Raw genomic sequence first — 144,179 nt, 5'->3', positions numbered from 1 at the left:
TGGGAGAAGTTGTCTTTCGCTGTCATGAAGTTCAGGAGACGCTGTCCGGTCTCGCTGCTTGGATTAAAGCACCCGGTGATGTCGAAGGTGTTGGGAGCGGCGTGCTCCTCATATTTCAGACCCTGGCTCTTCAGGCAGGCAATGACCTCTGCTGAGGAGCGGTACTCTGTGATGGCATCGACCTGGAGCTCCTTCTTGTAAGTCTTCCACAGGATGTCCCAGCCAGAGTTAGCTGGATGTAATGAGATGAAATAATTCATTATACCAGAAGAAATATTTTGACAAACGACAACAAAACACTGATGCTACTTTGTTACAGTCATGAGAGACTATTGCTCATCTGAGGTTCTTATATAACAGTCAAAGAGGACTGGTTCTTCGAGCACAGATCGAAATAAGGAAGTATCGGCCTCAGTAAATGAAGAAAGATGCAAATTGATACATGTTTTGCTCTGCAGTGAAGAATAAGAAACAGGTTAGGATGAAGAAGGGCAGGAAGCAGTATGGGAAACGTAGTTCTGCATACCTGCTTCAACGATAATCATAAGCCTGCCGTTGTTCTTCAGAAGGCTGTGGTAGAACTTGATGGTATCAGCGAGGTTATCCACGTAGTAGATCATCTGTTAAGGAGAGAGTTGTGGGCAAACCTTTAATTTGATGTTTTGGAGGATGTGTCCCTTCTGTCAGGGACACTTGTCATTGGGAACGGCATCATGAGACTATTTACAGCACTTTTCGTTATGCACTTGTGTTTGGCAGAAACAATTCGGCCGATTTGCTCCCAAATGAATTCCAGCATCAGAGGAGGATTTAGGGGAATATATATAATATATATACCTCATTGCATACACAAATTGAGACACATCATTTTTTAATTGAAGGTCAAAAAATAGAAGTCATAATACCTGAACCATGTGTATGAAGTCAAATTTCTTCAATGCTACTTTTGCTTTGACTTGTTTCTCATAGTTCTCACTGCCCACCATGTGCCAAGTAAATGGGATCTTCTGAAGGTTGGCGGTCTTTGCTACCAAAGCTAAAAGTTGTACAATTGTGTTAACATTAAGAAACACAATATATACAGTGTATGAAAACATGGTATACAACAGATGACAATAGCTACAACCTAAATTAGGATCAGATGAAGACGACAAAGACACATGAGGCACAAATACAAATCTAGAAACTATAAAACAAGATCACTCTGTAACGTCCTGAATTTAAATACCTTTGAAGTTGTCTGTGAGCTGAACGCTGCCCTCCACAATGTCAGTGGTGATCGGGACAGCAGGGAATGTAGACTGCAGCAGAGTTAGTATCTGAGCATCCACCTCCCCTGGAAGAAACCAGCAAATCTTTAGACTTTTAAAACCCATTGCCTCCGTGTAATGTTGCTTTAATGTGAAAACCTCACACACCAAAATATATCTGTTTGGAATATTTCAAACATTCCTGAAACTTTCTAAACTTATTTCAGGTGGACCTGTCAAATTTATTAGCTCAAGTGTGTGCGTGTGTGAGAAAGTGTTTGTTCCATAGTCTTATCATTTTGGATATCAACGTTGACTTTGATGTTGCCGATGTGCAAACATCCATGTAATCTATGATCTTGATTGACCTTTAGCGGCGCACATTTCAAACTGCGAGAGCTTTGACCAAAGTGTCCTCCTATAACCCGTCAATATCCTGTCCCCTTGACGCTATCTTGTAATAAAATTTTACAATTTCTCAAATCTGTGTAAATCTGTGAGATATAGTTTCTGTTTGCATTCCATCTTCAATCACCAAGGTTTCTGAGTTCATTTAATATACCAGGTTGAACTCCAATGTTTGTTTGTTGTCCTTGCGAGCTTCCACTGGTAACCCCATGTTTAATGTCACATTGCTATGACTTGTGGGTAATTCCCCTGGGCTAAGTCTAAAGTAATGCAGACTCGCAGAAAGTGTTCTTAAAGGGCTCAAATGTCTGCGAGAGAGCCCTCAAAAACAGTCGGCGATTTGACAGTGGGACATCCCTTAACCCTCGTGGACTTTGCGTGAGCGTGCCTTAAAGTCTGTGAGTCAGTGAGTGGGATTATTGGCAGACAATGTTATTCAGCAACCACCAGCCTGCTTGACCTGCCGAGCGCTACTTAACATTTGATGCCAGGTGCGGGTGGATCATTTTAGACACTTCAACATGTTGCTACACTGCGATGCTTCGCTGCAATAACAGCATGGGTCCTAAACCGATGCATTGTGTGCACAAAAATGTCCTTATGCTGAGCATTAAGACGTTACTCAACTCAAAGGTTGTGTACTTTAATGTTGAGCTGGCTCGGAAACACAGGAAATTCTTGAGTTTTTCCTTCCATTGTATAGCCTACAGTTACACCTTCAGCAGATATGTGGATTTGGCGCTGTAGCTGCTGTTTCACATGGCTTGACCAATTTGGGGTTCACAATAAACTGGAAGAAGATCGAGTGAGTTAGTACGAAGGTTAATGATATTGCAATCCTAGTTCTATGTGCACAGGCGGGGCCCTCTACCAATGTGGCCCTGACGCTCATACGCTGCTCGCTGAAGAGGCCGTAGGATAGCTGACAGCAGTGTAGGCGGCCTCATATACTCTGCAGTCTGCACATATTCAGGTAGGCTATGCTTAGAGAAATACAAAGTCGGCGAATGCAGTCCAGTTGAGGGCTCCGCTTTTGCTTATAGAACTAGGGTTACGATATTGTTACCTTTGTTACTAGTGTCCTCGCATCAACCCACCTGTGTTTGTTTTAGTTTGTGGGTTTAGTTTGTTGGTATTCTCCTTTTGTATTTCATGCCTCAGCCTGCTCTTCTAGTTTGTTTCTTGGTTCATTTTTTTTGCTACAGGTTTTCATTTTTCCTGCCTGCCTGATGTTTTGATTTTGGGTCCACATTTTGACCTGAAACCATATCACAATGTTTATATGTGAAACTTTGAATGGATAAACTCTGGGAACATCCTGTATAAGGTTAAAGTATTTACTTTATGTAGAGCTTAGTTGTTTAGTTCATTATTACATGAAATCCAACTCTTGGGGAAAATGAAATCAATTTCTATGGCATCGTTATTATCAATATTATGGTAAAGTGTATTTTCCTCATTAAATAGGGCTGTATCTTTAAGAACATAAATCCCACAATAACGCAATCTCTTACACTCGTGGATCTTTGCCACTGAATACAAACTTTTTGTGACTGAGCCAACATTATTTCAACAAACCACAACATGTGTTCATGCAGATACAGCAGCAGTTACCAGCTGCTGGATCTCATCACATACCTCCTCCACTTCCAACACCAAGAACATCCAGGCTGCTTTTGTCCAATCCGATCCTGCAACACATGATAGATTGGAAAAGTGAAACGTGGCTAAAGGATACAATTGTTACTTACAATTGAATCCTGACCAAAAAAAGTTGGAATGGTAAAAGTGAATTAATAAATAAACAAATACATGTTTTATTGCATAACACCACATAATAACTAAAGTATGTGTTTCATTATGATTTTGACTTCACTTTCCATTCTCTTACACAGGAAATAAATAATCTAAACATTTCAAAATGATAACTTTGTGTCTTAAACCCTCAGGTCCAATACCAGCAGTTTATATATCATTATCTCTACTGTGTTATATTCAACGAAAACTTTTGTAGTAAAGCAAAAATGCACATGCACATTCTTATATCTTTTCTGATATTTATTACTATAGCTTTACTGCCGGTTTGCCACTTACACATACAGTGAAAGAGCAATGAAGATGATATTTGAAGATGATATTTGCAATGAAGATGATATTTGAATATTGTATGCTGGTTGCAGATTGGTAATGACCAAAGGGAGAATGTCCTGACAAAAGTGCAGTTCAGCAAACAAAGTTACCTTTTAAATTCTGCTGGCAGGACATTGTGCACACATTGGAGAATGGCCGTGTGCTCTCCCGAGTGTTCTAAGTAGAACCGAAAGCTATGGGAAGCACCGCTATCATAACAACACTGCTTTTCAACTGCTGCCATGACTGATTCCTGCAACAAATGACACAAAGCGGTTTGAAAATCAAACATATAGCGATGATTTATGCATGCAAAAAAACACCAAAGCTATTTAAATCACTCAGATAAGAACCAGTCGTACATATTAAGTACTCACCAATTACCTTGGATATGCAGAGAGTGAGGACAGAGGGTGGATCGTTTATCCAGGAACTGCAGTCACTCTCTCCTCCCACAGACTGCCTAGTCAACTCACATGCCCCCTGGTTACGTAACTCTTGAAAGATGAACTTTGCCTGTACATCAGAGCTATCTGTAGCTGTGCTGTCAGATTCCTATTCATGGTGGACTCCAGTAGTACAAAATCAACCTCATCATTAGTATTTTACAAGAATCTTAGAGATGGCAAGAAAATAGTTTCATAAGTTTAGTTTTTGTGTTGTCTTTGTTACAGTGCCAAAGTGTTATTTATGGGGTGGGGTGTACACTTGGATTTTTTTGCTCAAACATGGGCCGTGGTGCACTCAAACGCTGCATGCAATGTCCAAATAAATGATTTCCTCCCACATAATGCCCCCATAGATTCAGATTGAGGGCACAGGAGAGTTTACTCTACAGCAGATGAGAACAGAATTCAATAATGGCCAATCGAGCTTCATTCATAGACGTATATGTGGGTTGTTTCACTGCAGCAAGCAACAAAACAGCACAGCAGTTGAGTGTTATTTTAAAATACAATAAAACATCAGTCTTGTTTTCAGATGTCAGTTAGTTCCTGTCCTGGGAATACTGGTGCAAAGTCAAAATTGGCTAAGCATGAATCGGTTCAAAAACCTTAGAAATTCTCAGAAATTAGTTTCAAATGTGTAGTGTGTGTTTTGTCATTGCTATAATGCCGGAGAGTTCAAACTGGGCAAATGAGGAGAATCATAGTATGAGGCCCAAACACTCTAGTGTTCTTGTATGTGCAAGATATTTATAAAAGTACAAAAGTAAAATTCTTTACTTTCGGCATCAAAACACGATAGATGGAAAAGTGATAGTAAACAAGTTGAACTGGTAAAACAACAACCTCTACTGAGTTTGGGCAAATATTATAGAGTTAAAAGATAAAGAAAAAGAAAAGTGCACGGCACTCCCGCCTTTCGTGAAATCACTGGAGAATGCCCTTCTGTTGTTTCAACTGTTCGAGGAAGAACTGAAAGTTTTGGACAATTCTGCCCTCATAACAAGTCTGCTTTGTTTCTGCAGCCATGACTGACTCCTGCAATGCATTACGCAAATGGAAATAAACCAAACAGCAATAGTGTATGCATCCAAATAAACAACTATTCAGAATTTGACTTGAATTGACTATGGTATACATAAATTGTACATTGTAACAGTTACCTTGAATATGTGGAAAGTAAAGACAGAGTTGATTCTTCTCCCACTGTACGTTGCAGAGTTTCTATCCCCTCCCAAAGGCTGTTTGTCTGTCCTCTCATGAGCTTCTGTTGGGTAATTAATCTTTACCTCTTGTACAAACATCAGACTCTGTGCTGTCAGGTTTCTTTTTCATAGACGTATTTAAGTTGCAATTCAAAATCAGCCTCAGCATTAATACAAAATGTCAAATGAAATTTGTATCAAAAGTTCTATTATTTCATAAAGTCAAACAGTAAAACATTCAGTATGTTATGCATTACACTTTTACTGTAATATATAAGCCCTCGCTGGCGAAACAACTTTGCAAGCATGATAGTTATGCACAGCTCGTACAGAAGTATCAGATTTCACCCGGGCTTAAAACGTTTCCAAGGTCACAGTTGCTATAGCAAACTCACACTTATTCAAATTGTGTAGTCGCACTTTCAAATCATCTTTCAAGAGGTCAAATTTGGTAACAAATACTGCACTTCCCACCTGACAGTCAGGTTTCATAACAGCATTAACCTCTCCGTTATCTGTGCAAAATATGTCTGACCCATCAGCCTTATCTGCCAACAGACATGGAGAGGCACAGCTAGAACATGCTGGTTTTGCATACCCATGTTTTAACATGTGCTCTACCTCCTTTGCCATCTGCTTACACTTGTTTAACAAGTTGAACCTCCCCACATGTATGTTATGCACAATCAGGTTGGAACATGAATATGTATCTGAAAAGAAAGACAAGTGAGACTTTTGAAATTTCACCAGATCTGCGCGCTGAGTGTTTGACAAATTACCCAACTGACTGTTCAGGTGGGTCAGGTGCTCGGAATTGTTGAGTCTCCCTGAAAGAATGGGCTCAGATGGAACATCAAAGTATTCTGAAGGAAAGACTGTAGCTACTGAGCTTACACATTACATTGCAAGATCTGTAGAAAGGGAAATCACTTTTTACCTCAGAGGCGGAGTGCCCAGAATGATAGGGCTTAAATATGTTAACATGACATCACTGCACCCCATCCTTCTCTCTGGTGTGTATACTGAATTTCTTTCTGACATACTGCTTTCTACTGTGTAAGGCCCACTAGACTTTGCTTATAAGGGTGAACCCCTTTCCAATATATCTTGTTTTTTACATGAATGTCATGTCTTGGCTGGATCAAACCTTCCATTAGTCTCTGGAATGCCTCACAGCCATATAAGTGGGCTCATGGCGGACACTTAACTTAAAAAACTGAAATTCTCCCTCTGCTGTCTCTCCCTGTAGACTTGATCAAGTCCTACTAGCACTTTTTAGAGCATATTCTGCCATAACTTCAGCTGCAGATGCTGTCTTCATCTTTTTTAACACAATATAAAAATAGCAAAGTGAGCCAGCAATTCAATTTTAAACTGTTTAAACAAAAAAACCTACCTGTATGCTTCAGAAACTTGTTCATATTCCTTTAGAACTGCAGCATTTTACTTTAAACACAGCTTTCAGCATAACAAAGGGCAGAAAATGTTCTCTGGGCCTTAACTGTGAAAACACAATGCAACATTAGAGTTTTATGACTTGCAGGCCATTCATACCATTCCAGTATAAACTTCAGTTTATGGTGTCGGCTAGAAATGAAACTCAAATCTGTTGTGGTTTGTTTATATTACATCGAAATTTCACATCAGCATTTGTTGCAGTCAAACATGGCAATCTCTACTCTACTGGGTGGAACTTTATTTTTATTTATTTGTGCAGAAAAGTTGCACATTCTTCACCCTTCTGACAGCACCTTCTATTTTAAATTGAAAGTCCAAAAATCTGAATAAATTCGTGTTACCCAATAGCACATATCCTATACCTAAAATATAAATGTATTTCAATATGATGTTTAATCAATTAATGCCAGCCAATTAGCCCAGGTAAGTAGTTCAATATAGTTAAAAGATTGGAGACAAAAAATAAAAGTACAGTGTAGCACTTCCAGCTTTTATTCTTGTACCTTTTATATTCTTGTGGTCTCCTGACTGGTAAACCTGAAGTTTTGGACATTACTGCAGATTCGTATGCATGGTGTATTCCAGTGGCTTTTACAAAATCAGCCTAATCATTGCAGTTGTCTATTGGCCAGAAGAAATATCAGTACAATCTGAGTGGGCAAACCATTACACTAAATTGTTTATAGGGCCAATATAAGTAAATGAATATGTGACAGCCTTTCCACAGGAACAGCTTTTCATATTCATGGGACATTTTGTTATTTTTCACTGTTAGAGTAATTTCCAAAAAGCACAAAGCAATATCATATCAACAATGAACAGTAATCTTGAACCTAAGGCAACTAGAACATTCAGAAAGGTTGTTCATTGTAATAAAAACAATGTGTTTGAATCTGCGTACACATTTTGTTGTTTTTGTGATGCATCAGCTGTGGATGCCAGACTGTTTCTCAGATCATCAAGTCTTGTACATGGACTCACCTTGTCTGTTTTTGTCCACACAGACGGAGGGCATCATGTCTTGCCTCAGGCAATGCTTCTTCCCAGCTGTCAGATAATCCAAAATTTGACATTTCTTGTAAATCAGCTTCGTTAAGCATGCAGGTAGACAATGTCTGTTTCTGTGAAATAGAGCACAGAATGGGAACAATCTTTCCCTTGGGGTATGAACAGAGTTCAGACAGCGGCTAACATACAAATGCTTGCATAGTAGACAAGCAAAACAATCACATCTGTGTCATCACATTTTATGATAAGACAAGTACGTGACGGTGCAAGGTGTATTGCATGTAACAGGTTTACTAAGCTTCTAGCCCTGTCTGACAAGCCATCTTGACCTCCTCACCATTTTCAAAGCCTCCTGACAAAATAAAAGTCTTCTCTGATGAGATCATCAGTGGTCCTGTATCCACTCTGTTATTGCTGACAAAGCTGCACAGTGAGGCTTTGCTCCCGCTACACTTTCTGTAGTTAGGAACACTAGCTTCCAAAAAGAGCTCAGAAACATCACACATCTATTATAGGTGATGCAACCTGAAGTGACTGAAGAAAAACTGATGCCTTTTAGTGCTATTGACGTGCACTGACGTTTGTTAGTGCCTCAAACATTACACATTTTATCACCAAGGTGATATATGTGGTTGATTGAAATACTGCATATAAAAGATGAAAAATGCAAGTAAAAATAGAGCATGAAATGTTTTGTGTTTGTATGGATGTTATACGTATGTTCTTACTGAACTGTTTTTTTTTCCATTGCAAATTCCTAGTTTTTTTATTACCAGATTTGTTCACCCTGTAAATTAAAGTTGATAGAAAGTGGTCTTTTACAATTTTGTCCCCAATTGAAGTGTTTTTAAGTGACTTCATGCAATATACACTCATCTCATTTAGCTTGGAACACATCTTTTTATTTTTTTATGTAGACCACTTACCATACATGCTAAAGTTACATACCATATATTGCTGGATTTAGCTCAGCGTTACCATTCCAGCAAACCCTGATTGGTGTTTCTGGGACAATCCGAGAAAAAACTGCAAAAAACTAATTTCATATATCTGATTGGCTTGGCTTGTGTGGCATGTTCTTGTAACAAAACAAGAATTTAGAATTACAATGCTCTATTCTTTGCGAGACTTCCATATTTTGGATCTATCTTTCAGCCAATCCCTTTGAGGCTGGATGATAAGCTGGAGTTTAAATGTGTTTAACTGCAATCAACTTAATGAATGATTCAAATTCACCTGAAGCAAATTGAAGTTCAATGTCTGTCACTTTCTCTTTAGGCAATCCGTATGATGCAAATAGGTTTCTCAAAACCTCACTAGTTGTGCTGGCTGTGCTGGTCTGCATATGAATTACCTCAGGCCAGTGAACATATGCATCCATAACAACCAGAAACATCTGCTGAATATCCTCTGCAAATTCAAGGTGCTATGGTGGGCATGCTACGCTGCTGCTTACATATATTGTGCAGGGTTATCTCACTTTCAATATCCTTATCAATGGTAGATGCCACAAAAGACACTTATGGAGAGGGCCTTCATTTTCCCCTTATCACAGTGGCTTTCATGCAACTCTGACGACAACAACCTACGTTGTAACTTTTCTAGGATGACAACCCTGAAACCCCAAAGAACACAATCATTTTCTATTGCGAGTTCAAAACTTTGTTTCACATGATAAAGAACCATCTGTGGTACATACTTTGGCAATCCTGACAAGACATACTGTTGCATTTTGCCAGTAGTAGTTGTTACATGTTCTCTATGTTTTGCAGTGATAGGCAGTCTCTCTGTTGGAGGCATTCCAAGACCGGATGAGATGTATAATCTGTCAAAAGTTTTAGGGGTCTTGCCCAGGGCCTCTTGCCAGTTGAACTTCTTCAAAAGGGAGGTGCCAAATTTGTGCCAATTATATTGATATACCTCTCACTTTTGTTATACAAGGACTGAATTGCTCATAGCAACGACTTAAGTACCCCATATTCCTGACCCTACCCTGCATAAACACCCATAGGGCTCCACAGCAGATACGGGCATACGCCTTCTACAGGTCCATAAAACAAATATTAACTGGATTGGCAAACTCTCATGACCCCTCAAACAGCTCTTTAAGGGTGCTGAGCTGGTCCAGTGTTCCACAGCCAGGACGGAATCCATATTCTTCCTACTCCCACCTCCAGAAGAGAAAATCTTCTCTAGATTGTGGTACAGATACCTAATCTTTGTGTTATGTAGTCATTTCAAATCAAACAGTGGAACGAACACATGTTTAGTTCAAAATTGTACCTACATTTTTGTGTCCATGTAGCTGTCAACCTAATTTTCCATGTTATTCATTTTTTTATTTTATAGTTTATATTACAGCAATGCATGTCATTTCTGTGATTGTTGCCAAGGTTTCTTGTGTGAGTGTCAACTATTTCTCAGTATTTTTTGTAGTGGAGGTGATCAGTGATCTACATATAAATATTTATTTGTCAGTTACTGATGCTGCCCTCAAGATGGTGCCAATACTACATATATCAGTGGAATGCCTGAAGACAAATAGTGAGGCCAGCAGCTACCATTGTGCCTGTGTTTATCCAACCAATATATTGCACGTGTCAATATTTAAAGCTGAATAGACATGGTTTTCTCAGGGTATAATTACCAAAAGTTTGAAAGTGATCACAGTCAGTATAAAAAAACGTACTTGTCTGGTTGGTTGATATGCTTAATTGTGCATCTATAAGCCACACAAGAGACCCCAAATACATTAAAATTAGGCTAAAAGTCATTGACATGGAAATAAATAATGAAGCAAATATCAATGGCATAAACACCATTGTGTTGTGAGTGAAACTGTTTTATATTTTCCAGTCAATTGTTCTTGTACAGGTTGCCACCACATCTTAATGCCTCTTACTTTAAAATCCTTCAGACTGACATGAGACTGAAACAAAATCATTTGTATAACAGTTATTTTTGTGCATTTTATTTGTGTGTATTTGGACTATTACAAAGTTTAATGATAAATATAGAAATGGGACTAGATTCAATAATTATAAAAACATTCTTTGTCATGTTAATTCTACAACTGCTACAATGGAAAATAGAAAGGCCAGCTTGATGTTGATATAATCTGCAACCATTTCAATACATAACATTGAAAATGCAAAGACACCGAATCGAGACACCCCCACAGGAGGGTGCATTCTATCAAACTTAACAGCTCGATCTCTGTGGAAAATTAAATGTTCTATTTCACATTTATCTTTATACTTCCAAAGTAATATGATCCAATGGGAGCAATCGTGTGATAGGGTTGGGAGCACAGCCTGCCAGCTGTAGCCCATCACACTTAAGTCATGACACTTAAGTAAAATGTGTTGTAAAAAATCACAATCAGTTAATTTTCATTTTGCGCAAGCATAGACAAAATCCAGAAATAATACTGGTATCACCTTACAAAATAACTGTTCTTAGAAATCAGAATTGATCATGTGAAAAAAGGCATTTTCCATAGGATAAAACAAGTTACTTACATACAGTAAATTATACACTGTACAATTTGAAACAATCACCCTTAAAGCTACAAGCATGTTATTAATCTGCTGCAAATTTCAAATTCACTATATGAACCGCTTGTTTTTTAAGTGAGCTGATCTATGACTATCACTCCAAGGTTGTTGTTAAAGATAACTTTACCGTTGGACTCCACACTACAGTCTGGGTGCCGAAGTAACTCCAACACACCAGCTTTCAGTTCAGATGAGGCTGTCTTACTGAAGTCCAGCACCTCAGTGAGAAAATCAAGCAGGAGCTCTCCCTTTTCATCCCCGTCGGTGAAACACTCGGTGATATCCATTTGAGATGGCAGCTCGTAGCTCTGGTAGCTCAGCGCCTTGGAGTCCAGGAAGCTTTTGATGTCTGCAGTGGTCACACACTGACTTATTTCTGTGTTACAGAGTTGATTCCTGTAGGTCCGCCACAGCTTTTCCCAACCACTCTCACCTGGAAAAGATGACATGAAAACAAGATTAAGAGTCTACAGCCATGCTTCTTTAGCTGCTCCATGAACCTGTACTTTTGCTACTTTTGTAGCTAAATCAGGTGCCATCATTATTCCTAAACTTCAGCAGCACACATTTGCCCACATGCTAAAAATGTCCCTGTGGTCTGGTTAACGATGGACAAACTAAACCACCCTTAAAACATTTTCATATCTGAACACCAAACTACATAAACGTACACAAATTAAGGATTATGCTTTTGCTCCACATTAAGCACAGGCGAACCGTGGCCCTGCAGCATCATTATTGTTCTGGGAAACAGATAAAATCTCACTCTCTCCTACAGGGGTTGACATTATCAACTCACTGCTCTGCAGAGAGGCATATTGGCTTCATACTTTTAACACAGTTGTTCCATTTGGCCTGAATGAAGAATTACATTTGTCATGTTTTGTCAATTGAATACATACTGTGCAGTGCTGGTTGAAAACATGCCTGTTCAGAATAGGACGAATGCATGGCCTGTGGTGTTACTGCATCCAGCTTTCTCGAGAACCACTCATAAAAACAACATCACACTCAACTATGCACTTCCTTGGGTCCTCAGCAAAACACAGCTAGAGATGTATTATGATGTTAAGATATGAAAAATACTAAATTATTTCTCTATTGTAACTCATTGTTCCATAAACTAACTTTATTCCCCAAAGCACCTTAAAAATAAGCTGTATACTACTTACTTACTGTGCAGTGCAGTATAAATAGTTTTACTATTAATAGTTAATAGTTTTACTCATCCCTATATGTACTAGATGTATCAGCAGTAGACATAGCTATATACAGTTAAACTAAGCCCAAGACTCAGAGAGAAAGAAAAGATCAAATGTCTTTCTAGTTTGAGATAAAAATCCATCCACTTACCAGACACTAGAATGATAAGAAGCTTCCCATTCTTGTCCAGGAGACTCTGGAAGAAGCTCATGGTAGCTCCAGGATCCTTCACATAGTACAGCATCTGTCGATTTCACCACAGATAATGAGTCGGTAGCTGGATTCATAGAGCGCCCAATTATAATGCTATGTTAGACGGATGTTCTAATGGGATTAATTGATGTGGAGCACTGCCAAATGAATATGACCTAGATGTGTCAAAAATACAGTTTGTGGGCCCGAGGCACTACGTCAGCAACACAAACCTGTATCATGTGAATGAAGTCAGCCTTCTTAGTCATCTTTTTCACTTTCCAGTTCTCCTCAAACTCAGTGGCAGTCATCTGGTTCCAGTTAAATTTGATGTAATCCAAACCTGGTTTTTGTGACACCAAAACTGCACCAACAGACACAAATCAGAGTTATGGAATGTAATGGAAACATCATTACACAATAACATTACAACATCAAAAATCAATCTGTATCGTTACTACATGTTGCTTTGTGTAAATAATACATCTCAATTGCATATAATAGGAAAGTATAACATAACTAATTAAACAACACTGTCCATTATTACTTACTGTTAACACCGAAATATGATATTTTTAGAGGTTACACTGACTATTTTTACATCTGCCACCATCTTCTCTCCAGCATCAACCAAAATGAAAGCAGGGGAACACACTTTCCCTCGCTGTTTGTCATTGGAAAGAAAACCTCCTCCCCTCTCCCAAACTAGACTGGAGGTTCAGTACGGATTATCAATCAAACATTCTCCACTGGCGACACAGTTTATGTCTTCTGACACTCAAGCCATGGACCGGAAACCAGCCAATGGTCAGCCAGGAAGGATGCGTGACATTCCTAAAGCCATTCTTTTATTGCCTAAATTTAAAGTAACTGTTGTTTGTGTTTAGTTACATGAATGTGATTATAGCTGTGTTTAATATTTCAGTTCAATTTATAAATTGCGTGTTCAACCAACTTCTGCAGATTAAGTAAATCAGTCATTTGTTTCCAAGAAAAAGTTAGTCTTAATTATTTAATGAAATGTTTTAGTACTGCCAGCAATAGATTTTTTATTTATTTATATATTTTTTTCATTCTTCAATAATTCTTATTAGTTGATTTAATAATTCAAATGCCATTCAGTTTATCCATGATATCATTTTGCCTCTCTGATTGCAATGTTTTAAAATCTGACCTTTGTTAAGTTCCAAAGCTAATTAGGCAGATGAATATGACATTCTCAAAAAAGACTAAGTAATCATTCTAGTCTAATCCGAGAACTACTAATTAAAGTAACCAGGGGCCACCTCATGTTGTTATAGAACCTCCTGTTATATCAGAACCTCCTTTTATAATAGAACCTCATGTTGTTATAGAACCTCCATGTTATATTAGAACCTCCTTTTATAATAGAACCTCATGTTCTAATATAACCTCCATGTTGTTTTTATATATAGAACCTCAATGTTCTAATAGAACCTCCTTTTATAATAGAACCTCATGTTCTAATAGAACCTCCTTTTATAATAGAACCTCATGTTATAATAGAACCTGCTTTTATAATAGAACCTCATGTTGTTATAGAACCTCATGTTATATTAGAACCTCCTTTTATAATATAACCTCATGTTCTAATAGAACCTCCTGTTATAATAGAACCTGCTTTTATAATAGAACCTTGTGTTATAATAGAACCTCCTGTTATAATAGAACCTGCTTTTATAATAGAACCTTGTGTTATAATGGAACCTCCTTTTATAATATAACCTCCTGTTATAATAGAACCTCATGTTATAATAGAACCTCCTGTTATAATAGAACCTCATGTTATAATAGAACCATTTCTATTAGTCAGCTGCCCTCTGAAGGTCTCAACCAGATTCCTATTGTGATTAATAAGTTCACCATAAAATCATGATAATACATCATAAAACTACTTCTCTTACTGAGGAGCCTTTTGCCCACTTTGGCACGTTGTAGATTTTCTTTAGAATAATTACATCAACTGATCGATTAACTTTATAAAAACAGCCTAATCATTTTCATATTTCCCAACATAATTGAGCTTAAAACGCAACTGTACAACTGTGATGTATCAGAAACTTACATTCAGCCCAGGAATAACATTGAATTACAATACATTAACAAGTTTCCTCTGCTCTGTAATAATGAGAGCAGAGGTATGAGGTGGATCCTAGTGTTCATTTGTGTCTCTGTTAATCACATTCCAGGAGTTAATTTGTGTGATGAACTTCTTTTTTTCCCCAATCAGCCTTCATGTACTCATTAACTTACTGTGAACTGTACTGCTACCTGTTCTATATTTCCCCAATCTACTGCTTAAAGGTTTAGACCATCTCCTGGTTTGTGGTGATCTAGTTAATCAGCAACAATCAAACCTTAAAGGATTTTTGACAGTTCTAGAAAACCATGATATACAATTATTATTTATTTTACACACACACACACACACACACACAATAAAAAACACAATCATAACATAATCAAAAAGTTTTGAAAAGGATCCCTTTATTGTGTTTAGAACGTATTGAGCTAAACATTTAAAAGAAAAAAGAGAACTTGTCAATGCCTGTAATATTACCATGTATAAATAAATTACAGACTGTCCAGATGTGTGAAGCCTTTAGAGACATAGCCACACAGACTCAAGGCTAAAAAAAAAGTTTTACTGTATATTTGTTATTTATTTAGATTACCCTGAGGATAGGTTCTCACTTTTTGAAAATGTAATCTGTTATATTTGAATATTTCACCAGAATTGTATTAAAAAACAGATTTTAGGGGCATGTGAAAATAATGATACAGTATAGATCTGTGTGTCTGTGTGTGTGTATGTGAGATACATGCGAGCCCATAAAGACTGTACCTTTGTAGTTATGAAGCTGAGTGCTGCTGGGCTCCACCACCTCGTTATCCACCGTCACCCCTGGGTGCTTCAGACGGAGCTCGGAGAGCATCTCAAGGTCAATCTCACCTGCAGGCACCAATAAAGTTTTTTATTTTGAAAACCACCTTTTTCTTGCAAATACAATTATGACCTACTCTATCCACAGCTCCCAAACTGTTCAGTGATAAAAACTAAAAACGTGCACTCAGTAGAGAACAGATAACCAGCAGGTGTGTCTGCAACAAACACTGCTGTAATGTTTCATTGAATGAATACAAACTACAATTGCCCACAAACGTAGCAGATGGGCTTTTCACACAAATCCTGCAACAGATACACTCTAATTTTAATCTATGCATCTGTCTGCACTAGCTAAGTACAGCTAAACGGCAGTTCACTGTGTAATAACGTTGAGCTTCATGTTGACTGTTCAACCCTTCCTTTGCAAAAACTCAAAGTCCTACTGTGTGTTAAGTTTGCTGATAACTCTGTGAGCAAAAAAAACCCAACATAGGACTCCCACCGACTGCTAACAGCTAACTAGCTTTCCTCTGCCAAAGAGCTCCATTGCTCCATTTGCCAAGCATATTTAACATTAGCAATAATAAGCGTAATGAGGATTTAGCAGTCAATGACCGAATAAATGTTAATAAAATATGTTGTAAGTAAAATACAAACGCATGCATACACTAACACATACACAAAATCTTATTCATAATCTGCTGGTGGAGATAAAAATGATAGTATATTTAGTCATCCTGCATATCGTCTCAATTCAAACAGTGCTGCAGATTTGAGCATTAAATAGCTAATAGCATTTGTCCGTTTTGCAGGAAATGATACATCTTATGTTGAAATAATCTCAGAGAAAAACACTTGACTCACAGTTCAAAACCAGTGATTGATCTCTATGATATTTCTTTCAATATAATTTAGCCAAAGGCAGGTGATTTAGCTCTGGTTCTTATTGGAGTTGACAAGTTGTCATGTTCAGGAGTAAATCCAAGCAAAGAAGCTGCTCTGGACAGGCGCTGAATCTTTCTGATTAAATTGAACAATACCTTGCGGGGGAGTAGTCATTCTAATGGATTTTTACAGTCCATTAGAGAATCAGTACCCTCGCTCCGTTGTAATACTGACATGACAGCTCAGGTAAATTAAAAGAATGGGCATTGACATAAGTGAAGGGTAATAGCACTCATGGGCATATAGAGAGTTTGCTCAGGGAAAAAGAAATATATGTATCATGAGTGGTGGAAACAGAGTGCTGTGAAACCACAGACTAGAGAGGTCACTTTGTCTGCGATTAATGTTAAAGATCAATCCGACAACTGGACAGATGCATACAAACTCTTGGCAGCAACAATAAAGGGTAAAGGTTTTTATGGCTACAACCATAAATGAAAGCATAGCAATATGAACAGTAACAGCAGGCTGATTCATCAAAGCCTCCTCTCTTTTCTGCCGCAGAAGTCGCTCAGCTATTTATTTGCAGTCACATAGAACACAAGATACGTTCAACAGTTAAAGTGTCCTATATCGTGCGTTCTTACCAGCTCCACTTCCAACTCCTATGACATTTAGATGGGACTTTCCATTTCCGATGCTGAGGGGAGAGCAGAAAAAGCACTTTGAGTCTTAAGAACAGTCAAGTCTTGAAATTCACATCCTCCAACCTGCCGAATGTGGGTCGCATTGTAGGGCTTGTAACTGTCAATTTTGCCTGACGCTTGTGAGATGTTCTGATAAAGCGTCTGAAGCATCTCCAAAACAGAGGCTTTGATTGTTGCTACCATAGCACGTTCTGTCAGTCACTGTCTGAATTTTAATAAGACTATCACACTTTTTAATTTACTTGCAGGGTATAGCTCTGCAGATTCCTCCGTGATGTGCTTCTAACACGGTCACAGTGTTCAGTTCTCTGCAGCATGGCATTGGCCTCTCACAGCTCAAGCTTATATCAGCATAGAAAAATGTGCAAGAAACACTAAATCAATGTCATTCACATACACACATCTTGTTTTGCTGGTTAATCTTTGTATATAAGTAGTCAATTATTTGGTTTGCTTGGCATTACAGTAACAAACAGCATGATAAAAAACATATTATACAACGAAAATACATAATAATCACATATTCTGTCTTTTTTGACTGCTTTCAGCTGTCATGACTAAATCACAGTGCATGTTGGTCGATTTGAACAAGTTGTGTTGCTTAATTCTTTCCAGACTTCACGTCCTCACACTGTGTTTCAACACTTTTCTTTTATCCCATTCCTGACAGTATAATTGGTTGAGGTGTATACACTCTGAAAAAAAAAAGAAATTGAATATTTTTGACAGATAAATGCTCACCAGCTAATGTCTAATGAGCACAAACTAACTTCCAGCCCAGGGACAGCATCACATAACAACACATCTAACATTCCCAGAGTTCTGTTTGGAAATAATGAGAGGTGGAGTATGAGGAGGTTCCTCCTGACTGTTAATCAGTCTCTCTCTCTTTGTGATGTTAATCACATTCCATGGCTTCAATGGTAGTGAAATTAGTTTTCTTACACACCACTCATTAACTCTTACTGTATTCTGTACTCCAATCTGTTCTATGTTTCCTAAGGGTGAAGACCGTCTCTATGGTAATCTAGTTAATCAGCAACAATCATATCACAACACAGGTTATAGTTCGGTGCTAATACAAGTGTTTTACAGTTCTGTTAATCTAGTAATGATATACTGACAATTCTATTTTTTTTTTCTACACACACACACGCACACACAAACCCTCACAAAAAATAACACCATCAAACATTTTGATAAGGATCCCTTGAATGTTCTCAAAATGTACTAAGCGGAATATTTAAAAGATGATCTCAAATATATTATTCAGTAGTTTTTTTACTGCAATGTCTCGTCAGCTATCGGCCGTCATACATGCCAATATACTAATATGTATTGTCGGTCAGATCAGACGTTATATCTGTCTAGCTCTAATTCCCTCTTTATAAATTTCACTTTAGCCCCTTAAATTGATTTTTTACTCTGTTGGCTGTACTGATAAAGCAGTTTACTAAACTCTAAAAGTGTTGGGGAACCCCAATATAACTCTACTGTACAGTAAACTATTTGCTATTCTATTCTAATATATCACATTGAATGCACTCTCTTGTATTCTATTATATTGTCACTGTGGTCATTTGGCATTACTCATCAAACGTGTGTGCGTGTGTGAGAGTGTGTGTGTGTGTGTGTGTGTGTGTGTGTTGCAGATTACCTGGCCAGTATATCTGGCAGCATATTGTGGATGAAGTCCCGCATACACTGATGCTCAGAGGAGCGCTCCAGAAAAAGCTGGAAGGCTTTCTGGTATCTGCTATCATCACTAACCAGGCTCATCAGTGAAGATGCCATGGCTAATAAACTGGCACAAAAATAAACAAATCAGAAAATATTTCCATCAACAGAAAGGGTCAAAACTGTAATCTCTAAAAAATGTGTGTGTTTTTCTTTCAGTTTAAACACAGTAACTGTTGCACAGATTGTGGTACTGTGACATCTGCAAGGGGAGTTTTTTTCTGTCAGATTTGTCATCAACATTCACTGCATAATAACTAGGCCTGCTTATATTCTATACACTAAAGCAATGACAGGTTGTAATTTAATTGTATTTTTGCTTAATGTTCTATGGTAGCTAGGTCAACATTGTTACATTCACTTAATTTACAAAAATATGTTGTTGTTTTTTTAACACATATTTACTTTATCATAACAGAATACAGCCATTGGAGATTAATTTTCCTCCTTTAAAAAAACAAAAACATCATCACACATACTGTAACGCTAAGCTTCTGCTTTTAGTGTGTTCAGCCTGTTGGTGAACCCACAATATGAAACGGATTTATATCATTATTATTATTATTATTATTATTATTATTATAGGCTATATAGGATCGCTGAAACTGAGCGTGTCTCCAGCAGCTACACGTGATATCGTCGCTGTCTTTCGAATAGCAGCGGAAACAAACAGATCTAATACAGAGCCCGTCGCGTACGTCGGTGTATATGTATATGTATATATATATATGTATGTGTGTGGATGATCGGAATAAGTGCGAGCAAGGAGTTGATCGCACAGTTACTACCACAACAGCTGTTTTTTTGTTTTTGATACACAGATTGAGACAAAACGCGACAGTGTTCACTTACATGTGGTGCAGCAGAGAGTCTGTAGATGTCTGCAGCCTGGAATAAAACCCTCCCACTGGGCTGGGCCGACCGCCTTCCTTAAGGAGGGCCCAAGTACTCCAAAAACAATCCATCAAATAAAAATCAACCCAGTGATGAAACACTATGAATAATCTAGCAAACCAAATTGAAATCCTTGAAGGTTTGAAAAAAAAAACGTGCTGCTGCGTTTGCACATTGCGAAAGTGGCTTAAACAAACATTACATTGCAAATATAGAATTACTGAAGGAGATTAAGCCATTGTTGTGATATCTGTGAGCCAATAACTTGACAATCAATTGGGCAGTGTGTCTGCAATTTTAGCAGATGGGAGAGCCTTGTTGTATATCTGCATTATAAATGTTTTAATATCATAGATTACCTCTCACTGTGGTGTAGGCTGCAGTTTAAGCTGCTAAAAAAACTGCTCAACTAAAGCCATCCACCATGATTGTCAGTATTGGTTTTGTCAAAGTACATTTTTCTTGCATATCATCACAGTACAACCCTGCACTTCTGAATCAACTGAAAGAGAAACAATTTTGACTTTGAAATTTTGTCATTTATTTCAAGTCTCAGCAAGCTGCTTTTCTCACAGCATGGGCCAATAACTAGACAGATCTTTTTAAAGTCGAATACACTTTAGCATGCTTTGATCAGCAGATATGTGAGGTATGGTAATTCTAATTATGCACTAAAAGATCACAACATGAAAGACAGATGGAATATGTCATTCCCAACACAGGATGGTCAGTTTTGGATTAAAACAGGACTCATGCTTCAGGGAAAGATTATGAGTGAAATGTCTCTTGGCATGTCCCGTGTCTCCCAGATATCCCAGTTGTTATAATGTCAGACAGGAAACAGGCCAGTCAGCCGAATCAGATTGTAAGTAGGCCACACACCCCATCTGATAAGATTTATAATCCAGAAAGTGAATGCTGGGGGGAGATTTTAGTCAGATATGATTTAGTAGCCAGAAGTTCATAATTTAATTGTTTAGACTCTAACAATTTCCATTTCTAGACACTAGCCCCTGTGGTGAATAATGTTTCAGACAAAACTTGTTTTAGGACTTTGTTTTAAAACTGATATTTTCTGATTTATTTGTTGACTGGGGCCATTTCAGTTAAAGTCAAGTAAATGTCAAAAACATAAATTGTCCTTTGTGCAATTCACACATTATAGAATCACCAATTTGACCATTAAAACCTATTTTCTTGAGACAAGTGTATTTTATTTTAGGTTAAGGTTAAGCCAGGCTGAACTTCAGAGTCCCTTTATATGAGCATGCACCCTCTTATCTATCCAACCTCATTGCACTCCATGTGCCACCTCCTTTGCTTTCAGATCACAAGGTGCTAGTCTTCAAATAATAACGTCAACTAAAACGGAGAAGACAAGCCACTGGACTGAAAAAAAATATTCTACCAAGTTTCACCTCTTTGGATTGAACTCCCTTTTGAAACCAATGAAGCAGAAATCCAGACCAACTCTGTCTGAGTCAGTACCAGAAATATACCAAAGTAAAACAACTGTCTGTCTGTCTCTTTCTCTCTCTCATACGCACACACAAACACACGCTCACACACATTATATAATGATGTACACAAAGGTCATATTTAATGAGTCTACAGTCCCCGCACAGCTCTGTGAGGCTGTTATGGGAGAGTTATGCATTGTGCTTAATGATAACGTCAGCATGCTCACAATGACAAAGCTAACATGCTAATGATTAGCAGGTATAATGGTTGGCATGTTAACCATCTTTGTTTAGTATGTTAGCATGCATTTAGTAATTAGCACTTAACAGTATATAGCTAAGGCTGATCGGAATCTCATCGGGATTGTAAGCATTTGGTCCTGGACCAAAGTCGGCCCTATGGATCAGTTGAACCTTTGACCTGATGTTGGCGCTATGCCAAGGTAAGGGATCAGCAAAGGTATGACAATTCATCCTGAAGGGAACATGAATGTTTGTACTAAATATTATTGTAGCCCTAACCCATCCAATAGTTGCGTAGACATTTCACACTAAACCACAAATGTCAACCTCACCCAAGTAGGGTTCATCCTCAGGGGATCAATGATGTAATAATGTCTGTACAAAGTTTCATGTCAATCCATCAGGTAGTTGTTGTGATATTCCATTCTTCATCAAAGTGGTGGACCAATCTGACCAGCATTGGCGTCCCTATAGCCAGCTAGCATGGCTAAAAAAACTGCCAAAATAGTCCTAAACAAGTCCAGTGCTTTTTGCTTTGTAGCAGTTTAATAAGAGAGGAGACAACTCAATCAGGCAGAACTGGACTTCTAAAGACTACCTATTCCCAAACCCGAAACTTCTCCCTGAAATCTCGATCTGAAATCTTTTTCTTCTGTGGTAATTTACTAAAGTTAAAGGCAAATGCACTTGCTGTTTCATATCACAGACATTCCATCTATTGATTAATATTGACTGCTGGGCAGACCCGGGCATGTACACCTCTTGGGCCATTCAACTTGATGTTGGTATCATAACGATATGGAGGGTTATGCTGATCCAGAGCAACATACAACTGTGACTCCTGGTCCAATTCCAGCTGTTGACTTCTGTCACGTGTCTTCCTATTCAGTCTTCCTGTTTTTCTTTACCATCAAAAATTGATGTTCAATGAAGGCTAAATTCCATAAATATTAATTAAGTCCAAAAATCATCCAGTATTTTCTTTTGGCAAATACAGTAAAAAAGTTTTGAAATACAAAACATCACCAGCAGTGATGAAAACTGGAAGAATTGCATCAGTAGTAAATGATGATAAAAATGTATCATTTTAAAAAGTTATGTATTTCTGCTAAATATTCATTAAACTCTCTGATAGGCATTTTATGCGTTTTATTATATGATCTGGCTTGTGAAATATAGATGAATCCTGATTAAAACTAGACACTTTCATTGTTAAAATGTCTTCACTGAAACTTGCAAATATGTCTCGAGAGCTACTCACACATGACATGAATTGGACATGACATGATCAGCTCACGTCTTTGCCACCCAACGCCAGCCAAGCATTTTAATTCAACCCTCGCTTAAACAAAACTGACAGTCTTAAATAAATGAATTCGATGAGACGAAAGTTTTAAACACTGTTTCCCTCGCAACCTGCGAGCATCCTGGGACTATCAGAGTGGCAATCTGACTGGAGGGCAAGACGAATCTTATCAGCTGCTCATATATTCTGGGCTCTGCCTCGGAGCCTGTATCAGTAATTACAATTTGAGAGTCAAGGAGCCGATGAAGATCACAGAAGGACTAGAACATCTCTCTCACAAGGAATTCACTAAACCCTGAAATGTGCGTCAAAGAGGAAAGAGTGCAACGTTTTATTTTCACATGGTTCCACAATTTATTTGCATTTTTGTCCAGCTCTCCATGTACACACAATAGTAACACAAATAGCATGGTACTGTAAACAATGGGTGAACATATTTTTTGATTTTCTTGGATATAACCCAATAGAATCAGGTCAGAAGTTGGCTGTTGCTTGTTTTATAATGTAAATTTGCCCAGATAACTTGTTTATTTGTTGAACCTGTTATCTAGAAATAATCTCACGACTGGATTTCACATTGACTTAACATTTACCATACTGTATGTCCATTTGTTGGCCAAAATATTAGAAAACGAGACTACTCTAAAATGTTTGGCAACTTTTAAAACAGAATCTTTGCAAGGCCACTCGGAGCACTTTCTGCCAAAACGGATCAAGCATGCTTACATACAATCAGCTGTGTAAATACAATTGTTACAACATGTAGCAACTATATTTGCACAACCCTTAAGAATATAGAGTCACTGGTAAAATACATTCAAAAGGAGGTCAGACACAAGACCAAATGTTCAGTTTGTGGAGGCAGAAAGAGAAACAGCGTAAACTCTTCTTCAATACCAAAACCACCAAGTATTAGCCACGTAATTATCAACTGGGTCATATGAATAATTAACTGGAGGATGCATGTCTAAATTATACTAAATGTATGAGTTCATGATCAACTAAGATTCTTCACCAGAATACAGGGATGTCTTGTTCTGTAGGTGGAAATCTGAAACAATTCCAGGGCTGAATTAAAAAAAAAAAAAGTCATTACTTTTGTGCATGAGCTGGAGAAACAGAAATAAGATGTAATCTACTGAACTAAAATGTGCTCACAAATATTTGGTATTTGCTGTCTTTCATGTCTTTGTAGTGCAAAAACAAACAAACTAGTTTCTCACCTTGCTCTGTCAGCTGACTTGGATGTAATAAATGGTGTGAAAAGAAAATGAAGTGTGACATCCTTTTGAAAGAAGTTAAGCCTATTTGCTTTAAAGTACACTGTGTGATTTCGTGGATCATTCATCATCTCTATTCTTGAATCTGCTTTGGTGATCAGTGCTTTTATGTCTTGCATTTGATGAACAAGTGTGTATGAGGTATGATCTTTATCATGCTGGCATTTAATAATTTGCATTAAAGGTCTGTGTATGTTGTTTTCTGTTAATTCTAAGTCTGACCAACCAGATGTACACTGTGCGTAAAAGCCTGCCATCGGCTGCCGGCCGGGATCCTCCTCCCCTTTTTCGCCATCTATTTAGCAACGGCCCCGTCACTGCATCCTGTGCTTCGTTCAAGACGTTTGCAATTTGTTTAAAGAAATACAAACAAGCCAGAGCGTTTTTTTCCCCCTATAGCAGATCATTGGTGGAGCCAGACCTTTCTTTAGCGCTGACACAGCGCTGTGGAGATTGGTTTGGCTACGCAACACTTGTTATTTCTTGACTGCATTTGACATCAAAGCAGTTGGCCATCATTCAGGACATAATTCCACATATTTGAGTTTTTTGTTCTTAATTTAGTCGTCAGAGGTCAAATTTTTATGAGGATCAGGGAGGAGAAATTACTGTATTTTGTATTGTTAAACTCAAGGCAAACTTGCTTTTGGATTCCACATATACACAACATATGGCATCATCAACAAAACACAATCTGACAGCAACAACTTGCATTACAATTAAAACACTAGAAAAGTCATTTGAAAGGAAAAAACAAACAAAGGTGAATCAGCACTAACGTAGTGCATAGAGCATCTCGTTTATTCTCAGGAATTCAAAAAAAGGCTGTTTGTTTAGCCAAAAGGCGTGTGACATTTCGTTTTACAAAGATCCAGCACTGATGAGACAAAGTCAAATGCCAACTGTTCTATTGTTCCGTCTTTGAACGCCATGAGTGACCGCTGACTCAGGATGTTTTGTCTCCCTCAGGACACAAATACCAGACAAATAATCAGGTGGTTTATCTGATTCTTGACACACACAAAAAAACTCAAACACCTGTGGATCCACTTTGTCTTTGCCTTTGAGGAGTCCTCATGACGTGTTGGTTGCAAACACTGCTTAGACTGTGTGTTCACATTGCAAGCAGTTAAAAAAAGGAACTAGAGGTCCGTTGTCTCATTTGCACCATGTTGGGCTTTGGTTCCTCTTCTTCTGGGAGGAAAGTTGGCTGTAGCCAAAATTCTGGGCCACATTGCCCTTCAGCAGCAAATCTTGTGCAATCGTCGTTTTCTGTCCGCTGCATTTTTTTTTGCATTACAGTTGGCACTACAGCAAATAATCACCCAGCTCAAACTGGCCAACAGCCAGCGGTATGTGTCGGACGTGCTTGCTAACAAACAGAGCGTAGTCTGGAGTCTTTCTGAGGCCAAACGCGTCATGTGAGGTAAAGCCGCCTGGTTACATATCCATGTCACCATCGTAGGCCAGGGTCAAGGGCTTCTGCGGCGGAAGAGACGTCTTAGTAGATTTGGATGGCTTACTGAAACAAATAGACAAGAAAGAAAAGCTGACAGTGTATATGACTTAGCAGCGCGGGGGAACCCAACCTGATTGCAGAGAACACAAAGAATTCCATTATCTGATAGCAGCTGCACACAGCAGACAAAATACTGAGAGGAATATAACTCATACTTGACAGGGTTCTTTTCCAGGAAAGCAGATGGTTAAGAATTAGCTTTGCCTCTCAGTGTTCAGTCTGTTTCTCACCTACAATGTGTGAGGCCTAAAATGGTGCTTTTGTTCTTTGAATTGTGCATATTGCGGAATCTCTTAAGAAGTCAATATAGTACATACCAAACCAGGAATGATAATGCAATAATGAAGAGTATTAAGATGAATCCAACGGCAGTCACGGCGTAAACCCACAGCTTTACTCTTCCATCTGTGCAATCAAAAAGCAGTTTTAATACAAAGCTTTAAATATATTTACGTCTGGTGATCTTTTTTTCCCCCTCTGATTTTAAGAATAAGGAGTAGTTATATTCTCTTTACATACAACATACTGAAAAGGAGCAAGTCGAATTTCTTGACATTTTTATGGTCAACTGAGCTTTTTTTTTTTCTTTACATCATATAAGGATGAGCCAAAGTAAAGACATTGGCCTTAAAATGGATTCCACCCCCGGCCCAGTGATCCTAGAGCTACACAGGCGGGTTTCAAAGGCAGGAATGATCTCTGGCACACTGGCCGAGCTGTGAAGATGATTTCCATTTCAGTACCTGGGCCAACAGGTCTTAAGGTCCACTCGCTGAAGAGGTCTTGGGCCTGAGACGGCCCGGGTTTTAATCTTCCAGAGTTGGTTTTCACATCAGCTTTCTTGTTGCTGTCCACCCCTGGGGTTCTGGTGCAGTAGTCCAAGAAGCCGTGTGTGGTCATCACTTCAGTGTACCCCTTCTCACACCCACACACTCCACTCTGTATTGGGGGGGGGAACATAATTTAAAGCCAACACAAGACAGTTGCGATCGTTACTTTGCCATTGCTGCAAAACACTGCAGGGAAACCAGTCTGCCATATAAAGAGACTACACTGCTTCACACTACTCTTTTAAAATAATTTCTCCTTAACTCAGGTTGATTTATTCCAAACCCCTAAGGGGATAGATAACACCAGCCCTTCCCAGATTTGAAGACAAGACAACATACAAATGAGCCCAAGCCAGGCCAAAAAACACACACACACACACACACACACACACACACACACACACACACACACACACACACACACACACACACACACACACACACACACACACACACACAGGAACCAAATACAATACACTCCAATGCGCTCCCAGCATTCTGAGTATGGGCTTTAATTTTAAATATCTTCTAAGGCATCTCATTTTCATCTAAATGCTTTTAAATAAAAACACGTCAAATGCTTCACTGTTTAGTAGTGCAGTTACGCAGAGAGTACTCTAAGGGGCAGTAAAACTTCAAGCTTAGGCTATTCTTTGTCATTTTCATAGCTGCTAGTGAGCAGTCCCCCCCCCACCCCCCACACCCTCCCATCTAGGTGTAAAACCTAATTGACACAGAGCCCACATTCATTGATATTAATGGATTCTCTAAATAGCTGTTCATGATAATTAGAAATGTTATTTGTCAAAATCCATTTACCTAGAGTGAGGTGGCAGCAGGAAACAGCACAAACACAATGAGAATCACACAGATCACAGCTGCCTGATCAAAGTACAATGATCTTACCGGGGTGCAGTGCGAGAAGGGTTTGGTGCACTGAGGATGGCAGTGTCTGACCGTGGTCGGCCTTTTCTGCGGGAAACACCCCCCTAAAGGAAGACAACAGGTTCTTATTTCCCTTCATTTCGCCATTGATCACTAAATTAATGAACTGTCACACCTGATTAATGGGCTCAGTTGTCTATCAGGGTCTGTGATCAATTTGTGGAACATTTTAATTCCAACATGGAAAATTGCATGTCAAAATATCAAAGAGTAATGCCTTGTGCTTTTGCCTTTTCTGCAGAGGAGGGTTATTCCTTCTGGGCTCATATTTGCCAGAAACACTTCCTTTTCAGCGATAAGATCACATTCACCAACTATTTACAGCACATCAAGCTCACCTAAAGCTTTCATCCCCACAGCGCTATTATCTCTGTTCTGTTTCTCTACGCCTGCTTTTTCTTCCCACATATACAAATGCATGATTATTTTTATATGGATTGAAAGCCTCCCGGCTAAGAGTCTGGCTTATTGATTACTTAAGTTAAGCGGGAGAAGAGGAATCAATGGAGGCAGCACTGAGTATGGGCACATCAAATAAGGTGTTAAATTCAACAAGAACGCTATGCTAAGATCTTTTTTTTATGTATGTATGTGTGTGTGTGTGTGTGTGTGTGTGTGTGTGTGTGTGTGTGTGTGTGTGTGTGTGTGTGTGTGTGTGTGTGTGGTGTGTTGCTATATGTGTAGCTGAGTGTGCGAGAAACAGAAAGTACAGGATGATCAAACTGCAGGCTGTCGTGCACAATTTTAAAATTATGCATTTTCATGCAGGGGGTGAAGTTACTGATCAAACATATCGTTGGCTGGATCCCATATAAAATACAATGTTATAGCAAACTGAGATTAACAATTGCAAAAGACATCACATCCATTTTCGTATACACCCTTATCACTTGTTTCTTCATGTTTATGTTCAGTTAACACATGAACAAAGACATCTAATATATTTCTGAACCACCTGCAAATCAAAATTACCTATGTGACAGCTGAGAAGTATGAAATTATTTTTCACTTACTGTCATGGCAACGCTTACAAATTCCTTTTTTTCAGTGATCAAACGATCTGATATCGTAGCGCATATTCATGTGATCCAGGCTGCATAGAAATATGAGACCCTTTGCAGCTTTTTGCTGTTAAAGCGATTCAGTTCAGTGCAGGGGAACAAATAAAGAACCGGGATACTTTCTGCTGCAGTCTGCATTAGGCCAGATATACATAGATACTCGTATTTCTACAAGAATGTCTGTGTAGGTTTCTAGCAGTGCTCATGCACGACGCCTCTGGGGTGGCCAGAAGACACAGTAACAACCCACCTGTGACATTGACACCATCTGAGCGTTGACACCACACCACTCTCTCATTGTTGCTCCATCCTCCCGTCCTCCACTGGTAACTGTGGCATTTCCCCCCTGTAGCAATGGCAGAGAGGCACAGACAATGCTCATTAGCAGTTTGTGTTGGGCATCCAGCCCTTTCGTCAGGGTCCTATGGATGGTAACCACCACTTGTCCTGCTCCCCCACTACTTCACATTATATGGTATTAAATTATGTTTGCAGTTAAAATAAAAACTGCCATTTCGTCTGTAGGAGGGTGCTACAGATCTTTGGAGGAAATTAGATGATATAATGGTTGCAGATGTATGAAAATAACTCTTATTTACTAAAAAGGAAGGATTCATTTAATAAACTTACACATTTAGCTAAACAGGTGTGGAGTAGTATAATGAATGCCGAGTGCCTGACAATTAACATAATCTTTGCAACTTTTAAAAGTTGATAATTAATGAGGGAAAAGAGAGCTGGCAAGAGGTTAAACACTTGGTGACTGATAAGAGATAGGAATGTAGGTGCAGAAACTAAAAAAAGCGCAAGAATACTGAACTACAAACTCAGCACTCAGCACACAGGTACGAATGAGGTTGAACCAAACTGATACTCACAAACTGGCTGTTTAAAACGTACAACTGAGATTCAAAACAATAAATACATACTGTATTCCCATACCATTTATAAAGCACATGGAATATCAGTTAGCCTTCTACCTGCACACAAACAGGGCTTATAGTTAGTGAAACATGAAAGGAGCCTCCAATCCATAAAATCTGTTGTGAGCTGTGCCATTGTGGAGGCTGTCTCACGGTTCAAATACTACTCTGATGAATTTACAAGGTAATAGTGCACTTATACACACTGATTAACATCGGACTGTGGTTACAGGGTCATCGGGATGAAATACAGCTTTCTGTGGCCCTCATGAGTAGATCTGCAGCCAATTGAACGTCTATTAGGATATGATTTCCACTTCATTGATCCATCTTGATTATCAGAGGCTTTCATTCCTGAATATCCAAGGTTTGTCACTTGTTTAGTGAGAATAAAGCTCTAATTAACACCAATTAAAAACCTAGTTCTACCCCATGGCTGCAGTGATGTAGAAGTGTACCCTGACATCACAGCTGTGGAGGTAACTGGTGTAAAAGCCTTGAAGCACTCAAACAGAAGAGGTCAGGGAAATTATTTTCATATAAGTGTTCATAAACCTTAACCAGATAGATTTGTAGTTTTTTTACTTAGGGTCAGCAAACTAACATGTTCGCTAACAATTTCTTATTTACACTTCAAGCACACACAAAGCAGCATTGGCACCAAAATTCACTCTCCTTGAGCTGTTTTTGGACTCCAGCAGCTCCTGAGGGAAATCTTTGGCACTTTAGCTGATAAATGCTCCACTATGTTCAGCAGCGAGTCATTAGCTTTGTATGTCTGCTGTTTGGTGCTTAGCAGGTAGAGTATGGTGGATTTATTAGAGCTTATTCACTGAAAACAGTGCAAGAACTCCGAAACAATGAGTTTAAAGATAATATAAAGCATCATAGAGCTAAGGGGAAAAGCAGAGGTGGGGGATTATTCAGCGCGGATCCATCGTGATCAACTACTTCCACATCGAGAAGTCATGTGATCCATTATAACAATATTGAGTATATTTGCTTTAAGTAAGGCTTTCAAATCAGGTTATGTTAAGGCAACTCACATTAATAAAATATGGTTTTCTGACATTTGTACGTGTTTCCTCAGTACCTTTGCAAGGCTGCGTCTCAAACACTTGATGTGGGCAGCTGCCCTGGTTCTCCATGACCTGAATGATCACAGCTCTAGAGCGAGCTTGGCGACCGGTTGTCTCAAAGCTCCGCCCCTCCACGCAGGTCAACTGGCAGGAGCTCCAAGACGACCACACAGTCAAATGGCAGTCTCCTGAGGGCAAAAAGAGACAGAAAAGCATCACTTTATAGGCACAACTTAATCAATAACACTTTCAGACATAATTTTCTGAGACTTGAGGGTGGTCTGTATTCAGCCTCCCCAACACTTTTCCTGGAAACATTTTATGGCTCCCCTGCTAGCTCCCGGAACATTTAAAAAAGATCGGAAACAACTCCAGCACACAGCTGCGGCAGATAATGTACCAAATTCACAAAACAAATTACTCAGACAGCCCAGTGGGTATTCAGAAGTAATAGACCAACCAGAGTTATAAATTATACAATACAAGCTATAACTCGGAGCCCAACTGTAAAGGCAATTCCGAACACCGAAAAGTGTCTCTTAGGAGAAGCAAAGCACACTTGATTTTGGGAAATGTTTTTAGTGGATAAACGCTGGTTGATGTATTGTGTGAGTCTACAAATAACACGACAACACTCGCCTCCTTGAAGGTCAAGCATCAATATCCCATGCGATCGTTGATAGGGTCAGCTTGTACTGATAATATCGCCCGCTGTTACAGACCCTCAGCCAGAAGAACCCTCTGATTCTCTGCCCCCTACGCCCATTAGGGACTGTTTGTGGATTGACGCATATCATTATCTTTCATCTTTATATGGATCGACTCCATCAGTCGTGCTGCTATGACTGTGGAAACATGCTGTGGCTAAAGCTGCAGGATACAGCAAACAGCAACACACACACACACACACACACACACACACACACACACACACACACACACACACACACACACACACACACACACACACACACACACACACACACACACAGTACATCACATACATGTCAACAACCACTCCCCTGGCCCCCGCATTGCGCCTGACACCTTACCACGAACTGACACATGGACACAAACACAAACCCCACACACACACACATCTGCTCAGGCCATCAAACACTTCTGAGTCCGAGCCAAGGCTCACAGAAAAAGGCGAGTTGAGTGATGAATCAAGGCGAAGATCAGAGGAGAGCGAGAGACAGATGAGCAGAAGCAAGCGCTGCAAGAGGGTCTCGTCATGGCAGAAGCTAACAAGAGCCTCGCTTGGCTGGAGCCACGACAAAGGAGATCAGAGTCGTCTTTCATCAGATAATAATGAATGTTTCTCTTTTAAAAAAAAAAAGAATCGGATGTATTCCAGCACTTGTGTACCTGGCTTGCACCCCAATTAATTATGCCTAAGGACAATAAAGCTTCATTATAGATTTTCTGTGTGGAAAGGCCAGCAGCTCCCTTGCTAATGGAGAAAGGCTTCATCCACAATGCGGCCCAAATATGGATAAAAGAATAAAAAACATCAGTCGGAATCTTGGGATGTCATTGAAGTCAACTATAATCTGCTGGCTTCTTGTTGCTGTGGTAATTTTTATAATGATACAATTGACCAGGCACAATTAAAAACCATGGCAATGTTTCATGCCATAGGTCTATAATTTCCTTGTCAAAATGATAAATTAAAAGCACTGTGTGACAGTTTGATTTCAGTGTTTCACTAAATTGCAAAATGTCTATTCTCTCTGGCATTGCGTTGATCATTTACTTGAACAATGGAGGAGACTAAACCAACAGGAACGTAAAGTTACTTTTTTTATTTACAGGTTTTTGCTATCTAGTCAACTCCACAGTTAAGCTACACCACGCATGCACAGTGCCGGCAACACATTGCCAGCACTGGTGCACTTTTATCATTATCTATCCATCACCGAAAACAGCGTGCATGTGGTTTGATGTGTACCGCAGACTGCCAACAGTGAATGCGGTAGCACTGTTAAAACTACGAGGGAAACAAGTTGATCCAGACCTTCTCCTGACACATACCACTGGTAGTGACTGCGGCTGCACAGTGCTGTACCGAGATATTTGGAGGGCCGTTCATTCCAGTTTAATGTGTAATATCTGCGTAATGAGCCACCGATTTGCTTCGAATTATTGACCAGGACAGTGGAGCTTAAATTATGCCGTTTAGTGGTGTAATTTGTCTAAGATCGAAATGCTGTGATGCAGTTCCCATTTAGTTGCAAAAAGAAACATTTTTAATTTGGAAGATGATGAGCCAACTGTTTCCCTTTAGATTTCTATCCTGGAACTCAAGTTAAACATTCTTTTTCTGGAGGCTGCTGGATCCTAGTGGTGGACTTTCCACTTACAAGTCTCGAATACAGTTGGTTTAAATTGTGATAAAGTTCATGACTTCAGTAGCAGACACATACAGCTCATTATTTTCCTGTAGCCCCACCTTTGCGATCTCTTGGTGCCAACGCTGCTTTTACTGCCAGCCCACAGCGTCGTGCCTGCATTTCGATGATGATGATGTTCTGCCATCACCTTGTAAGATTGTCATTCTAAATTTATTCACTTTTGTGATGCAAAATGAGGAATTAGGGTAATCTAAATTAAACCAATTTTTTTTGTCATCTTACATTTTTTTCATGAACTGCTTTGGCAATAGCAATAAATACACTATAAATGTAATCAAGGATGTTCTGATTTAAATTGGCCCTATTATGCTTTTCCCCTTTTTCCCTCTTCTTTAGTGTGTTATATATATTTTTGTACATGTAAAAGGTCCGTAGAGTGTAAAACCTGAAGTCCACGCCTAAAAGGAGTTCCCTCCTCCTCAGAAGCTCCTGAGCTGCCTGAAACGGCTCCATTGAATTCTCTCCTTCACTTCCGTAACTTTATGAGATCACAATGTTACGGAAGTGACAGAAAACTCCTTCTTTAATTAACGCATGTAAACATGTTGTAACTGGAACTTGAGATAAAAATATGCACCCGGAAAATAGCATAATAGGGCCTGTTTAAAACTAGTTTCATTCTGTTGTTGCATTTCTAACGTTGGAAGTCCTTGCTTTTGCCTGGCACACAAGCGTTCTGCATGCAGAATTCCATAGCTGTTAATTGTTTTAGTTAGCACAAGATCATTTTCACTTTTCCACTCTATATGTATTTATAGGTTGTTACATGATGTAGAGTAAGAAATCAATAGTGTTGTTAAGTAATTGATCGTGAAATCTGTCTCTCTTTTAGTTGCTTAGTATTGACTTTTGCAGCATTGACGCTATTAGGTACTATATTAAGTACAAATGTGAACTTTCTTCTTTCGAAATGGACAATGTGTTTTTTTTCTAATTGGTTATTGGACTCGTTCGGCCAGATAATGTAGACGTAAAAGGGTCATTAGTTAATCTATGAGTTTTATTGATTTTGCAATTATTATTTAGCAGCTGAAAATGTCAACCACTTTGTAGAGAGAACAGTGCATTGGCAGATTCCATGAAAAACTGTGCATTCAAAAACAAGGTCATTAATTATGAAGCAGGTGACCCAGGCCAAATCATTTTTGGCATTATGAATAAAAAATTACAACAGTAATAAATATTTCATGCAATTAAGAAGTTTTGCCCCATTTGAACGGATTACTAAATAATAATACAATGTGTATTTCATGCACTTACATCAATAATGACACTTCATATACAGAACATCGATACACTGGAAAAGCAAAGATGTTAATCCAGTATATTTGAGTGCAGCTTTACCTGGACAGGGGACAAAGCAGGGCTGCTCCATCTCCTGTTGGATCTGCTGCCTCAGTTTGTCTCCACAAAGCTCCTCGTCCACTGGCTGAGGAGGAGACTCAGGCCAGTTGCCCTTGTGGACGACACATGACAGGCTCCTCCTCCGAAGCCCCTCACCGCACTCTGCACCCTGCATGAACATACAGACAAATATGTTTCCTCAACATAAATTTGGTAAGAGGAAAGTCCTCACAGACCATCTAATTGACTTGGCTGGATATTATGAGCAGTTTGTGAAAGAACTCTGACGAACTGGATGCAAACAAATGAAACTAGTTGGGTGTTGCTCCTCTGTAAGTTTAGAATGACTAAAAACTAGTTCACATTGGACATTCGACTCCATTGAATATCTACTATTTAACTAAATAGAACTGTATTTCCAATTTGTGTTAAAATATCACACATATTTTGTCTTCAACCCTTGGGATATAGATTTTTCTGGGTATTAATACAAATACATACTAATTAATATGTCTGCATAACATCATTAATAAACGTTAGGATGTTTAAGATACCCCTGTGGAGTGATATGTAAACAAAAAAAGTTTCTTCAATGTTTAATATTACTCACCAAGACACATTGTGTGTATTTTTGAATTCTAACAAACATGTTGATCCATTTCCTTCTCCATAAAACATTTACAAAAGCCAATTTTTTTGATTATTTTGAAACTTGCATTGTTGACATCCATGTTTACTTGTTAGCATTCTTCTTCTTTCCCAGCCTTTCTTAATGTGTTACCATTGCTCCATAGCAACACTAGTGGTCAAAAGGTTCAGTGTGATGTCATTCAAAACTGCACTTTACATTAATTATGCGGTCAGTCAAAATTATCTTTAACTTTATTTATTGTAAGTTTTGTCTTTTCTGCAGATGAATTACACTCAAAATACATTGAGGCAGTAGAGCGTGTCTGTAACCATAACTATATATGCTAACTAAATATGAAAAGATTAAAGAGGCACTGGATTCTTGACACTATATTATCATATGTACTATGTATAATTAACATGATATTAATATTTCATTTTTAAATATCACGGTTAATGCCTATACCGGTATATTACAACATCCTTTCATTTAATCAAGCATTCTAAGTGCACGTCATACCTCCACAGTGCATGGGGACCAGTCACTTAGCAGCCACTTATAGCAAGGCCTTATGGGACATGGCTTAGTCTGGATGAGCTGGTTGGGACAGGGCCGACCCTCCTCATGAGCCTCCTGCAGGATTCTCCGGTCGCGCACAGACTGACCTGCAGAACATCAAGGCCGACACTGTTACGAACGATAGATCAGAGGAGGCCAGAGTGCGTTTGCGAACTGTATGTACAGAGCTTCAATGTTCAAACTGAATACTTTTTTTGCATTCGTATGTATTAACACCAACCGTAGAGACATTCAGGTCCACAATTAACACGACAAACTCTTTGAGTACAGAACAAAAAACTAACTGTGGGAGTCATAAGACTAAATGTGATTCAGGGCTAGAGAACTAAATGCATCACTGCACAAACATAAGCACCCATAAAATAACAAGTGGCAGAAATGAATGATGATTGTTTATTTAGGAGCTACTCCTCTTTAGCCTATGAAATATTTTCCTCATGACAAACAGGAATTAGCGCCATAAATCTGCATCACCATGCGACCTTATGTTCAGATCAAGTGTTTTGCTTAAGAGAGCCATTCATAATGTGTGGAAGGGAGAGTTTGTTAAATGGCAACAGTTAAAATGACTGGTCACAGAGTGGCTTTGTAATGCTGTAACAGCTCAGTATCTGGGTCCTTTGAGGCTCAGGGAAGGCATGAACTCCATCAGCCATCCAGTTAAGAGAGAAGCTGTGTGTGTGTGTGTGTGTGTTTGTGTAACGCCAGGGGAGATGCCGAGCTCCGTGGGCCCCGGGCAGACACAGCAAAAGGACATTCAGCTCTGCCATCTCAAAAAAAAATCAAACCAAAACATTAGCACTCCCATGAGATCCTGACAGAACAAGATCCTTGCGTCTTCTGACACAGATGCGACGCAAATCCCTCATCAAGGCTGACAGATGTGTTTCACATTGTGTGAGAATGAACAGAGAGAGACAGAGTGGCAGCAGCAGACTCACAGCCACAGTGACAGAGCAGAGAGACGGACAGGGAGTCTAGAGTTTAAATCCCCAGTTGAAAGGCTGTGTGAGTGAAAGCTTATTGGAATGAGGGGTTAATTGTGAGAGACAGATAGTCGACGACACATTAAAATTAATGAACCTAAGAAGATACTGTTTTCAAGTCTCTCTAATTGAGATAATAACACTGGATTGGGCGATTGGCTTTGGGAGCCCTGAGAAACAATGTGTGCATCAAGGTTAAATCATTAACTTCTGTATATTGGATGAGGTTATACCATGGGTTCCTTAAAGTGATGACGAGCATGCCACAGGTTTGTGATTACTAAGTGCATTTTTGAAATCATTCAGAGAAAGGGTATATATTTTATTTAGGAATACTGAATAATTTATGACATCCATTAAGGTGAGCTGTATAAAATTAGTTTAATGTCAATCTGCTGTTCTTAAAATCTAACCTAATGTTAATTAACAAAATTGGGCTTCATACAGAATATATATATATATGAAAATACCTCAGCAGCACACTGTTTCCCTGTATAATAAGGCTTTGGAAAACACATTCTCGTAAATATTTTAATGCATTTAAATGTATTCATGCACAATTTAACATCTTGGTGAATGCCTAAGTTGAACGAATAATTGGGCTCTGCACATGTGGACGATTCTGTGTCTGTTTATCAGATTTGTGCTCCTATTGGTTTTGAGTTGAGTTTGTTTACCTTGGTTACCACAGGTGTGCGAACATTCCGCCCACGGCGACCATTCAGAGAGAATGCAGTTGACAGGACAGTTAACCACGCAGCTCTCTGACAGCCTCCACTTATTGATCAGACCAAACTGTAGAAAAACAAGAGCAGAGCTGTGAGAAGGGATAGCTAATTATTTTCACTAAGAAGAAAAGAGGGAGCGCCCATATTTCCATATTTTAAATGTGATGCAGTTCATTTTAGGACAGTGGAGCTGTCGTAATTAAACAAGTTTACCATTAACCTTGCATACAAATGTTATTGAGCTACATTCTTTGAATCATTTTGAGAGGGAATCGAATTGTTAATGTACATTGTACTTAACACAGAGGCAGCAACATCACAGCCTTCATGTGTAATGGATATACACCATGAGGTTAACTGCAGATTGTGCAACAAGACTGATATCCATTTTGCAACCCATCAGTGAGAAATGTTGCAGCAATTAAGTAGCAGTATTGAATTTCCAGTACTTCGCCACTTCTTCAAGACCTCCATCTGTCTTTGAACAATTAAATGAAGGCAATTGAATGAAGTTGTGTTTGGCTTGGTGGCAAACTGCTTATTAAAACATAAAGATGATACAACCTTTTCACTAAAGCAAATTGGGCAACTGGGCTTCATTAATGTATAAGCCAGTGGGAAAAGAAAAAAGGGGAGTGTTGCACCATCCATCAATCAATAATTAATACTTTAATTACTTCCTAACGATATTGAAGTACAATATTCCATTTTTTTTCCCTCTGTCATTTGGCCCTATCTACATTGTTTAAGATTTCCAAATATATGGTATAGGAAAAGAATAAACATTCGATTTATATCTCCTTGTCCATAGTGACATTTTTTTTTTTCATTTGTATGACTTTCAAATCATGATTTTTCTATTATCATAACCACTATAACTCTACAATCACAATGTTTAACTGCCGGGTGTCATTATGAACTTAAGGCCAGACTACACAGTGATTACCTGCGTGCATTTCTGCAACTCCACAATCTTTCCGTCGCTGCGAATACAGTCCACGAGACGGAAACGTGAGCCCTGACCACAGATGGCATTTTCGCTCAGCTGGCATGTACTCCAGTCTGCAACACACACGCACACACACACACACACACACACACACACACACACACACACACACACACACACACACACACACACACACACACACACACACACACACACACACACACACACACATCTGTAAATTAGTTTTAACTGCCAGACCAGCTTGTATGCCCGTGCCAGCAGGATCACTGTCAGTTATTACCAGCAACATTGGGCTAAACTCAAAATCCTTTATTTTGGGAATCTTCTGTCATCCGTGTCTCACACAGGAAAAACTTGACAAGCACACATACTTTGCTTTACGATCATTCAATTCAATACATTTGCATTGGGATTAAAAACAGTCTAATGCCAGTTACTGGGAGCTACCCTGTCACAAATCTTAGACCTGTAGCTCAGGCCTGATGTCCAGATCGTCCTACCTGAGACTCTGTGCTGGTAGGAGAAGCAGGTGCTGTTGAGGATACAGGACTCTGACTGGACCAGCTCTGGACAGGCTGAGTTCTCTGAGGCTGGGAGGCGGAGGATGTGTCTGCTCCTGTTCCTCGCTGTTCCTTGTTGACATTGCTGCAGCACAATGACAGCATCACCACAATCATGAACTTTTCAAGAGCACAGGTTTATTTTCAGAGATGAGGGAGACGGGATGAAGCTGGTTGGAATTAAGGGGTCCTTCAGTAGGCAAAAGTAACTGAAAGCTGTCTCCTGCATTTACATTCATTGACTAATACATTAGGAATAAATTGTATTTTTGCTTTGAGTCATCATACAGGCAATCAGGAATAAGTATAATAATTTGGGTAAAAATATTTTCATTTGACTGTTATAGGTTAATTGTTTTTTATATTTTAAAGGTAAATAGAGTTATTCTTTAGAGCAAACCCTCTAGAGCATTACCCTGTGTTAGGTTAAATCCATATCGAAACAATAACCAAGATGCACAACATGCATTTTGAGCAGGGAACTTGTATTTTTAAATATTTGGGGAAGCTGGGAATGGATCTGGGTATAATAATAATTAAGCCTTTATTAGTCCCACAATGGGGAAATTATTTCTCTGCATTTGACCCATCCCGGAGGAGCAGTGGGCTGCAATGAAGCGCCCGGGGAGCAATTTTGGGGTTAGATGTCTCACTCAAGGACACCTCGGCATGTTGCCTGTAGAGGGGTTTGAGCCACCGACCTTGTGGTTGCGGGTCAAGTGCTCTACCTCATGTGCCACAGCCGCCCCATTGGGCATTATTAGTATAAAAGAAAATCAGCAAAGGTAATAATAATTTTCTGGACATGGGGTATTGGGGTTGGCAGTAGACATAACTCTGGTACAAAGCATCTATTCTTTCTTTGAGATTACTATTTTTCATCCCTGAAAAACACATTTTATGAAAGGAAAAAAATGAATCAGTTCAAGGTGAGAACATTCTATTAACTTTGGTGCTGTCAAAACATTCTGGCTTCTTATACACCGTGTCTTCTTTGATAAAAACCTTCCCTAATATCATGTTTTTGAAGATGTAATTAAAATATGACCTGCTGTTGTTGCTCATCTAAAATCATTTTCTTGTTTTTTAGTTATGTCAATTTTATGAAAGTAGATTGATTGTTGCCTAAATACTTGTCATTGCCCTGTTGAACATTGTGTAATTTCCAATGTGTATTTGTTAAAAAAACTTTGAAGGTTGATTCTCAAATTAAATCAGCAGTGCTTTCAAAATGCCACTGAATAACTGTTATGGGTAAGTTGAAAATAACTCAGAGGAGTAGTGTTTTCATAGGTTAAGTAAAACATATCATACTTTTTAAAGCCATGGAAGATGATATCTTCTTGGAAACATTTTTTTTTATCTTTTAATGTGATCAAGGGATATAAAAACTTGATTGTTAGAAATAAAGGAAAACTGTGCAATTGTTAAATTATGCCTCTCCTTTCCACCCTGTCCACCCACATGTTGAGCCTTTTCTGTAAAGAAAGAACAAACTGGAATTAAAAGCCAACCAAAATCTGTAAAGCAAAGAAAAGACATTTCTGCTGGATCCAGTTTGAAAACATGTGATTTTTGTCCCTTTTGCCAACTAAACCTCATCATCATAACCTTTTTTCCATAATAATGTATTAATGTAAAATAATTCTCTAGCCTCTAGTCTTACTGTGGTAAACTGGTATAATTGGCCAACAACCTGGAAGTGTTGTTTTCACTCCAGTGTAATGGTGTGTTATGTGTCATGGTGGGCTTAGAATGATAAATAAAGCAATCTAGCTCTCCAGAATTTGTTTTAGTTTTTGAATAATTTACTCATCGATATTGTTTCCCACATAGCATCCCCATTTCTGCTCTGGAAAATACAAAAAAACAACAAAAAATCTCTCCACATGAGACATTATCTAACTGTGTTAAAAGGCTGAGCTTTTACGGTAACGGTATAATAAATTCAATGACACAAGTCTGTATAAAGATCCTCTTATGACCCACAACTGGCACCTTCGGAATAACTAGGACAGTCGTTTGACTGGAATTCATAATTATATGACAAATACACTGTAACTGCTTCCTTCAGTGTGGTATAAATGCTGTATTTTCAAGCTGAGTGTCTAAATAATCCTGCAAAGTAGGTAAACTGTCAGAGACCTGCATTTTCTGTAGTATAATATTTTACACTGGACAGCTGAAGGCAGACGAAGCCGGGTGCCATAATAATTGAGAGATCAATCATGAAAACTGTAATCGTGCCACATTTACTAAGTGACGGTAGATACATGCAAATCAATCAAGTCACTACATGCATGGGAATGTAAACCTGTGAACAGAAAAGCAAAAGGATGTGTGAAAATGTGGTATGTGGAGGAAACGCCAGCTCCGAGGGAAGAAGACCGATTCTACTGATGAAGGTCTTTGCATTGAGCTGCATGTGTCCCTCTGCTCCTGATGCATCACGCCATGCACCTCAATCACTGTCACCTCCTAATGAGGGACCTCTGTGTCAGCCTCATGAATCAGCTGCAGTCATTGTGCCCCTAATGTATTCACACCAACTTATCACACCCATGCTCATGCATTTGTGTGCCACATACATAAAGTCTTGCAATCTGCATGCTCAATTTTGCCTTTGGTCCGAGACGGATTGGGACAATGTTCTGAACAATTTCACAAAATCACTAAACTAGTTCTGCTTTTTTGTAATCGGCAAGCTGATTTACCACGGGCTATAACTGATTGTACGATAACATTATGCACATCTATTGAACTGCCTTTTATTTTCACTATCTCTCTTACACATGCACACAGTTTGGGAATCTTTGCCTGCGTTGCTCATCATCTACAATTGGCCAATCCTGACCAATGTTATAGGAAGATTGTGTATGATTGGTAGAAAAAAAACTGTGAGTGATATGACCTAAATGCAAAGTTGGCAATACTAAACCCAAAATAACCTCAGCAATAACAATCTAGTAGTTTTTTTAGACACATCTGATAGATCAGTGGACACACCAGTCTCCTCTCCGTTTAAACTAGTCTCCTTCACTTGGAACAGTTAAAACAAACCCGAATGGGACAATTCCATTTTTTTCCAGCAGGGAGCTACACAATGGCATCTGTGTTGTAAATGTGTATATTCTGGTCTTGACCATTTCACATTAGGCTAAAATCGTCCCTAAGATGTGCTCACTATTTTTCACAAACTAGTGTTTTAGCATTATCTAGCCCTATAACTTAAGCATTAGTTACTCACATTGCCTAATATTTTCCAAAACATATGGTTGTGTTGATAATTGCTGAATATGTTTTGCTGCCTTACAGGTTCAGAGTAGGCCATTTGTTTTCTGTTTATTTTATTTCAGTTTTGTGTTGATGATGAAACACAAAACTGCAATGCAGTGTTTGTGCTTCATTATTAAGACTGCTCTGGGTCTTCTTGATACTATGTGATGTGTTACTGTCCCAGAGGGTCTTGGAGCTAAACACAATCCTCCTTAATTGTATTTTTATTGACACAGTTGGCTTTAACTCTAACTCAAACAAGGCTATGGGGAAGGAACATCATTTGCCATCATGTCATTGTGAATGTATGTAGACAATGTAGGAAACCATCACAGTGTTATTAACCAGGATGCTTCCCTTCATCACAGAGCCTCCTCTGGACCCCACAACACCTCTGATCTCATCCCAATCAAGCAAACACTACACAACATCCTCATTCCAGCTGAATACAGGAATGGCCCAGGGCTATAGAACTATCTCCAATTACGGTGGACTAGCATTTTTTTACGCTAAGCCTCCGTTTTCACTAACACTATATGCAAAGAAAGATTTTCCTTCCAGGACATATGGCTATTTTAGTTACATTGCCTTTCAAGTCAACAGTTTGGGCATTATTTGATCAACAAATACATTAGACGGCTGCTTTTCACAAACTTTAAGAGTGCTGCCAAAAGACGCAGATTAAAAGATTGATTGAGACAAAATGTCTGTGCAGAAATCTAAGTCTAAGTAAGTAATCTGTCCATCTTTTTTTTTTTCACACCCTGTTCTTTTTCTAACTCCAATGTTCCAGCCCACTGAACTGTTACGTTTGACAGGAAACATATAACATGGCTACATGACCAGAAGACCAGCAGCCTGTGGCTGGAAACACGGGGGAACCTATGTTACATCGTTTTAGACTGAGGGCACTGAAAAATGGAGGCCTATTTGTAGATTTAATAAAACTTGCAGTATCTAACATTGTAGTGCAAAGTGTGATTTAAAACCACACGCTGTTACAAAGCAGCTGGGTGGATGCACACCAGAGCTCTTTATAATTTGAACTGTTATGACTAATAATTACAAACACTTCCCAGATGTGCAATTAGAATGTGGTGTTTTGAATCTTTATATTTACAGGTAGTCTAATGTAACATCATGCATTTATAGGTATTTTATGGTATTTTAATAGGACAGCTGCTGTTTATCATTTTAATTGATAAGAATTGTGGTGTTAGTCTAAGAAGAGTCAAAAAGCATTACAAATGTAAGTTAATCCGAGTCCAAACTGACATTTGGAAATTTGCTAACTTTTGACAAGCAGCTAAAAAACATTCATTTTCTATGTTATAAACATAATTTGAAAAAGGGAAAGACAGTAAATTGTGGAATTATTTTCACTAAAACCATTATAACAATCAATATGTTTTCTGTCAATAATTTGAGATAATAATTGATTCACCAATATGTCACCCTGTGACAAAATGTTAAAAAACAAAATGACAAAATGTTTTCAATCAACTCTAATACTAACATACACTGCGCATTTTTGTATCATATGTGTATTTAATAGTATGTAGGTCTAAAAGCATTCTAAATACACACAAATGTTGAAAACTGCTATCAAATTTGTTATTCAAAAAACAAAAAAAGCTTCTATTCAATATTTCTCATTGCTAATGGCTTAATTGGCCATTTTACCCAAAGGTTCGCTTATATGCTGATGATAAAGGACATGTTTTCTATGACAATAAATGATCCAACTTCGCACACAACCTGTCAACCAAGAAAACAGACAGTAGATTATTGCCACTTACCAGAGGGCAGTTACTCCAAGGTCCCCAAGGTGCCATGACGCAGTCCTCTGAGCAGGCCAGAAAGCAGACTTGGGCTGTGGGTGGCATTTCCTCCTGATCACACAGACTGTCCTCCAGCGTGCTGTTTTCCCCACTCGTTGTTCTCTGCTTCACACACCTAGCAAAGCAGCAGATGCAGCTGTGCAAACATTTTCTCAACAGATTTGCACAGTGTACTGTTAAAAGCTTCTGACAGACTCGGAAAAGTGTCTAGAAAAGTACGCAAATTTCCTGAAATAGAGAAAAAATAACTTTGATTTTATAACTTTATTTAGCTCCCTGCTCCTTTTCAGCAGTTGGGTGGTTGATTGGTACCAGTTTGAGATATGTGGCTGTGACTCACACTTAGCTTTAAACAAAATAAAACTAATGCCCAGCTTCAGCATTTCTCATTTCCTACAGTGCATAATCCAATATCAACACCTGAACATGCTCCCTGCAGAAAAGGGCAACACTTCACTGCTCTCCTTTGTGACTATTTTAAGTAGCAAAAGAAGGCAGTGTAAAAAATCTAACAACTCTCATTAAGAGGCAGTAGTTTGTTTTGACTGTTTGTTTTCCCCTGGCATTGCAGGTGTCAGGACCAGTGTGCATGCCAGCTATAGGAACGTTGCCAGTTACCGTGTGTTGCGGTGCCAGGCCAGCAGTCTGCCAAGCCTAACCCGCTCACTGACCTGATCTTGCGGCTTTGGACTCCCTCCCCGCAGGCTGGCAGGTCGTCCACAGTGTTGATGGTACAAATGGACCAGGGCTCGATCCTCCACTTGTATTGGCTGCATTCACTGTAGCACGGCGCAGCCTCATATACCTGCACATGTGCAAACACACACATGAACACACAGACACACGTACACACATATACACAAGGAAAGGGACACACATAAGAGATTGTAAAAAGAAAGCAGAATACAATACAAATACAGCTCACACACATACTTAATACACACATACAATCTAGCATATGCATGTATAGAGTTGCATACGCTTGTAGGGAAGGGAGAATAAATAAGGGACACTTAGTTTTCATAGTACACTAATGAGGTATATCTAGGTTGAAACCAGTATTCCTTATGGGTTTTCATGTGGTAAAAAAACTACCTTTGAAGGTATCATTTTGTATCTTAATCTAGGAGCTATACATGTAAACAAGCAGTTTAAGAATACAACATATGCTAGTATTCTCTTTTTTGCAATCATATTTAACATCAAGCACTCATATTTAACATCAAGCACTGCAATTATGGATATGCATATTTCTTCCCTGGGACATTTTGAGTCTATATTACTCCCAATTAAGAGAAGAATCAGTTAGATTTTGCCAATGATGCTAGAGTTTGGTATCAGAATGGTGCTGTTTATATTTTTAACATTTAGAGGATGAGCATAGGAATGGACTGTGAATATCAGAAATTAAAAGGAATGTTCAACCTCTGAACTAAAGAAAGTGCACCTTTCTACACAGCCGGGCTCTGAACTAACTGATAACATGTTACCACTGCAGGAAAATACAATAATGTAGAATTATTATTATTCACACTGAAATAAACTATATGCATGATATGGCGAGGACAGCATGCTGTATGTAAAAGGACAATGACCATGGCAATAGGCCCTGCAGCTGAAGATGAAATTGGCTGGATGTTGAGCATTTTCACTTTCCCCCCACTCATCTAGTGACTCTGGCATGTCTGTAAAAGCAGGGGAACAGCGAGCGCGCTGCTCCTGTAAACACATGTTTACTCTCAATCTATGTAACAGGTTGCCACGGTAAAAGGTGTACTCTGGAGGACAATTTGTGGAAAAAGCTATGACAAGCTGTAATGGGTGTCTGTTAAAGTGTGTGTATTGGTGTGTGTGTGTGTGTGTGTGTGTGTGTGTGTGTGTGCAGACTATAGAGAGGTGGTGAGTGTTGAGTATTCCCTCCCCTACGGGCCACACAGATGCCTATTACACACCCTCATCATCTCCCATCTGTCCCTGCAGATGCCCCTGCTGGGTAAACTGGCAATTGCTCTGCTCCCACTTTCTCCATTACTACTGTAGAAACACAATTTCAGTTTAACCGCTAATTTTCATAGCCAGTCAAAAAATGACTTTCCAGTCATTTTCCACAATATATACACTATTTATTTTGCTCGCAGCCCATTTGTTCAGTGATAAGTAATCTGACTTTAGCACAAACCAAATGTTTTATGTTGCCACAACCCATAAGATGTCAGATAGATATTTAATCATGTGTTGGCAGGTTAAAGCTGGTGCACTAGAATAAATAGACGGAGCAGATGATTTGCTCCCAAATACATATTCACACACACATTTACCAAGAGTTCTCATTGCAGGGGAAAGTGGAATAGACTAACAGTTAGAATCAGCTGGATTCTTTCATTGGTTAAACGTTATACGGGCGATCTCAATCAATCTCTATCTTCTGCTCTTTTGTTCTCTTTTAAACTCTTTTGAAATCAAGTAAATTTTTTGGGATGAGCTCAGTTCCTTTGAGCATACTCTAAAGAGCCTCATCGACTATTCATATAATATAATATAACTGAATGAAGTCCTTCTTTAGAAAATGTCAATTTGAGTCCCTCTAGTTAAAAAGCAAATGGAATATTATCCAAATGCACTTTACATAACTGATTTCATATTCATGTAGCACTCTCTCCAATCAAACTAGTGTTCTTTCTCTCGACCAAAAGGGTCACAGGAGTATATGTGACTTGGACAGATCTGGCATGCATTTTGTCTTCATTAGCTACAGCAGAGTATGTGAACAGAATGAACGGCACTGACCTGAGCCTGCGTGGATGTCCATATTAGCAGTGCATGACAAGCCAGCAGTTGGGCAGGGGAGAGAAGAACAATGATATGATCATTAGTTTAGATTTTGCCTGCAGTGACAGAAATGTATAGTTTTTCTTTAATTAGATTTTAAAAATACTGCATTTTCCTGTTTTTTTATTAATGAGGGTAAAGGATGATTAAATACTAGATGATCTGCAGTGATCTAGTGGCCGTGGATATTTTGCCAAAATGTATGATTCATAGTGTTGAGAGTTTTAAAGTGCTGCAGTTAGTTGCAACAGCTGTGCAATGGCTAGTTTGCAGCTGAAGGCAACTCCAATAAATTAATTTGTCTGGAGATGGTGAGAGGGAAGTCGGCGAAAATGAGCATATGCTCAGAGAGGCTGTGTGCTCTGTATCTAAACAAGGTTTTCTAAAAGTAAGTGTTATGTTGCTGAAAGAAACTGTTCAGGCTTTCCTGATTTACTTATTCATAGCTAAAGGGACATTGAAAAAAAATCCCCAGACTGAGGACAGTACTAACATTTGCTGTAAACACGACTAGACCTTTGAACTGGACATTTTCTTGAAAATCAGAACGCTTTTGTGAGCCAAATACTGTTTGCTTAATGCAGTGACAAACGGTCATAGCAAGATAATGCATCCAGCTTTCTAGAGACTAAAAGTCCTTTATCCATCTTCATTCATTCCTTTATGACTGCACATCTAAATGGGACAAAGGCTAGCTAGGGTAAACTTTATTTATTTATGTTGAGTTTAAAGACCCAGGTTTATAGAAAATGGTTGGATTTCAATTTCCAAGTGCATGGCATGTAACGTTTCCGTCGCATTACTGTCAAACTCTGTTAATGTAGTATGTGATAATGGCTATCACTTCTGTCCAAATAAAACAAAAGACACACAAACACACCTGCAAAAACGTGATGAAAACCCCATGCACATAGACACATGTATACATACTGTAGGTGCCTACATGATGATGCATGTGCATACATACAAACAGACACACACAAAGCGCCAACAAGCCCTTCTGCAAGAATGGCACATTATTATTGAAAACACAAGATAAAATTGGCAAGAAAGCCTTAGAGCACCTGTTTCTAGACACAAATATGTAGAAATACCAGAAATAATTAAGTCTCCATTGCTGCGGGGGCATCTGCTTACAATAACTGTGTGTTTGAATGCAAGCTGTAATTGTATACATTGTTTTAACCTTTACTTACTATGTAATGTGACTTTTGATAACGATATTCAGGAGTTTTGGAAGAATCTTTGTAGACCTCAGCTGCTCTAACAGTAGTGGCAAACTTCAACTTGCCAGCTAAGTAAGTGGTATAAGACGCTGTATAGGGGCTCACAGAATAAATTAACCCAATCAACTTACTGTGGTATTTGTGAGATACAACATTAGTTGCTCTAACTAGGGCAAACCATGACCACAAAGTAATTATCATTTGGTCGGTATCACAAACAGAACATGGTGTCTGGTATTTAATAAGTGAGTCTCAGCCGAATGTGTCGTGGTTGCTTGTAGTGACAGGAGCTGTTGAAAACAAGAACAGAGCATGTAGGTCTCCTTGTAAAGCCCTCAATTTTACCTAAATGAACTTGACAACCATTTCAGCATCCGTCTGAAAGTCTCCAGTTAACACAGTTAGCACACACTTCGTCACTACAATTTTCCACTGCAGTATTGGTAGCACCACTAAATGTCTATTATTGTTGTAGTGTCATCACAGCTTCAATGATTCTGCACTACAAGTGTCAGAAGGCCCATGAATGAGTTAGAAAATAATGGCTCCTCTGAGAAACACGGTGGGATCTATTCAAATGTGATGATGACCTCTCAAATAACCTCATATATGAAAAGTTGAAAATGTGCCAACATATAATCAAGCCATTTGGATGAACGCCTGAGTGAGTTAGACACCTACTTATTTTAGCTGAAATTAATATAAGCCTCTGTAAATAATTAAGATGAGAAAAGATGAAATGCAACCACAAGTGTAGTGTAGTTAAACACACCCACACACACGTTGTTGCCCTTCCATTTATTTTCCCGCTTCATCTATTGGACTACCACTGTGCTACAAACAATGAGTAACCTGCTGAATGTAACTTCAGCATAAACTTTGTTCTTCACATTTATTGGCAATAGAAAAAACTGTTTAATGAGCTTTAAGAAGGAAGCCATAACAATTGCACCATAGGATTGTAATAAAATGTCTATTAGCAACATGTTGTGTATAACAGACACAGTGCACCTGCAATGTTCAATCAGCTGTAATTATCTGTGTGTGTGTGTGTGTGTGTGTGTGTGTGTGTGTGTGTGTGTGTGTGTGTGTGTGTGTGTGTGTGTGTGTGTGTGTGTGTTTATGCATGTATGTATAACTTAACCATGGCTTCATCATCTTGGTAGGAGGAGAGATATAGTAAGCCACACACACTGCAGGTGGTGGGCATCAGTGTCCTGGAGTGAGCTACAGAAATAACAGGTAAGGAGACTAAACACACACAAGGACTGACAGTTACCGTTCAGAGGAAGCGTGAAACATTCAACATGAAGTGTGGCACACAGGACTGCAGTTTAGCTTCACTGAGCTGGTGCGCGGGCAGCTGCATAGATTAAAATTAGAGCGTTTCTGTTGCGTGAGACGTTTGAGTGAAAAGTGCATCTGCAGCGCTTGTAGTCTAGATGGGACTATTTTGGTTTGTATTCATTCCATCAAACAATATAGCAGTGGTCGTTGCAGACACACCTGGCAGAGAACTGCACTGTATAATGCAGCTTTATAGTTTTTCCATTTTATGAGTAGCCTTTCACACTAACAACCATACGTGGACTCCAGATACACGACTGTAACTGCTCTCAAATGTCTCAAATTTCGATATTTGACCACTGAGTTGGTTGGTATATCATTATCTCTCTCTCCTGCTGTCTTCCAATTGGGTCTCTTACCACAGAGGGCGTCAATACATTTTACAAGGCCTTACAAGATCTATGTCTGACATCCTTCTTGGCACCCCGCGGGGCAATGCCGTGACTTTCCATAATTACACAAATTATTTGGCCATCATTCTCTATTTCTAGCTCAAAAATAATTTCCATTTCTCATTTACTTTGTTATCTCTCACCAGGACACAGCTCAGCAAGACAGTAGTGCATTAGCAAAGACATTTTGCAAGCACTTAACCCTGATGCCACCTTTAATAATAGCTATGGTCAAAGATCTTTGTCACTTACTTACACAAACATTGCTCCCCTTACCCTTCTCCTCTCAGTTCAAATATGAGCAATTGAAAACACTGAAAACACTGGTGAAGTCAACAACACCTGCAGCCCCATCTGGGCCTTTTATTCTTAATTTTCTTACTTTTAACTGTTTATTCTGCTGTCTCAATCTTGTTTTATTAGGACTGTATTTTTTTATTTGTGGTTGGCACAAGAAACATGTTCTTAAACAGACATTTGGTACCAGACTGAAAAGAAGAGAGAAATGGATCTCTGGATGTTATAGTGTTAACAACTGTTAAATAGAATTACCGTATTTTCCGCACTATAAGGCGCACTTAAAAGCCTTTAATTTTCTCAAAAACCGACAGTGCGCCTTATAATCCGGAGCGCCTTATATATGGATTAATTCTGGTTGTGCTTACTGACCTCGAAGCGATTTTGTGTGGTACACGGCGCTCTGTCAACATGTTTTAGTACGACTTTGGTAAACTACAAAGCCGCACCGCAGCAGCATTACGGCCACCGTAGTCAGGAGCGTCAGGAGTAATACATACTGTGCTTCACCATAATATTACAGTGTGTGTGTATAAGGACCCAACATGGCTCCTGTCAAGAGACACGCTTACGACGCGGACTGAACACTCAAGGCTGTCAGTCACGCAGTAGAACATGGGAATAGAGCAGCTGCGAGAGAATTCAACGTTAATGAATCAATGGTACGGAAGTGGAGGAAGTTTGACTGACTGACTGTTTTGTTTCGCTTAATGCGCCTTATAGTCCGGTGCGCCTTATATATGAAAAAAGATAGAAAATAGACCATTCATTGACAGTGCGCCTTATAATCCAGTGCGCCCTATAGTGCGGAAAATACGGTACTATACGGTCAAATCTAGATGAAGTGTATTTCATTGATTGATTAATGTATGCGAGTAAAAACTAGAGCTTGGTAGTTGTATTTATATTCTGTTAGATTAAAAAGTTCACAGTAATTGTGTCTTTAAAAAATATCATCATCATATCCAGTTATCAAATGATAAGCATGTTTTTAATATTCATCCAGCCACTAAATACAATTTGATTATTAGCAGATAGAAGCAGTGATTAACCTTTGTGTCTGAAGTAAATGCTCTGGACCATCTGGGTGTCTGAAGGCTTTAAAGAAGATCGAGAGGCTCCAAAATGTAGCCTTTGTGGGTGGCAGCGCTTCAGGCTGCCTTAACAATATGCATGGTTTGTAATGCAAGGAGACACCTCACTTTTTGCCCTGGGCCTACAGGGGGAGAATAGCACATGCCCAAGCACTGCTCTACGTTAATTACACCTCATTGGCCTTAGGTAGCTCCATCAGCAGTTGGCTCCAAAAGTCTTTCATCCTAATGAAGGAGAGGGATGAGTTGGGCATCCGAGTTCACTCGGGTAAAAACAAGAACATGTGTTCTCTTTTATCTTTTTCTGATATTTGGGATCTATCCATTCTTTAGGCTTGCCATTGGCTGTTGTTGGCTGTTGTTGGCTACTGGCAGATGGACAGCATGCAGATGAATGAAAGCTTTGATTGTTATGAAATCTGTTATAGATGCTAAGGGTTCCCAGATGATGACACGCAATGTCTTTGGGAATCCACTTATCTTCAGTGAGAAAACAGCCAACTTCTGTCTTGCTGTATGAAATGATCAGAATGAAACAAAAGCAAATTTTGTCACATGCTACTTTTAATACTTCAATAATGCTCACTTCTGATGTTGCTTCTTGCTCACTCTACTTCAATTTCCCCCACGCTCCTGTGATTCATATTTTATTTACCAAACCAGTTGATACAAGTAATTAAATCTTTGTGAATTAATTGCAAAACCTTGATGAATTGTCCACAGTGGTAAAGAGAGCAGAGGATCAGGTCAATTAAAAGCCAAGCCATGCTAAAATAAAATAAACTAAGGACATAAACCAGCAGCTACGGTAAAAATTGTGAACACAGAGAAGAACACAGTAGTTATTAAATAAGCATCAGGCAGTTATAAATACACAAATAAAACATAATTAATGTTAAAATGATAGGGACAAAGTTAATCAACTGAGTTTTACTTACTGATAAACCTAAAAATTGAATTTGAATAAGGTCATAAGCAAAGCAGCATATTATTGAATAACAGCTGTCCTGTGTGCACTAACAGTAAATAATGATAATGTTGGTGAGGCAGAGACCAATACCAGATGTCTAGAGACAGCAAGATGTTAAATGCAGTTAAAAACACCTGGGTGTTATGGTTGTCTGATAATTCAGGTGTTATGTGGTCCACTGAGGATAGCAGTGCTTTATAGAGCCTCTAAACAGCAGGGAGGAGGTGTCTCATACTGTATGTGTGAAACGCCTCTGCAACAAGAACTCATGGTTCTGTGCAGAGATAGTTGGGTAATCACTCATTCAAATTAACATACTTTAAGAGAACCAAAGAGTACTGCAGGACAGAGCCGAACTCACTCATTAGCTTGACTAGTCTCACAAGACTAGAATAGTCTAGTCCTCATGACAAAATGTACTTGAGCAAGACACAGAACACTAAATTCTTCCAATGGTTAGGCCAGTGCTCCTCTGTATTTTAACTGGTATGGTTGGGCAGTTTGTTACCCTGCCAAAATCCACCACCAGCTCCTTGGTTTTAACTTTTCGCTAGAGGCAGGTCCACCTAAGGGTTATGCTCCAAAAGATCCTAAATGCTAAGACACATCAGCTTTGAGGTGGATGATGTCTGATCATTCTTAAAAACAAGTTCAGGAGTCTTGATCATTGATAAACAGCAGATGGCCATGAGTTCATTGAGTGTGATCATAGTCCAGTAGCTAATCCAAGTTTAACAAGAGCTCAGTTGGTTGGTTCTAATTCATGATATATGAACAACAGACAGCAGTGTGTGAACAAATCTGAAGTTGTGTTTCCCTTGATGCCAATTTAATAATATGCTTAAAATATTTAAAGTCAACTTACAAATATTACCCTCTACAAGTAAAGTCAGTTTAACAAGCCAGACCCAGAAGGAGCTTGCCACGATAATGCAAACAAACATGAATACCTTAAAACTAAACACGTGCATGAATAGCATGAAACATCTCAATTATATTTCCTAAAATGAAATAACCAAATGGCTGTGCATCGGTAGATTGCAGCACCATATGAGCTTAGCTTGGCAGCCATACAAGCATGCACCATGACATCACCCACAAGCAGATCTGTGGGTAAGCAATAAAAACCCCTCAACCAATGAATGCCTATATTGAATGAATCTGTTTTTTTGCCTGTTCTTCTTAACAGGCACCACAGCAAAGCTCAAAGTGTTCTGAGATAAACAGCCAGCAGCATCAGCAGTCTTATAGCTCACTGACATTTGCCAAGTACACAAACACCCAGATGAGCTGAGCCAAGACGTCCAATGATGATATGAAAGCCCCACGCAAGCACCGATTCTTTTTAATATGGTGAAGTAAAGCAGCGAGCTTTGGAACTCAAAGTTGACAATGGTGATACGTACGGTTAATGAAATAACTTACAATGATCGCATGCCTCCAACAGCACAGGCATAAAATCATTGACTTCTGCCTTGAAGGGTGCGTTTGTGGGCAACCATTAATATCCAATCGGTCATTGCTCGGAGACGCAGAACGCTGTCAGCAGCAGTGAGAATGTGGAGCGCACACACACGATTATATCCGTCATAAATCTGTTCTAAAGTGGCATGATCAGGCTGTTGGCATGCAGGCTTGCTGATTAAAAGCTATTTAGAGCATCAGCAGCTAGGTGGGGAAAAAAAAAAGAATGAGGGGAGCAAGACAGCTTCAATAGATTACTTAAAGGTGCACTGCATATATTGCAGATATAGTGACATACTTGGGGGTTTGCGCTTCACTTGAATTGTTTGCCTGAAACTTAAACGCTTTCCATGAAGCAGCTGGGGTGTTCTTTGAGAGATGATTCACAGTTATGTTCATATCTTCAAACTATGAAATGTGCTGCATCTCTTACCTTGCAGTGAGCAATTTCACTCGTTCCTAAACACAACACCTAAGTTCAACCGTGGCACTCAACTTGAGAATGAAGGAGTGTGTTTTCACGAGTATTTACACATGACTTGAACCCACGGTCAACGTGTGATACACAGAGTTTGCACAAATGGCTCAATGTATTCATTGGCAAATAAAAACACATTCTCTCTGTCTATACAGTATTCACAACGCGAAAGCCACAAGTGGAACAGAAAGCATCAAGGCAAAGCATTTCATTCAACCAACCTCAACCCCTCTGACCTGCAGTTGCAACAGGCAACTGAGCTATTGATTTCATTGTATTCATTAGGAGCATGTGGTCCTACGTAAATGAGAATCATTCAGTGACAACAGGAAGGGATATCTTGAGAACAGAAATATATAGAATCTATAGTATTGGGTTGTGTAAAAGAATATCCAATCCTTTATCTGATAATGTCAACTACATACCAAGGCCTGGTGATCAATTAGACCCTGACCCCAATTATCTTTTCTTTTAAGGACAAAAATGAACCACCAACGCAATATAAATGACAGTAACATAATGTAACATATTTAACAGTATGGAAACTTTTGTTGTCCCGTTGCATAAAGTTATGTAATAAAAGAGTTAACTGAAAAAAAAAATTGAGAATGGTGAGACACATTTCCTCTTTGTACCATGCCAGCTCATCAACGCCACACAAACATTGGCACCTGTCTTATAACCTTATAGATAGGTCCGTCACACACACACAAACCTCCCACCATACACAACATATGGTAGAGGAACCTTGGATTTGTTTCTTAATAGGAAATGGTCAGTGTGGATAGAGTGGAGGCCAGAAGTAATTATAGATTTGATTTGCCTTGCTACACCTTGACATCTGTGAGCTCCCTCTCTAGCGCTCTCACAAGGCATTTTGTATTGAAATATGTGATACTAATAGCTGCACTGTAAAATCAATCTGTGAAGATCCATTACTTGATCAGCATTTGGATATTTGCTGGTATTTTTATATTCATTTAGTTCTAAGGGACAACGTTTTTTTGCAGACACATTGGAACATTTACTGACAGACACATTGAAAGAAAAGATGAATTAACATGAAAAAATCAAACCTCCTGCACACCCTCGCTCACTTTTGGTCAATTAGAACTTGTGAAATGGAATTAAATATTCTAAAAATGTCACTAAGAAAATAAATAATTTATTCTCACAAGGGAGTAGACAATAGAGATAAGAAATAAGTTGCAGGATGCCCCAGTGTGACTATATATTAGTATTTCACAACAGGCGTAACAGACATGTTTTGTCCAACCGTCCTTAAACAAGACAGTTCCCCTCACCCTTCTTCTTCACTTCTACTTTCAGAACATGCAGATATTTTTCTGAAAATCTGCGAGTCTGCTTGGCTGACATAATTGCCAGAGAAAGACAGATTATGATTTTTATTTTTTTTACACCTTTGCGGAAGCTTTTACTTTTAATGTTACAAGAGGAAAGTCTTGTAATGGCTTGTGGAGTCTAAACTTACTACCTAATCTAATGAAGAACAGGACAGTCCTTATTACATCCCCATGCACTTCGCTTCAACATTTGCAGAAATCAGACTTGACAGGCCTGCTGTGCCTATTACAGTTGCAAATCTATGATGAAACAATTGCTGTACTGAAAAGGATGTGGGGTTCATTAAAAACACTCCAATGAAAGATAGTTCTGTAATTATTCTTTTCCACTTGTACACTCGGTGAGGGGGCCCAAGAGATGCACAATGACAGGTTCTCAGTGAGGTGATGCATGAATTATTCATTACGATAACACTTGTTCTTGATCGTCTTTTACCACTGCAGAAAATCTTACCTCATTAACAGCATGTTTAAAGTTTACTTTACAGCCCAACTCCTACACAGTCTGTTAGACGTCGTGGCCATTTTTTCTCGTTATTTTTTTTTTCCCGTTGTGGCACTTTCTCTCCGTCTCGCTCTCTATCTCTCTCCCTATCTTACTTGCTCACTCAACCATGTGATGAGAGGTGCACTGTAGATTTCATCTCTGTCAAGCCAGTCATCTCTGGCCGTGGCTCGAGGGGAAACATCTGCTGGTGGGAGCGAGGCCACACTCTGGCTAGAGAATAGTTCACAGTGGGCGATGAGGGAGCAAGTGTTTGTTTGAGGGCAAGAGATCCATTAGGAATGTGAAAGGTCTTTGTCATGCTTCATCCTAATAGAGACTAATTGAAGTACCACGGACCAAATGTAAGAATGAGTTCTGGGCAGTGAAGTGCACTGGCTCAAGGACAGAGCAGGTTTTTTAGGACACTATCAACAAGTCGCTAGTGATCATCCAGGACCTTTCCTTGTTAAACAGAGGTTATACTGTAGTATTGTTTCACCCACACCTCAGACAGATGCACTTCACTTTAAATGGCCAATTTGATATTGTTAACGATGAGGCCTTGTCCACCCTCAGGATAAATCCGTCCAGGGCTTTCACAACAGATAGCTCCGATTTCAATGGCGAGGGATTGTTGCAGGGCATTACTACGGGGGCCGTATAGACCTTGTTAGTGGGCACTTAACCATCTGTACACAAATCTCCACTACAGCACAGTGGAATACTTCTCACACAGCCGGGCCTCGTCTCCATACTGACCTCTACAAAATAAAGTGTCCTTTCAAGCTCATTCAAGCATACAGGCAGCATTCATAAAACACTTCCCCTCTTTAATCCATGACCCCATGAGAGGTGCGCCGTCCCAGAATATTCAGAGCTATGTAAAAACCTGACAATGGAATATGAAAAGCTCCCATCTGTCTACTTCTCACTCTCTGCCACCCCCTGCTTTTTTTGTTACTCAACACTGACCTGTTTTGATGACAAGGAAAGGGCATGTCTTGTAAGGTAAAGGATTTGGTCTGACTGAAGACACTAGGAAATGAACAGGTCACCCAGGAGTCCCACTGGCAGATGGGTGATAAACCTTACCATTGAAATGTGAGCAGAATGCAACGACTCCACTGTGTATTCACGCGGGAAGTGCACCACTGGGCAGCAACACTGTCCGGGCTTGATGACAAAATTTTCCAAAACCATACTGGAGGTGTATAACAAATTAAAATGCAAACTACCGCTTGCACCATATTAATGATCCCAGTAAGATATGCATTATGTCTGTGTAAAACATGGAAACTATTAGAATTATGCAAACTAATTTGTCTACATTTAGCATGGCCTCCCTATTACATGTACTATGGTGGTGGAAACGAGTGTATTCAGAGTGTAGAATCCCCTCTTTTGCATTCTACCAATGTGCCCCTGGAAAAAAATCAAGTCTGGGAAGAAGTGAATTAATAACAATGTAGATGGATGATGAGGTGAACCTTGTTTTGTCATTTTTGCTGTGTCTCCATATGGAAACTAAAATACATTTGTCTAACGTCCATCTACAATACATTCAAACAATTGCTCAAAATGCCTCTTAAAGATTTCCACTTTAAAGACAGCAAACATAAACATCAGCATGCTGTCACAATTGGAGTTACCTTCCACAATATGACTCCCTCTTATACTGTGCAGGATGCTTTAGATATACAAGCACTGGTGCACACCTTACCTGATTTTTCAAATCCAGTTTGGGGCATGGCCGTCCTCCATTGAAAGCTTTCTCCCTGAGCCACTTAGACCTGATCTTCAACCCACTGCCACAGGACGCACTGCAGGCTGACCAGGCTGACCAGTCACTGAGCTTACAGTCCAGGGGACACGGGATGTGGCAAACCTCCACCATGTAGCCTGAAATGAACATTGGCAGACGGGAGGGAGAGGCCTCATTCAGACTTGCTCAGCGGCTGCATCAAGGATCACTATAATAATGTCAGACAGACATGCTACAGGCTTATGCTCCACTAGACCTTGGACTTGCTCACTTTGACACCAAGAGGTAATCATCTGACTAATGAGTCTGTCCTTCTGTGCTAACATTGCATAGTAAAATTGACAACGGGTTTTCACACTGTGTACGTTTCTTTGTTTGTTTGCTGTCTCTTATCGTTATTCACCCAACTTTATCTTGAACTGAAATATGCTTTAACATAGGACAAATAAAATGAAAGATTTCAAGTAACCACCACCTACCACACGTCATTCCATTACATAATAAGGGGCGTATCACATTTTCGGATTATTCTGAAACTAGTGTCTAGCCTGTAGACTGGAAAGTACGGAATATGTGGTTTTATTTAACTATCTTGTTCGGAGTGATTAAGAATCGAGACGTCGCTCCTCCCTGATTGGTTGGAGCTAAGAAAATTAAAATAACCCCACCCTTACCAACAAGAAATCAGCTAACATGAACAAAATTTCAGGCGTAATTATGTGAAACTAAATGCGTTTCAGTCTAATTATCAGGTTACACTTTTGTACGTTTGTAAAGGGCCAATCTTTTAAACTAGATACATTCCTAGTACCTGCAATATGTTTCTGTGAGTCCTACCTGAGTCTGTACAGGATGTTGGGTCGACCAGGTGTCCCTGCTGGTCGATGCAGGCCACAGCTCTGTAACGCAGACCTTGGCCACACTCCTTCACCTCCCGGTGGCTCATCCAGCCCTGCAGTGACCCCGGAGCTGAAGAATCATGGAGGATGCATGCAGACCAGTTTCCATAGGGCTGGGACAAAATGTCATCACAGGGACAAATCTCTGTCTCCTCCAGCGGGTACAGCTCCTTATCAAGGCAATGATCCTTCTTTTTACTGCGACCTGAGGAGAAGATGGACAAAACAATAGAGAACTTCTTATCTTGATGTGTGATAAACACTGAATGAATAGGGCATAAAGCTAACTTTTTCCCATGTTGGAATGAAGTATGAGCTTCAGAATGCATAAATATATTAATTGTTTCAATTAAATACTAGTTCATAGAGTGCCAAACATTAGTTTGGCAAAGTGGAATGGCAAAGAAGAAACTCAAAGAAGAATTAAATGTATTTTGTTCATTTATCTTAAATCATTCATAATACATTCACAATACTACAGCAGCAGCAATACTACAATGTCTAGCAAACTAAACTGCCAGTAAACTATTTACACAGCATATATTCTTAATTTGTATCATTGTGAATATCAGTGTCAGAGGCCAAATACAGGCAGCAGCAATCCATCATTTAATTTCTTAATGTGAGCAAAGCTTACTTTGCTGCAAAAAATAAAGAAAGATGAGTGAGGCAAGTTGACCCATTATTATCAGGTGATTTTTTTATCAAATAATATCAAAGACAAATCTGTTACAGGTTGTGAAACGGAACAGTGAAAAAAAGGTCTTGCGTATCTTTCAAAAAAGTAAATCTAATAAATGGCAAATATGAAATTTTCTGTAACAACAGTAACACAGTTGAATATAATTGTCTTTTCCCACCTGGTTCCATCACAGGCATAGTCAAATACACAGCTCTTTCTAAATTTATGGTTGCATAACACACATTGTTGTGACAGCACTGTATGGACGTTGGGTTAATTAACTCTTCCCCATAGTATGACTTTATTTCATTTAGAGGAAATTATCATAACAAATGAATAGTTAATCAGTCAAAATTGCTCTACTGTAAGACCAGTGGCAAAAAAGCCCTTGTGCATGTAATGAATATTCAGAAAGCACTCTAAATGACCCGCGGTAATACTTATTTGAAAGCATATTAAACTTTAATTCTTCTCTTTATTTTGAAGCCCCTTAAGGGAATGGTGCACACTTAATGTGTGTGTTACGTCACTACAGCTAAACTCTTTAAAGGTTAGACCTGAGTGACTGTTTTGCTACATGAAACAACACTTTCTGTGCAAGTAGAATGCAAAATACAAACACCATTATTGTGTTATTCAACTGGAAAACAATCCTATATTTCTAACCTTTATTATGTCATTTGTATGCAAATGCACCATATTTAGGCTTGGCACATACAGTACAGACATTGTTTGCTACTATGAAGACCCAAAAGAGTAAAGATCTGCTGCAGCTGAGTGTTCTCCCACTGCGGAGGAGACAAGGAAGAAAATATATTTTCTTTCTTGCATTATGTCTTCTGATGCAGATTTATTCCATCCCTTTCTTTTTTAATCCATGACTTCTCGGCAGCACACAGTGGTTGCTGTTCAATAGTGATGATAAACGGTGCACAGAGAGCTTTTTGATTCAAGGGGTTTGACGACGGTGGAGAAACAGCAGACGATGCAGAGCTTCACAGATATCTGGTAACATCATTAGTCAGTAGTGTTCAGTTCCCGAGTTATTTTGTGATTAAGTGCTGTAATTCTCTTTTGGTTGTACCCACTTTCCCTCAGTCTGTCTCATCTTGTTTTATATTACTGAATAATTCCTAGCAACTGCACTACAACAGAGCAAGAGGTTTTTTTTTTTTCAGTGCTCAACCTTACAATCGACAAAACACGAAAAGTCTTGTGTGTGTTATGTGATCTACTGATGCGTCTGCTGATGGAGAATTTGGTGCTAAACTGTTGCTGTAAAATCAAACGTGATTGTAGCTACACTGGCAACATCTATCATCAACATCACCTAATGAATATTAGAAAATGGAAGGATAGATGCACCATGGAATGGCAGCAATTGTTTCAGCAGGGATTTCTTTCTTTAAAATCAAAATATACAACAAGACACCAGCTCCAAACTCTTTTGTCTAATGAGGGGAAAAAGAAATATTTTATTTCAAAGACATCCATTAAAGCCTCCATTAAGACTATAAGAGCTTACCACTCAATACAGTTCACTTCAGGCTTCAACTAATTAGTCCTGTCCATTATATCTGATGAGAATTAACAGATGAGCATGAGCAGGAAAGTAATAGTATACCAGCTGAAAGGCACGTGTTCCTCTCAGCCACTGTCACTTTTAATATCAGGACAAGTAACAGATACAAGCTGTCAAGCTGTCCAACTGCTGAAAAATCTTTCTCATGATTGATTGTCTGCTCTGCATCATTGAATAGTGTTATATAAGAGAGCTATGGGTCTTGTTCTGTTCGCGGCAGCCATCAATATGCTGCTGTCATCAACATGTTAGTGTTGCTGTAGTACATTGTTTGAAAAGAAAAACAAAACAGAGTCACTAGCGTCGACGCCTCTTGATGTGCATGTCATCACTAACCAAATAAAGCATTTGATGGGATCATTGGACCCCGTGTGGAATTTGCATTCAGTCATCATAAAGAGAGACAATCCAAGCGAATGCAACTGTCTTGGAATGTGAGTTTGGCAGAAGCTTTCGACATCATATTTCACAACTTTAGAATGCAAAATGCAATTCATATGTTCAAATTCTATGTTTCCCTTAACACTGTTCTATTGACTTGATGGAAATGTATGTGAAATAGTATTTAGATCATTACGAGTGACTAACACTGTCTCTGATGGTTTAGCATAGATGTTTTAATGATGTAACTGAATCCGGTAACGTGACCATCTAAAGGAAAAAAAGCCAAACCCATGGATTAATTGCAATACTTTTAGTGTTCCCTTAACTTTGTTGTTGTGCCATCATCAGGTTAATATTAATTACTCCCATACTTTGGTTTGTGTCCAAATACCTGCAAATCTAACGACATTTGTATCATCCTCAGCTGTTCTTTGTATGAAGTGCTAATAAGATGGTGACATGGAAAACATATCTGTTAAACATCAGCCTTTTGGAATTCAGCTCTAAACTGTGCCTCACAGAGCAGATAGAACGGCTGTAGACTCAGTGGTCTTGTTAAAATATTACATCTATCAGCAGACAACCAACCTACAAAAAAATATGAATGAATGAATAAAATAAAATAAATGATGAAAGTGTCAAAAGGCTCAGAACATTATGATGGAAGTATATTATAGCCATTCCCATTTGCACTTATGTATCATAAGTTGTTTCAGCAATTTTGGGGTCGATGCCAGTAGAGACACAGATTTGAATGCACAAAGTCTCAGCTTTTAAGTCATTCACAATTCATGCCATTCCAAGAGTGTTTGGGGACTCCAGTATTCAGAAATATTCAAATTTACCATTTTTATAATAGGCAAAAATAAAACATTGATACTGCATCTAAATTTTCATGGGGGCATGTCTCTAAAGTGAAGACTTTTTGGGTACCAATAGGCCCATTTTCATTCACATATCTTGAGGTGAGAGGCAAAGGAACCCCTTTGAAATATCCATGCTTAACTTAGGAGTGTAAATCATTCCCCTTCCCTACAAGCTAGCATGTCATGGAACCGATGAATTCATGGGGTTGTCTAGTTTCATATGATGTTAGTATCTTCTCTTTAGATTTAATACTGCCGGTCTCTGAGGATTAAAGTACCCTTTTTACTGCAAAATAAAAGTGCTACAGAATTCCCTGACCTGAGCCAAATGGAGAGAGAGAGAGAGAGAAACACTCAAATGTAACACACATGCACAAACAAATACAAGGTCTTCTGAAAGAGTTGCACTGCAGTTTTGCTATATTTGAGCACCCGTATTTGTTTCATGGGTCCTCGGTGTCCTCAGCCTCCCGTGTGCCCAGTGAGCAGCCCATCTGTTTCTGTAGTGGGTCTGATTGCAAACATTCCTCACCAAGTGTGAACTCACTGCCATCACATGGCAATTCACCAACAATCTGTTCAATCTACGCCACTGCTGGTGGTTGATTGTCGAGTGCCAGTGCAACATCACTTCACTTTGACAACTACATTACTGGCGACAGCACCACATAGACCAACAGGCACAACAAGCTATCTGCATTTAGGTCAGCCATATCCAACTTGGTTTAGCATCATGCATTTTAATTAAACACAATTTTGAAAACTTCCTCTGTATAATATGTGTTGAGCGGATGCTCTGTTAGCAGCCATAATAGAGTGCAGTTTTCTTTGTCCCTGTAACACTGATAGAAGTGTGCTGAATAGCATCTACTGTGGAATAGCAAGGCCATGTATGAATTAAATTGATATAGATGTCAATAGATAGATAATAGATTACATTACAGTCATTTAGCAGACGCTTTTATCCAAAGCGACTTACAATCAGTAGTATATTACATATCATTCACCCATTCACACACTGATGACAGGCTACCATGCAAGGTGCCACCATCAGACTCTAACTAACATTCATGCAACATCCAGTCCACACCGATGGCAAGCCTTCGGGAGCAACTTGGGGTTAAGTGTCTTGCCCAAGGACACATCGACTGCCGAAGCCGGGTATCGAACCACCGATCCTCTGAATGGAGAACTACCTTGCTCTCCACTACGCCACAGATAACCCTTCACGGAAATGTCAACAAAAACCTTTCCTCCACTTGCTTTCCGTTTCCAATTTTCAAAACTGACTAAAACACACAACTGATGTTCAAATACGTTGATGCAGAATAATGTTACATTTTTCATCTGCAGTTCTTAGTTTCAATTGTTGGTAGGAATGATTCATGAGCATTTGTTTACGGATTTCAATCTCACAGTGATAATTAAGCAAATGAGAATACTATTGACTGTATAAGGCTACAACCTTACTAACAGGGCCAAATCATTTCAGTGGAGTGTGAAATATAAAGGGAACTTTGGCTAGGTGTGAAAAATGGACGTGTCTTCACAGAAAAACCAAAAGAAACAACTGTTACAACTAATAAAAGAGAGTATCTAAAGGTAGTAATAATGTGTATTAATATTGTTAACAATGCATAACTTATATATTTTTAGACTTTATGTTGCTACATATATCTTCAACGAATAACAATATATATGGCTCTCAAGTCAACATGTCATGTCATAAAAGAACAAGTCTCCCCATTCTATTGTAGCTCCCATAACATAATATCTGATAGATAAACCCATCCGCTGTGAGATAGGTGCATAATAAATCCCATAGAAACCCTCTCCCTGCACTCCAGCCTAGTGCTACATCTTCAGTTGTTACAACTTTTCCCCTTCAACCTACTTGCAGGTTTGAGTAGATTCCAACCAATCAATCACTGAATTAATCATTTATATTGCCTATTTAATAACATGAAATTACATAAAACTAAAAACATTTAATCAATTAAATGAAATAAAAGTATAAATGAATAGCATACTATCAGACAATTTAAGAGGAGAGAACAAAAGGCATAAAGTAGGGAATACACTAGAGCAAAAGATAAAAGCCATAAAATAAAATGAAATAAATTCAGTTCCCAATGGCAGATTGACCATTAGAAATACAGTATTTCTATAAAAGGCAAAGCTAAAATAAAACCCATGAGGCAGTTAAAAGCTTATTCTGACAAAGAAGAGAGTCGGAGCAATTTTGAATGGCTCAGTAACAAAGCTGGATAGTGTAGCTAACCCATTTATCTGCAGTTAAGCTCTTACAGATAGACACAAAACTCTGCTCTCTGATCTGAGGCAGAAATTATTCAGAGAACTTAACGCTCCAATGCCCATACAACATTCAACATGCTGATTGAGAAGAAGAAATTAGCTACAACTCAATACTTTACCAATAAAGTGATGGAGGAAAGAAACCTACTTGCAAAGATAATTTTCTGAACATTTTCCTCCCAAATCAAGCCGACCTTTATTCTGACGGGAGACAGATTGTCATTACAGCAGCATCTGCTTTAATGTGTGTCATTTAAACATCAATAACTCATTATCCTATTAATGTTAAGACATTAGTGTAATTAATATAAACAAACTAGAAAACTGGCATCTTCCATGGTGTTTTTTATCAGAGTAAACAGAGCTTTCACAGCTTTTGACATGGAGCAACATCATAATTGCAACATGAACCAACAGTATTTACTGTAAATTATGTCTTAATTTTGTTTTTTTTGGCAAATATATGGTAGAAAGAGATTTTCAATCTTCACTTATTGAAATGTCATTTAGCCTATTCATTGTAAGTATATTGACAAATAAGTATCAATTGATGCAAGATAATACATTTTTTTATAATGTCACTTGCAGTATGGATGCAAATCCTCTGCCAGGGATCATATTCATTTTTAATTTTTTTTAACTTTAGAAGCATTGTTTCCATTGTGACAGAGAAGCCTGCAAATCCAGCATGAGGACACTATAGGGTTAAAACCATGTTGACTGATAAGCCCAGTCTACTGCTTGCCAGCCAAAAAGAAAGAAGACAGTCATAACAGTTACCAATGTATCAGTAGACAGATACAGGAAGACATTTTGGCACCTATAGGCAATAGCAACAGTACAGTTCACCTTATCTGTTTTTAGACTGCTGGTCACAATTGGAGCACCTGGAGGAAACCCGCATGGGATAAACATGCAACTTCCTCACAGAAAGGCAGCAGCAGACCGGTGGATTCCAGAACATTCTTACAATGCCAACTCCTGAGCCAACCCAGGCTGCCCTCATATAGTTAGAATGTCACATATAAAGTAATGCTCTTATGCATGCTAATGGGACAACCAAAAAACAATCACATGGTCATCTGAGTGTGATATTAACATCGAAGGTGTAACGTGTGTGTGCGTGTGTGTGTGTGTGTGAAGGAGAGGGGTCAGATTGTGGTGTCTTTCATTTTTTGTTTGTTTGTATACACACCATTGTTATGGCTAATAAGTGGCATGATCCAAGCGAGGCTGCTGAATTATGACAACACTTAAATTATACATAAACCTGGGAATACCTGTCATAAAGTGACTTATGCAAACAATATAATTATAGCCCTTGTGTACTGTGTCTCGCAAAAACAATTTTTCAACCTTATTTCAATGTATTAGTAACAGTACCGTGTTCATAGGGTTCACAGCATTTGCCAGTGCTCTCTGTATGAAAGCAGTTGTAGCATAGGAAATCCAAGAGACACGATTGCACAACAACTGAACAGCATTTTGTTAAACAGCCTTTTGGACCGTCAGAATGACTTTTGGTTTAGACACGCAGAATATACGGCAATATGGCTCAAGAAGGCTTTTCAACATAGCTGTATCATCTAAGCAGATGTTTTGGGAAGCTGCCAACTCCTTTAACAGCATCTTAGAGCTTTGAACCCACAGTGGATTTGCTTTCCATCAATTTACCTGACAGAGAAAATGTAAGTGTTAAAGTTGAAATACGGAGCTTTAATGACCATTACGGCCACACTCCTACTGAATAAAACCCTCCACAAAGCCCGGGCTGATTTCACATGTTGGATTCTTAGAGCATTATAGAAGGAGACAGGATATGTTTACTACAACCCCTCCGGCAACGGATCAAATATTTATGAAGACAAATAGTATCCAGCCTGGTCTGCAACCACAGCATGTAATTCAGATTTGCCATCTGCACTGAAATAGGGGATTACAAGCTGTGAGAAACCTAATTTGGACCTGACATAACACTACAGGGACAGAGGAAAAGTTACAGTAACAACCAGAACAAGAAAAGAGGTTAGACTGGATCGCGGTATGTATGTCAAGGCACGGGGACTTCTAAGCACACCAGGAATATGCTGCCATGACAACAACCCTGAAGATCAAGGGATGTAGTTGAGTTGGAATCAATGTACACGGTTACTACTTCATGTGTACAAGGTTACTACTTCATGTGTACAAGGTTACTACTTCAGGTTGTGGTTCATGCTAGTATTTGACGTTTTGTGAATGATGATGTGTTGTTATAGTAGATCATTGACAGTGGCTGATGGAGATGTACTGTAGAGAAAGATAAACCCATGTGCAGCATTAAGATACGTGGATTAAGATTTTCAAAGCAATCAGAAAACATTTCACCAACTTGAACAAAAACTTTAACTTTGACAACAAGCGAGTCCCAGCCGTGTGTATCACTTTTGGAAGCAGTTTAGTTTTTTGTTGTGAGCTTTTTGCAGCGTTTTTCTTCTATGTGCTGCGAATGTGTTGCAAATTGATGTTTTTTTGTGTCATGAAGTTGGTGAAGATGTTCCTAAATGCTACACACGAGTTGTCTTATTGATGAAGATATTTCTACATTTGCCTGTTTTGTGCAATCTTAATTTGCAGTGTTGAGTTGATCTCTCGAGGCCATCGTAGAGAACGCTTGACCTAAGAATCCAACCTTTCCACTGGCGAGGATGAAACGGTTGCCTTGAGTGATATCTGTGTCCACAAATCTGTGAAAGAAAAGTAATGTCTTTACCTGTGAGTACTCGATTGCGACTGCGGTAGCTGCCGCATCCAGCACAGTCAGAAAACCTGGACCAAGTAGTTAGAGTGCAGTCATCCTTGCAAACCACCCGGCACTCTCTAATCTGAGGGGGCAAGGGGCCGGCCCATCGGAGGCACTCTGTCATGTTGGCCGAGTCGCCACTCTCCTCGACACAACTGACTCCTGCGAACACAGGGGGAGGTAAGAAGGTCACTCCAATTATACAGACAACGCACACATAACAGATCACACCTCACCAAGCTGACACTGACTCATTAAACTCATAAAACTCCTTGCATATATTTCTTAGGTCATCTGTGCTAGAATAAGCCTGATTTTAGAATTAGGTCACATTCATATATATATACAGTTGTTTTGAGCAGCAACTGGGAGGAAAAGGTCTACTAATATATTTTATGCTTGGTTGAATGGCGTCATAAAGAAAAGGTAGTTAGAGAATGGTCACTGTGTAAGTCATAGCTATAAGAAGCAGCAGAGCGTTCATGTTAAGATCTAGAGAAATGCTAATTCAACCTTCAAGCACAACACCTTTATCAGACTTCTTAAGACAACTATGATTTATTGAATAAAAACAAAGCATACACAATAACAGATTAACATTAAGGCTAAATACTTTCGGCAGAGTGTGCCTGTGTGCACTATGAATAATTATTTAGAACACACAGCAAGACCAGATGGGTTATTTCTGTTACTAAACACCTGATGTAGCACTTAGTTAACTGAAAATAGTCTTTCAGTCCAATGTGGCTGCTTTTGATAGCTTTGGAAAATACCCCTGGACACGTTTTTAGTAATTCTTTGATATCACTTACATCAAAATGAAAACAGTCAAAGACGCAAGGCCGCTCTTTGTCAGAAAAGATAGAGCTAGCTGTGGTTAAGGGGAAAAAATATACACTCAAAAATACATTTAGAACAGGAGGGTAGGATTAATATGAGAGGAACAGCTAAACCACTAATAAATCAAAAGCTTGCCTTGAAAGCATGAAAATGGTTCTTTTTGTTTTTGTAAAAGAAGAAACCATTTACTGTGAGTCTTCTGTCTTTCAAAACCAAGTGAAGGTGTTATCCCCTGATGAATGATCTAATCTTGAGCAAGATGCTTCATCGCTTTTGTTGAAATCAAACTGGTTCGATATTCTTTCAGAGACCTTTTGTGTCTACAACTGTTCTGTTGAGCCTCATGGTGAATTCATCAGGAAGCAAAACAGTGCAAGTGCATTATTGATTTTTGTCAAAATATGACTGAAGATTGAGACATTAAATGGGAGGTTATGCTTGATAGACAATTGGGTATATTAATACTTTACAAACAAAAAAAATACGTATGGCTCTATATCCTGGTATTGTAATCACAACTGGTTTAACTTAAAAATAGCATCAATGAGCAAATGTTTAAATGTTCACACAAATGTCCACTTCTTGAAGCAAAAACATTATACAGCACTAGTTTCACAGGAACCCGCATTCTTATAATAAAATAATACTTTCCCTAATTACCAACATTGTCTGCATGGTACCTGGCATGGTGTCAGGGATAATTATTCAGTGTTGAAACAGTGGTTCAGCCCTGGCAAAGATGGAAGCAACATAAATGGGGAACCTCAAAAATAGTGATGTGAGTGACTAATGCAAGTGATTGTCTTTGAAGATTCACTGATATACAAACATGTCTTTAATCCGTTTGGCTGATTTCTATTTGACTTTCAAATTTTGCCCTCTGACAAAAACTGTTCGGTTTTTACATGTCTGCTGAGAATGTGTGGGATGGTTATTTACATATAAGGCCTCGGCAAAGGCATTGCAAGGGAGACGATAGGTATTATTAAAGTGTGTTTATGTAACATTCACAATCGAAGCGATAAAAAAACAACCCTTTTATTTTTGCAATGTGCGTGTTTAGGTTAAAGAGCAATGATATTATGTGGTGATTCTTATTTTCCCTCTAACAAACCTGTTTGATAAACAACAAATCATTAACAGCTGCAACAGAATTAGTCCAATTAACCTCCCACTGAGGGAATAATTCTTCGTAGCTGTTGGCTTTTAATTCTGTACATTTACCTCGTATGGTGTTCTCTCCCAACCTCATTATGTCATCCCCAGCACCTTATACTAGCTATGCCCAGCACTAGAAGAACTGACATTTTGATTTTGAACTGGGAGCCATCCATTTTTAACAGAATTATTTCAGCCTCTGGTTGCCCAGGCCGAACTGCATGGCCTTTCACACCATCTCTTCTCACAAATGTTACCAACTTTTGTCAAAGTGTCTCCACCACTGGCAGGGATCATCTTTAATTATACAGTTACTTAGAAAGGTGAAGACTTTTGAGGGGCAGTTGAAAGGACAAGCTTTGAAGAGGCTTGTCATTGTCAAGATTAATAGAATATTTTCTGTGGATATGCTGTAGACTTTGAGGACACCCCTTAAAAAAATCTCATTTAATCAAGTTTTTTTTCCGATTGATAGCTTTTATCAATCTGACTCAGAACATGTTACATTTTTTATCATTACTTTTAATACTAGTTTTATTCACTTAATAGTCCCCCCCATCAAATAGCATATTTATGTTAATTCAGTCATAAGGCTTGTACTGAGTTATTCTATGTGAAGAGTAATGTGGTTCGGATTCATCGTAACCATCAAGTCACAGTTTCCCTGCAGCGAAAGATCATAAACATGACTCAATTTTGTATTGAATTATATTCCAAAACAGTTCCAGCTCTACTCAGGGAAGGATATAACGCATCCAACTGGTTACGAGCCACAAGTTGGCTGAATTTAGACGCAGCATGTTGTAGCTTTTGTGAAATCCATTGCCTTCTCTATCAGCTACAGCTTTATACAGGGTTTTCAGGGTTGCCTGTTCTATTTGGTGAAAGGTCTACTCAAACCTCATCTTATTAAATAACACCTCTCATCAGTGACCTGCGGCATGTCAGGTCAGCGTATGTCCCACAACCTTCACCTCACTTGGTCAGACATTTGCATTCATTCAACATGCAGCCTTGTATCAGACATACGCTGAGATGAAAGGGAGCATTTATTCCAGCCAAGGACATAATGTCTTTGTTAAACACAAACCGAATCACATGCTGGTTTCTGAACCTTGGCTCTGATTCTAACTTTACCTGAGCCAATGTATCCATCAATTCGACTGGTCCTGATTGGGTTTACTTAAATTCCTTGTTGCTAATTGAACTGTTCTGCAACTGCTGTTTAAATGTTTTATCAACACTAGACACTAGCCATCCACTGTAACATTTTCCCTTGGCTGCACAGTATTTCTACTAAAGCTTCCAATTTACTGTCAACACTCCTGATCAGTTATTCTCACAGGAGAGCCAACCTGGCAACCAGAATGAGCTGACTTTAAGGAAAATAAAAGATGTTTCTTCAGTGGCAGTGTGCCTGGTGTTGCTTGTCAGTTAGTTTTAGTTCAGCCAAAACGTCACTGATTATGCAACAACAAAAAAAACACCTTATTTGTAGTTAATACGAATATGAAAAAAAAAAAAATGGTTTGATGCATTGACATCCGACACCTCATCTAGATGCAAATCCTGCAGCATTTGTCCAAAGCAAATGTGTGAAATGCTGTTATTCAGAGATATTTGGATGTAAGATGAATTTCTAAATTTAAATGCATACTTTTCATGACCATGTACATTTCAATATCACCACGCCAATCGCTACATGTCATCAGGTAAACAAACGTGCCAATAAATGTTCCAAAGCATGTAAAATAAGACACTGAATAAATTAAATATGGAATCATAATTTATTTTTGTCATTACAGTGGACAGTGAAATATTTCTTATATTCATTTTTTTTATCATGTTATGTACTTTTCTTATTTATTTGCGAAGTTGGTCCTCAACATTTTTTAATACTCAGAAGTGGGCCTTAAGGTACATAAGTTTGAGAACCCCTGAGGAAGAGTTTGGAGTTATTCTGAGTTTTACAACTCCACAAATGTATAAAGGCAGGAGCAGAGCAGAGAGGGGTTTCGAGGAAATCTCAGGAAACTGAGTTTCTAGAAACTTCTGTTATCAGTCTCAGCAAATGTCTTGGCCGTCAGACAGCAAACACTGACAACGGCTCTTTGTGGCCAAAAGACGGACAGATATAATAACACAACAGTGCAACTGCAGGACTAAATCTTGATCATGGCTCACATTGGGCGAGAGGTGGTGTAGATTATATGAAATACATGTTTTATTGTTAAATTTAATAAAAGTTGTAGTTTCGAATAATGGTTTAATGATTCAAAGTACAGCAGGTGTAGATGCACCACTGACCTTTTAGTACAGTAAGTAAGTATATTAAGCATATACTATATAACATGTATTCATATATGGCTTTCAAAATATTACATATAATATATGTAAATTTAAGTTTATAGACTCAGACTGAAGACAAATGCAGAGGAGAAGGTGACCTATATTTTGCAGTGGAAAGTTGCGGTGTCTGACATGATAATGCTGCACAAGCTTGTTCAAATTCAGCTTCTCAATGAAGAGAGATATTTGAAGTAGATACCATCTCGCACACCCTTCCCACAGGATGCGCATGCTGAAACTACAGTGAATATGAACTGCAAGGGAAATAACACAGTATTGAATTGTGTGAGGGTTATTGAAATTCATGTTCAGGAAATCTGAATTTCAAACAGCAAAACAGAAAATCAAGAGCTGTACCAAAATGAATGAAGCAATTTCACTTCTTACATGGAAACTGCAAAAGTAATTACATGAACACATAAAAAACAAATAAAGCTGCATCTTTATAGTAGCATCAATAGTGATATTAGCTGAATCTGATTGGTTTTAACTTTCTGAGGGTGGATTATAGCGTATACTAAATAGCTATTTTGGGGCAATGCTGCATCTTTAAAGGTCCTAGAATTACCCAATTGAGAAACCCCTGCTGAAACTGGCTGTCATTAAATCTTTGATATGCCCTTATCCAATGCCCCCATGCCCTTAATATGGCCATATTCCCAATTATTGTATCCTAATTATGCCCCAATGTGACATTTATATGTCCTTTTCATTGAGTTGGTTCAGGCATTCAATGAGTAAAAGTAAACCCTGGATAAATTCTTTGTTGCTTAAAATCTATTTTTAAATCCAGTGTTTCTACAGACTGCAAATTCCAACCCCAGACTTTTTGAAATGTCACAGGTATTTAACTCAGTCATTTTCTAATCATATTCAAATAGGAAGCACGAAAGGTCAATGAGGCTTGCACTTCACCTGTGGAAACTACAGACACTTTCCCCCATCCTGCACCAAAAAGTCATAGAAATTCACTTGAGAAATGTCAGTCATAATTATGCTGCCAAGTAAAAGTGAGCGACGGTGAGAGTAGGAATGCTGGAAAGTTCTCAAGAAGACGGCAGAGAAAGAAAGCCACTGAAAACTTCACTTGAATCACATCAGTGAATTAGATAGAACAGCCAGTTCCTGGGATTTATTGGGACATTTGCACTCCTCTAAACGAGTCAGAAATTATCCAATTAACACTCTGGCTCTTTAACGATTTGGGCCAGTGGCAGACGTTTTCACAACTACACCCAGAGAAACGTGGCTGTTCGTGAGGGAGGGAGAGTAAACAGGAATCTGCACAGTCCAGAAAACACACAACACATTCACACAGTCACGCAGCACAATCAATTGGGAAACAGTACAATACTTGCTGTCAACAGAAATGATTATATCATGATACGGGCAATTTGTGTCATGATACAATCATTTCTAAACACATTTAATGAGGTGTATGACTAAAGAGAAAAACATCACCCTCATGGAAAAATATATATATATTTTTCACTTAATCGAAATCATGTCATCAGTTTTACAGACATAAAGACAGTTACATAGATAAAGAACGAGGGAAGAATAAACCTCTCAGTTATCTTGAATCTGTGTTTAGCAGGAAATTGAAAATAGCAAATTATGTTTAAATTACAGCAATACGAGCCTGTATATCACTGACATCATCAGATACATTATTCACTACAGGTGCTGATTCATCACATTGTATATAAATATCACTATATTTAGCAAATCTACCATGAATGTATTTCTGTTAACAAAGCATTGACTAATGCCACATTTACAGACAGCTAGTTTTGTGACTGTATAATGCAATAATTGTTATCCCAACAAACCACAGTCACCTAGAATTCCTAAAATAGCTGCACAAAAATAAGTAACAATTTACAAATGTGCCGATATTTTGCTGGGAAAACACAAGGTCATTTTGGGGATTTTGGAAATGAAAAACATTTTGTAACAAAAGTTTTTCATTTCATGTCTTGTATCCATTTTGGGGAACCAAGGTGCACTCAAAACTGCTAACAAGTCACAAGTGACAAAGTTTATTTATGTGAATTAGGAATAAATTCTGTCCATTGCTTTTCTCCTTTTGTGTAACATTTTAATGGATTTGTTTTTCACTGAGAGTTTATTTACATTATTAATTGGCATACTATAAATAGCAGAACTCTCCAAAAGTCAGACTTTATGACAGCCAAGAAGCACTTATTCACAATGTCAACAAAATACTCTATTGGAAGGGCACTGTTGTATGAGCTGAACAAGTTTCTAAACCTGATTTTTTGTGTGGATCCATCCACATGTCTGTATGTATTGTGTTTAACGAGGCTGATCGTTTTTCTTTTAACCTGCTGTTAAGATGTGTTTGTGTCCATCTGACTTGCTGCATTCATTAATAGGAACCCAATGCTTTGATGGGATCATCAAGACAACAGAGGGAAAGGTTCATCTCGTTACACTATCTGGACAAATTGTCTTCGGCTTTAATGTTTCCATCACTTGCTTGTTAAAGGAGCAGTTCTGAATGGGCTATTAGGTCTCATTAAATGAGCAGGTAAATAGATGGAGGAGCAAAGCTTAATATGATGAGATCACAGAAGCTGACAAGTGTAGAGGATGAAGAAAGAAAGATAAAAAACGTACCTCTTGTTTCTAAACCGTTTCCACAGGCTTCTCCTGGTCCAGCTAATCCACGTTGAACAGAATCCGGAACCAAACTACAGCTGTGCCACTTGTGTGTTCTCCAACTACGTGAAAACACAAGGACAGACATACTTTAGGATTGCAGTTTGTTATGGGAGCTTCATTTACACAACAGACAAACCAAACAGGGTTTTATTCCGTGTTTAGTTTGTAATTGTGATCTTTACCACATGCAGCCAGCATGCAACATCCATATATGCAGGGAAAACTACAATTTGCCATCACTGCTGCTTCAATCAAAAGAAGATCTATCTAAGAACTATCAAGAGTCTACCTTTAGTAAACAGTTTTTTTTTTACCATTTGCATATTTTTCTAACTGAAACCATTTTGTTTTCTTTTTAGTTTATGACCGCTAAACACAAAATACACTATATATATAAAAACATATATAATACCGTATAAATTATTAACAATATATTATACCGTAAAACTTTCGTTGATTGAATAAAGCTTGAAGACCAAATTTAGGATTTTTTGGGGAGATTTGTATTTCATAAACGATAATGATTCACTGATTATTGATACTTAATGTCAACAATCTGTAAAGTACATGGCGACTGCAGCCAGTGGTGGACTGTAACTAAGTTAATTAACTCAAGTATTGTGCTTTGTCTAACTATAGTTCAAACTATAACCCCCAATCTAGGAATAACTATCAAAGCTGTCAGTCAAAAACTTATTTTTTTGGTGTTTAAGAGTTGTACAAATGGCTATATTTTCATATGATTTTGCTTTTTTTTCTGCAGCAGTAAAATGTTTAACAAGGTGTTTTTACCTATACACTGGACACAAAGAAGGTGATTCACACTCTCTCTCTTCATACACTGTGTCTGGGCACTCTTGACCTCCATTAGCAGACCTCTGAATGATGGTTCTGTATCGAGACTGTGAGGCGGCAGTTGCATTTTCTGTTGAACATGAAACACAATCTTCACAAAAAGTGGCAGATTAGTTGCACAGTTTTTAAGTGACTTTTTTTTTCCAGGAGGAAGAGAAAGTAAAATGAAACTGAAACAAATGTCTGATGTCTGGGACACCAAATAAATAGTGACACAATATCACCACTGCGGTCTGATATCTCAAAGTTGATCAGGTCCTGATTAGCTTGCCCTTGTGGCTGTGATGTCCTCCACTTCACTGCAGTCTGTTTTCGGACACACCACACTGTAATGGCTTCATTTGGCTCACGCTCCACGGCTCATTACACAACACTAATTACTAAACACTGAAAATGGTGCAATTAAGAAGGTGATTACATCGTCAGCGGACCCAATGGACTACGGCATATTTACAGAGACGAGATGCCTGCTCAGTTCTTTTAAAAACAATTACACACTTTTTGATTTCCAAGATACTTACAGTACACATATTCAGAGCCATTAAAATTCCATTTTCCTGTTGACGTGTCAGCTTAATGTAATGGACAGTTAACACTGGCATTTACACTTAAATGTAATCATTGAATACACTAGAGACATCAAAGGAGAGCACAATTGTATGGCAACATTATCGAATATTTAAACGTTTAAAAGTGTTTGGCATTGTAATACTATAGCATATGTGCCTCAAGTCTTGATGCTGTAACCACATACAACAATTAAATGATGTATTGTGCAAAGCTGCACCTGTTTTGGATTAATCTGCCAATTATGTTCTTAAGTTAACGATCTGCCGGTAAAACATTAGAAAATAATACCATTCCCCAAATGCAAATGTAATAGCTAATTTTCCCACAAAATAGTCTAAAACCCAAAGTCATTTTTCAGTTCATATAAATACAAAACCAGTGTAATCCATTATCAAAATTGTTTGCCATTGATTTTTTGTCAATTGACTACTGTAATGAATTAACTGACTCTCTCGCTGTTATACTGTGTTATATACAAGTATGCGTAAATTAAGGTAAGTTAAGTTAAGTTTACGTCGAAATGATTTGAAGTTATATCATAACAAGCAATTTTGAATGCTGCTTTGTATGCTATTACGGTTGGGAGTGGTTTTGATTCATTTAATCATCATTCATTATTAATTTACTTTAACAAAAATGCTGCCCTGCCATTAGTTTGCAATAGTTTCCTAAACGACTGTGGCGCTACTAGACTGGCATAAATAAATAAAGTTAATAGAAATTCATGAGCAGAGCTACCTGGCACACAGGTTGATGGGCAGGCTGTCCATTCACTGAAGGGTGTCACAATGCAGTCTTTCTTGCAGGGGAGCGAACAGGGTCGGACGGTTTCTGGACGAGCAGAATCTGAACACCTAAACAAACAGACAAATGGAGGTCTTAAATTCTCTTCAGCCCCCAGGCAAGGAATGATAAACGTCCCAAGTATTGCTGTTAACAGGACAGGGCAGTGAAACAACTGCCCTGTCCTTGACATCACACATCTCCCCACAGAAAACATGATAGATTACATGTCCCCCTGCCTGCACGCTCAGGAAAAAAGCAGACAGATATAAAAAATCACAGTTTTCTCACACATTCAATTTCTTCTCTGGGAACAAATATTGTTCTATGAAAAGAAAAAAAATAAATATAGCAACTATTAAAGCACACAAACTGCCTGTATTTTACAGTTAATGCAATTTTGGCCATTTTTTAAAACTACTCAAATAAAATTATTTAAGAAAATGATATTCACAATTTTAAATTATGTCAAATTAACTATGTTTAATGTGGAAGCGGTGGCTCGTAGTGACAAACCAACCTTGCACCTTGCTCTGCAGTTCTTTTCAGCTCTTGGAGAGGACACTATCCGATTTTCAATTATTGTTTTGGAATTCCACCCCGATCCCCATTCTCATTTACCTCTTCAGCCGCAAAATTAAGCCCTGTCAAACCTACTGTACACTACAAGGCCCATTAACAAACAGCAGACAGACAATGTATGGTGACTAGCTGCAAAATTGCAGCATTAAAGAGACTAAAGGGAAAGATATTTTTCTCAGGAGATGGTGGAGACCAAAATAAGAGGAATAAACCCAATGAGATGTATCATCAAATGGTTCCCAAAACAAGCACGAATCTTGCTGGTATATCTAAATTGTCTGTATGTATCCCAACCAGCATGTTCCCACGTCCGACAAAATTTTTGCCATTGCTTTTTCTCTTTTCCCAAAAATAGATTTCCAAGGTAATCCAAGGTAAATGTCTGCAGTTTGGGGCATATTTATCTATCAGTAGAAACACAACCCAAGCGTTTTAGCCATCTGAAATTAATTGTAATCTATTCTAATTAATGTGTCTGCTAGTTTCATACAAAAATAAATAAATTGCTATCATATATTGACTTCATAAGGTGATGATATGTCAATGCAGTGTTTTCAGCTTGTTCCACTGCCCTCAAATGGTCAAAAATAATCAATTAATGCATCTTTAAGAATCACATGCATTTACAAATCAATGTCAATATAAAAAATAAATAACACGAATAGTACTCGTGTTGTTATTACATGGGGTTATTGATTGCAACTACCAAGTTTGTTACCAGGACTTTAGCTAAAAGTAGTGGCGAATCAGGTGAGTGCATTTGTCACCTCAAACACATGTAGAGAGCAGCCACAGAAGTCTTCCTGTTGCTGCCACCAAGGAGACAGAGTGTTCTAGGAGGAAAAATCAATCAAAGTCCACAGCATGGCTGCTAATTAAACCTGAGAAAAGTGAGGATATGCAAACTGTTTACCAATGAATCATTCCTGCCACGCCAAGGACGCCATTGCCAGGTTTTAAAGAGCCCTCTCCGACTTTACCAGTTTATTTGTTTTAAGATGGAAAATAATCAGCCATTTCCTCTGTTTAGGCTGCTACATGTCTTGTGAAACATATCCGTCATAGAGCCTTTGGCTGTGTTGTATTTTTTGCGTCTTGTGCAACCTTGAAGTGGTTCTGATTAATGCAGCTATGTTAAATCAAATAAGGCACGAGCTTTGATGTCTTTATCAACAAGCAGCCAAACCCCTCATCCCCAACACACAAAACACACACACACAGACAGACACTGAGACATCCCAATTTAATTTCAGAGCGTGTCACTTCCTTTGCCCGACAACCAGATCCAGGTCTCTGTAGAGATCCAGCATGGTGCCACATCCTACAGACTGTAGAAAGCCGGCACGCACAGCAATGAGATCAAAGTATACCAACGCATAAGGAGGCAAGATACATAAAACCCCATCCTTCCCCGACTTTATCCCTCCTCTTCTGTCTCCCTCTTTGCACTGATGCATGCCAGAGGGCACGGTAACGCAGCTGAGCAGCTGGGGGAATACTGTGTCGCACGCCCAGAGCGAGGGAATCAGACTACAGTCAGGGCAATGGTGTTCCACTGGGGCATGGTTTGGATAATTAAATGTCTCTCACACATTGTTGATTATTATAATTGCAATCAAAGACCTAATTCATCAATTTCATATGATACAGAGTTGGTTAAATACTTCATATTTCATAGAAAATATTTATATGTAGCATGGAGTGAGTTCTTTATTTGTTTTATGTGTTACAGCCAAGCACAACCTGATGTGGTTTAGATACTGAGACCATAATTAATAATAATATTATTAATAACAAAAAAATGAAAAACTAAGTATGAAATAATATTGTTCGATGATAAAGTTTTGGCCTTTTAATTCTAATAGTGCTGACATTATCGTTAATTATCGTCCTTGCAGTATGCTATTATGAAAAAAAGTTCATTTGGTACCCTTATATAATACAAAATGTTGTAGGTTACTCTTATTACCACTGCTTTAGTTTGTTAATTGATCTTCAATGTGTGTCAAAGGGGAGCGTAAATTAAGCTCAAAATCAATCCAGTGTGAGGTCTGAAGTCTCTCTACTAATACAAAGACAGACCCACTAACCTTTCATTGAGCCAGTTTGCACCATGGAGACTATTACTAAGCAGGGAATGCTTAGATGCTTGCTGACTGAAGTGGCCCTTCTCAAGTACAGCATCAAATATTTCAGGGACCAACTGCTCTTTTTGATGGGAATGATTTTGAGATATTAAGGACATTGCTGTATTTAAATCATATTCTAAGATAAAAAAGCAATGGCATTGGCTGTCTAATCTTTTCTATCTAGCTCTACGCTGTCCTGTTTAAGTCTAGGAAACTTGCAAAGTGAATCTGTCTTCTGAATATTAAGTGAGGCTTGGGAAGTTAAGCCAAATCTCTGCTGTTCGCTACACTGTCAAACCCTGATCATGTCTGCACAATATGAAAAGACAGCAGAAAGGCCCAGTAACTTGTTACTGACAGTCAGAATCAACTGAATAGCATGTGTTAGATGCTGTTCCATTAAATGAATAACTCTGCAGTTATTTATGAATAGCAAAGAAGTGATTGACTTCACAGCTTACTGTACGGGCCAGATCTGTTGGTGGAGCAGAAATGACAGCTTTCATTAAAGCCTCTGTGGTGGGAGATAGGACATTCATAAGAAAAAGCCTCTCAATAATCCACTTTATGGCCCTGTCAATAATATATCGCGCTGAAGAAGGGCAAACTTTGTGAAATATTTATAAATCTATTTTCTTGGTGTGGGCTATAACATCATTACTGTGACAGCACAAAAGCCCTTAGCAGTGTTTGATATTGTATTGCTGAAAGAGGAGTAGATAATGGCGGAGCATAAGCAAAATGAATCTCAGGTTCACAAAAAACAAAAAAAAAGAAATTCTAAACTCAGGCAGAAAACATTAAAGGATCCTCAATACGCGAAACTCTGGGGATATAATTTCACAGTACACCAAGTCCTCTGGGTCGTTTGTCCGCAAGTCAGATCTCACACAATACATCTTCAAGTAAAATACTTTTCGGATCTTTAATCATAAGCTATTTTTCTTTAAGAGATAACTTCTCAACATATTTTACAGAGCTATTTTACTCCTCACTTATAATTTATCATTAGTTTCTCTTGGGACTCATTTTCAAGAATCTACAACTCAGCAAAGTAGGAGTGTCAGATTCAGGGACAGAGGGAGAAAGTATTCTGTTACAAAGTAATATTCTTTTACAGGCAGAATGACTCAAGAATAGACATTTTAGTCGTCATATTTTAAGGCATATAAGTCTTATAGTTGCAATACATGGGATTCAGAGCATTAATGTAGCAGCCAACTACTATTTGCTATGTACAGATATAGTAGAGTTATGTCTACCTGATCAGAGAAAGTCATACTCCCTCTGTATGTGTGGTTATACAAGCTCCTTCGTTTATTAATTCTAAAAAAATACTGGACTATTTTTGCGCATTAAGTCCATGGCATGGTGTTCTAATAGTGTTCTGCTTGACTTCCTTCACTAGAGTGTCTTACAGAACAGATACTGTTCTTTTATATAAAATATATCATTCAACACTGACTCCGTGAGACGCATTTTTTTATGCTTTTAGTGAAGCTTAATTTGCATAGACCGCTAGATAAAACACACAAATAACCCACTTCATATGTGTTTTGAACTTATTGACCGTCTCTATATTGATTGATCAAGGCTCGTCTGTGAGCTCGCCTTTTTCCCTACAGGCAGATTCCCCTCACATGCCGCGGTGGGCGGGCAAATAAATTAAAATAATCAATACATGGGCCTACCAAAAGCTGTTGATTTCTTCCCATGGAGCGGACATGAAAACTATTCTGGTTCAGTAAATGTCTACTGTCAGGCAGCCTGTTGAAGGCAGGTTAGAGAGCCACTGTCCGTTTTATAATCAAATATCTATTGTTTCATTTTACTATTCCAATTTCTTGACAGCCCTTATCAAATTAGGTAAAACACTGTTGAGGGTTGAAACTCCCTTTTCTTAATCTATTACTTTAAACCTCATACATCAGGGGAAATAAAAAAAAGAACCTACTGCAGGTCATCCAGAGGGAAAAACAGGAGTGAGGAAGGAGGCAATTTACTGATAACCCTAACCCGATTGATTCGCCTATCAGCAGACTCTGAAAAACACAGCGGCAACAATATGCCCAACATTTAATATATATTAAACTTTAAAGACTCTGCTGCCCAAAAAACTAAAAAGATTCATCTCACTTATGATTAAGAAAATCGTTGAAAGTCTTAACGAGTACATATGCCGAATTGCAATACTGAGTTACAAGAATTGAACTACATATTGCATTGCAACTTTGATTTTTACATTAGATGCCCAAGGCCATGTGTCCACCTGTGGCACAGCTTTGTTTTTCTGAGTACCAGCCTCTTTTTTCAAATGTTCCCAATGAGGAACATTTTTCTCTATGTGGTTGCATAGAAAAAAAGTGCTGCACCCAGTGGCTTCTAGTGGAACATCTTACAACTTTTCAGAAAAGGGCTGGTGACATCACTAGGTGACACACACTATCATAGCAAAGCTTGAAAAGCCCATTTGTGGTAGTAAATTGGCTGGGCGGACACAGAACGTGCTGGTGAGGTGCTCATGGTGAAAATAATGTCCAATAAAAGACAATATATGGACACAGGGCCTTAAATGTGCCTGGTTGGAGAGTGTACCTTTTACTTGTGACAGGTCCAATGTTCATCTTCATGCAGCTCACTTTGCGGATCTGAACACCCATAGAACTGGTAGGGGTCCCATTCCTGGAGCTTGTTCCATTGAGATCCATGGAGGCATCCTCAATACAGGTATCCCAGGCTGAGGCCTCCCAGTAGAACACCATACAAGGATGGTCATTACAGACTCTCCACTCCTCCAGGGCTGGAGCGGCCGGACACTCCTTCCCTCCTGGCCACCAAGACACAGGAAATAAAGACATGAGGACTGCTGTAAAAGTCTTTAGCATTCTGACAGAAAAGCTGAGTAGGCACAGTCCAGTGTTTTACTGTGTTTATGAGGAAGCTAAAACTAGTGCTAGTCCCCGAAAAAAGCCACATTATTATGTAGAGTACATGTCATCTGCACAGAATCTGAAATACAAGTTAGCTGCTGGAAGTCAAATGCTAATAAAGTCATTGACCGTTGGCTGCTTAGCGACAAAACAAATGTTTGTTCGGGTTAGCTGAGCAGACACATTACAAGTTACAACAAGTTTGTATTACAAATGAAAAGACACAGTAAGGTCACTGTCACAGAACTCACAGCCTAACCTTCTGAACCCTAAGCAGTTTCCAGATTTTCTTTTTGCAGTCATGAACTCAAAAATGTATTTTGACAGAATTTCTGTGATAATTTATTTAAGGAAAAAAAAGGGAAATATAGAAACAAGTGTATAGGGAAAAAGGAGGCTCTATGTGCTTTATACATTGGGACAGTGCAACAATAACAAAATAAGTAATTTATGAAAACATTTCTGAATACACCAAGATGGTGTGTATTGCTATAAAGTTCAGTAGGCTACCACAGCACAATAGAAAAAACAAAAAAATGATTTGAATGTCAAAATGCAAATGGCTTCTTTATTTTTTATTTTTTTATTTCTCCCTGCTCAAATTGTGCAAGCCACAATAATTTTGGCTTGCATGACCTCACATGTAGAGTGCATTTAAGTACCAAATATGTGGTAAATGAGCATATCAATGATATTGAAACCAATTTTTGTAATTGTAAGTGTTTTTACACAGTGTCTGTCAAATTCATAAAATCTGCATTTGGCTATTTTCCCATTTGCATTTTGTCTGGGCATTTTGAATCCTACTGTGTCATTTCAGATCCCTGGCTTCATGTGTGTACATTTGTGATTTAAATAATGTTAAATTTATACTGTTTCACTGTCAAATAAAATGAAGCTCTTTTTCAAAGAACATTTCAATAACTATTTTGATCATGTATCACATGTACATACATATGAATGCAAATGCATGCACAGATACCACATATACACATCACTGGGAGCTTGAACAATATACTTGATTTGCACTGGGACAACATCTGTCTGGATTTGTCCAATCTACATGGAGGTAGAACTGGGGAGAGTTTCACTTGAGGAAGGATCATAGGTGTCATCTGGAGGGAATGAACTGTCTTAAAGCCAACTGTAACTCACAGAAGGGCTAGGTTGAGTTTGTCATTGAACCACTACCTAAAAAACTCCTGCATCTTCCAGCCTGTTTTGCATTCTCCAGCTCCTCCATGCTATCCCACAACATGCAGGCATATGAACACAATTACACACTCACACACACCTCTGCGAGGCCAGCATAATAATAATAATATTCAACACAGGGTGCAACCTGTCTTAAACCGTGAGATTATTTTAACAGCTGTTATTCTAGATGTGCTTTTGGTTACAGGGATTAATGGGCAGTAGCCGACTGCCAAGACTCCACTGTCTGAAAACACAACACTTGGAGTGGGCAGAAAAATACTGGCCAGAGAAAGAGTCCTTGATAATGGATGGTCAACTCAAACCTCAAATGTTTTTGAGATAAAAAATCTCTGTCTCTGAAATCTTCAAAAACAAGAGCCAAAGTAATCCCAAAGTGTGGGGAAAGCACTCCGATAAAGGTTTTGGCTCAAGCAAGTTGTTTTTTTTTCTTTGTTTACTGAGTTGAACTTTAAGTTAGTCTATTGGTTTCTTAGTTTTGATTCCCAGTGGCATTAGCAATATCACAGAGCCTAGAATGTATTTACCATACCACAGCAGTTTTGGTAAATATGTTGTAATTAAAAAGACTATTCCATCAAATTAGCGTTGCACTTCTGCTAAAATCTGGCGTCTGCGTTAAGCATAACGCAACTTGAGCAAAGGCAGTTCAGGTGGAGATTGAGGTGTGTTATGCTAAAAGTGGCTAATGTATTCTCAACAACATCATTTGGGGCAATTTATCAGATTTCTTGCAGCTCCCTCTGAAGCCAAAAAAAAAGGTTTTCTGCAACTTTTTCACAGTAGCACTCCCCAAGACCTGTTAATGGAATTTGATGTCTAAAATCGATGGAGCTCCCCTTAAATAATATCAAATCTGCTTTGTACGTATTCCAGAAATCAGTTTTGTCAACCCGGTTTCCCCACCCTAGTAACAATATCACTGTACTGTAAGATTTATTATGTACCTGAGAATGAAAAAAAGTACACCTACAGTGCAATTTATCCCGGTCCTCCCTAACCTCTTGTCCTCTTTCCTTGTATATAAATGTCTGTACTGCCACTGCTTAGTATTTAAATGCTACCCTGTATGTGTACAACATTACACAATAAATGACAGCTATGATCTAAAGTTTTTGCAGCAATGTCACCTACAAAAAAAGGCATATTTTATCAATGAAAAATTTGAGGAAAATAAAACAAAGACCCCCCTGTTGTGATAGCTTGTTTGACTGAAAACTGATATCTGGGAAGTTCTACACAAAAAAACACAACAATAAACGTAAAAGTGAAAATAATTTTGATAAAAAAGAAAAGATTTAAAGAAGACAGAGGAGATGTTGCGTTACCTTTCCCTGGCATGGCCAGCACAGTGCGAGTGCGGCTCTGTCGACCCTCTGCTGTCCTAGTGGCACAGCTGTGTGAGCAGGGTGACCAGGAGGACCAGGAGCCGACCACACAGTCTGCAGCACAGGCCACCTCGCAGGCCACTTCAGTGGAGGGAGGCTCGTGTACACAGTGGGCTATGGGCACTTCGTTCCCTGAGGAAGGCAAGTTAAAATAATAAAATGAAAACAGAGATATCAGCTTTAAAGGCTTAATATAAATCACAATGAGGCCCATTACACTTCCTGTATCTTGATTTGACCAGACAGTAATCAAGTAAGGCTACAAATCCCAATCCAGGTAAAGGGATTAATGAAATCACAAGTGTATGTAAGCACAGAGAAAGTATAACATTATAACAGGCATCACTGTGCATCTGGGCTGATGTGAATGCTCCAAAGACAGATTGATTGTGATCCAAATACACAACAGACCTCGAGTGGTGAGCAGGTTTCTATTCTGATCACACTGAAAGAAAGTACAAATACAGTTCACATAGAGTACACTTTGACATGCTCTGCTTGTCTAGGGTTGTTTACCATTTTCTGTCAGGATGGAGAAAGATGTGTGGTCCTGATGAGGTATGCAGTTGTGACATGAAAAGAGATCATGGCGGGATCTCATTGATGACACCTTTGTCGCATGTTAATGTCATGTGTGAACCTAATCAGGTTTAATCTAGATACAATCAGGTGTATAACAGGTTTATGTCACACTAAATGGTAACAAATGAACGAATTGGTAATTAAAGTTTGTAATATCCTTAAGTTAATATTGTTTTTATTGGCAAATGTGTTGGGGAATACTCATGTAGTGTTTGGACGCAGCCCTTAGGCTGCCCTCCTCCCCCAACAATTCCTTAATCATGGACAATTATATAATTATAAAGCGCACCTGTTTACATTTTTAAACCAACTGGGTTTGTTCTTTTTGTTTATGATTCTTTTTTTTGTACTAGTTTCCTTTTCTGTAGGTGACTGCACCATTTTTGTTGTGAGGATTCCTGTGTGTGAGTAACCCTAGTTTTGCTTAGTTTACATTGGGCAGGACATTTTAGCAGATGAAATACTGTTATGGTTTTAGAGTTTTTAGCAAGGCCTTTTTAGCTAAGGTTGTGGTAATGAATTATTATATTCCCTTATTGGTTTCAGAATTTTTCATTTGTCCATTAATATTATTTCCTCCCCAGCAGCCCCTGTTCCTGCATATTTGATCATTTTTGATTCCTTAAATAAAACTTTTTCTTTCCAAACGATATCTAAGGTTCTTAAGTCCGTATTTTCTGGGGTGTAATTCCAAGTTACGTTGTTGATTCCCTATCATTCTCCCTTTAAGGGGACAAAATCAAATTCAAAATGTTTTTGATCCTTAAGGGGAATGACATTTTGGAGGTGCTCAGCTCAGCTCAGCTAGCCAGTGAAGAACACACTCTGGGACTCACATGCACTGCCATGCACTAAAAGACACACAAATCTGGCCCGGGAATGTGAACAAAGCACAGAGAAGCTTGGATTACAACAAACACATAGAGGAGAGCAACTTCATTCTCCGCTCAAGTAGCCAACATTCCACCAAATCTTAACATAGCAAATATTTGCTTGCTGCAATAATGCTCTGCATCCTGTATATAGAACCTTTAAGAAGGCATAATCCTTAAGTGTCCTATAAAACCTGTCGAACACAAACAGAATTCAATTTTATCTATAGAAAATTATGAAACATCCACTCGGTATTCTGAGCTAGTTCTCTAAGCTCTCTTTTGGCCTTCATCTTGCAGTTATGTTATGAAATATTAATCACAGGTCCCAGCTAACTGTTCTGTCAGGAGTGAAACTGCTAAATGAAAGACAGAGCCTTCTCTCTTTGCTGTACTTCCATGATAATGACTCTCCTTTTGTGTGATTAAAGACAGAAATAACAGAAAATATTCTCAAATGAATGATAATGACTGAATAATACCCTTGGTGAAAGATGTATATATATATATATATATATATATATATATATATATATATATAAATATATATATTTACATAACAAATGGCTATCATTGGTCTTTACTGGTCCAGTACAATGTTAAACATCTACCATATACAGGAATCAGCTCTGTATATGGTATATATATATAAGACACTTAACCCCAACTGTCAATATATATAAGACACTTAACCCCAACTGTCAATAATATATAAATATATATATATATTTATATGTATATATTCTTTGTAATTTTTGTTGGACTCTGTCCAGAGTAAGCAGAGAGCAATGGATTTCTCCAAGGTCTCTTTTTCCGAGAGAAAGCGAGAGAGATCAATTTCAGAGACAGAGATGCCATCCTGATGTCAAAACAATGCCAGCAGCAGCTGAGGCAATGTTTTGGGAAATATACGCTCACACACAGCAGTAGGCTATCATTAACCTGTTTGAACTCTGCCACTAAATCATGGGATATGCTTTAACAAAAACAACCCCAGGGCAAATTTGTCATCAATTTCTTTTTTTCTTCTCCGAGCGACTACCCTTGATGCAGAGGAGGGCAGCTGAGAGAGCAAAGGTAGGTATCTCCTAATCAGATAAATGTGAAATACTCCCCTTGGGGAGTTGAAAACATTACGCCTTGAGTTAAAGCATCAGAGATCTCCAGCCATCAAAGTAGCTGGTGTGTAAAGAGCAGGAGATGTTAGTCTGCTGTTTGGGATGCATGAGTCCTTTCCTTGGTGAAGATACAAGCGGATATAAGATGAAGGGTTCTGCAGTTGAAGTTAACATTGAAATAATTCTCGAGGTTTTAGCGGAAGTGATGCTTTTCACCCTCAGCAAGGAAGCACATGGTTACTTGGGTATGGCATATAAATCATTTTTTTGTTTACTTCTGGGCGACCAGGATTAATCTTATTAGTCATAGCTCTCCTACACCAAGTGAGCAAAGATCTTGAGGCTGCGGCTCTTGAATAGCAATTGTACTGATTGTACTTTAAATAATTGTTTTTAAGTGTAGTGAGATTTTAAGCTGTGGGAAATATAAAGTATTTGCTCAGCTTGGCTCCCACCCCAGGTAATTATTTCCAGCTTTGTGTAACTATTTTGGTAGTAAGATACGTATTTTCACTTGGAGGGTGAAAATGGACAATGAGATACACCAGGACAATGTTTAAAAAACTAAAGGTAATAAAATGTGTAATTCTTGTTTCACTTTAACAGGAATGGCTGGAGAATTTTATCAAAAGTTTGCCAAGTACAGAGAAATCGAATACATTGTTTTCAGGTCGACGAAATTCCCAAATAGTCATAGTTTTAGCCGTACCTGTTTAACAAATGTGATAAAACAAAATCCATAACACTCTTTCAACAATGACAGTGCACATTGAAAATCCCTTTGTAAAGGTACTATTACCTTCAGTTTACAGCATTACACATTCAAACTGTCAAATCGATGCCGTTCCAAAAAACTATTGTGGCCTTGAGGTGAAAAGCACATCACCATTGGACATTGGACAAACAGGAAACACAATATAATCTAATAAAATCCATTAAGAACTAAGAATCTTAATATCATAAAAACAAAACAAAGAAAGAAGTAAAATAAGCTCACTTCATATTCACTTCATAAAACATGACTTTACAGAATCAAACATTAATAAATCAGGAAAGACCAAAAATGTGTCTAAGTGGGTCAAAGGGTTAAAACACAATGACATTTCAGAACATTGGACAATGGCATCTCCAATGCTATGCAAATGTATGCCTTGTACCTCATTGCTACATTATCTGTATAATCCTTCAAGAAAAAAAAAAAACAGCACCTATTATGTCAAAGCTACAGCATAAAAGAGGCCTATTGCTATTACCTCTCTCCATATGGACCGCAGATAACTCATTTCCATTTCAATTGTTTTTTATTAATACTGAGCATGTAGTACAAAACAATATCATAACTGGTTAGTTCTCTTTCATGCTCTTAAGAACACATCATTCATTACCTGCTGCGTATTGTTATAAAGCTTAATAGTGTAAGCAAAATGCAATGCCAGAAGTAGCACAGAAGCCAGACAAAACCTCACCCAATAGTGCACCAACTGGTGTGATGGAGGCTGTCAGAACACAAAAAGATCCTATGTGCAGTTAGGCATCCTTATTAAGCAAACATATACAACGCTATTTCGACACTTTTGGTTGTATATTAAACAAATACACAACAAATACACAAGTATGCAATGTCCTGCAAAGCATAGCAGGTTTCCCTGTGCTCTAGGCATATTTTTGAAATTGTTCAGTTGTATTATTGCCAACAGTAGAAAATTTGAAATTATTAAACACTGTTCTGCGTGGAAATCACAAAGGACTAATGAATATGTTAGCAAACAAAACTAACAAAAGGCTCACACAGCTTTGCCTGGAAACACTGCCTAAAGAAAAATGGTATAACATGAATCCAAACACACAACTTTAGTGAGTGTGTATACGTGTGAAACTTCATGTGGATCCGCAAATAGATGGCTGCCCTAGGGGTCCTTTTGCATTATTAATACAGGGATATGTAGTTGGGGCTCTTACTCAGATATAATACCATTGCCTCCTGAATGCAATTTCAACATGATTTCTATTCTGCTCGCCCACCCACCAATTAATGTTCTTCATCGTTATTATTCAGGTAGATGTAGAAAAAAAAGGCGAGAAGTCCTCGGCTTTATTTAAGATTTAATGCTCCCATCCACCTGGTGTGGGCAGCTTTTTTTAAAAAAGGCTGGGGGACAAAAGCAACAAGGCAAATTGGACAAAATCTCCGTGAACATCAAAGTGGGCTCTGACTAGCCTGGGTCACTAATTAATGTGTTCGCATTATTCGTCTGTCAATCATGACACTTTGGAATTGTATTATTATTATTGACTGTCTTATATTGTTGACCAGTCGAGGAGAGATCAGTTCAGGCTGATGGTAACCATAATGCTGATTTATTGTAGTTGGGTTCAGAATTTTCAGAGCCTCAGTGTGTTTAGGAACGCCAACATGCATCTATGTCAGCTGTCATTTTCAGGTGCACCAGGTATTTAAGTCAACATGTACCGGTGGTTGGTAGTTAGTTCAGGAAAAGGGACTTACTATCCTGGTGAGAGTGTTTGCAGTGCAAAGAGTGGGAAGTGTGGGAGCTGTCAAAACAACTTTACTAAGCCTGGAGCAAAAAGCCGGCGGGTAAGGCTAGCACAGCACTTTTTTTTTTAACTTTGCCGTAGTTTACAACCCTATAAAGTGATAGTGGAATACAATAAGCGCCCATTAGCCTCCCTGTGTGAGATGCAATATTATTTCAACTCAGTTTGCCACAATTGTAGCTGCACCTTCCAGCTAAAAACTGCATGCAAGGCAACTCCTTATTTATATAGCTAACATGAATATGAGGATGATAATTGTTTTTTCGAAATTGAGGATTACATGGTTTGAAGATTGAAATCCTCAGTCTCTGCATGGATGCCACATGATGAGACATGAAGGGTCGCCGTAAGATTGCCTTATGTCAGTCATAATCCAGTCGAGTTAACAGATAAATAAGTTTAATTATGAACCAAATTTACAGATCTGTAATTTCATTCCATCTATATAGTCAACGTGCATAGAAACATTTTCGAAAAACTAAATGAATCAAACTAAAGTAAATCACAGGCTGCTCAGTTGCCAATGGCTGTGCAAGAGGTTGGCATGTGGTTACTTGAATTTCCCAAAAATCCCATTGTTTACGCAATGTGAAGATGATTATGGTGCTACATCAGGGTGTTGTAAAAAAGTACCTTCAAAGAATCAGAATAAATGAATTTACAGTGAAATAGAACAAGCAACAATGGATAGATACATTCAGAGATTCAACAGGCTTGATTATAAGAACATGCGATTCCCTATGGTATCGAACATACCAAACAGTCAGACAAACAGTCTCATTAACTAAGGTCTAACAAATCTGTATTTCAATTGGTATGGTGGTTGCGCTATGCTTAAGTGCTAAAAGAACTGCCAGAGTTGAGAGCCAATCAACACTCTCACACATCATGTATTATCAGTTAAAGTTCCTATAGAGTACATCAATACCAGAAATGTTATAACACCGTTACATTCATTTTATTGCTTTGGCAATGCAGTGATCTATGTGGCATTTCATTTAAATAGCTAGCAGTAAAACAGTACGCCTTTCGTAAAATAAAACACTAATAATAATAATACAGGGGTGAGTGTATTGATGTGTAAGAATTTGTAATAAATACAGTGAACTGACACAGTCACTTGTGTTTTCTGTACTCTTTGAGGACTATGTCTCTTATACAACCTGAAGTGGAAAGCAGATGGCAGGACACAGATGCTAAAAAGTGTTTCCATACTGTTTGATTCACCAGAATGATGCACTTTCGTGAAAAAAGTAAGTCTTTCCAAAGGGATAGATCCCTCTGGATCATCCTCCTGTCCTTAAACACCCCTGGGTCAGTCTATTCCACTTCATCTATACCTGAGTGGTTTTAAGAATTACCTCATGTATTTTCCAAGCAATAAAAGCTTGGCTGTAGGTGATAGACGATGTTTTCTGATTGCTTGAGCAGCCACCGGTAATAATTTAAATCTCCATTAGATAAACTTTCCTCGGAAAGTGCTGTCTCTTACTCTCTACAGGCATAAACTTTCCTACAGGCAAACAAGTTTTTTAGGTTTGAAATGCAGAGTAGTTTTATGCTTAGAAATAGGAACCAAAACGCTTACTCAATCAAGGAGGCAAGGGGGGAAAAAACTCCAATCACTCAATTTACTTATTTGAAAATCACAATCTTAAATGGTACCTGCTAGTTCAAACACATACTTTCCTAAATCATCATCAATCAAACCAAACAATTGTCTTCATGGTTTAAAATAAGCTTTTCACTGTAATATATTCACACGCTGCTGCACACTAGAAGCATTTGTAAACCTATCCTCCAATTGACCGATACACTCACAATAAACTGAACCTTTAAAAAAAATGTCAACAATTCTTAAGTTCAGAACATAAAAGCATGGTCCTAATGGAGCAACTTCTAAAGGGACTGTCAGCTGTGAAAGCACCTCCATAGCTGACCTTTCCAAAAGCATCGACCCTCAGCAATCAATGACAGTATTTGTATGCACTGTAAAGGATAATTGACAACGAGGTTGTCCTTTTAAGGATTTCAACACAGAAACCAAATTATTTTACTGACAACATTGGCAGAATTCACCACTAAGAACTATCACATTGTGACATTTTCTATAGTGGGGACATTCAACTCGACATACAGAAGCTGATAAAATTCCAATATCTTTCCTCAAACAGCGTGACCATGAGACAGTGTTGGCCAAGAGGAGCTGGATTGCAAAAAGGGTTTGTTGTTTCCCAGAAACCTTTCACTTTTTTCCCCTTTCACTTCTTATCCATAAACAGCTCTGAACTCCATCTCAAACACCTGTGACCAACCCAGAGAGCTCAAATCAAATCATTTATAAACAAAGAAAGGTAGGTCATTTAATGTATTTGTATGATTAGAAGTCAAGATGTGACTAATGAAAGATATGGGTATTCACAAATATCAGAGATGCGATTATTGTTTATGACAACATCTCCGATTTATGTTAACAATCCTTTCACCGTTGCAGGTATGTTACTCCTACCTCTCCTTTCTCTCAGCCTGTCAGTTGCAGCAGTGAAAATGATTGAAAGCAAGCCAACAGTGGCTATGTGTGCAGGTTCTGTACTCTCTACAGTCAGTCTGAACAGTCCTGCCACAGCGGCTCCAGACTCCCATCGCTCGCTCAACAGAACTGCAAATATACTGTATAATATTATTGGAAACTCTTCAAAGAAACCACACCACAGGAATCAACAGGTGTTACAGATAATGTCTTCAACAATCCATTTCCGGATTCAACTTACTCTAATTTAAGTTGTAGTAAAAAACAATATATATATATATATATATATATATATGAATTAACCCTGACTTAAAAAAGTCCAGATTTGTGAGGGGCCATACCTGAGAAAATAAGCATATCTGTCCCCTTCAACATTTCAGTATTGCAAAAAACAACGTCCATCATCTCTTCTTGTGTAACAGCTGAGAGGCAGAGCTTGTATGTGTTGAGTTTGAATGTGCAGACAGACTTGCAATTAGCGACTGCTTTCTGCAAGGTCCATGGACTTTATATGTCAAGCAAGACAGACAAGTAACTAAAAGCATATTCTTGACCGTGATCAAAGGAGGGGGAAAAAATAATAATCATAGCTTCTTATTCTGTCCATATAATCATGTTTTTTTCCATCTGCCCACCATCCTATTCATTAAAGAAGAAAACAGCATTACCGGGTTCTAGCACCATACTAGTGGGTTGTATATGTGTAATGAGCAGAATGTGTCTTTTATTTCACAATATGAATTTAGACCATTAGCAGTGTCAAATCATTGACACATGGATTGTCAGCCTGTCATCCATTCATATTTGATCAGAACTATTCACAACTATTATATCAAATAAAAATATGATATTTTTTTTTCATTTGACATGAAACAACATTTGACCCTTTTTAAAAAAAATGCATTTGCTTTTTTAAGTAAACCGCATGGATGTAAACAGACAATATGTAATGAAAGTTTGACAGTATCTTTAAATTTGGTTCAGCTCAACTCCAGTCAAAATGTACTGCAAATATCTAAAATGGAAAGAATTCTCTAATTATGTCTATAGCCACTTATACATACAGTACTAGCTGTGGCATTGTGAATAATACTGTCATGCTCATTGATGCTTGTAGTCCTTACCTACATCACCAAAAATAAAGCTTTACAGGATATTTCATCACTTAACAACTTGAACCTGACATTCCTGTGACTGTGTATGAAAATAACTCACCGTGCTTGAATGGTAAATCCGATCAGCCAATTAAGGCAGCAGAAGTGAACAACTTGTCAACATTCTCTAACAATAAATCCACCTCAGATGATTTCATAAGCCTTTTTTCCCTCAAACCCGCCAAAGCTTGCAATCTTAGTTGTCCTGTCAAAAGTCATTAGACTCTCCTGTTGGCTAATACATTTGGACCCTCCACTGCCTTCCTGATAAACATACACATGATCTATTGTGACAGAATAATAAAACACATGCAAAAAAGGGGGGCAATTAGGTTTATAATCTATGAAGATGAGCAATTAATGCCTGCAGGAAGCTCTGATTCTGACTTTTAATCAGGCCAATGTTTTCTGTGCCCATAAACTTGGTGATGGACCCTCATGAATAATGCATGCTTCGTTAACACTGATGTTCCTATCAGCCAACATGAGGATATGGCTGAGCACAATGGATCACATTACACCCAATAGTTCATGCATCACATTGCTGCCGCATTATGTGTCCGGACCATAGCACTGATGGCTCTACTACTGCCTTGATGAATTTCACTGCTACTTGTAGAACTAGTCTCATTAAAGTTGCAGTTTATGGTTAGCACCTTTTGAACGTTATAAAAACATACATTATCCCATAAGAAACGGTTAATAATCAAAGCTGTCACTCAGAACAGAGCTAAGTTATAATTGTAATAGTTGTAATAGGTGTTTCGTACCCTAATCTGACTACTGAACACATAGACTATGGATGTACAGTTCATTCGGATGGTCATTTTAAGACATTCTTAGAGGAAGACATTGTTAAAGGAATAGTTTAAAATCTTAGGATTTATCCTCATCCTCTGTCTTGTCAAGACTTGAATGAAAATATCAATACCACTTTTATTTTCACACCCAGGCCATGGTAAACTTGGCTTAGCATCATCAGTGTTAAAGAGCTAGCCTGGCTCTGTCAATAAGTAACAAAAGGTGAATACCAGAACATATAAAGGATTGTATCAATCTGCTCATCTAACAACAAGAAAGCAAGTATGCATATTCACAAAATGTCAAAATTATTCATTTATTAGATGAAGGAAGGTCAAATTGAACTACCAACAAAAACTGTAGTCTGGGACGAAGGTTTTAATTTTGATGATCTGTTTCTCTTACTATGCAAATTCAGGATTTTACCTTCAGCGCTGACACAGGTCACATTCTGGGCCGCCGTTCCAGGACCACAGGAGTTTTTTGTGGGAATGCATCTTTGATCTTGTTGGACCCGCCACAGGTAGCAGGCGGGATCCTCACAGGGGATGAACTCCACCAGATGAGGGCAGGTCTCCGGAGGACTGCTGGACTCCCACATCACCTCTCTCCTCCTCTGTCTGAAACCTGACAAAAGGAAAAGGTTGTCAGAGAAGAAATTGATATTCCTGTAAAAAACTATACAGAACCGCTCTCAGGCAATCAATAAAGTACAGTATTAAGATGTGTGCTTGACTGGACATTATATTTGTGAACAATCATTTTGGTCTTGCATCAAAAATGCAATAATCAGCAGCATCAACTCCTGATAAAAGCAACCATGTATCTCTGATAACCATGGAAATCAAAGATGAATAATAAAAAAGGAGGTGTTTGTGACAGTGTGAGATCATTTTTGCTGCTTTACCCCACAAATGTGTTGAAAGTCTAGGTATAATAATGATAAATTAAGCTTGATAGAGTAGTGGTTTTGTTATAATTACTCACCTTTTGAAGCAATGAACATGATATCTTGTAATAAAGACAAAAGTGCTAAAACTATTAGAGTCAATGTCAGCACTAGGAGCTGTCCACAGTCTATTAAGTAACTTCATGCGGAGTGAGACCCAACATCGTTTTCCACTGGAAAGTATTATGTATGATGTTGTAAATTAATGTCACTTTTATGGGATTTTCGTATTCATGTTGATGTATATTAGATATATTAAACTGCAATAAAAGTTTTGATATACGGAAAAAGAAAATTCTGGACTGGTAAATGGCCAGATTTTACCCTTAGTGACTTTGGGACCTTCTGATTGCCATCCCTTTCCTCAGCAGGTCTGGTGACTTGAAGTTATGCCTATTCCCTGTTTCAGTATCTACCAGGCTCCTTCCATCACAAACTTTATTAAACTAGACAGTGATACGATCAGTGGTTTGAAAATAGGACTCACATTATTTAACATTTCATATTTAGCATCATTAGTATTGTGAGACTCGTTATTATATTGTTGTTAGGATCAATAGTTTTGCACTGACTTTATTATCATTAGCCATATTTAATAAATATAAAAATTATGATTCACAACAAAATCTTCTTCAGGTCTAAGGCACACAGCTAGAACAGTGTGAATACTTTTTTTCAAATTTAACCTCAGCCTTTCAAAAGAAGTTGCTTCCTGTTGCAAGAAGATGCTGGTCACTGTGGTTTACAGTAAAAGATCCTCATGCAATGAGCACATATATAAAGCAAAGCTATTAAGTTAAGAAATATACCAATATGTTGCTGAACATGTAGAATTAATTTAAGTTAACTAAAAACAAAGAAGAATGGATAGTAGGAAAAACATTTTTTAACATTCAAAACAAATATGTATAAGACATCCCTTAAACACACCTTTATTCTTTCTTTTCTTTAAATAAAAGGTTAATACAATGGGCCCAGATATTGTGGGTTGGAGGGAATAATTGATGAACTAAATAAAAAAAATGAAATGTAAAAAGAAAGCTCCACCAAGATAGCGATGCCAAAGTGAGAAGAGAGACACAGGGAGGTGATGGAGATAATGAGGCAACGGCACGGCAAACGCGAAGGTGCTTGGAAATAGTTGGGAAGCGTGAGTGATTCAGGTTCAGTCATGTGGTTGATAAGCTTTTCACACTGACACCTGTCTCTCCAATTACTGAGTCGCACTGTCTTTTCACTATGGCTGCGGCTGTTTCTGTTACTAAATTGGGGGCTACCAGCTGAGGTGTACTGGCTTTATACTGGCACCATACTGCAACATCTCTGCAGTGGTAGAGATGAGATGTACATCATAAGAGCTCATATGAACTGAAATTCAATCATGCATTGTTATATTTATTAACTTTAGAATGTGAAAAACCAGCGCATAGCAATGGTCTAAAAAAGGGGCGTCAAACATAGAAAGTAGGAAAAATGGCAGGTAAGTCAGTAATTCCAATTTTTGGATAAAAAAAACCCTTCCCCCTTTGGTCCGGAGGAGCAGCCCCTATGCTGGAAACACTACAGATCCCAGGTGCTAAAGTACAGGCTATGTGAAACATCGCTGTCAAGAGTATGTTACTGGTATGCAGGAGCCGCCGGTGGAAAATATGAAAAGTGGACACAGTGAAGGGATTTCCAAGAAAAATAGGCCCGTTCCTTTTCTAGATGCGAGCTGTATTTACAACACCTTTCAGTGCTCAATGAATTGAATATTCAGTGCAAATATCAGACTCATATTGGAAAAATAGGGAGGAACACAGAGAAGCTAATTTAATTATTGACAGGTTTATGAAACAGTCAACGAGGCATCTCAGGCTGTTCATCATCTGTTTTGTAAATGGATTGTTCATTAATTGTGAATGTGTTTCAAATGCAATTGTCTTCCTTATACAATAAGAAAAAAATACATTTGTAAGTGTAGTTATGTAGATTATATACAAATAGTGTTTGTTTATTTAAATGAGTTTGAGCCCCCTGGTCTAAATTAATTGTTAATTTGCTTCAAGTTGTTAAATTATACCACTATTTCTGTACATGGTTTAGAATTGTACAATCGTGGGTATGGGAACAATCGTGAACAGAAATACTTATAGAGTACCCTTCTGTAGCAGCTATAAAGAGGAGATGCACATCTGATTTATCCTATGATGTCAATTAAATATAATGTGTAGAAAATAAAGCCCCAATACTGAGCAGTTTATAGTATCTGATGGTCCAGTGTGACCCAAGACATTCATTTGTTCAAATGTTAAGTAAAAAAAAAATCATGACTGAAATATGTGCTAGGTCTGAAAGAGGAAAAGCAGTGATGCGTGTGGTATCATTTTGTAGCTTTCTGTCTCAATCCAGCTATTTTTCACAGCTTTTTTGTAAAGCGACAGACAACACGGGGAGACAAAACTGATGTTGACTGGTTTTTAAAACTTTTAGAGTCCTTTGACTGGATTATTGCTGGAAACAGATGCAACAAATGGAGCAGGCCTTCTTAATAAGTATTTAATTGGTTAACGCAATCATATCACACTACAATTCGTTAACCATTAATAGGAGAAATATGCATTCAAACAGGAGGCCAAGGAAGCTCTAGGGGAAAAATGCATGAACAATAATCATTTTGCAAGCCTGACTTTGGTCGTGTATTGTGGTAGCCTTACATGCTCTTACATTCATTGTACAAATTGAATTTTTTTTATTTTCGCCGTCACTAAATTGTTTTAATCGTGTAAACTACAACTAACAAAGGCCAGCATTATCTGATTGAAATGAATATAGTCTCGTTAAAAAAGTGACATTGATTTCAGACATGCTTTTCCCACTGAATTCCCTCTGAGGCAGTTGGCACTGACAAATCCAGTGCAGCATTTGCATATGTTGTTCTTAAAATACTTATTTTTAAATAATTTCTAGCTGTGTAGAAAGAAAAATCCCCCCATTGAGTGGTATTTTAAAACTGGATTACTATTTGCCAGCCTTGCTTTATCTTAATACTTCTACAGTGTCTGTAATATAGTGGCTTGTATGATTTTACATTTGATCATCTGTGTCCATAGACACATTGTTGATGGAATGTTCTGTTTGTCATAAAACAAAAAAGGCAATGTTAATGAGATCTATAAGGGATGGCTCTACTTTTATGATTGGCAAATTATTAGTAAGCAAATTACCCAATCCATTATAAAAGTGGACAATATTTTGAATCATTCTAAAACATTAATTCTCTCAGAGCTGGATTTTTCATAAAACATTGATCTCTTCATGAAAAGGTTATTTCTGGACACTTCATACTCTAATCTACAAATCTCTATCAACTACTGAGGTCTACAAATGTTCTTGCTGATAAAAAATGGTATGAAATAAATGTGTTTTCTAGGCTCAAGCACCTCTTCCAGTAAACTTAAGAGGCAGCAGCTTTTATTTCTTAACCAATCTCATTTTACCGTAGCTTTGCAGAAGCTAATCTTTCCCTCTACAGGTGTACCTGCCTAACCCCGGGATGCCCACTGTACAAATTACATCCACAAAACCATCTACTGGTGTTGGGCACCAGTTCAGGAGCCTGATCCAAACGGGGTTCCCAGACTGGGCTACCAAAGAGCAAAGAGACTGTAGATCGATGACAGTATTGCCCAGAGCACTTACCGCTGCTCACTTCCAAACCACAAAAAACAATTTGGCGTGGGCATGCCCCCGTGGATATTAATAATTGAAAGGTTTCTTGGTCATACCAGGGTTATTTCAGGGAAACAAGGGCCACCCAGTGATTCTCAGCACACTGTTGCTCAGAATAAACTCACCCTCCAGCTACGTGACTTCTAGGAGAGGCATTAATAAAATCATATTCGCTAACCTCTCGCGTTCAATTCATTTTCCCCCTACATGGCAGCAGAATGTGATAGTCCAAGATAACGTGGAAAAAATGTGAAAAGCACATAAAGCGAATGCGAGGCAATTTAAATTTGTAATTTTCTTCAGAGCAAAGTCGGGGCGGCATGAACATCTTTGCCGGTTTGCTCTACCACCTGAACACTGGTATCCCGCGGGCCTGTCGGTTAGAGACGGATCATGGTTTATTCTGGTGTTGTGGAACATAAAGGCTAAGTGTAAATTCAATAGGAGCAAGAAATTCTCTGCAGCTCAAGGACCATGGGCAACAAGGATCATAACAACGCCCCATACCGCTCAATAACTGTTCATTGTTTCACAGGCAGCAGGGCTCTCTGCGAGCCATATTCTATTGGTTTCATACTCTATCTGCTGTGGGCTGGGGGATCTTTATGAAAGCCATCAAACGATGCCGTGCCACAAGAGAGCCCTGTACGGAGCAGCAGATGCTGTGTTTTCCACTCCTTGAAATATATTAATGACACTGTCTGCGAGACGAGTTGGCTCATTTCATAGAGACCCAGTGTGGGAGGGTGTGGGCACTGACCTGAACAATCCTCACTTCAGTCTCTCCCCGGGGGGCTTTCATGCACATTTACTCATGACAGGGACGAGGTCACGCTGCCCTTTTAGCACGGCACTTACACACTAACAGCTTCTCCACTGACTGAAACACACACACACACACACATGCACAATGTGTAGCCTCGCTAAAGCAGTCAGATATGACACGCGCTCACCTGTGGAAAGAGACAAGAACATTCAGACAGCACGAGCGCACGGAATACTTGAGCACACCCACTGGCACACACACACACACACACACACACACACACATGCACACACATGCACACACACTCACACATGCACACACATAGACTGGAAGCATCTTATCTGCTGTAACTCCTTTCAACCGCCCAGGGATTGAGAGCTGAACTACAGGTGTGCTCTCTTTCTGTTTTTCGTCTGCTGTGGTTCCTCGAAGCCAGCCGCTTATCAACAAACAATTTACAATTCAAACATATACTGCCTCTGTCTCCTGCTCTGACAACATTGCTCTCTTGCACTTGTCATTCTCTCCCTTAACCCTCGTGAGCCCAAAATCTCTCTCTCTCTCTTTCTCTTTCTCTCTCTCTCTCTCCCAGTTCCCTCACTTGCAATGTTGCCAAATCACCGCAAAATCTATTGCTTAGACATTCAAAATGCTGATTATATTAAACAAGGTTAGTGTAAAGCCCCTTTGTTGAGCATATTGAAGGTACTCAGCTCTTAAGCAATAATTGTTATTAACAGCTGATTGTAAATGTAGTACATGGCTACAGTGTCTGCAATAGAGCTCACCAGTTAATCGTTGTTGATTAAGCGCTTATGATTTCACTACTGGCCCATCTGTGCAATTATCAGTTTCAATTTGAAATCATATCAGCTTGCTACCCATATTATCTTTTGGATGGCCTGTGTCCATCCCTCTGTCCATCCATCTGTCAAACAGGATTCTGAGAGAACATTATTCTGCTTTTGAAGACAGTTGGAGGCATGATGCATCTTGGAAAATATTTTTTGGGCATTTAAAATGATACCCTGATCAATTTGTTTTATAAGATTGTTACATCTTGTTACAGCAGCTATCATGCATTTTACAATTAGCAGAGCTAGTAGCAGTGGTCTCACTACGGTTGCACCTGATGCTTGAAGCTGACATGTGCAAAGCTTACATCGTCATCAATATCATGCAAATATTCATAGTAAATAGGTTCTATACATTATGGCATACTGTCTGCTATGCGGAAGACTGTTGGCAAATTTACATGTGACTCTGCGAGTCGTTCAAAAGCCAAAGCATGTTCACTCTAATATCCAAATGACTCCATCATACCTTTCTTCCCCTGTGGTTCTTTGCAGTTGTCATGTAGGCAGGCACCCCAGGGTGACCACTGGGAGAGCAGGCAGTGGTGCTGGCAAGGGATGGAGCAGTGCTGGACTGCCAAGGGAGACTCTTCTCCAGCGCAAAGCCTGGCATTCACAGGCCTGGACACTGAACAAACAGAAGGAACAAGGATAAGGCAGACTTAAGTCAAGCTCAGAAAAACAGGCAGTGGTGGAGTGTGTGTGTGTGTGTGTGTGTGTGTGTGTGTGTGTGTGTGTGTGTGTGTGTGTGTGTGTGTGTGTGTGTGTGTGTGTGTGTGTGTGTGTGTGTGTGTGTGTGTAATAACTGTCAAGTAATATGTGTTGAATTGGAAAGCAAACCGAATTATTTGCTCGATGTCGCGAAGAGATTGAAGAAGATGAAGAAGCATCACCGTCATCGGATTGAAAAACATGGATGTAGATTAGTTCTGACTATAAAAACAACAGTGTATTTATTGGTAAAAGGCTACAGATGCTAATGTTGCACAGTGTGGTGAGAAGCAGGGTAGAGTTATATATATAAAGCAAAGAAAAAGAAAAGAACTGAAGGGAAAATTGCTCTTCTCATCTCATGTGGAGCACAGGAGAATATTAAATAGAGGACAGCGACCAGCTAAGGGAGTAAACAGGAGCTGAACAGGGAGATATTAAGGCGAGCCCCTCTAACCAATGCATAACCATTCATGGCTGGTATCATTTGGATATCAATAACCTGTAATGGGCTCTGATATTAGTCTATCCCACAAAAATGAAAGGGTTATTTTTATTTTGCTTTTCCACAAAACAGGGATTCACTCAATCTAATACTCCATTTTGATGCACCACCGCACATCATTGAGTGGCAAATTTCCATTTAAATGAGAGCCCAAAGAGGAATCCACTAAATGTCCATCATGCATTTTGTGTTCTTACAAAAAGTAATTTACATGGTGTTTGATCTCCTCTGTAAAAAAAAAAAATGAAATGCTTGCTTAACCACATTCATAAAGTGGCTAATAAATATCTGCCTGCTTTGTTCCGTAAATTGTGATTCTTTGTATTTGTCAAGTGAGTTACTGAAGTAGATATAGGGGCAGATTGTTTTCCGCATTACCGGAGCAAGTAGCCCTCCATGTTGGAGGCATACAGCTACATCTGTTTGCATTAACTAACGCTGTGCAGGCTATGTCAAGCTACGGCCATGCACACAGGGCTGTTGCCCAGTGGATGAAGGATAAGCTATCCTTGATCCATAAGGTAGGGGTTCAATCCCCAGCTCCTCCTGTCTGCATGTCAAAGTGTCCTTGAGCAATAAAGCGTTGATGTATTGATCTTTTTCCCGCACATCCATCGGTTCAAAGATTTATATATTTATTTCAACATATTTCTCTGGAAACATCTGGTAAACAACTGCCAAAACACCTCCACTGTGGACTCATCGACTTGGTACTATAAGGAAGAATGGTTGAGGAAAAATGAACATGCTATTATTTAAAGAATGGTTTTGTTTATTAGGCAGGAAGGAGGGTGATTTGCAAAAGAGGACCTTGAAGTTGTTAGTGATTAAAAACTACCCACTGTGCTTAATTAAAAAAAGATAAATTAAATACTTGGTTTGCATGTTTTTTCTTCTTCTGATGATTGATTTTATAAGCCTAAAACTTTCATTTTGTTTAATTAGAAACAAACAAATCATTATTTAACTTTCAAGCACAACCTTGTTGAGATCATAAAAACTCAGTAACACTGGTTGCCTTGGTGATTCTGGCTTTTTCCATTTCTCTGCATATTCATGTTTTAACATGAATAAAGGGATTTTAAAGGGATATCACTATAGATTTAAATAAAAAAAAATGATTATCATCAATTCAATGTTTACATCAAAAGACAGATATACTAAATAACAACTTTACACCCTGACCAGACATACACATTTCAGAGTACCATGTCACTCAAAAATATAGATTACATTCAGTGTTATCAGCTACAATCCTGCATGTTTTCTATGAATTGCAGGTCAAAGGTCACTGAACTACCTGTCCATCTGTCCCATCATTGAAAGAGAAGAATAAGCAGCAGTGTGCCTACACACTTACCATCTCAACACCAAGCTTATTCTGTCAGCACTGCCTTTAAGACAAAAAACCCAACATAAGATTTAGTTCCCTCCAACTAACTATAGTCTTCTTCTCTAACTTGAATTCTTAACATAGACTGTCTTCGTTGTCACATGCCACCTGTCTAGGTCTTCTTGCAGCTTGTTAAATCAGCATGACTTAACACATTGCATAATAACACATTACATACTTCATCGGGGAAGGAATGATCACGTTCCTCTCGAAGTTCAAAGTAAATCAATTCACCCGCTTTAATACCATTACTGATGATAGCTCTGCATTTGATCCGATGTGAAAACACATTGCCCTGCAAGTCTGTATCAGCCATGTTTCTTAACCTCATGAAATGAAAATGCACATTTTCTCCCACAATCCAGGCCAGACACAATTACACAGATACTTTTACAATATAATGCAATCCTCTGTGTTCAAGTCACAGTGTCCACCCCCACATTAAAGTGATTTAGTCAGTTAGATTTCCCCGCTCACACAATAATGGGTAACAGATGTAGGACTGAAAATACTAAAGTAAAAATACAATGTTTAAATTTTCACTCTAAACAATTTCACTGTTAAATAACAATAAAATACTGGCAGCAGGAATTTTACAGTCCAGCTACTGTCCTTCATTTTGATAGTATCTTATTGTGTATTGGATTACAGTATGTGATAGTAGAATAACTGGTTTTATGGTCATTTCACAGTATATGTAAGCATGTTTCTGTATATTTACAACGGGTTATACAATCTGCTACTTTTGCATTTAATTTCTGACAACAACAACAACAACAACAACAACAACAACAACACAATTGAAAACACAAGAATCTCTTTGTTTAGTTGATCTCCACATGGCTGTGCTCAGTGGAATGACTACCAAAGCCGGGCTGTCCAAAGTCCTGTTCACGAAACAGCCGGTCACGTCTTGTCACTCAAAAGTGATCAGTAGGCTACAAGCTGTTTTATTAATAAAAATGTGCTATAATGATAGCAGAAACATTAGCCTAAAACCAACAGAACGACGCAGATGGATAGTGACTCACTGAAGTTGTATAAAGAAGCGTATTTCCAGCACTTCACAGAAAATACTGTATTATACTGATGAATGACAGTTATCTGCTGCTATGGTAAACCGACAGCATTAACTGTTAGTTACATGCAGAGGATGAACATTTAACTGTAAACTACAATTATTATGAAATACTGTAAAGTACTGTTGTAAATCCACTTTAAATTTACAGCAATTCCTTACAGTGTCTGTTTTAACAATGCCTGTTTTTGCATACATTTTGAGATTATTCAGTTTTCGAGTGCAATTTCCACATTGTCTCAATTAGGAGTCTTATAAAATCTTGTGGCAAGCTACTTTCTGGTGACAGCCCACCAGACAGCTGTTGGTCCCCTTCCTGATGAACGTGTGCATATGTGCAGATGCTTTGTCTGGTCTTGGAGCCTATCGCCCCCACAACTGTGGGGGCGATAGGTAGACAATAATTATCTTCTGCTGTGCACTCAAAGACGGGTCTTTTCACGAAGTTGCTAAATAGATATTTGCTTAAGGTTCTGTATAATAAAAATGTCGTACTGACGGTAAATGTTTCCCTTCTCAAATATATATATTCATACTCCAACAAGCACTACTTTGGGTTTAATTCTAATTTCTAATGATAACAATCTAATAATAATTATCACTAATAATCAATGCTCCATTTCTAGCACTTCTCACCCTGAGCAGGACAAAGACATTCACACTGCATCGTATTCACCCACGCACACATCGATGCCACCGATGCTGCTGGGCTCATTGGGGGTAATCTGGTCTTCAGTGTCTTGCTCAATTATTGATTAATATTTTTTCTGGTGTGAACGTTACTGCATCACAAGGTCTCCTGCATGGCTATAGATTTCTTGGCCCGGTACATACGCTTTCTCTGCTGGTTCCCCTTCCGGTGATTTTAAGAATCCAGGAAATAGAGGAAATAATCTTGCACACATTCCACCAGATAAATGTGTCAATTATGCATTGCGATCAAGTACGGATAAAACTGAAGAAGTAAAATGTGTTAATTAGAGGTGCAAATAGTCAGATTTTCTTATCTTCCGCAGTCAAGCCGTAACCCTCTTTTTTACATCCTTTATGCTAAACTAAGTTAACATGCTGCTGGCTGTAGTTTCATTATTATCTTACAGTCATGAAAGTGGTGTTTTTCTTTTTATCTAATTCTTTGTAAGAAAGCATTTTACTCAAAATGTCAAACTATTCCTTTAAGATGCGTGGCACTTCTGCACGATGAAATACACCTCAAGTGATCAGTTTCATTCAGCGACGAAATCTTCATTAGAACTGTCATCAATCTACATCAAACAGGACTCTAAACATTAAATAAGTGTAAACATTTCGTATGATACATAGGTCAAAACTATTACTGGTGCCCCACCAAAAGGGCCAGTTAAGAAAAAAACATTGGATCCTTAGATGTAATATGAGCTATTTGACATGCAGCGTAGTGAGTCCCTATTGTTTAAAGCCTTCCCAACAGCACACAGTAACTGAAGAAAACAGTCGGAATAAAATTATGATTCTTCTTGTCTACTGCACTTTGAACATACTTCCACTACAGCAACACAGCGTGCTTATGATTTTTTTTTGGCTTGCATAACCAACATAATGCTCTGCTGCCAACTTTCACTTTTAATAATTTATGCTCACAGCTTATATCAAAACACACCACTGAGTTTACTTGGAATTTATTCGTGGCCTATCTCTTGAGTCACCATGTGCTTCCAGCGAGCCCTGGGTCAACTGTCATGAAGGCGTTTTTTATCCTTACCCTCCTTCCTGTGATGTGGTGCTGAGTGATCAGGGACTTGAACACAGTAGGTCTTCCTGTTCTGGATCCCACTTCCACACAGAATACTGATGTTAGCCAGCCGCCGGTCCTGTTGGCTCAGTAAGGGGAGGATGCGGCATTCGCCCCAGTCAGTGGTCCTCCACACAAACCTGGCAGAGCGCACACAGATGTGCAAACACATTTGTAATGCAAACAAGTAAATATTATTTAAATGGAGTCACTGTTGCATATGTCTAAGGAAGTATACTGGAGTACAATGCTGAAAAACGTATGCATTTAAAGAAAGGATAAAGTGTCAACACAGCAGTGGCAGTTGTTTAAAAAATATATTAAAAGTTCCACAAAGCAAAAGACAAATTAGCGAAAGCAGTCTCTGGCAAGAGCCTCTCCCAAATGTCATGAGAGACCCACATTTTTATTTTAAAACTTCTAAACCAATGTTTGGTTTCAACTATAAAAATGCAGTGGTGCAGAAAGCAATAATATCGGAGGAGTTTACCAGAACAACAGCCTGTAGTAATCTATCAAATGCTTAATTTCCGTAATGAGTTTTCCCTAATCATGTAAATCCTCTGCTCTCAGGCACTCCATGTAGATTTAGCAAATAAAACAAAATCTACCAGCAGGGAAAATAATTCTCTATTGACTACTTTGTTTACTGCATGTTATATTTGCCAAAGCCTTTCTTAACTCAAATTCTCCTTAAAACACTGCTTGTCATCCATGTCAGGTCCTTCGGGTCAGGAACTCCCAACAGTACATTATGTTATGTATGTTCTAGGTTTCATGAGGTAATTAAGTTAATAACATAAAAAATGCATAATCCAATAGTGAAATCACGAACATCTGGAGCCTCTGGACTTTTTTCATTCAGGTGGAGAGCTCAGAAAAGCAAAATGAAAATCATTAATTATTAGACTTTGATGTTTTATGCATCATCTGCATCAGGCACCCGTAAACAAAGCTTTTGTTTACAAGGATTGTGAGCTGAAAATGAGACGATAACCATCATTGTTAAGAAACTACCTGGGGCAGTTTGGAAGTAAATCTCCTATGATGTTGCAAGCTTCTTTTTCCTCAAGGGCAGGACATCTTTGTCCCCCTCCGACTGGGATCTGAGTCATGATTCGTGACCTGAGGCGGTAACCAGGAGACAGATCGGTGGATCGGCAGGTCTTGGAGCAGGGACTCCACGATGACCAATCAGACGTCTGACAGTGTTTGGGCATCACACACGCCTGAAAGGTCAGGGGGGAATTGTCCTTGGTACATAGACTGTAGATGGGGAAGAAGAAAAGACTTTAAAGAAGAAAATACTACAATTATTGACAACATAACATCCCTGTAACCCATTCAGTGTTTGAAAATAGAGTTGCTATATGGAGAGAGGGAGAGCGCCAAGCCTGACAGATGTTAGTTGTGGTTGTGATTTAAATAGATTGGTACAATGATTATATGGAGTAAAACGGACATCAGATGTAAAACATACCATCTGCTTGGAGAACCTACTAGTGGAGATCTTGACCTTTGCAGTTTCCACTTCTACTTGGCAATAATTAAAGCTATTACACATCACGTTAACACAGATCTCAGACATATAGTCACCCTTTACAGAAATAGCACAAAGAGCTGATGTGCTCAATTAAGAATATGAATGTGCATTAGTCATGTAATTACAATTCCATTGTTTAATTTGGACAATTTGATTAGGCAGGTTATTAAGATGTGAGTACAAAGCTCATTTACGAATTTTTACTATGTAATTAGGCTGTAATTAGAGAAGCAGAATAAGGCAGAAGTCAGGTGGGAAATCCATATTCAAAAGCCCCAATCCCACTTCTTAGCAAATGCCATGCTAATCAGACACTGTACTGTAAATACTCCCTTCACACTCAAGTCATAAAGCCATTGAACCTGCCTCGTTGGGCTTGGAAACATGTAAATGTGAAACACATAACAAGATTTTAAGCCCCTCATCCAAATGGCATGGGTCGAACAAAAGTCATCACATCAAACCTGGCATGATACTAAAGCTCCCACCGCTTATAGAAGCATCATCAAACAATGAAAATACAATATTCCAACAGGAATAGCTTCCTTGAATGACAGTCAACAATTTATTTCTGCAGTCAATTAATGGTGTCACATTACACCAAGGAGATGGTATTTAGTCAATATCATTAACAAACAAAAGATTTTATCTCCCCTGGAAGAGTGAGAACAAGATGAAGATGAAGATGTGTGTGTGTGTGTGTGTGTGTGTGTGTGTGTGTGTGTGTGTGTGTGTGTGTGTGTGTGTGTGTGTGTGTGTGTGTGTGTGTGTGTGTGTGTGTGTGTGTGTGTGTGTTTGCTTTCTGTGCAGTAAAATCCATTCTTATCAAATCCAAATACCAAGGTTTGCTCCAGCAGCAGGGACAGAAAGGGAGCAGCATTTGACATTTACCATAATAGTGCCTCACCACCATGCTAATATAATGCTGAAACAACAGCTCTCCCATAATCCAGATCTAATTGAATAAATAACCACCATCAATAAAAAAAAAACATTTAGTTTTCACAGAATAGACCTCCGCATGAGAAAAATAACCCGCTGGGAACACGAGGGAGGGAGGGGCGGGGCGGGAATTGATCATGTTCTTCTCATGTTACGATACAATACGAGTATCATATAAAAAATCAAATCCATTAGGAGAATTTCCCCTCACAGACACCCACATTCAGCTACAGGGCACATTTACAACTCACCTCATGTGCAACATCAGTGGGAAAAAATGAGTTTAATGTAGGAAGAATCCAGTTAAAGGTCTTTTCCTTTGAAGGGCTACAAACCAGCTCTTTTCACAGATCCACCTCGCTCTTATTATAATCTTGGATTTTTCTTGGCCCTTAAGAAATGCCCTCTCTTTCAGGTTCATCTTGCGTGCACCTTCCAACACTTGTAATTGGCTTACCTCAGCATAGCATTCTTGCCGTCACTTCGTGTGCAGCGGACTTGTCTTGTCTGGTATCCCACCTCCAGTTCCCAGGACATGGGGTACTTGTGCGCATGAGGATGCTGGTGGTGGTGGTGGTGGTGGTGGTGGTGCTGGGAGTGGTGGTGAGAGGCCTGTGTGTGCAATGTGACTGTGTTGCTCTCATTGGAGCTAGTGCTGAAGTCCACTGTGGTCCTGCCACTAAACAAGGCGTCCTTGTGATGGGGTAGTCGGCACTCGCTCCAGGTCCCTACTTTAAGGCTGTACTGGTACTCGCCCTCCCCGGCAGGGCAGTTAAGAAGGCTGGAACAAGTCCTGGTCTCAGTCAGGTTGGGGCAGCTTGCACCTCCGTACATCGGTGTGGCCAGGACATGTCGAGTCCGATGCTGCAGGCCAGCGCCGCATGTTTTGCTGCAACTGGACCAGTGGGTGAAGTCTGAAACAACACAGTCCTGGGGGCAGGGGATGAGGCATGCCTGCTCCACAGGTGGCTTTTGGGAAAAGAACTCACATATCCTCAAGGTGACTGCGGTACGGTTTGAGGTGCGCACACAATGGACTTTGCGCCTCTGGATGCCGTGCTGTGCTGTAATGCACTCAGCCGTCCTCAGCTTGTGCTCGTTGGAAAAGAAAGGGACGAGAACGCAGCCCCCCCAGTCCGACACCTCCCACTCAAAGAGGTTCTGGTGCCAGTCGCAGACCTTAAAGCAGTGCCGCTGGCTTTCTGGCTTGTCCACGTGCTGGCAGTGAGAATGGTGGGTGGTCCAGCCCTCCATGTGGACACACCATATTGTCCTGGTCTGAACGCCGCCAGAACCACACTCCTCCCCGACACACTGACCCCACTGGCCTGCAACCAAGAAAAAGACACATGGAGATGGCATTTTCATTAAAACCTGGAGCTTTAGGAAGAAATGATTTAAATTGCTGCTATTTGGCAGCTTGCAATCAGGCACCATTCAATGCCATTCACTTAACCTCCATGATTGGTTTATTCATGAACTGAGGAAGGAAGGAACAAAAGTTAAGAAAAAAAAGTCATCAAACCACTGGCAGACATCAGTTAAAAAAATGTAAAGATTAGTTTCTCGGTCACAAAGGACTAGATTCATTCAGATTTTTGATCCCAAACTGATCGGTATCTTAGGCTACGCAACACATGGCCATATGTGGAACCACAGGTGCTCTTTGGTCAGATTATTGGAAAATAGAAATGTGCTTTTCCTTTCCTAATCTGCAACATTTTGTGATCTCTTAAAATCTTGTGTTTACTATTATTTGTATTCATTTCATAGCAATACAGCTACTGTTTCAACGTGAAAACATCTCTTCTACAAAGATTAGGCATTGCACAGGTTTTTATAGATCTTTTGAAAAAGACTATTGATTTTCATTCAAAGCAACCCAAACCTTTTAAGACACGACAGTATTTTGCTGTGGTCTGACTGTTTGCTCAAAGCACACTGAGGATTTGAGTTGTATCTTAGTGTGCAATAACCATTGCTTTAATTTAGGACTACAATCAGAACCTGTCTTAAAATAACTTTCAGCAGTAAAATAATTGTCTGCAAAAGAGAACAAACTTATAATCACATTTAACTGCCTTTATTGAGTAATTCTCAGTGTTCATAGAAACAAAAAAAGATTCAAAACAGTGTGGTGGTGAGGCTTATCCATTTTTCTCAACAACTGCTTCAAACACACATTCCTCATAAAAGAATGAAGTGTCCTGAAATATGTCTGTAATCTCAGCTCTGGTTACATTTGATATAATAAACTCTGAAGCCTAGATATTGTAGAAAAAAATTATGTGAAAATTATCCGTCACATTTGAAGCTCAGACAACTAAAAGCAGCCAAGTTAAGCTATGCTCACAAAGGTGCAAAATCCTACTCCAACTCCTCATGAGCGAGCTCAGTTCAAATACATTTCACACAGTTAAGTTATAAAAGGAAATGGCAACTTCATTTTCAGCTTTCACCATCATTTCTGAGTGATGCTGTGGTTGATTTCTTCAGTGTGAAACACTCGGCAGTCACTTCTTGGAAACATCAAAGTGAATGTGACAAAGCCCACTGCTTTCTCCAACACTGACAAATAGCGGGAAGTAAAAGTATGTCTGTGGTCAGAGAGGGAACAAAATTGCTGATACCCTTTTTCCTGCTGTAAAAACTTTTGTCAGCGTCAAATTGTGGCTTCAAATGCAATACTTATATGGATTCAAGGCTGACCACACACCGCTTATTCTGTGAGGAAGGGAACTATAGACTTTTCAAAGCCAGGTTTACAGATAGTGAGGGTATGAAACTCATAAAAGTATCCAGGGAAAAGATAGATTTTTGATTTAACACACACGCATTTAAAAAAAAAAGAAAGCTGACTGTTTTATTTATTCATAGGGGGAAAAACATTTTGAATATGTCGCAGTGGTTAACACCATCTCCTCACAGCAAGAAGCTCCTGTGCTAGAATGTTGGGCTGACTGCGTGGCGTTTCCCTGAGTGCAGATAATGCATGGATGTATTGTAAATATAGTAAGATTGTCTCATTGCTCTCAAATACACACACACATTGCTCAGTTCACTTACGTCTCGCAAAAAGACTTCTTGATTTCAATTTGCCCTCAAAAATCAGACCAGAAAATGCTTTAATATAGTGATCCCCGTTGTGTTAACATCTGCAGAATGTGTAGATTAATGTGATTGAAGAGGCTAATTAAATTGCAATTTTATATATATATAATTGTCATTCATAAATCCCAATCCAAAAACTAATTTGTGCCCTATTAAATTCATTTTTTGACCTTTTGTCCTCATTTTCAAAAGAAGTAGACGTAAATCAGAAAAAGAAATAAATTAAATGAATTTGCTGATATGATTTGGTTATCTATGTCAGTCACATTTACTTGTCATCCAGTCATTTTGCCACATGCTATGAAAGGGATGATTTGATTCATTTCTTCTAATTGGAATTAAATCGATGTAATAATGAGAGCCTCCTGCATCCTAAATTGCTTTCGAATGACACCTCACTGAGACTGTTTTATGCCCTTTCGTGCCACTGAAATCTTCTGTTAACGCTTTGTTCCCTGGCCAATCATTGACTCGACAACACAGCATTGAAGCTGCTGCTTTTTTGCTCAAGGGAGCAACATTTCAATCTGCTGAACTGTTTCATAGTTCATCGAAGCACATCATTGAGTTTATTCGTCTTGGCTTTGCAATGTTAATGGGGGCTAGCAGTGTAACCAACATCATTATGTTCATATGATCTTTTTGTTTTACACAGCTCAAAGGATAAGAAAGCAAAGTCATTATTACTATTATTATTAATTTACAAAGATATATTTGAACACCAGAAAGAATATTGATGATCCGTTAGCTTGATGTCAGTATGTATCACATGCAGATAAAGAAATGCAGTTATGAGAACATAGCCATCTTTGCCTGACACAGTGCTAAACACATTAATGGCAGAAGAATAAAATGTTGTATGTGGTGGAAACGGATTAATACTATTACGATATCCAAGACATACATGTTTAGCATAAGCAGAAAAGACAAGGACACACTATTATGTAGATATCTGTTTAAAAATGGTATGTACTTTTTGTATTTTCAGTCCTACCTCCTTTTCCTATTATTGTTAGTGTGGGAAGTCTAATGATTTAATCACTTTAATGTGGGGGTGGACGCTGTGACTTGAACACATTATAAAAGTATCTGCCTAATCATCTCTGGCCTGGATTGTAGGAGTAAATGTGCATTTTCATTTCATGAGGTAGAGAAACATGGCTGATACAGACTTGCAGGGTGTAAAAACCTACATGTGACGTGTATTGACCCATTCAGAATTGTAGTTGTCAGTGTTGCTTTGAACAATTATATTATTTGCCTTTTTAACAATGTCATGACTTTGGCTATCACCGGTATTAATATGGAGGACAACAACACATAATATTGTAGAGAAAGCCATAACAAATTCAATGGAGACACTTGAATGCAGCAGTCAATAAAGGCGCAGCCCGACTGATAGCCTATGAGAAAAAAACTCTTTGCTTTATGGGAATAGTGCTCTATTAAGAGATCAAATTATAGGCACTTGGAAGGCAAAAACTATTTGGTTACAATAGCCCTCTTAAGCAAAAAGCCATTTGTGGCTATTTTATACAGGCCGCATTGAAAATGAGCTGCATACAACATGAGGCCAAACAAAAACAGCTGAAAATAGAACCAGAGGTGCATGCCTAAAATGGAGACATTTTTTTTTTTTTATTGAAACAACTATTTAACTTTTTTTATATTCCTGCATTGCCAAAAGTGGAACTCCACCAATAAGTGTACCTTTTTAAACAGCACAATTGTTCAGATTTCCTCTGCAGTATTTGCCAATGACTACCGTGCATATGTCATATGTTTGAAATGCATATGTATGACGGCTCATGTTGATTTAAACTGAGCTAACGTGGTTTTGCTTCAGTTTGAATTGATAGTTTGAGCCCCAGCCCCAGCTTCAGATGATGTGTGCCAGGCTATTTGTTTACAACCTCAAAGACACTAGATGCGCTTTGAACGGGAGGGACATGTTGTTTCTGTCAGAAGAGAGAAGAGGCTACCCAAGATCACTCAATGCCGTGAAAACATCTGCATATATGAAAACATTTTTAATTCGACACATAAGACAGTAGATATCAGTTGAATTTAACTTCAAAAAGTTGTACCCCAACTTCCCACATTCCAGCTCCACACTGTGTCATCCACACTGTGACATCCTCAAAGTGACGTTCTCAATTCAGTCAAAGCTGACAAGACACACCCTTAAATAGACATGAAAAGCCCTCCAAAAATAAAAGATATGAGCAGCAATTCGCGGACGAACTTAAATACCTTCAGTGTCGTGTCGACGCCGAGCGGCTGAGTGTGCTGCTCTTGTGGTCACTGATGGCCCTCTTTCATGACAACCACTCTTTCATCAGCATTGGACTACCTTTGCTCAATGTTGCTGTTTTCACGCTGTGCCAGGATGTGTGTGCGTGATTTATGGAGGTGTGATTGGGAGAGATTCCGCTGCCAGGGGAGCCAGCTAACACAAGCACTATCTCCTAAGCTCTGAATAATCACTCTCTCGATCTGTCAGCATCAGCATCTGTCAGCCCCCTCAGGAGGAACCAGTCACCCACAGCTCCTTCATTCCTGACGCACTTAGTCGCCCTGCTTACTACCCCCGGGGGGCTCCAGTACCTCCGGGGGCCCCTGCTATATTTACTATTCCATTTACGTCCGGATATAAGAAAGAAATTAACCGTGCAAGAGGCTGTGCCGACTCATACGATACAAGAAAAGACAGGAATTAAACTCTGTGTGACAGAAGATGTCTTCTCTTTTGCATCATTGTTCAGTTGAACCGCTTAAGTTGGACAAATGATAGTGTAGCTCTACGACAACAAACAAGTAACACAACAAAAGCAATCTCCACTGTGGCCCGAAACCAGACTGATGGAGACAAAGAAGAAGCAAACAGCGAAGCAGTAAACTGTCTCTTAAACAGCGGCGTTCCGTCAACAGAGAACTGCTCTCACCACTGTTCAATCTTTTGCTTCTCCTCTCTCTTTAATTACATTTGGTAAAAGCATCATGGAGTCAGGTCAGTAAAGTCCTAAAAGATTTATTGGCGCTTCCAACTTCATGCCGGCCATTTTGAGGCTGTTAATGTTCAATGTGCTGTTTTGGTGCTTTAAACTTTTTACAGAAACTGGATTTTACGCGCCCCAAAAGATGCTTCTGTAGGTCATGCATTCTGCTTCGATGTGTCACAAAAAGAGAGACGGCAATCTTTTCTGAGCATTTATTGATCATATTGATCCGTTTGTACTCGTATCCACTGCACTATCCCAAACACTTTATTTGGCTTGTAAAAGAGACTTCTCTATTAACAACAATCAATAATGCTATATGAAGAGCACCAAACCTCACTTTTGATTCCATGTCATTCTATTAATTTGCTGACTTGCTGAAGTGACACATACAGAGAGCACATACAGATTTTGTCTCTACGCTGCAGTTGTTTGTGCATTTTCCTTACAAACATCTGCTGAGTTAATTCACCATCTATCTTCAAATTCTTTGCTCAAGTTTAGTTTGACTGTTTGGATACATGCATCCTTTGTCAGAACACTTTTTAATTAAATGATACCTGTGCCACTGCACCTCATTATGCACAGAGTCGTCCCCCATGCCATACTTCCATCACTTGTAATTTATGAGCAGTGGGGTGCATCCTCACTTACAACATGCATATATGCAGAAATTCATCAGATTATCATCAGGCAGTCAATCCATCTCTAAAAGCCCTGAATCAGATTATTTTAACCAAGTGTTTATGGAGCAAAAAGAAAATTTGCGAAATGTGAGAAAATAAGTCAAATAAATCTTTGCCGGGGGGACAAACCAGCAAATGAAGTGACAAAAGCTCACTCGTCACCTGCAGCTAAAAATGAAATATGTGTGATGATAAAAAAAAAAAATTAGCTACTGTGAGAAGTTTGACCTTCCTGCTTGAATATTAATCATACATTACCATAAATTCTCAATAAGTGAATGCATTATAATATTTGTGTTTTGGCTTGACAATGAGATACTTACTGCAACTTGCATTATCCCGAGGAAAAGCATCCAATGCACTTTAATATCCCACACTAATGAATAAACTACCTTGGGGCTGCGATACTATACACATGGCCCCAAACGGCTTTTGGTAGAATTTAGTATTCAGCCCTTCAGCACCAGTGCCAGACCTACAGTACTTGAATGCTTAATCGCTAAATGAATGGTGAGCAGTATAAACAAGACAACACTAACATATGTTGTCCACATTGAGTGATGTAATCCCCATTTGGGCCAATCGGTATCCCACAGCAGTGGGCTGGGTGCTGCTGCAAACACAGGCTCCTTTCTGTTAAGCCAAGGCAAAACCTAGTGACTGAAGTTTGGTGAAGTTTCTAGGTTTGAGCGGAAATGTAATGTGATTTTTGTAAATCTGCCAGTCAGATCTGCTAAAAAATAAAACTATGTTAACACCTTACTTTCAAATGTAATTGCTGATATCAGGGGGCATGGTGACACAGTAGACATAGCTTCACTACTGATATTACTTGCTTAGAATATGTAGTTAAACTGAGAACGTGTTAAACACGTGTCTGATCGTTCCTGCAGCTTTCCCTGTTATCAACTGAAAATATATAATCTCTTACACTGTAACATGTTGAAAAATGATTTTCAATTATGTATGCTGTCATGTCAGCACTGCAGGGCAGGGGACTAGTTTTTTATACTCATGTTCGACAATAAATTCCATTCCAGTGGTGTTTCGTTTTTAACTAATCGTGATTGTCATATCATGTTCTGCTGTCTCGCTGAAAAAAGGCTCTTGGTCAAACCTAGACAGGACTTCTTCTCCGGCTGAAATCAATGTTGGACCTTTTCCATGAGCTGGTCTTGGGAGACCTGGTATTTAATCTACTAAACCAGTTATTGTATTTCTTCTAAGATCTCGCTTATATACATAGATCCAACTTTGATTTTAGGCTGGAAAATCCCTACGGAGGTTTCTCTGAGAATCAACTTGGTTACATTTATGAATGCCACAGTACTTTAGTCAGTATCACTTTAAGACACGAAGAATACAGCGGGGACCAGGCAGAGGTGTGCTATACCTCTGCGGAGATCAGAATCTTTTTCCGTGTAATTGCTTGCCTCATGTGGTCTCCTCAAGTCCCTGCACCAGCCTGTGTAGAGGTGACAAGTAATTGGATAGGATGTCATTCACTCCTCTGTCTCATCGTCTTCCGCTGACCTGGGATTTCTCTCCCGTAAACACAGGAGCAGAGCTAATGGCCATATCTACAGGTAGCAACCTGGGGAAAGACCGAAGTGTTGTGATAATGCAGGTGGCGAGGGCCATGGGATAAAAGACAGGGATAATGCAGCACGGTTCATTTGATATATCTACTGCTTATTTTTATAATATCTTTTAGAAAAAATTATAATCAAAGTTTCCAGCAGCGATTTTCTGGGAGCTGTTGTAAGGCCTTTTCTGTCCAATGGTATTTTATCTACTGAACACGACCAAAATAATAAATATAAACTACTTATGTATTTATTTACACCAGAGGATAGTTTGACATAAAACTTTAGCAAAGACTTTAACACTTAAAATAACAGGCAGGTGAGTTTGTTTCAATAGAGAACTGCAATGATAGGTTTGGAAATACCTGAATAAAGTACAGGGGAATAAAGGGACTGCAAGGAGAAACACTCCTCATAAGTGTTTGAGGAGAGCTGTGACAAGGTAGCATTCATGGTTGAACATGAAATTTCATTTGAACACCGAGAGCTGACACGCCACAGAGGTTTTTCTTGAGCTGCTCTCAGAAAAGAGCAGCAATTCTCAAAGTGCTGCTTTTATCCACCAGAACAATATAAGTGCTCATACCTCAACAACAGAAATGGTGCTTGAGATGATCCACATCAGCATAGATGTTGCGTCTATTACATAGTTACATCTAAACTAAAACTGGAAGGTAACTAAAATGCACTTTCACCATAACAAAATGAAAACTATGAATTTCAACCATACTCCTCACAAACCCCATTTAACTATCAAAGACAACTATTTGGTTATCCATATTGTTAACTGGGCAAAATATGTTTGTTTAAATGCTTTTCTAGAAAAGGTGCTGCATTCAGCTTTTGACAACACTTACAAAATGTCTGTTAGATTCAGGATCAGATGTATTAAAACATCAGTTCTGATCTTCCCATCCCAACTAGCAATCTGCCTCACTGTCACTGGAACACTGCTTTCCCTGTAAGCGTCTTCCTCAGTCATTTTATCGTGCAGTCTTTAACCAGATACATTAGTGTTTTCCCTATATCAACCACAAAATGGTTCTGGAGCTGTGTTCAGGACCAATTCAATGTGGACCTCGGACCAAGTGGGTTTCTCTGGCAGAAGAAGTGATTAACCGAGTCAGGTGGCCTGCAGAGTGTAACCTGCAGAGGCTAAATACTTCACTTATCCTCCATCTGTCATTTGAGTTCCCTTTGTCCCTCAGTTATTAATCAGATGCTCGCTCATTTAATGGTCATTTGTGGGAGGTCAAATAAGAAGAAAAAAAACATTTACCAGTATCGGTGTTTCTGCTCAATCAAATGATGTGACAATAGAATAAACCACATCCCAGTTCTTGAAGACTTTTCTTTATATATCCGTTTATATTTTGCACCAGTAGAAATAATACAGTACACTTTTGAAATGTAGAATTTAAAAATCTCTCAATATAATGTGTAAGGCTGCTGTATGCTGCTGGACATTGATAACCACAAGATCAGCTCCGATTCAAAATACACCCACAGTCTGCGGCCTGTCTTTATCAGGGATCCAAACAAAGCCATCGGCCACTATGCAGCCATAGTATCACTTGTTATCACTGAGTCCATTAGAAATGTGCAGACACCTCCAACTCCATTCCTCTGGGAGACTTAAGGACAGAAAACTCCTAAAGTAGTTTGGGAATTCTGAACCATCCTCAGATCCCTCAGATAGCTTGAAGGACTCTCCTAGAGGGCTGTAGTGTGCAAATAAGCCAAAGTCAAATAGATGTGTGAATCGCATGAATAATTCTGTTTTTCTTGGCTGATCTGTTGCTCTGTTCAGTCGCTCGATCCACAATATTTGTCCTGAGTGAGATGTCTATATTGACCAACTGACCTACACAGGCTGCAGAGTAAAATCAGCATGTCAGCAGAATAGCAGCACAGCAGCTCAAATCCTGAGTCAGTGGATGCATTCAAGCACAGCGCTTGGTGTGGGTCAGGAGTGTTTTGGCAGCACTCATAATCACGGTAGTAGCGCAGAAAATGTAAGAAAATAGACTTTTAACTTAAAATAACATGTTTCAGGTTGCAGCTACCGACACGTTAATTACAGCTTGCGTGGATGGCTGTCGTGGTCAAAATAGACCCGTGTCTGTTCTGTCAGATTTGAGAGGGACAAATGAAAAATGAGGCTGAAACGCCCCCGTGTAGACAAACCTTTAGTGTTATGGCGGTAGGTATAAAGACAATTTCCCTTAAGGTTCACATGTTCCTGACAGAACTAGTGACTCAGACACCAGGAGTTCAAAGCTAAAAAAAAAAAAGAAAAACCAGTATTATGTAAACTATAATCAAGGCTTGTTTGATAAATGCAACCCTCACTCTCCCACATCATCCTTCAGCTGTCACACCGTGATGCAATGTGTATTGAGCTCTTGATTGATCTGTTGTCTGAGACCTCGGCATTGTCTTCTTCATTCTTCAGTACACGCAAAGCAAGAAAGGCAGTTATGTAAGCGTGTGCACGCATCAAGGAGATGCGTGGGCGTGATGCATGGATTTTAAACAACATTAAGCCTGGTGCAGCTCCCCCTGAAAGCAGCTGTGCGGCTTGAATTTTGTAGCTCATAACTCAAGGCAGAAATTGAGACCAGGCATTCTCCGCTCTGAGTATGAATTGAATATTCCCTACCATGCAACCAGAATATTATGTACACCTGTAATAAAACAGTCCTGGAGGTAAATTCCACTTTTATGAAGTATTTTGCATTCAGATTTTGTTGGTAATGTCTCGGTTAGGTGTCGATTCACTTTTACAGTCCTTTTGGAGGCTGCAGTATGTGATGCTGTTGAATGGTATCTTGTTATGTTGTGTATGCATTTGAAGTGACTGTTACAGCTGTGGCTACGCCTGTTATGTAAATGTGACCTGACACGTCCTGAAGGGTGGTTTAATCTGTCAGATGTGAACATTCTATGCACTTCTTGAATCTTGGTCTCAGCGAAGCACAGTCACTGAAACTACATGCTTGAAGTATCCAATCTCAGCTGTGTGAACATAAATATGTCTACAGCCATGATACTGCCAGCAGCAACATTCACTTATCACACAGCCCTTTGACGTGGTACATGGTGAAGGAACAGGGGGAATACGCCAATGCAGCTGAGACTTGCTGAGGCACTCATGACAGTTCTGCTGTCCCGCTGTTCTCTGCACAGATCATTGAAACACAAGGGAATATACAGAGAAACACTACAGAAGAAGCTGTTGGGATCCTTTTCACTGTTGGATTCCAAAAGACAGATAAAGCTCTGTACGCACTGTAGGCTACTCTGAATAATATCCATCTACTGATTCCTATACAGCCTCATGGAATTGTGGCCTACTCTCCTACAACTTCAAATGTATCCAGCTGTAAACTTTTGTGTCTGCATCTTTAAGAGTTGTGACGAATTCTGAACACAGACAGACAGAAATATAAATACTCACACATAGACTCACAAGGTGAAAATGATACCAGCATAGCTTCTGCACCTGGTGAAAATGCATGCTAGCAGAGCCACTTTAGCACGTGATAATATTTTTAAAATAAATAAATGGCTTCAACACTTAAGAATGCTATGCAGTTCCTCTAGTTACACAGATATTACAGAACTTGGGATAAACACACGTCCAATCAGAGCTCTGGAGAGATGCCGAGCGCTGCCTAAAAAAAAACATTCCAAGAGTGCTCAAAACGTAAATACATTTATTGCTCGAGGCTTGATTGTGGAAGTGCAATCAACTTTTGAAACTGACACTTGGCTGTCTTTAGCAATGTTGGAGGTTTTTACATCAGTTTATTTGTGGTAATAAAATAAAGCATAAGTAAACAGTACACAGATATAGATATTATATATTCCAACAGGATACTCACAGTTTACAGTAGGTGCTCTCTTGTGAATGAGTGGGGATTGGTCTAGGCTGACGTTCGTTTCCCTGCCTGATTTATGTTCCTAGTCAGACCCTGCATGGATTTAGAGGCCAGTTTTTACACTAGGATTATATGTAATTTGTATTTCATATAATCAAATTACAGATCCAACTATAGATTCAATATACGGAAAGGTAACAAACATTAAGTGTATTTAGAGTTAGGGGTTAAGATAATATTGTTAAAATGAACCTAATCTTTAAAACCAAAAAATGAATTTCTCAGAAAATGTTTGTATTAAAAAGTATTGTTTTGATAATGGTTCCAAAACCAGAGAAAATGTATTGGAACCAGTATGATGAAAGCAAATACCCAGCCCTAATACCAGATATTTAAGTCAGCATTGTGACATTGAGACAAATGCCATTCACCTGTTTACAGCCTGGCTATCTAACACTTTTAAAAGAACCAGAGGCAGGGAGAGAGGACTCATCATTTATGCTGACATATTAAGTGCCAGTGGACATTAATCAAGAGCATTTCTACTGTAGTTACTTAGTAAAAGATCAGAGAAACCCCCTGACCAATTTCCTCACCCAGCTGGGCAGAGAGTTTTAGAGCCAATTATGTTTTTGAGGGCTCTTCTATTGGGACTTTCCACAAATTCCACCTGTCCTCTGATGGAAATCTGCAGCCATCCGGTCATAATAAGTCATACAGATTTAAAGACAGTTAGATAATGAAAAATCTTGAATATCCCTTTCTGATTTGGAGGTTGCAGCTGCTGTTTTCCCAGTGGCTTACCCTAAAAAGAATATGACTTGTCATTGTGCTTCCAGTTTCTTCCCCAATACAGTGAGCTCATTACCCAAAAGGAATACTTGAACACTACAGTGCAGTTTTAGTTATTAATAACTTTCTGCAGACATAGCAAAGACTGTTTCTGTATTATTAAAGTTAGCAAGATTGCATTTAACTCAGTGCATAACTGAGAATATCAAGCCACCAAGGTCCTACGTTGTTTTGTCATAGCAGCAGTCCTGTGCAAATATTGAACGTGTATGAACAACAGATCAAGATACAGTCATTAGTTTGGCTTCTTGGTGGCACCAGGTAAAAGCTAAGGTCATTTAACTACAAAAATGTCTGCTTCTTGGGTGCGTCAATGTTCACAGCCAATGTTTGATATGCACAGAAAGAAAGAGGCCATCACATTACCTCCATGGCAAAGGTAATAAAAGATCAAACATCACTCCGCAAATCCTAATTAAAAGTTCACCTGGCTTCTCTGCTCATGATTAAGTGCTGGGCATTTGGGTTATGAAAATGATGCATGGCGGATCCAACTTATATTAATCATGTGCTATGAGTTTCTCGCACATTCACGTCCTGCAAACTCACTGTTAAGCGTCTTTGCCTGTATCACATTTTTACAGAACAGCCCAAACATAATTTCAGACGATGTGTGCTCATGTCTACTCAGAGATTAATGAAAATGACTGTCAGGAGGAATGGGTCCTTTTTGGATATTCTGATTAACAAAAGATCTTAGCATACATTTGAAGTACATTAATAATTGTACTATTAGTTCTCCAGTAGCTACGGGGTATGGGTACAGTGCCAAACAAGTACCTCGAAAGAATGAAACATTGTCTCTTTTTACAATTCAGATTTAATTAAGAAAGTTGGAAATAATTAAATATGATTGCTTCCTTTAACATGATTAGTATACATTAATACAACATTCTCTCCTTTTTACTTGAAACGTGGTCTTGACTATATTCACTATTAGGCCTACTTTTTTCCATTCCATCATTTGATGTGCGAAAGGCAAATTAGACTGTACAGGCCACAGTATGTATAAGCTATATTTCTGCTCACATTATAAATTCAGCTCTTTAAATCAGGCCACAGGTTTTGTCCCAGTAGCTGGTCAGCTAATGGCTATGATGAACTGATTGCTACCAGGCATCTTATTGTGATGGGCTTGGTTTAATAATGCATACCGACCGGAGCTGTAGACATGCTTTGATCCAGAAGATAACGCGAAGTTTAACTGTCTCATGATAAACAAAATTCGTGTTTTTAACAAGGTTAGTCAGAATGACTGCTGTACTGAATGTCGGCCTGTTTATAAGTGTCAAAAAAAGGCTGTGGTTATGTGTCGGGGCTGATTTTGGTCATCATTATCTTGTGAAATAAATCATTTATGCACAGAAAAAATAATGGTAGCGAACATTGTATTGTTCTAATAACACCATTCGTACATGTATACATGTCATTTCACTTTAAGAAAGTCATCACCTCTTCTCCATATATGGGTTCAGAGGGGTAGTTTGAAGGAGTCACAGAAGTTAACACATTTCTGATTCTATATGTAGGGGCTTTAACCAGACTGATTTTTAGTGACATTTTTAGGACACAAGCTCAGCTGACTCATGAGGCTGATATACAGCTTTACCCACTTTTCAGCTTCTGCCTAAACTAGCTTTCCAGGCTCACTTCATTAGCGATGATCAGTATCTTTGGATATTCCGACTTTGTCATTGAGTTGCTTTCTGCCATTCTTTGGTTCAGGACTCATGCTGCCAAATCAGCCAGTCTGAGAGCATGATCCCTGATCAAGGAAAGCCCCCCAAGCAACCCCGGAGCAAAACCCACAAGTGCCCCTTTCCCACCGCTGTGTGTTTATCATTAAACTAGTGTTCTCTCCCCTAGTAACATCTTATTGAAATGCAACTTTGCGTGCCCCTCATTTGAATCTCTGTGAACTGCATTCCCCACTTGACTTCCAAGTTCAACATTACAACTACATTTTTTTTTAACAGGATCCAGAGTTTAAAGGCTGGGGAGAGGTAGTCCTTAGGTAAAGTCACTTTGCTGAGATGAATAATTATAAAGACATTTGTGCCAACTCACCCTGAAGACATTGGAGACTTATTAAGATCTGCAACGTGTTATTAATTCTACATAATTGCAATTCTGGGTAAGGATATTTGGTGGGTAAGGATATTCAAGCCATTCTTAATTCAACAGTAAATAAAACAACTACAATATTCTTAGAAAGGCTTGTTTTTTAACATGGTAGCAGTGTGACTCTGGGAGTGGTAATGACGGTCAGTCCATCGGTCAGTTGGTCTGTTGGCCGATTCGCAACTTTGGTGGCAGATGGTGACCACTGAAAGCCTTATATCTGTTTAGCATCAGCATGTTATAGCAGCATGCTGATGTTTGCATCTAGTTTGTTGAATTGATACACATGGCTGGAGAAAGTGCAAAGATCCTTGAGTAAATAAAAGTAGAATAACTAAACTAAAGGCATCAGTTGGTAGTATTTTTGTGTGGGGTTTTTTTTTCTGAATGGGTGAAGGTGTGTTTAAACCATCAAAAATGCAACTTTAGTTTGGTTCCGTTTAATCAAAATCAAAAGACAGAGTCTTACTCAATACTTGTGTGCTCACATACACACTGAAAGAGTTATTGTTTGCTGTTATTATTCCACTTATCCATACTGGCCTTGAAGAGGGCCCTTTCTAACATGACTTTACTCTGTAAGAGATGGAGAACAATGTACACAGCCCTGGCTCTGGATAGCAAATGCAGTCAAAAGTTCAGCCAAAGCTAATATCAGGTTCCAGCTCTCATAATGTCTCATAATGTCCTGTCCTTGATAGATAATTACTGTATTAGTAGTGGAGGTTGTTTTGCCTGAATATGATCCTGCTATGTTTAGCTTGCAGTAGTAGAGATGTCTTGTTTAACTCCTGTGGAATTTATTAATTTGCCCATTTATGAAAAGCCCGTCTCTCACCTTATAAGTAAAGCAGAAAATTGCAAACTGTGAAGTCCACACAGATTAAGAAGTCACTCACAAAAACACATGCAACAGACTTATAAAACAAAAAAGAGTTAATAAAGGCAATAATTAAATTGGTTTGTTGTGCCCATTGATGCCAACAGGTTGATCAGGCTCTCCCTCAACTCTGGAAAAAAAGACTTATTCCCCAAAGCGGTGCAGATGAAATTAATAAATAGTTGGACTGAACGAAAATAAATCACAAGCTGCAGAGATATAACTGGAAAACGGCTAAACTCACAAACAAACCCTTAATGCAAATCAAATGATGCTGCATGAAATCTGCAAAGCCCACACACATTGCTGTATTAAATTCATGTTTAATGAGGCAAGCTTCGGTTACCTACTACTTTATCATCAGCAGTTGGATTCCAGTGCATTTTGTTTTGTAACTTTGTGAATTTACTGTTCTTTTGTCGTTTAATAATAACCAGCTTCAATTCATTAATATTGGAAAGAAAAATAGGTAAACCTTTTTTATGATGCCCATGTCTATAATGTATTATAAGTGCACTTATAATGCATCATAATTTGTATTTAATATGCATCATAGGACTATATAATTAAAGTTATAAGCACTCATAAATAGTCATATTGTTTTCTACAACAATCGTAACTCAATATAACACATTTTATGATGACTAATGAGGTCAAGGACCATAATACTTCATAATTGCTGGTCAATTTCTGAAACATTTTTGCAAGGATCATAGTGTATTATAGTTACCATTGTTGTAATACATTATACTCTATTTATACTCTATTAAATTTTGCTTTCATTGAAGTGAAAAAAAAACCATCCAAACTATTGTAAAATTAATTTCTACTTTAAAGCTCCCAATGACTGCTTAAAGTAACTTATAATCAAATTATATTGCAATATAACAGTGATTATAATGCCAAATAAAAAAGATTATATTGTGTCTGATCTATAAGTCTTTATGCTTTATAACTGGTTATGGATATTATTATAAAACATCATGACTGTGTATCACTGCTTATAACTATGATTAAACATTACTATAAACCCTTTATAATGCATTCTAAGTATGTTTATAATGTATTATAGACATGGGCGTTATAGAAAGTGTTACAGAAAAATCCAACACCCAATGTCTCATATTAAATTAGGGAGCAGAAGGAAACATTCAGTGGCAGTTGCTCAAAACATGGCCTGTTGCAGCTACTGTCAATGCAGGAGTTTTATGACTCTCTGTATAATTCTCATCGATCAGTGTGCAGTAGAGAAGTCAGGACTAATCTTGGAAGCATCAAAAACTGACATTTTGAGTGTGTGATGTAAATTATAGTGAAACAATGTGCTACTAAACTCTGTATTAGCCACGCTAGAATCCAGGAATTCAGGGTCCATCTCTGGAGGGTAAGTACCGGCTGGTCCAAACATTCAAAACAAAGAAAAAGTCAATAAAGAATCAATAAAAACCTAAAACATTTATAATAATTGATTGGCTAAAGGAAAAGTTGGATGCTTAAAGGACAGTAACAGAATCTAATGAGAGCACGTTTTTTTTAAAAAGCAATTTTGTTAACTGGCAATGTTTTTTAAAGGTTATAAACCAAACATAAAAAGTGTTTAGGGTGCACACAGAGATCTTTCCCCAATCTCACAAGTGCTGTTTGTACCTAAACACAACCATGTATGTGTGCTCTTGCTACTATATAAGTGTACATTGTAGGGAGAACAAATCAAATACATTGTCCATATACATTTTACTGATACGTTCTGTATCAGGACTTTAAAATTCACCAGATATCTGGATTTATTACGTTTCCGCTTTATGTTGAGAATGTAATTTCCAGGAGACTGGATTGATATAGGGCCACTCAGTCATTCAGAAAGCCCCATACATCTGATTCCTGACACAAAGCTCAGATCACGTATAAGCATGTTTTTTAATTCTACATTTTCTTTGTTAGATGAAAGACATATATCATAATTTAAAACATATATTTTGCATTGACTACCGCATTATTACTGGCAGGATAACCCCACTGCAATCCCCTTTTCTCACGTGTTATCCTCACAGCCTCCCTCATCTCTCTCTCCTCCACTCTTCCCTTGCACATCCTCTGCTCTGACTAGTCTGTTCCAGCACAGCAGTTGATCAAAGGGTAGAATAAAACAAGCCATCTTGATAGACAGTGCACTGCAATCACAAAATGACTCATATGGGAGTTTTTTTTTCTCAGGTAAGAATAAAATCCATTTGGTGTTACCTCGCTGTCTCTCCAGTGTGTTCCCCACTGGGTCAAACACACAGTAAACAGAGTAGGCTATTTTAACAGGTCTCTGCAGAGGCTGCTGTTCAACCACAGAGAACATTATTACCATTTTCCTCTTACTGAGTCCAAATCCTCCGTTTTTCTGTGGAGATATTTTAAGTGAAGTGAAGCATCCAACCCAGGAAACAAATATCATGCCATTAATTATCAAACAAAGGGGGACATAGTCGCAGAAATAGAGTGGGACTTGCAAGGAGAAATGAGAAATCTTATCAGTTGACCTATTTACTTCCAGCTTTGTCTGCAGTAGGAGGTATAAGCAGTTGCGGTGACAAAGACAGAGCTCTCCAGCAAGGGGGAGCAGCATGTCAAGAAAAACTGCTAGATGAAGAAGATGAACACAAAAGAGTTTTCATTTAATTTCATTTTTAGCGCTGAGGTTTTAGCTCCTTCTGTATATATTGCAGCTTCTCCCTGGATTCACGATGGCTCAGCCTGGGTTAGACCTTCAGGCTTACAGTTTTTTGTTGTATGAATTCATCTCATTAAAACTATTGTAATTACAACAGGCGTGTCATGTTTTGTTAAAGCAGCAAATAGGCTTTTTTTTTTTTATGAACTGGAATAACAATGAAGCTCTCTCGCCAGAGAGCATTTACAGAACAGCATATTAAGAACCCTGACAAAACTGAGGAAGTGAATGATAGAGTCATAATGCCCTGTGACACTGAGGCTTCTTTATTTCACAGTGTGCAGCAGAGGATGTTGGATGCTTTGTCCGTTCATTCCATGCAGTGACAAATAACTTTTACAGCCTATTTATGTGCCCGACCTTCACACTAACATGCATAACCCACAAACTAAGGTCATTCACATAAGCCTCAAAACTCAATATTCCCATCTTCTAGCAAAGCATCAAAGAACAGGACATGCTCCTGCCTGGCTCTGCTGCTGATTTGCGGAAATCTTTTGCACTTGGGCCAGTTTGCAGCAGCGGAACAGGAGATGCTCTTGTCAGCAGGTTTAATCTCATTTGCATTAAAAGGGACTGAAGATGAAGACTCATCAAATTTCAGTATTATGACTTTTTTTTTTTGCTTGAGAGGTATAACTGTATTCCTAAAATGTGTTCTAAATAACTACTTTGGTTGGGTTTTTATTTCACCTCATCTGCAAGAATTACCTTCATCGTGCAGTCAGTTATGTTCAGAGACTCTGACTATTTTTAACGCATTGAGTGATGCTGCACGAACAACTAGACACTACTGTGCAGCACCTGGATGTGTCTGTGTATCTGTTTCTTCATGTAAAAGTGGCAGGTCTAAGAAAAACTTTAAAATGATCAATTCACATTTCAATTTTTACCATACTATCTATTTTAATTTGAGGGTGATGTATCAGAGAAACTATTCGTACACATGGAGCCTTAATAATCAGAAGCTCAAGAAATGCGTTTAATGCAGTTTTCGGATTGGCCATCGGGATCACCGGGCAAATTCCTGTTTACCTGGCATGCTGATTGGCCTGGCCAGTGTTAAAAATATTGATTGTAATGTGTAAATCAAATCAAAAACGAGATGAAGCAGATACAGTGACTCCGAACTGTAGATCGTCAGCCCCCCACCCAGCCTGTTTTAACCTAGTGGTATAATTTCTGCCTGTCATCACTGATTGGTTGCGCATGCATTAAATCATCAACACAATGTTCATTCCAACATTTGTCACAACCATCTAGGGGGGGGGTTTTCGGAAAAAAATCGTCATGGTAAATCACTAGGCTTCTGAAGTTGAAAATTAAACTTTATGAAATGAAACCTGAACACGACGCGCACAGCTGTTTGTAACTCGTATTTGTTTCAAGAGTGAAATGAACATCTGTCTCTTGGTCCAATCCTGTGTTTGTTTTTTTATTATTATTATTTATCTGCAAAGATCAGCTTTTATGAATTTGAGCCCCTGCCTCTCTAACACCCTCTGCACGTCCCTGCATGGCTTGCTGTCACTGTGTTGAGATTGAACTGGGCTGTCGTCATATTTCCAGTCTGAGTTATGTCCCAAGTCCGGTCCTGCTTTTATATATTCCAATATTAGTATAATTACACCTGCAGGAATCATTCCGTAATGAGATGACCTTCTGTCTCTGATTCCCATCATTTACACAATGGCTGGATATTCCCTGTAGCTATGCAGCTCTTGATAATTACTTCGTCATAGGCGTGTGTCTTTCCCTATTCCTCATTCAAGCCTCTAATGGAAAAATTGAACTGTGGGAGATTTGACTAGAATTGGAACGTTTTGTATAAGGGTGATGTGAAAACCCTGCGCTGCTTGAAAGAGACTTCTTCAGAGGAGAGTCGCTCTGAAAGCTTACTCCTCTGTGAGAATATTCTCATGGGATTAAGGATCTGACTGCCGTGTGGAATCTCGTGCCTTGTGGCCCTCTTGAGACAAGCAGCCGGCTTTTTATGACACCCTCAATCAGTTCACTGCCAGTCAGAGGGACAGACACGAGTTCAAAATGAGATCTCAATTGAATAATCAATGTGAAGGGCTTTGAAGAGACACGTCTAATGTTGTCAAGGTCGCTGATACACATGGTGCTTTCAAGGCTGATCAAATTTAAATGAAACAAAGCAGAACATCCATTTCTAATTCACTTTGTATTGCGTTTCCTGTTAACGGTAAACCCAAGGCACTATTTGAAAAATTCAGAGTGGTTGTGTTTGTTTTTTATAAAAGCCTGAGATGTAGAATATGTAATTTGTAGCAACATCTTTCAGCCTCAGATCAATAGTAGACTTTGAATTCTATTCACCTTGATTCTAATCAGGCTCTCCTGGTGTACTAGATTTAGCTTATTTTAGGGAGATATGCGAGGAGGCAGATAACGAACCACGTTTTTTTATTTGAAATTTTTATGAGACAGCGTTTGTGCACATTTGCAGGAATTTACTGAATTGTAATGGCAAGCTACATAATTGATAGCATATGAATAGAACAAGAAAACATCTTGAAAGCTTAACAGTGTTTACAAAAAGCCAGAAGAAAAACATTTAATTCAAGCGTGTTTCAGCTCAACGGATGTGTGTGAGGATGCGTTTCAGTCCTGTATGCTCATATTGAAGGTGTTGGTTTTGGTCATTCTAAAGAAATCCAGGTGACTCTCTGATGTATGAATCGACAGCTAACTTGCTAATGATATATATACTTTTTTTAGTATTACATAAATTATATGTTTCTCCTTGCTTCCAGTATTTCTAGCCTAAACATATATGAATTCATCACGTCTGTACCAAAAAGGAGTAAAGGAAATGTTTCAACATTTTAAACAAACAGCTGCTTCCTCATCTGGTATTTTGCCATGTTTATGCTCTCACTCCTGTTTTTCACAACACTGAACACTCTATCATTACTTTGACATTTATAATTCCCTCACTTTCTAAAAGTTGTTATTCTTTTCAGAAGTGTGCCTGACGTTAATGATCTCAGACCAGTGCCATAACAACAATAATATTCTAACCCCCAGGTTAGAGACGGGCCGACTTAATGATGGGGAGCTGTGTAATGTGTGGTTGCAATGAGAAAAAAAACATGTTGTGGCAGATCGTCTGTTCCGTTGAAAGCACTCAGATGATGGAACTAATGTCTTGAACTTGAAATTGTACTGTAGATCGATTTTTGTCCTTTTTAATTTGTTTGCCACGCGATGCTGTGACATCACAGACTGGCGTGTTGCAGAAGTTTTGGAGCACACAGAGCAGTGCAGCAGCAGCAGCAGCAGCAGTTTTCTGCTCTGTGTGAATCATTGCTTATTTACCTTTAAAGCTCTCCGTTATGCAGCAGCAGAAGAAATTCCACTTTGATACACAGCTGTTGTCAAAATGCTGACAAATGCAGAGCCCACAGGACAAATCACCAGGCAGCAGTCATCTTTTTGATTACATTAAAATAAAAAAGTGACTTCTAAGAGTGTATCTCCCGAGTAGTTAACAAACATGCCAGCTCCAACGCATTTTATGTTTCCCATCAGGGTCCTCAGTCATTCTAATAAAAAAACAAACAAAATGATGATGAATGAATGATGAATGATTGAGTGTAAACCCTGTAATAATGTATCAACATCAGCAAAAAGGGTTGCGGCTATTCCAGCTGAATATGAGAAGTTTAGAGTTTAGAGTTGATATCTAGCAATGAAGTTCACCACATGACTTTATAATTTAAGATATTTGCCAAAGGCAAGATTTCGTTCTTGAGAATTGATATTTAAAAATATATATATAATGTGTTATTTGTCCACTGAGCTATTGGGGTCGTTGAAGGGGGAACAAAACTGTATCTGCTTGCTGTAACACTGTTAGCTATGATTATTAATTCAATCATGGAATATTCAACTATTTGAAGGTAAAAATCAGTTCAGATTTAGTGAGAGAAATTTGAGTAAGTAGACATAAACCTCAAGAAACACACAAAGCAGAGTGTGGGAAAGTGGACCAGTTAAATTATGGAAAAATGTTGCAGATGCTAATGCCATAGAAATGATGCTAACATGGAATGGATTAGTCCCATTTATCAGTGAATAAGAGTTGCAAGTTTACGGACCTCAGTTTTCTGGAAAATTTGGCTCTATAGTCAGCTGTCAGCCTAATCTCCTGAAAATTCCATTCACATACATTGAAACTGCATTGTCAATTGTATTTTGAGGGAAACATTATTTCAAGAAGGAAGAGGAGAAAATAATAAGAAGGAGAAGAAGGGAGAAGAAGAAAGAGAAGAAGGAGAAGAAGGAGAAGGAGATGGAGAAAAGGGAGGAGAAGAAGAAGGAGAAGATGAAGGAGAAGGAGAAGGAGAAGAAGAAGAAGAAGAAGAAGAGAAGAAGAAGAAGAAGAAGAAGAAGAAGAAGAAGAAGAAGAAGAAGAAGAAGAAGAAGAAGAAGAAGAAGAAGGAGAAGAAGAAGAAAGAGGAGAAGGAGAAAAAGGAGAAGGAGGAGAGGAGGAGAGGAAGAACAAAAACAAGAAGTACAAGAAGAAGAAGAAGAAGGAGAAAAAGAAGAAGGAGAGGAGGGGGAGGACAGGAAGAAGAAGAAGAAGAAGAAGAAGAAGAAGAAGAAGAAGAAGAAGAAGAAGAAGAAGAAGAAGAAGAAGAAGAAGAAGAAGAAAGAGGAGAAGGAGAAAAAGGAGAAGGAGGAGAGGAGGAGAGGAAGAACAAAAACAAGAAGTACAAGAAGAAGAAGAAGAAGAAGAAGAAGAAGAAGAAGGAGAAAAAGAAGAAGAAGAAAAGAAGAAGAAAAGAGGAGAAGAAGAAGAAGAAGGACAGAAGAAGAAGAAGAAGAAGAAGAAGAAGAAGAAGAAGAAGAAGAAGAAGAAGAAGAAGAAGAAGAAGAAGAAGAAGACAAAGGAAGAGGGGAGAAAGTGATGAAGATTCACAATGGGTGTGAGGCAACAGCAAGATTGCTTGCTTCTTGTTGTTTACTTATCATATCCACATAACAATGGGAGATGCGCATTTCCAGAGACGCATCTGTTTGAGGTGTGAAAAATACCTGCTTTGTGTGCATGCAAGAGTATGAAATAGAGAGAGAAAGATGTGTTTGAGAATTACAACGGCACATGCATGTAACCTTGATGGCACATTTCCATGACAAAGCTCAGTACAGGAATAGTATTGTTGTGTTATGACAAAAGTGCAGTGAGGTGATAAAAACGAACGCCACGCCAGCTGTTGAGATCTTTTCAATCCAACATTAGACCCAAAAAGAAATATACTTACATAAATATAAATAAGTGGTTGTTGACAGTCAAAGCAGAGGTCCTCCAAATGTTCAGACACAATAAGTAAAAACTGTAAAAACTGTGTGCCTGTGATTGGTTTGGACATTTGAATTCAGTATACGTATGAGTAATCAGATTATGTCGGTTTATGTGAACACATTTTCTGTTTTATGCTAAACATCTCAATTGTCATTCCCAGCCGATAAGCTCTGTGAAGGGTCACTGGTCACACGGGACCTAAGTTTATAATTTATTGTTTGTGTATTCTCTTTTGTTTCATTCAAAGTCTCACATTTCAAATGAATACATCTGCATAACAATTACCGTGCTTATCATGTTCCCAAGAGGAAGGAACCTGATGGATCTGGGGATTGTTCTCCAGCACCCCTGTCAGGACAAGCTTTGACTCCTTTTGCAAAACAATTCAATCTTCCATGAGGTATTGTACTGACTGTGAAAGCTGACAGGGCAGTGCATTTGCCTTTGCTGCAAGAAGAAGCCAGAGGGTAACTAGATATTGTCCGCTTGCAACGGCTTATCTGGTGATGCTTACTGGCTAAAACATGCGTTTGACTAATGTGATTTTTTCTTTCTTTATCACTGTTAAAGGGAAAGAGCCCTCTGTGAATTATTCAGTGCAATTTGGTTAAATGTGAATTCCTGGTAGACTGGATGCTAGCACACTGTCTCTTTTGAGCTCACTTTTTTCAGAAACAACAGAAGCTCACTGCAGCAGTGATGTTTGATTTTGGCTTTGATGGTGCAACAGTGTGGTGAAATTGCAGATAAATACACTCAGACCCTGAAATGAAATGTAAATGTTGCCTGATATGAGATTTATTTTTTTCAAGGCCATGGGTAAGACCAGGTCCTAGAGCTTCAGCCTGATAAACTGTTGGAATAATCCATCAGGAGCTGAGGGTTATCCCTCTCATTAAGGAAAATCTTCATTGATTTCTCAATCTTTTAAAAATCATTGCCCCTCAGCTGATTCTTACAGCTGAAAGTTCCCACATAATTTAGAGGACCAGGCAGTTTAATCATCAAATCTTCAACAGAACACTGGCAGGATTTATGAAACCAAAACGGAAGAAATATGAATAAAACAAGAAGTATGTATTTCAACAATACGGAAATGTTGAAATACATACTTCACTAAACAAATACAGTCTTCTAATCACAGCGCTCACTGCAGTCTAACTACTGTAAACAGTCTCAAGTGTTTTGTTAAAATGATATTCAAATATACATATTCTGCCCTCAGAGATAAAGAAACCTCACTACCCTAGTTGAAATAAGAACCTACAAAAAGGTGTTTTCTTTTTCTTTTTAGAGAGAGAGTCTTTGATGCACAATACTGCTCCACCTGGGATGTGTTTTAGAAGACGTAGCTATTTTCCTGTTTGTTAAACTAAGCTGTAAAGAGCACAAACAACCTATGATAGGTAAATTCCAGCATTTTAAAGACTTTCCACATAAAACGTACAAGCATTTCAAAGATGCCAAAATAAAAAAAACCTGAGAAAGAGGCTCTTACTTTTTCAGTAGACTAAAGCTGACACAGGATGAGCACGGTGTCTCGCTGTTGTGTTTAAATGCAGATGCTTATTGAAGTCAAAATAAATCCAATTTTAACGCTCTGTTTTGGAGGATATCAGCATTCTCAAGACTGTATATGCCTTGAATTTCAAAAACAACATTTGAAAGGCAAAAGCTACAATTTGCAAACTTTCATTCGTCTACCATATATTCTAAAATCAATTTCTCGAACACGTCATATAGTTTTATGTAATCTACAGCAGTGCAGCAACACTAATGTCATCATATAAAACAGACAAAGAGCAATGTAAATCATACTGCTGTCCCAGTTGACAGTGTGGTGAGGGGATTGTAAAGGGAACATCTAGTCCCTATCATATGTGATACCTCCGTTTGCATTTTTCTCTCACATATTTAGATATCAGAAATGTATCGAAAATTGAGTGCCTGAAGTTGAGCTAAAAGCTTTACTCGCTATTCTAGTATTCTGACACAGCTTTTCAATGGGCTGTGAGATAATGTTAAATGTTAAATTTATACCCCGCTGTTAAATTAGGGCAAGTATGTTTGGTTTGTCTTTGAACAGTCACTGGAAAGTGTTAAATAATAGTGCCATTAGCGGCAGTATTTCAGTGCTCCATTCTGGTCTCCAAGAAACTGATGAAGGTCAAGCTTAAATGGCTCCAGCTCTCTCTCTCTCTGAGCCAGAGACTCCCAGCTTAGCCACAGCTCTGGGAACTGGCTCACACAAAAGATATACCCCACAATGCTGCTGGCCTAGATAGACGCAACTAACACACAATAGGGCGGCTGTGCATAATTTAGAGCACATTTTTTCTACACTGACAAGTCCAAAATTAAAAGGCAGCTTGTCAGCCAAATGGAGTATTCAAATATATTATGTCCATTGGGAAAATGGGGATGTTAAATCAATATTTGCCAACACAAACGTAATACTCAGACTTGTGATATGAAGCCTGGAGCTGCTGCTGAGACGGTGAATGTGAGAACATGTGGCCCCGAGGAATCTTTCATCATTTAAACCAAACTACACCAAATACGTCCTCGTTCTGTAACACAATAGGTTTTTATTGTACAACTGAAGGTTCTTCAGCTGCTGTTTCGTTTCAAAGCACTGTGATACAGGCCCTCGGAGGCGGTATATTCTTAGGTGAGGCTTGTTAAATTTGAGATTTCCTGTCTTGTTCCAAAAGCAGTTTTCATTTCAAACTCAACTGAAGCAACAACTTATAAGCCATCTTAGCCCTGCAAGGATGTCAAATCCTTACTCGTGTCCCGGTTACATCCCTTTTGAACATACGCTCTTTCAAGTGAAATTAATCAATGCCTTTATCACTCGGGCAGTGTCATTACCCAACCACAGAGTGAGAAATGAAAGTGCTAATCGCACAGCGAGTGGGGCGTTTGTGTGGGAAGGCCAAGTTTTCCTCCTTGAGCTGCTTTGGAAATACATTTTCAATTGAATTTGTTAAGCTAGTGAACTGTGAATCATGATATTACCTCCAATTGTCCTCATAAAGGGATTGGCATATGACAACAGCTTTCACTAAAGTTATCCAAAGAAGATTCACTCACAAATACGATAAAATATTATTCGGATGAACATATTATAAAGGCAATTTCATACATATCAATCAGACATAACTAATCCCCCTAATCCACAGCAGAACATACCAGGACATTATTATTTACCCTGCACCAATGTCCCATTATCCGTGTCATGTAACAACAGCATACACATCATTATGGTAACAATCCAAGCCCTGCTTATTATTATGATAACTGACCATGCGTAAGGGCCCTCTGGCTTGATGATGTCCAATAAAAGCTGGATGTTTATTCTTGCCAACAATGTGTGTGAGAAAGAAGAAAATTACCTTCCCTGCAGAACTGGGTGCACTGAAAACAAATTTAGTATTGTTGTCCAATGAAGCGATCTAGTAATGACTGAATGTCTCTGGTGTGTATACATACAGTGTGTAGGTGCTTAAATATTTATATATAGTTATTTAAATGTATTTCTGGAACCATTGGAGCAACCTTGGCAAATGACTCAAGAGATGAAAGACCCGGATGACTGTATTTGAATAGTTAAAAACGGGCGTTAATTGAAACATTCATAGTGTAAACCAAAAAGAAGAATTGAACATCTTACCTGCTTTCCATGAGAATTGATGGTCCTTTGTAAACACAATTTCTGACTGGACTGAAATGGAAAAGAGAGACAAGAGGAGGAAGAGGCTGAGGTAATTCCCAGCTTGCCACGCCCAGGCAATGACCCCAAAGTCATCTTTTAGAGTCATAGTCCAGCCCATTGCTTCCTCTCTTACTCCTGTGGGAAGAACAAGAAATTCATCAGTAGGTCACTCATGAAAATGGAGCGAGTCGTGGGCCAGAGAAAACCAGCAGAATATAATGTGTGTAAGGCCTTTTAAATGGGGAGAGTGAAGGAGGTGTCAGACATTCAGAGGTTGCTGTGTAGAAAAAGTCCCACTGAAACCTCCAGCCCAGAAATATGACTTTCAGTTTCACCTTCCAAAGTGCCTAACACTCTCTCGCCTATGAATCACAGGCTGTGTCCCAAATCACTTATAAATTATTATTATTATAATATCCTAGGTAAAGGACTCAAAGTATCCCAAAATGCATGGTGAAAAGTAATGCACAAAGGATGGCCTCTAACCGAGCAATATATACCATCATGCCTTGCTTCAAAGGAAAAATGGCAGACATTACAGAAGGAGACAGAGCAGCGCGATTTAGACAAACTTTCAAAAGTTATATATTTAATGTAGGCAGAGCAGCTTATCACAACACAAACAGCCACAGAGCACTTTATTTTTAAATATTTGGTAAAATACACTTATTACCTCCGCAATCACAACTACAGCGCATAGCCCTCTGCTCTTTACATGTTAACCTTTCACAATAACCAACAGTTTACACTGCGTCACTGCCTAACAGGGGGAACATAATTCAAGAGGCAACTCAATAATATAGCTTCAAATATGTGTTTAATACAAAATTGAATGTCAGTATCTATTATGGATGGTCCACCAACCAACGTTGATCTGGGACGTTTTAATTGCGCCTCAGCAGTGATGTCATTAACGGCGCAGAGAAAATGACCCAAGTAGTTTCCGAAATGTTTTTTTCATTTTGACAATGAGCTCAATTTATAGTCTTCTACATAGATCTGGTGAATAGGGAGTAGTGCATGAGTGAATGATCACGAACCCCTGTGTTTCTTTCTCTTTTATTTTATTTTTTAATGCAGCATACGAGTGATACCATGCCTGCTTCTCCACCCACATAGAGCAAACATAATTAGTCAGAGAGACTCGAGAATCTCAGCCTCCCAAGACAGAAGTGGACACATGTATTGAAGGAAGGGGAGGCTTTAAGCTTGGAGTAATATGGGGTATTAGTACCTTTTTAATGCAGCTCATTTATTCCTATCTCCTGCTACTGTGATTCATGTCCTAGGAGTGTTAGGGATTAGTCCTGGATTCACTAGGCCTCTAATTGTGTTGTACGGAAGCCATGAGAGGCAACTGAGAAAAAAAAAAGTGGTTATTCAAATTTTTATGTCTGATCTTAATAGTCTTCTCTCTTGTGTTCCTGGGAAAAAAAGGGTTTGCCAAATGAATCTAGCTAAATTCCATTTTTTTTCATCTGTGAAACAGGTGGGAAAAAACATCTGCCAAGTAACAACAAAAAAGTTTTGCAAGGATCATATTTCTAAAAATCTTTTTTTTTGTAAAAACAAGCTACATGTATTGTGTGCTAGCAAGTTATGTTAATTAAAACTCACCCAGGGGGAAACATGAATGCTTTTGGTTCTATTTACAACATGGCATAGTACTGTACTTCAGCCTCTTGTGGCTAAAATTTGTTTTTCAAAAGCAAACTCTAACTATTGATCCTGACAAAAAAAGATTATGATGGCATAACCTTTTTTCCCCATGTTCTTAGGTTGTAAACACAGGTGAGATAACAATTAAGATCTGACAAAAAAACAATTATCTCGCTTTCCTCTCAGGGATTCCGTAGATTGAAACAACAGCAAAACAAATGAATATAGAATTAAATCTGAAACACCCTATGCTTTGAGAGACTATGAAGTTCATGACTGTGGTGATTCTTTTTTTCCAAAAACATATTTTACTGCACTGTAGTTTGGGTATTGTGACATGTTATCATTGACCTTTAATCCCACAGAGCCCTGCCGGCAGTTTCTTGTCATTCTGCCATTCATGAACACAGTTTGGTAAAACACAAAAAAAGAAAAAAAAGATTTGAGGTTATGCAAACTGAAACTCATGTCCGTTGGTTCATTTAATGAGTTTATAATAAGATACTCTGTCTATAGTAATGGTTTTTTCTTTACCAAAAAGCAATAGTTTTACCAGAATTTGATTGTAAAGTGCAGCATGACGATATGCAAATGTTATTTTATTTTCATTTTTCTTTTAATGTTACAGTTCCCTTGATAACTAAGTATCATAGAGAGTATCTGATGGTAGATTAACTGCTGAGAGGTATCAGGCGTTTTAGATTTAAGATTATTTACACATGGTGTGTCTGTGAAAGTGCTTGGTGCTTGATTATTTCTTGCTTGATTTCATTCAGGGAAATTAGATTTTGACTTTTTTGTTTCGGTGGGGGCAAAAATTGTTTAATGAAAAAGAATTGCTGAGCTGAGATGGCTTGGTGCCCAGAAATGGGCTGCCAGATGCCCAGTTTTTGAGGGACTGTCCAATTTTCCTCCGGGTTTGATGTGTTATTCTGTAGTCAAAGTGTTTTGGTCTCTTTGTGTCAGAGGGGCTTTTAAAGGTTAAATGTGTAATATATATATTTTTTATATACAACTGATGACTTAATTTATATTGTATGGAGGACCCAGTCGCAGAGGTGGAATGCTGCTTCCTATTTCTTTGTCCTTTTAGCATACAGCCTTAAAACTATACCCAAAGAATAGTTAGGGTTACTTGTTCCCTCTGATTTAAAGAACTCATCCACTTTGAAAATAATGAATCCAACCTTTTTCTTTTGTATTTTTTTAAAGATGCCTTCATCTCACATTGTGTGATGGCCAGAGAATTGATTCTATTTGGATGAATGAGCAGAGTAGTCTGGCCATATGGCAATTAGACACCTCTGTCGCTGATTACTAGCCAGCCTCTTGGGCTGCACTGCTCTGGAAGCCATACCTGACTGCACCCAGATTACATCCTCCCTCCAGCCAGTCTAATTTCACTATTCATGGGACAAGCGGGGCTCTCCGTAGACAGACACAATGTGTTACAACTGATTGAGGAAACATGTTCTTGGAACAAAAACAAGAAATGAAAACAAGCGTGACCCCAAGGCTTTCAGCTATTGTTTTTCAAAGACAGACATTTGAGATTACCATAGTGTTAGATGTAAGAAAATCTTCAAGTTCCTTCATTTCAAGAGCTAGCGGCAATTGTGTTCACACAGCTCAGGCTTGGACTCATCCAGTCTGTGTCATTAGAGGGGGAATGCAGGCTATCTGGAAAATCTTAAAAAAAAGAGAAGCTCTTAAGCTGCTAAATATCTGGGTCAAAGGAATCATGGCAGGCTCTCAGTGGTCACAGAAAACCTGGCGAACAGCAGCGTGGCTCAGATGCTGCTGTGCATCCTATTAGATACTCCGTGATCTGATGGAATGCAATCTGCTTCTCTGTCTCTTGTGTTCCTTGTTTGGGAATCACTCGCTGGATTCGTGGGGTAAGGACCCTGCAGCTACCATAAGGGAACAGATGAGCAACACTCCACAGCCCTCTCTTTCACAGGTGGTCACAATAATTAATGTTTGATTAGATCTTTCCAAATGAATGGCAAAAGCTAATTTGGTATGCCAAGGCTCTGAACAATCACCATGTGATCCTCCAGTCCCTCTTTAAATAAGCCAAACAGCCAGTTCTGCCTGGAGTGGGAACAAAGGCATTTGAACCCAGTACGTTTTCCAGAGATTGCCAAACTCTTCCCTAGTTCTCCACATAATTATGTAGCCAACCAGCTCATTCTCTATTCACATTCCAAGCTTAAATTCATGCCCATATCCCTGTGCTCTTCTCTATTCAGGTTAACACAGCTGCAAGTATTTTTGCCACGTTGTGGTGCATGCAAATGGTTTTGATTGGGTTTGGCAAAGTAAAAACACAAATTCATTCTCACCCCCAAAGTGAGATTGTTGCAGAGGTTTTCAATGAAAGGAATGACCATGAAAGCATTGAAACAATCCAAAATACAATGCGCAATACAGTTGCTTGTATTCCTTTGATCACAGGCTTGTGGTTGCATCTGCATTCATCTGTTCTTCTGACACAGTTACCATTATTCTATTCAGAACCGTAACATAGACAACTTCCGAATTCTGTTGGCTGAACAGATGATGACAGCTCTGAGTCATACTGTATATTTGCTATTCCAAAAAGGTTTGTACGACAGACTTGCACCGCTGATTGAAAAGGAGTTGAGAGCAAGCAGACAGCCCACTATTTTAGGAATTACATCCATACTGGACAAATCTGCACCTCACAATTTACATCCAATGCCAGTGATCACTGCCAAAGCAGGAAGTAGTTTGCTCTCTATATAACGAAGCAAATTGTAAGGGGTGGTGGATGGTCGTATAGCAGGTTTTCCAAAGATGTGATGCAAAGACACTGCAAAAAGCAGAAAGTTAAAAACTGGTCATGAAGAAAAACATGCTGTCATTGAATGCAATCCAGGGTTGTGGAGACTTGTCAAATATCAATGTTGTTGTCTGAGGACACAGTTAAATATCTTTAGTTTTAATTTAATGTTTCATTATCTTTATTTAATGTTTTATTCTCTTTATTTAATGTTTCATTATCTTTACATTCTCTTTATTTAATCTTTTATTCTCTTTATTTAATCTTTTATTCTCTTTATTTAATTTTTCATTATCTTTATTTAATCTTTTATTTCTTTCTTTATTTCTTTATTTTTTTCATTATCTTTATTTAATGTTTCATTCTCTTTATTTAATGTTTCATTATCTTTATTTAATGTTTCATTCTCTTTATTTAATGTTTCATTATCTTTATTTAATGTTTCATTTTCTTTATTTAATGTTTCATTATCTTTATTTAATGTTTCATTCTCTTCATTTAATGTTTTATTCTCTTTATTTAATGTTTCATTATCTTTATGTTTTATTCTTTATTTAATGTTTTATTCTCTTTATTTAATGTTTCATTCTCTTTATTTAATGTTTTATTCTCTTTATTTAATGTTTCATTCTCTTTATTTAATGTTTCATTCTCTTTATTTAATGTTTTATTCTCTTTATTTAATGTTTTATTATCTTTATTTAATGTTTTATTATCTTTATTTAATGTTTCGCGTTTGTCACAGTAGTGGTGCAGTGACGTCATGTCATGATGTTTTCACGGATGTTTCACTGAACGGCTCATCCTCCTGTATACCGGTGTGCCGGATTACCGGTGTTTTCACGGTACCGGTACCGGTGGACCGGCCGGCTCAACCTCCTCTAGCTAGCTTAGCTAGAGGAGGCTTGAGGAGGTTGAGCCGTCCGGGAGCTAGAGGAGCCGTCCCGGTAGAATCCCGGTGACCGGAGCACCCGGATGGAAATAGGTTCCGGCGATCACCGCGCATTGCATGCCGGGTAGATTGTTTTTTTTTTTTTTTTTTTTTTTTTTTTTTTTTTTTTAAATTCAATAACTTTATTGAGACATTTGTTCATACATAAACACAATATATTTATATGTATATATTTACATTTTCAAGTTCTTATTTTTAAGATCTTAAGTTGATGCCACGAAGGCTGCAATATCATCTATTATCTTTATTTAATGTTTTATTCGGGTAGATTTTTTTTTTTTTTTTCCTATAAAATAAGTTTATAGTTCCTATAAAATAAATATCTAAGCCTTTTTAAAGATAAAAGCAAGCCTCATTTGCTTGCATTTGGCATGAACTTAATTAGAGTTTATAGTATGTACACTGGGCAATACCATATTTGCTCTTCAGATCTTGAGCCTGCTGGAAAGAGAAATCAGGGTCCATCCCCATGAGAACAAACTTAATCTTGACATATTGCTGACATGACATTTCTTTCACAGTTTATCACATATTCTAAATGGCCTACTGCCCTTGAATTACAGCGATTTTCTCAGAAACTTTAACTGAGACAGAGCCATGGAAGTATTATTGGGGATTATGGTTTAATCTTACTTTATGCGTGCATTTTTAATTTTCATTTCTTATAAGCATTATGTTATACACTATTATTTTTTTTAACTTTATTTAGTCAGGGAAGTTTCACAGAGAGAGGACTCTCTTTTGCAGGAACGCCTTGATCACATTTGCACAGTCACACTGATTTACACATGGAAGCTGCCCAGTACAACCACGGTCCACCTCCCGGTCACAAGCTCGCTTCTCTGACAACTGTTGTTGTGCACAGTTGCCACGGTTACGGGCCCTGTGTACCCGTGTCTTTGACACTCTGATCTGTATTAATACGGCGGACTGATCTCCTCAGTTAATCCAGTAATCATTTCCAAACTCAGGCTGTTTGAACAGAGCCGCTGTCTCTCGGTCATTCCTGCTCACGAGCATTACCACAGATACCCGTGCCCTCCACTGCAGAACACTTGATCACTAAAATGTTGTTAATCTTCTGGGTATAGTTTGAGGGGAGAAGCTAAAACATTAGACTATTTCTTTAACAGATATCTAGAGAAAGAATTAGATGTCTGATCATCACCATTAATCATGGTACTTACCCATTCCTTCTAGCACCAAAAAAGATAGGCTCTGAGAGAAACGTTAACATTGAATTTATAGCAATTCATGAATGTCACCATGCTGCCTGAATGTTTTTGAATTTTTTTTTCACCATTTTTTGGACGCTTCTTGTCTTATTCTGAGTGGGTTGTAGATGACTTTAGACCGTAAATCTGTTTGATCGTAACAATGGTAACGACATATAACATGCTTCTTATTAACAGTAGAGCCAAAGGTCAAGTGGCTAAATCAGCCTCTGAACAAGAGATATCTTGGGTGGCGGTGAATAGTTTTTTACTAATTAAAAGGCTACAGCGTTTAATTCTGCACATGCATGTAAATCATTTTTCCATTCTTCCGTCTTCACAATATTGTTTAGTTTTTATTTGTTTGAGGAAACATGTCTTTGTAGTTTGGTCTTTTTTTCTGACAGTTTCCAACTAATATTTTTGTCATAGTTTCCTTTGACCAAATGAACAATGGTTGGGACTGATATGACAAACATCGTAGCTGCACCATGGAATACAAATTGAATACATTCCATCAAAATCAACTCCCAAACTGCAATAACATGTAAATACATAATATCTTATACGTCATGGTTTGCAAGTACCTGAGCCAGCTGACTGCCAGTCATCCCTTTGGGTGATCCGGTTGGTGCAGTGCCAGATGTTATTTACCACTCCTTCCACTTAAGCCAAGAGCAGGGCAGAGAAGGCCTCCGAAGATGTTAAGTCTGACAGGGACAGTAAATCAGCTGTGCCAGGCCTTACGCCTGAAGCATCGTGCAGTGGCTTAATCCTGTGTGAATCAGTGTACAGAGGGCTGGGACTGTGTCACACCTCCAGCTGCACTGAGTGGTATTAACTCCCTGGCGCTGGCTCTGTCAAGTACCCAGCACCCACAGATGTTCCCACAGGGGTTGGCACAAGAGTCAGCCTACAGGGTCTGCGATGGGGGAAGACAAAAAGAGAGACAAAAAAAAAGAGACACTGATATAAACATCTGATACCACAGCAGAGTACAATCTGACACTTCATACAAGGACATTCTTAAGATTATATTTCTTTTACATCATGCATTGCAGCAGTTTTGCATCGCAGAGGTGTGCAATAGATACGTACATCATCTATTCTGTCTTATCTTAGCAGAAAGATCACAGAGAAAGTT

The 144,179-nt window shown here is 38.6% G+C and overlaps 3 protein-coding genes across 5 annotated transcripts in view; all 3 read right to left on the bottom strand.

Annotated features, from left to right (window-relative positions):
* Positions 1-5,498, bottom strand: part of LOC129105064 (histamine N-methyltransferase A-like) — a 5,831-nt gene extending 333 nt beyond the window's left edge. The window contains exons 1-8 of one of the 3 annotated variants that reach the window (XM_054615937.1): positions 5,398-5,498; positions 4,173-4,251; positions 3,899-4,041; positions 3,297-3,349; positions 1,229-1,336; positions 906-1,036; positions 527-620; positions 1-232 (exon numbers count right to left, since the gene is read on the bottom strand). The exon at positions 1-232 is cut by the window's left edge and continues 333 nt beyond it. In XM_054615937.1, the coding sequence (XP_054471912.1) occupies positions 1-232; positions 527-620; positions 906-1,036; positions 1,229-1,336; positions 3,297-3,349; positions 3,899-4,041; positions 4,173-4,251; positions 5,398-5,495 (938 nt within the window). In that variant the 5' untranslated portion in view covers positions 5,496-5,498. Of the gene's footprint in view, positions 233-526; positions 621-905; positions 1,037-1,228; positions 1,337-3,296; positions 3,350-3,898; positions 4,042-4,165; positions 4,358-5,397 lie in introns of all 3 variants that reach the window. The other 2 variants (XM_054615938.1, XM_054615939.1) reach the window with 2 other exon arrangements.
* A 5,245-nt stretch (positions 5,499-10,743) lies between these two features.
* On the bottom strand, positions 10,744-20,073 carry LOC129104744 (histamine N-methyltransferase-like). Its single transcript, XM_054615569.1, has 7 exons — positions 19,947-20,073; positions 19,015-19,161; positions 17,298-17,350; positions 15,724-15,831; positions 13,091-13,221; positions 12,816-12,909; positions 10,744-11,895 (listed from the first exon to the last, which is right to left on the bottom strand). Exons 1-7 carry the CDS (start codon positions 20,057-20,059, stop codon positions 11,534-11,536), a joined length of 1,008 nt encoding a protein of 335 aa, XP_054471544.1. The 5' UTR covers positions 20,060-20,073; the 3' UTR covers positions 10,744-11,533.
* Positions 20,074-25,078: 5,005 nt separating this feature from the next.
* On the bottom strand, positions 25,079-136,519 carry thsd7ba (thrombospondin, type I, domain containing 7Ba). Its single transcript, XM_054615245.1, has 28 exons — positions 136,360-136,519; positions 108,968-109,838; positions 107,043-107,291; positions 105,996-106,165; positions 101,037-101,195; positions 94,714-94,914; positions 84,615-84,806; positions 81,737-81,968; positions 76,386-76,501; positions 75,015-75,147; positions 74,178-74,281; positions 67,158-67,349; positions 58,514-58,780; positions 57,635-57,813; positions 46,754-46,759; positions 44,638-44,771; positions 43,925-44,081; positions 38,790-38,934; positions 38,266-38,381; positions 37,269-37,386; positions 35,546-35,691; positions 34,396-34,564; positions 30,649-30,822; positions 28,883-28,978; positions 27,533-27,615; positions 26,540-26,735; positions 26,114-26,201; positions 25,079-25,799 (listed from the first exon to the last, which is right to left on the bottom strand). The coding sequence occupies exons 1-28, from the start codon at positions 136,517-136,519 to the stop codon at positions 25,718-25,720; spliced, it is 4,935 nt and encodes a 1,644-aa protein (XP_054471220.1). The 3' UTR covers positions 25,079-25,717.
* Between the last annotated feature and the right edge of the window lie 7,660 nt (positions 136,520-144,179).

This window comes from Anoplopoma fimbria, chromosome 16 (assembly GCF_027596085.1).
Source record: "Anoplopoma fimbria isolate UVic2021 breed Golden Eagle Sablefish chromosome 16, Afim_UVic_2022, whole genome shotgun sequence".
NCBI classification, from domain to species: domain Eukaryota; kingdom Metazoa; phylum Chordata; class Actinopteri; order Perciformes; family Anoplopomatidae; genus Anoplopoma; species Anoplopoma fimbria.
The sequence above is the reverse complement of the archived record's forward strand: the minus strand, read 5'-3'. Positions and strand labels throughout refer to the sequence as shown.

What these genes read in the sequence shown, in the direction of transcription:
- LOC129104744 (XM_054615569.1), bottom strand. Translation starts at nt 20,059, where the DNA reads ATGGATTGTTTTTGGAGTACTTGGGCCCTCCTTAAGGAAGGCGGTCGG. An exon ending in ACTTCATTCACATGATACAG is followed by an intron (nt 12,910 to 13,090) that starts GTTTGTGTTGCT and finishes TGAAATCGACAG; the next exon opens with ATGCTGTACTATGTGAAGGA. An exon ending in TCTTATCATTCTAGTGTCTG is followed by an intron (nt 11,896 to 12,815) that starts GTAAGTGGATGG and finishes CATCTTTTCCAG; the next exon opens with GTGAGAGTGGTTGGGAAAAG.
- thsd7ba (XM_054615245.1), bottom strand. Translation starts at nt 136,519, where the DNA reads ATGGGCTGGACTATGACTCTAAAAGATGACTTTGGGGTCATTGCCTGG. An exon ending in CCCATCAACCTGTGTGCCAG is followed by an intron (nt 75,148 to 76,385) that starts GTAGCTCTGCTC and finishes CATGTTCAACAG; the next exon opens with AAAATGCAACTGCCGCCTCA. An exon ending in CTACCAGCACAGAGTCTCAG is followed by an intron (nt 38,382 to 38,789) that starts GTAGGACGATCT and finishes TGTGTGTTGCAG; the next exon opens with ACTGGAGTACATGCCAGCTG.